Source organism: Oncorhynchus clarkii, chromosome 13 (assembly GCF_045791955.1).
Source record: "Oncorhynchus clarkii lewisi isolate Uvic-CL-2024 chromosome 13, UVic_Ocla_1.0, whole genome shotgun sequence".
NCBI classification, from domain to species: Eukaryota; Metazoa; Chordata; class Actinopteri; order Salmoniformes; family Salmonidae; genus Oncorhynchus; species Oncorhynchus clarkii.
The window spans coordinates 37,818,172-37,962,350 of NC_092159.1; the positions used below are offsets into that span (position 1 = coordinate 37,818,172).

The 144,179-nt window shown below is 44.3% G+C and overlaps 6 protein-coding genes and 1 non-coding gene across 10 annotated transcripts in view; 3 read left to right on the top strand and 4 right to left on the bottom strand.

Annotated features, from left to right (window-relative positions):
• Window positions 1-24,665, bottom strand: part of LOC139364637 (voltage-dependent L-type calcium channel subunit beta-1-like) — a 31,037-nt gene extending 6,372 nt beyond the window's left edge. Inside the window, exons 1-7 of the mRNA XM_071101552.1 lie at window positions 24,572-24,665; window positions 21,551-21,637; window positions 6,131-6,250; window positions 5,683-5,805; window positions 5,227-5,363; window positions 4,647-4,714; window positions 3,116-3,276 (exon numbers count right to left, since the gene is read on the bottom strand). Coding sequence (XP_070957653.1) covers window positions 3,116-3,276; window positions 4,647-4,714; window positions 5,227-5,363; window positions 5,683-5,805; window positions 6,131-6,250; window positions 21,551-21,637; window positions 24,572-24,661 — 786 coding nt within the window. The 5' untranslated portion in view covers window positions 24,662-24,665. The remainder of the gene's footprint in view (window positions 1-3,115; window positions 3,277-4,646; window positions 4,715-5,226; window positions 5,364-5,682; window positions 5,806-6,130; window positions 6,251-21,550; window positions 21,638-24,571) is intronic.
• Window positions 24,666-30,609: 5,944 nt separating this feature from the next.
• Window positions 30,610-30,689, top strand: LOC139365347 (small nucleolar RNA SNORD53/SNORD92). Its single transcript, XR_011626634.1, has one exon. It is a non-coding gene; the product is annotated as a small nucleolar RNA SNORD53/SNORD92 (small nucleolar RNA).
• A 66-nt stretch (window positions 30,690-30,755) lies between these two features.
• On the top strand, window positions 30,756-32,369 carry LOC139364638 (large ribosomal subunit protein eL19-like). Its single transcript, XM_071101553.1, has 5 exons — window positions 30,756-30,894; window positions 31,062-31,184; window positions 31,350-31,470; window positions 31,870-31,980; window positions 32,165-32,369. Exons 1-5 carry the CDS (start codon window positions 30,789-30,791, stop codon window positions 32,289-32,291), a joined length of 588 nt encoding a protein of 195 aa, XP_070957654.1. The 5' UTR covers window positions 30,756-30,788; the 3' UTR covers window positions 32,292-32,369.
• Window positions 32,370-69,291: 36,922 nt separating this feature from the next.
• Window positions 69,292-87,827, top strand: LOC139364640 (alpha-2,8-sialyltransferase 8E-like). Of its 4 annotated transcripts, XR_011626489.1 has the most exons (10): window positions 69,292-70,106; window positions 71,819-71,902; window positions 72,075-72,152; window positions 72,842-72,986; window positions 73,085-73,197; window positions 73,299-73,391; window positions 73,553-74,026; window positions 76,091-77,007; window positions 85,592-85,679; window positions 87,484-87,827. XR_011626489.1 is itself a non-coding variant. In XM_071101556.1 (8 exons), the coding sequence occupies exons 1-8, from the start codon at window positions 70,021-70,023 to the stop codon at window positions 76,347-76,349; spliced, it is 1,332 nt and encodes a 443-aa protein (XP_070957657.1). In that variant the 5' UTR covers window positions 69,292-70,020; the 3' UTR covers window positions 76,350-77,256. The 4 variants fall into 4 exon arrangements, 3 of the variants coding, with proteins under 3 accessions (XP_070957657.1, XP_070957659.1, XP_070957658.1); XM_071101556.1 differs by lacking the exons at window positions 85,592-85,679; window positions 87,484-87,827 and having other exon boundaries at window positions 76,091-77,256; XM_071101558.1 differs by lacking the exons at window positions 85,592-85,679; window positions 87,484-87,827 and having other exon boundaries at window positions 76,977-77,256.
• Window positions 87,828-90,413: 2,586 nt separating this feature from the next.
• LOC139364639 (gap junction gamma-1 protein-like) lies at window positions 90,414-93,000 on the bottom strand. Its single transcript, XM_071101554.1, has one exon. The coding sequence runs from the start codon at window positions 92,981-92,983 to the stop codon at window positions 91,532-91,534; it is 1,452 nt and encodes a 483-aa protein (XP_070957655.1). The 5' UTR covers window positions 92,984-93,000; the 3' UTR covers window positions 90,414-91,531.
• A 1,364-nt stretch (window positions 93,001-94,364) lies between these two features.
• Window positions 94,365-99,378, bottom strand: LOC139423552 (uncharacterized). Its single transcript, XM_071175146.1, has 2 exons — window positions 98,449-99,378; window positions 94,365-94,421 (listed from the first exon to the last, which is right to left on the bottom strand). Exons 1-2 carry the CDS (start codon window positions 99,376-99,378, stop codon window positions 94,365-94,367), a joined length of 987 nt encoding a protein of 328 aa, XP_071031247.1.
• Window positions 99,379-99,394: 16 nt separating this feature from the next.
• LOC139423553 (uncharacterized) lies at window positions 99,395-100,099 on the bottom strand. Its single transcript, XM_071175147.1, has one exon. The coding sequence runs from the start codon at window positions 100,097-100,099 to the stop codon at window positions 99,395-99,397; it is 705 nt and encodes a 234-aa protein (XP_071031248.1).
• Window positions 100,100-144,179: the final 44,080 nt, after the last annotated feature.

Below are 144,179 nucleotides of genomic sequence, written 5' to 3' on the forward strand. Positions count from 1 at the left end.
CGCGAACAGAGCTCACGCATACTCTGAGACGCACAATCTACAGCCACTTTGTACGCACACGTCCGGAGCTACACAATCTACTGCCACAGAAACACACACACACACACATAAATCAACATTATGTCAACACCAATTCTTCCTCTCTCTGTACAGTAGACTACAGTCAGAATGATATGTAATGCATTTCAGCATTTCAGACAGAGGCCATTTATTATCTTGGAGAGGGTAAAAGACTAAGCCCAACATTTTTCACAGAAAGCACTCATTTTCCATTTCTCAGTCTGCTCTCCCAGTCATAGCAAATTAAATAAACCATAATCAAATTGGATCAGAATGAGCTACGGAGAGTGGTAAAGGGCCATTATTTATATATATATAGAACAAATCTCAGGAGCTTTCGTGCAGCCAAAGGCTCATGTGACTGCAGTTCCAGTCGAAGATAACACTCTCTCTCCTACTCTCTCGTAGTATGTATCTGTGTGTGGTGGACCCCTCTTGCTTTATAGAAAGAAGCCAGATAGACACTGAGCCAAATGGGTTTTTAGGCCCAGAGAAAAATGGACAACAAGCACACACACTAAACCTACAAAAAGATACCCCTCATTTTGAACCAACATACAGAGAACGTATTTCAGACACTTACTCAAACACTCAAATCACATTGAAAATGGAAACATACACAGACGACACGCACTCTTACGCAAAACACCCACACCCAGTCAATCAATATTCCGACAAGTACAACAAATGCATACATTAACATTCCATCAATATGAATCATGAGAAGCATCTGGCCAACAACGCATCTATAAGCATCTGTTCTGTTATAGTAAGCGCCCCGTTTTGGAGTGACAGGTGAGGGGAGAACACTAAGTAAACCACTCCCATGGTCTATCCACTAACAGATAGGCAGGCATTAGGAGAATACAGATGAAGGATCTTCATTTGACCTGTATTGTCACGGCAAAATAATCCCAAAGCAACAGGTTTTGAACGTTTAGTCCATAGTGTTGGTTGATCCGTGGTAAGGCCATTAACTGGCCAAAAGTAGTGCACGTGAAAAGTGCAATACTGTTAATATAACGGTGTGTTCGTGTGGGTTTTCAGTAAATGTATGTAAATCACGAAGCCCATTTGCATTTCCTGCAGGACAATTCTCAGCAACAAAAAGTGATCGCATTAAGATCCTACACCCGTAGGGTGCTAGCGTGTATTCGGTGTCCGCTCTCTGTATTTCCAGCACGCCTTCTCCTCTGTATTCCATGCAGCACTTTTAGTGCACTGAGAGCAGTAGCATTGAGGCTTGAAGAGCTCTCCTCCACTAAGGTACGTTACGTTACATAAAGCCACACCTCCACGACCAGGCAGTGGACTCAGTTCACCCCATTACAAATTCACTACATCTAAAAATACACTTAAGAACTTTTCCAAATGGTGCTCCTCACTAGAGGTGCAGTGCTGGGGGAAGTGTACTGCATATCGCCATTCATCTCTCTCTTTCTGACATGAACTTTCACGTAATCTATAGAGAGTGTTTTTGCTATTGGAGGACAAAGCGTGCCTCTGCCTCCACAGTCTCCTGTATCTACGGGATCAAAGCTGTGTTGACAGCTCTGAGATAGCGAGGGATAGCGAGGCGGGCTTATGACAGGCTGTCAGGCTGTCAGTCAAAGCAGCCGTCCAGAATGGGCATGAAAACACATCAGGGAGCATTAACGTTCACCAGAAGTGTGAGTGACAGGGGGCCGTGACACGCCTGCTCCTGCTTACTGGCAGCCCGTGTTTACCCAATCAGCTCTGACTGCATACTGGCAGCCCGTGTTTACCCAATCAGCTCTGACTGCATGCTGACAGCCCGTGTTTACCCATTCAGCTCTGACTGCTTACTGGCAGCCCGTGTTAACCCAATCAGCTCTGACTGCATACTGACAGCCCGTGTTTACCCAATCAGCTCTGACTGCATACTGACAGCCCATGTTTACCCAATCAGCTCTGACTGCATACTGGCAGCCCGTGTTTACCCAATCAGTTCTGACTGCATACTGACAGCCCGTGTTTACCCAATCAGCTCTGACTGCATACTGGCAGCCCGTGTTTACCCAATCAGTTCTGACTGCATACTGACAGCCCGTGTTTACCCAATCAGTTCTGAAGACAGAGACAAATGGAAGCCCTGCTTGCATTTGGGGGTGGAACTAACATTTCCCTTCCTACAATTCCTCCCTATAATTTCTAATGTTCAATAATTGATTAATTGATCATTTTGGAACACAATATCCATGGGGACAACTGCAACACGGAAATCTTCTTCTTGGGGCATAAGTGAAAACCTTGACAAAAATGAGGAAACGTTCAAATCCAGTCACCTCCCACTCTCTCTAGCATACGCTGACATGAGAGCAGACTGAGGAACATGGAGAGACAACAGAGAGGAAGAGGAGGAGGAGGACGAGGCAGAACAGAAGGTAAAGGTCAATTAAAGGTCAGCACCGACTCACCGACTTCTGTTTCTGTTTAGCCGGACCACCTACAGTACCATTCCGCACACAACCCCCACGAGAAGACAGAGCAAAAGGGACAAAAAAACGAAACAAAAAGCACAAAAGACAGAGGACGTGTTGTTATTGACAGGTGACGGTTAGTTAGGAATTGGGAGTGGAGCTGTTCAATAGGACAGCGGAGACCACACCCACTGTAGTCTGATCGATAATGACATTTATTGTTTTGGGTCGCACCTTCGGCGAATATTCATACATCGCTTTTGCATCGGCGAATGTATGAACATGTTCAGGTTCGTCTTTAGCTCAACCCCTCCCCCAGTTGATCAGCGCAGAAACGCACAGGCAAAACAGAACTCAACGTTACCGTGGTGACCAGAGACTGAGGGGCCAATCGGGATTAGGGAGTCAGACAGGCGCTGGCTAGCGGCGGGAACGGTGGGTCAGTTTAGTGCAGTATGTCGGAGACGGTAAGGGGAAGAGGGGCTAGTGAGGACAGACAGAGGTTATTAAAGCCTAGGACTGGGCCATAGCTTCGTGCAGAAGGGGGGGGTTTGGTTGAAGGGAGGTGGGGAGGGGAAGCAGCCGTGGTGCCTGGGTCCCCTGGAGGGCTTTACCTTCTTAAAGAAGGGCAGGCGGTGGATTTGGCCCTGGGGGGAGGTAACGCTGCCTGCGCTGCCCTTGGGGGAGCGAGGGTCACCCTGGGGCTCAGGGGGCTCCTCGGCATCCAGGTCCAGGGGGTCAAGGTCAAAAGCCATCGTGGACATGTCCACATGAGCTGAGGGGTGGGGCGGGGTAGAGAGAGAGAGAGAGAGAGAGAGAGAGAGAGAGAGAATATCGAGCAATAGTGAAAAGAGGAAGAAAAAGTAGAGATGTATACAGAGAAATGAGGAAAGAGGAAAAAAAGGGAGGACAAGAAAGGCAATCAAAAGCAGAGAGAAGGCCAGACACAGATCTGAGATCGAGAAATGGGAGAAATGACAGAGTTCTGAACCAGAAATAACAGTGCTGAAATAAAAGTCAATAGGTGACTAAGTAAAGAATAAATGCTTTTGGTCACGACGAAGTCAGTGCATGAGCAGGTCAGAAAAACAGTGATCGCAAACAGAACAGTGAGTAAGAGAGAGATGCGGAGAGAAAGGAGGTGGAAGAGCGAGCTATTCACTGCTGAAGAAGAAGGTGGCGGAGACGAGAAAAAGAGAGAGAGAGCAGAGAGAGAAGAGAAGAAGAGGTGCTAGGAGGTGGAGGCAGAAAAGGGGGTGTAGCTGCCCTGAGGAGGGTTTGCTGGGTGCTGGGACTGGTTAAGGTGGTGAGGGCTCTGTGTTTTGGATGTGGGTAGGGGTGTTTTAAGCTGGCACAGCCAGGCAGGAAGAGGGGTTTGGTATATCAGTTCAGGTATAACAAATAGGCTTGATAAAGAGAACCATAACTGTCGTGTATTAACGTAACACATCCATCAACGGAGAAACAACGTGTCTGATCTTGTCCGCCTGTCTTCAATTCAATTATTCAATTCAATGAATTCACTCCCAGTCGGCTCTTATCTAATAAAAACATGTATATATTTCTGTCAATCTTTCCTTCGGTCTCTATGCCAGTCTATTTATTTCCCTTAGTGAACCGTACTGTCTATCCAGCAGCGTGACTGAACTGAACTATCCCGTTGCTGCCCGGTGCCAACACTTTAAGGTATGGGCTGCGGCTCAAATTGGGCATCAAAGGGCATTACCTTTGACCAGGGCCCATAAGGCTTTGGTCAAAACTAGCACACTATGCAGGGAATAAGGTGCCATTTGGGACACGGGCCTGGTCTGGCCAAGCGTAGTGATCAGATTTGACGAGAGGAGCGCTTATATCCTCAGCTGTGTTTCAGGCTGGTCCTGTTAGCCATGCTAATGACAAATCTGCTATAGGACCCCTCTCTTTCTCTCCGTCTGACTCTCACTCCAGCAGCAGCAGCAGCACACCCACCCAGACGCTCCCCTCTACACTGCAGATATCTCATTCGTCATGGATCACTAACTATCCAACTCAAATCTGCACGGAATATTAGCGACAGGCCGCGGCAGAGGGCTATATTTATAGCTATCGTGTGTGTCTCTTCTAGTCAGCCGAGCTGTGAAGATGACCCCCTACCCCTGACCTTACCTGTGCCAGGAGGGGTGGGCCTGCGTGTTCCCGTGGCAACGTCCAGGCTGGAGCTGCCACCAGATTTGCTGTAAGAGGGAGGAGGAGAGAACAATGAGTGGATGGTTACTGGTAGGTGAAAATTGAAGTGGATTGGAAAGAAAATGTCATTGAAAATAAATGGAACTTTTCCCATTTTTAATTGTGAAGTAGTGACTGTTGTGAAGTGGTGATTGGGTGATCATTGTACTGTATTATGTTGCATGCATTGTGGAAGCTAATTGGATATGAGGGTTGGCTCAATTCAAATTGAAGGCAGTCAATTTAGAAAGTAAACAAACATTCCAATTCAAGGGCATTTATTTTCAATGACTTCTCAATAAACTGAAAATTAGACGCTACTTATTTCAAAAGTTTAAAAAAATTATAATAATTCAATTCAAATGCCTATCTGAATTAACTGCCTTCAATTCGAATTGAGCCCAACCCTGTTGGATAACAGCTCTGACATGACGGTAGCTGACAGTTAACTGATCTACGTTGCTGTAAAGTGACTGGGTGATGGGTGCCAGAGGACGTGGGTGTGGGCAGCAGCCAGTACCTGGAGCTGAGGCGGTTCTGTCTCATCTTCTGCTCCTGCAGTAGCCTGGTGTTCTCCAGTTTGACTGGGCTGGGGATGAACCCCACCTCACAGCCCTCCTTCACCAGACGCCCAATCCACCAGTCATTATTGTACTTCTGCACAGTGCACACGGACAGACAGACAGACAGACACGTAAATGCTACCCAATAATACACACACCAGTCTTCTCCTCCCTCGCTCACAGAGCCCCTGCTGTGTGTTGCCAAGGCAACCGCCGCCGCCATCGTAGCTTGCTTATCGACACATCAATCAGATATAAATATAGAACCGGATGTTTATATTATAACAAAATGCCACTTCACCATATCCCCACTGTCTTCGTAAAGCTCCAGGGGACGGGGACTAAATCATCTTCAGAAATGATCTAACAATAAGAAATAAGAAGGCCCAGTGTTGTTTACGCAGCTCCGGTACCTCCTTGATGTGTAGGAAGTCTTTGGCTTCAAAGGAGATGGCCATGCCCTGCACTGGGACGTCGTCGTTGGGCCCAGAATTGTAGCCCACATTCGTCCGCACAGCAAAGGCCACTGGTTTGGTCTGGAGGGGTTGAAGCAAGAAAGAGAAAGCCGAAACAAAGAATGAGAACGGAGGATAAGAATGATGAATGACATGAGGGCGATAGAGCGGACAAGTCTATAATGTCACAAAGACTGTTATTGAATGCTAATTGACTAGAAAGACATTCTATAATATGTGTTAACCGTGTGCCTAAAACATCGAGGGGACACTGTTAGCGAGATTAGTCAGGTGTATAGTTAGGGTCAGGGCGAATGGTTAAAGACCGTGCTGTTCTGTATGGCTGTATGGGGTACTGTATAACAGAAGGACAGGGCCACAGGGAAGGGCCATGGTGACCTCTGACCTTAGCTTTCTCGAGGGTGGCCAAGGCCTGTAGGTCTGCCTCTTTTCTCAGTGCCTCTGGGTCCTCCTCCAGGGACACATCTGAGTCCGACGGCCGGCTGGTGTAGGAGTCGGCAGAGCCCTGCAACACACACACACACACACACACACACACACACACACACACACACACACACACACACACACAGGGACAGAGTAAGGAAGTGAGAGTGAGTGAGTGTGTGTGTGTTTATGTGTGGGAGAGAGAAAGAAAGAGGGCAGAGAGAGAGGAGGTATAGAGAGAAGGAAAGAAGGAGAATGTGGGAGATGGTGGCATGGTCATTTTTTCTAGCGTGTTGTATGTTTGTTCAAGCAGGGGTGTGTGTGTGTGTGTGTGTACACAAGCGTATTCTATGGCATGACCACACGTCCTTGAATAAAAAACCCTGTGCCTGTAAAGGCAATAAAGACAGCAATAGTACTACTGGAACCACACACACACACACACACACACACACACACACACACACACACACACCTCCCCATAACAACACCAACGACAGACAGGGGGGAGAGAAATTAGTGGAATGTAGAGGTGTGTGTGGAATAACACAATCAAGGCCTTGTGCCCAACGTGATAATCTGGGATCTCTCTCCCTCTCTGCTTTATGTCTCCTTCACTCTGTGCCTCTCAGTCTCTTCTCTCAATATATTATTTTCCACTGCCTGTCTTTTCACATCTCCTTATGCGTTGCTCCATCTCTGTTTACACCATAATATGTACTGTAGTGTGTTCTGTCCATCTCTGTTTAGACCATAGTATGTACTGTAGTGTGTTCTATACTACTGACTGGTGCCTACCTCATTCTGAATGGCTCGAGGGCAAATATCTCAATCACCTATAATTGTCATCAGGTCCACCTCTCTGTGGTATTTCTTTTGTTTCACCCTTTATTTATAACTTGGAGCCACAAAGGGAACCTGCCTGCCTGGCTGCCTGACTGGCTGCCTGCACTCAAGCCTACTCCTCAAATACACACACATTACAGTCTGGCACAGAACACTTGGCTGGTGTAATATGGGTGTGAAGTGGATGCATCAAAACACATATGCAAACCTGAATCACATCTGATCAGGCGCTTTGATGTGTTTAACACCCAGTGCCAACAGATTCACTGAGTGTGGGCGTGTCAGAGAGAGAGGGGGAGATAGAGAGAGAGATAGAAAAGAGAGATAAAACGGCCTAAGGCCCGGATTTAATATTAGCACTGATATATCACTCATGAAGTGGCTATGGTTTTGTCCACTTCCACCACCAGTGATCAATGGTAACCTGAGCCTCTCCGGCTGACCCTAATCCACCCATCCACACAATAAAAACCCTGGCCTGGCCTCCTCTCCTGGGGGGCTCTGCTCAGAGCGGAGCGTTCCCTGCCTGGCATACTGTACACCACAGCCCAGCACTGGTAGTACAGCCTGGCTCACTTGTAAAGTGTTTGAGTGTTCTCTTTATGTAACTATCCCACTTGTTCGGTTTTTCCAGGTGTCAGACTCTCTCTCGCTTGCTTGCCGCATACACCCGTGGGAGGTGCAGACAAGAATGTGGACAGCTGAATGTGCGAGGCAGAATGAGTGAGTCATTAGGTGTGGGGTTTTAAAATAGAGGTGAGAATGTGGTGAGAATTGACATCCACCATATGTAATGACTTGAAATAATTCCCCGGTGAGAAAATGGGGAGTTCAAACACGTAGGTATTTGGTAATTAGCACATAAGTATGTTCTTAAGCAAAAGTGCTTTTAAAAAAAATGGTGCGATCTCAAAATCAGAAAACTTCCCGACTCCCTATCGGTCTCTCGGTCTCTGCCTGTTATAACAGCAACTGCAGGTACTGTTGCTACGTGTAGAGCCGTGTGAAAGAGAAGAAGAAATGAAAAGAAGGGTTGAGTCCCAGAATGCCCCAGAAGGTAGCACGGGTCAGGGGTCGGAGGTGAAGGTTCAGCGGCTTCAGCCCCCATCTCTACTCCAGAGCAAATAGAGACCAGACCGGACTTGAAGGACTAAATATACACAAGGGCAACCTGTCACAGACAGACATAAATACTGTATGTGAGTGAGAGCTAGGCACTTTGATATTTATTGTGCCACTTTATATGGTTTGAATTAATAACAAACAGAAAGTTGATACTTGTGCAGCCACCTTTCCCATCAAAATCAATCGGTGGCTTAGCAATGCCACGCCCGGTAACAAAGGCAACAGGTAGCCACTTCCAGGGGAGCCACCCCTGACCATCCCTACTTCCTGTTTCATTAACACAACACACCCACCCTTGTCCGGCTCCCCGACACAGACAGACATGCAGTGTTTAATCATGATGATAATAGCCGTTGCCACTTACCGGCTCTGAGTCATCCTCTAACCCATACAGGTGCATCCCAACATGGAGAGCTGATTATTACAGAAAGGTTAATTAAGATAGATGGGAAACCAAGAGGACTGTGTCTGTCTAAGAGAGAGAATAAAGAGGAGAGAATAGCTTACTGCCTCCTCAGAATAACTCTCACAGAACAGCAACTCCCTGACTGCTGCAACAGGTCCGTGATGCAGTGAAGCGAGAGGGAGCAAGAGGGATGTGTGTGTGTGTGTGTGTGTGTGTCTGTGTGTGTCTGTGTGTGTGTGTCTGTGTGTGTCTGTGTCTGTATGTGTGTGTGTGTGTGTGTGTGTGTGTGTGTGTGTGCGCGCGCGGAGTGCGTGTGTTTACAGTATGTGTGACTCACACACTCAACCTGGTCACACCACATGACAAACCCGCAGAAAAGAAAAAAGACAAAGACGGGAGTGAAATCCATGGAGAGAAAAAGAGAGGGAGACACAATTAGGGACTTAATCAATCCTTTACTAAACAAATACAGTCTGGTGGGGAGGGGAGTGTGAGGCAGGAACCAGGGTGATGTACCGATCAACAGACAGTAGGGATGCCTCTAATTACTCTTACCCTCCCCCTTATTCTTTCTCTCCTACAGCCCTCTCTCTCCTAAGCCTCTCTTTTCCTCTCTCTCTCCCATCGCCTCTCTACATACTCCTTTAATGCATACTGTCCTTCCCTCTCTTCCACTCCCTCCCTATGTCAATGGATTCTGTCACTCATTTAGTTGTTTGCTTCACTTCACAGCTCCTGTTCAAAATAGCTAAAGACCACCTGATCCCATAGCTGCTCTCCCATTGGCCAGGCCAGAGATCCCAGTAGTGTCATAGTAACCAGCCCAGCTGCTTAGTTCAGAAAGAGAGAGAGAGAGAGAGAGAGAGAGAGAGAGAGAGAGAGAGAGAGAGAGAGAGAGAGAGAGAGAGAGAGAGAGAGAGAGAGAGAGAGAGAGAGAGAGAGAGAGAGAGAGAGAGAGAGAGAGAGAGAGAGAGAGAGAGATAAACATGGTGAGGATGAGAGACACCATCAGAATAGCACCGCTCACTTTAGAAGTGGTGAAGGCAGGAGAAATGGCTAGATTAACATGCTCTCAGAAACATACTCAACAGGTGACTAATGGCTACAGCTGAGCTTATTTTATAAACATCCTGCTTCAAGGCTTTGCCTGGAGAGCTGGGCTTATAGACAGACAGTTGAAGTCAGAAGTTTACATTCACTTTGGCAAAATACATTTAAACTCAGTTTTTCACAATTTCTGAAATTTAATCCTAGCAAAAATTCCCTGTCTTAGGTCAGTTAGGATCACCACTTTATTTGAAGAAAGTGAAATGTCAGAATAATAGTAGAGATAATGATTTATTTCAGCTTTTATTTCTTTCATCACATTCCCATTGGGTCAGAAGACCCATTTGCGACCAAGCTTTAACTTCCTGACTGATGTCTTGAGATGTTGCTTCAATATATCCACATCATTTTCTGTCCTCGTGATGCCATTTATATTGTGAAGTGCACCAGTACCTCCTACAGCAACATAATGCTGCCACCCCCGTGCTTCATGTTTCATCAGACCAGAGGACATTTCTCCAAAAAGTATGATCTTTGTCACCATGTGCAGTTGCAAACCGTAGTCTGACTTTTTATGGTGGTTTTGGAGCAGTGGCTTCTTCCTCGCTGAGCGGCCTTTCAGGTTATGTCGATATAGGACTCGTTTTACTGTGGATATAGATACTTTTGTACCTGTTTCCTCCAGCATTTTCACAAGGACCTCTGCTGTTGTTCTGGGATTGATTTGCACTTTTCGCACCAAAGTACGTTCATCTCTAGGAGACAGAACACATCTCCTTCCTGAGCAGTATGACGGCTGTGTGGTCCCATGGTGTTTATACTTGCGTACTATTGTTTATACAGATGAACGTGGTACCTTCAGGCATTTGGAAATTGCTCCCAAGGATGAACCAGACTTGTGGAGGTCTACAAAAAAAAATGTAAGATCTTGGTTGATTTCTTTTGATTTTCCCATGATGTCAAGCAAAGAGGCACTGAGTTTTAAGGTAGGCCTTGAAATACATCCACAGGTACACCTCCAATTGACTCAAATTATGTAAATTAGCCGCAAAAGCTTCTCAAGCCATGGCATAATTTTCTGGAATTTTCCAAGCTGTTTAAAGGCCCAGTCAACTTAGTGTATGTAAACTTCTGACCCACTGGAATTGTGATACAGTGAATTATAAGTGAAATAATCTTTCTGTAAACAATTGTTGGAAAAATTACTTGTGTCATGCACGAAGTAGATGTCCTAACCGACTTGCCAAAAGTATAGTTTGTTATCAAGACATTTGTGGAGTGGTTGAAAAACGAGTTTTAATGACTCCAACCGAACTTCAAAGCTGAGACATGCCAGGTTTCACAAACCAGATTTCCTTGGCAAATATTCCCCTATATCTCTCCTTATCCATGAAAAACATTTTACAGTAATAAATGCTTTCAGTTGAACCCCAGTAAGGTTACTCTACCCCAAAATCCAAAAGGTGCAGCAAATACATAAATTGATCAGATAACAATGGAACAACGATAAATAATCAAGTTGCACTGCTGTCAGGTTGGAATTATGTAACTGTAAGTCCTCTGGAGTTTGGTCCAGTAGAGTTAGTAGGCAGAGCTCGTAGGTAGAGTAAGTAGGTAGAGTAAGTAGGTAGAGTTAGTAGGTAGAGTTAGTAGGCAGAGCTCGTAGGCAGAGTTAGTAGGCAGAGCTAGTAGGCAGAGTTAGTAGACAGAGCTAGTAGACAGAGTTAGTAGGCAGAGCTCGTAGGTAGAGTAAGTAGGCAGAGCTCGTAGGTAGAGTAAGTAGGTAGAGTTAGTAGGCAGAGCTCGTAGGTAGATTTAGTAGGCAGAGCTCGTAGGTAGAGTTAGTGAGCAGAGCTAGTAGGCAGAGCTCGTAGGTAGAGTTAGTAGGCAGAGTTAGTAGGCAGAGCTAGTAGGCAGAGCTAGTAGGCAGAGTTAGTAGACAGAGCTAGTAGACAGAGTTAGTAGGCAGAGTTAGTAGGCAGAGTTAGTAGGCAGAGCTAGTAGGCAGAGCTAGTAGGCAGAGCTAGTAGGCAGAGTTAGTAGGTAGAGTTAGTAGACAGAGTTAGTAGGCAGAGCTAGTAGGCAGAGTTAGTAGACAGAGCTAGTAGACAGAGTTAGTAGGCAGAGATAGTAGGCAGAGCTAGTAGGTAGAGCTAGTAGGCAGAGATAGTAAGCAGAGTTAGTAGGTAGAGTTAGTAGACAGAGCTAGTAAGCAGAGCTAGTAGGTATAGTTAGTGTGCAGAGTTAGTGTGCAGAGTTAGTGTGCAGAGTTAGTAGGCAGAGCTAGTAGGCAGAGCTAGTAGGCAGAGCTAGTCGGCAGAGCTAGTCGGCAGAGCTAGTAGACAGAGCTAGTAGGCAGAGCTAGTAGGCAGAGTTAGTAGGCAGAGTTAGTAGGCAGAGTTAGTAGGCAGAGTTAGTAGGCAGAGCTAGTAGGCAGAGCTAGTAGGCAGAGCTAGTCGGCAGAGTTAGTAGGCAGAGCTAGTAGGCAGAGCTAGTAGGCAGAGCTAGTAGGCAGAGTTAGTAGGCAGAGTTAGTGGGCAGAGTTAGTAGGCAGAGCTAGTAGGCAGAGTTAGTAGGCAGAGCTAATAGGCAGAGCTAGTGGGCAGAGCTAGTGGGCAGAGCTAATAGGCAAAGCTAGTGGGCAGAGCTAGTGGACAGAGCTAGTGGGCAGAGCTAATAGGCAAAGCTAGTAGGCAGAGCTAGTGGGCAGAGCTTGGCAGAGCTAGTAGGCAGGGCTGGGCAGAGTTATTCGGCAGGGCTTGGCAGAGCTGGGCAGAATTAGTAGGCAGAGCTAGTAGGCAGAGCTAGTGGGCAGAGTTGGTAGGCAGAGCTGGGCAGAGCTAGTAGACAGAGCTAGTAGGCAGAGTTATTAGACAGAGCTAGTAGGCAGAGCTGGGCAGAGTTAGTAGGCAGGGCTGGGCAGAGTTAGTAGGCAGGGCTGAGCAGAGCTGAGCAGAGCTGGGAAGAGTTAGTAGGCAGGGCTGGGCAGAGCTAGTAGGCAGGGCTGGGCAGAGCTAGTAGGCAGGGCTGGGCAGAGCTAGTAGGCAGGGCTGGGCAGAGCTAGTAGGCAGGGCTGGGCAGAGCTAGTAGGCAGGGCTACTCAGCTGACACCACTGAGACATGGAGGTATGAGAGGTGAGAGGCTGTAATTTTCACCAAGCAGCCCTGCCTTTCTTCTCCTGCTCTCTTCCATCTGCAAAGTGGCTTCCTTCCACTGGGGTGAATTCACACCTGCTTAGCTCTGATATCGAACAAATTGGGGGAGAGAAGGGGGGGGGGGGGGGGGGGGGAGAGAGAGAACGAGAGTGAGGAAAGGGAGAGAGAGAGAAAGAGGGAGAAGAAAAAGGAAAGAGTGGGAGTGTGAAAGACAAGAGCGTTGAATAATGAGGGGAGAAAAGCGTTGCCTTGAGGGGATAAATTATGTTAATGATGTTGCCTCTTCTGATGAAATGAAGGCCTAACCGGAGGAGGGAGAATGGTACAATACTGTTATGGAGATGTGTACATTGCGTCTACAGGCTACAGCTTAAGTTACAGATGCATGATATTTGCACGTCTGTAACTTTCTCACTCCTAATTATTTACAATGAATTCCGGATTCTCCGTAATCAAGGTAGCATCCACATTAATGTAGAAGATTTTCGAAACATATTCTATACTTATTTACAATAAAAGTGACAATACTTAATTTACCATTCGTTTCTATCGGGCACAAAGTAATCTGAAACACAACCAAAACAATCAGGAAACGCATCTAACAAATTTGTAGAGTCACAAGCTTGATGTAATCATTTCATGCTAGGAACATGGGACCAAATACTTCAACTTGACTACTTTAATAGACATGAATTCATTTGTTCCAATACTTTTGGTCCCCTGAAACGCGGGGACTGTGTACAAAAAGTGCTGTAATATCTCAACGGTTCACCCGACGATATTGATGAAAATACAAGTCAAATTAAAGCTGACAGTCAGCACTTTAACCTCATTGTATCATATCAAATCCCAAGTGCTGGAGTACAGAGACAAAACAACTGTCCCAATACTTTCGGAGCTCACTGTATCCTGTACGGGTGGATGAACAGTATAAGCATCTATCTAGTGTCCTCCTTTGTGACTGTCGGAGGAAGTATAACACGTGCTGTGAAGTCATATGCCTTTTGCCTTGATGATGGTATTAAGATCTACGGATAAAAACAGACTAAGATTCAAAGTCAGAAGGCGGTGTGTGTGGGACAGAGTGAAATAAGATCGAAAAGATAGCAAGAAAAGATACAGAAGGGAAATACAATAAGGGACCAAACCACTGATTGATTATGACATTCTAATCCTGACAAGATCACACTCTCTCGTTACTCCCCTAGGCTGTATTTCTGCCTATCTCCTCCTTCCCTCCTTCTCTACTCCCTCCTGCCCTCCCTCCTGCCCTCTGTGTGATCGGAGCAAACAGTCTGCCCAGCTGTAATCTCAGTCAGAGACAGGGCAAACACACTCAGACAGCAGAGAGGGCGACGGACAGAATCCATGATCATGCCCAGGCTCAATCCCTATTCTACAGGGCTTTCACGTCCCACAACTGCAGCACTGGCATAAACAGTAGTCAGCGGTGAAACTGGAGACCAACAAGCAACACTCTTCCAGAGGATTAAAAAGCAACAGGTATTGAGAAGCAGGGAGGTTTGAAGCTAACAGTGGACTAAAGAGAGGAGCGTTAGACATGTCTCGCGGTGGCCAGTGGCGCGTCCCAATGTCTAAACGGCCATGTGCCTTGGCACACGATGTGTGCCCGTTGGCATGACAACGGGCCGGACGACGGACATCCGTGTCTTCGTGGCCTGCTATCTAAAAAAAAAAGGCCCTGCAGTGCTGAGAGACAACAACAGAAAACGTGAGTCATGTACAGTCCTCACCGGAAATACACAGAGGTGTGATTCAGCTCAAAGTGGGCACTAATTAAGTAATATCAACAATAAGTTTTGAAAACGGACAAGCTAATGGCAGATAGACTTGCCTTGTACAACTAATTATACCGTTGAGACACAGCATTTAAAAAGGTACTTTGAAACCAAAACAACAACTAAAACAATGACAATACGCATAGGAAGTGTAACATTAAAAAAGCACTAAAACGTCAGAAAATATCCTCCTAGACGTCCACCTATCAAGAAATCAGCTACATAAATATAGCACTCTGTCTGAAATTTGTGGAGGTCAAAAACCATTACATTCACGTGTTAGGAAACACTGACGTTACGGACTATGTGATCGGCATCTCTGGGGATCCAGGCTGAGACCAGCCTGGATCCCCAGAGATGCCGATCACATGTTTCACAATAGAGGGGGCCTCATAAAATGGCTGTAGGGGCTAGGGTCTGGGACAGTGAGGCTGGCGGGTCCCTCAGCAGGCAGGCAGTCTACCAGGGGGACTGGAAGTCTAATTAAAAACCCAGCTCCTTTCCTGCAGCTGTGGCCCAGCCCAAAATGGAATCACACAACGCAGGCGAAAGAAGAGGATCAAAGAGAGCGAGAATGAGAGAGAATAAGAGACACCAGGAAATGGCGCATCCAAAACTTTTTTTTAAGTTAATGTGTCCTGTCCACCAACCTAAATTTCAATCCTCTCTGACACACTCGCCCACATAGTCTCACAGACACACTCCAACACACACACACTCCTACAGTACGACAAGGCGCCCTTTCCGGACCGGGTGCCAAAACAGACTCACCAAAAATGTAAAGCGTTTAGTTAGATCTGTCTTACCATGCCGGGCCTGCGATACCTGTCAGTCTGCTCCATACCGCGTTCGCCACGTTCGCCACACCACGGCAAACCAGAGGGGCAAAGCCACAGTCCACACCAACGACCAGCAGTGTGTGTGTGTGTGTGTGCGTGTGTGTGCGAGAGAGAGAGAGAGAGACCGTGCCGGCAAGTGTGTAAGTCCAAATGTTTGTGTGTGTGTGTCTCTGAAAGAGAGAGAGCCAGAGAGAGAGTACTGTATGTGTGAAAATAGGAGAGTGCGCTCCTAACCCTCCTAACACACACCCCCACCTCCAAGAACCTGAACCTTGTGTATGAGAAAGGGAGAGGGGAGTGAGAGAGCTGGGACTGGTGGGTGGGGGGTGGGGGTCAGGTTGCAGGACTTGTGCTACATTTGCAAACTTGGGGAATTATATTTAGCCCTGGCAGGACAGAAACAGGACCGTGAACGCAACGCAACGAGCCCCAGAAGGAGGCTTGGTATGCAGCCGTCAGTCATTCAATGCCCCCACTGACGTGGGAGAGAGGCTGGGGCAGGGGGAAAAAAACACACACAAAAAACGTTCCTCTATCCTGCTCTCTGTCTCTCTCTATACCCGGAACGGGGACATCAAACAAGGGGATGATATGGGGTCAGAGGGGAGGAAGTGAGCAGACGGGGCGGGCGTGAGGAGGGAGGGGTGAACAGTGTATCTACGGCAGCACACTTGGAACCAGTCAGCACCCAGGAGGTGAGTGTCCCTTAAAGACAAGGGAAATAAAACGGACACTTTTCAAGGCCACACAGGCTTGTTCTAAAAATCTCTTTGATTAAGTTCAGGCAACAGTTGGCATTCCTGTTCCAGCATCACAAACTGGATACAATACCGACTAGCTTTCTGTTCTAAAGTGTTGCACTTCAATGGACTATTCCAGCTTCTACTATCATGAACATGTCCCTTCTTCTTCAGATCATACTTCCTTATGTGATGATCATACTTCCTTATGTGATGATCACACCTCCTTATGTGATGATCACACCTCCTTATGTAGTGATCATACTTCCTTATGTGATGATCACACCTCCTTATGTGATGATCATACTTCCTTATGTGATGATCACACCTCCTTATGTGATGATCATACTTCCTTATGTGATGATCATACTTCCTTATGTGATGATCACACTTCCTTATGCCATGATCACACTTCCTTATGTCATGATCATACTTCCTTATGTGATGATCATACTTCCTTATGTAATGATCATACTTCCTTATGTAGTGATCAAACTTCCTTATGTGATGATCATACTTCCTTATGTAATGATCATACTTCTTCATCAATCCGAAAGCAGATACTTAGATCAATTCAAGTAGTCAGCAAATAAGTTTTAAAGCCAGCGTTCAAATGGCTCCAGCCTGCTAAACTAAGGGCCCGATTCAATCATATCTGCTTTAGTTGACATCCACATAGCTGATATTTTTACATGTCGGAGGTGGGGGTGTGTTAGAGCTGTCCAACCCACAAATGGCTCCTCGCATTATACTGTACCTAAAGCAGACATTGCCATTGGCTGCACGGAGTCGCAATAAGAGAAATCCCATGCAGACTGTTTACAAGTCCGAACACTGGAATGTGCGATGTAATCTACTCAAATATGTCATCCAAATCTCCAAACTTTCTTTTGTTTTATAGCACTATTAAATGCTTCAGGGCTCACTTCTTTAGCATTTTGGCATGTTTTTCTAGATTTAGAACAGAAAATAACGTTTATAAAAAAAAACATTATCCCTTAGGTCCATCACAGAAAATACTTTAATTGATTTAAGCATATGATGCAGAACAGTGATTACTTTTTTTTCAGAATCTTAAGGGGTTAGCCATCTGTGACATAGTTGACAAGTTGACTCAAGACAGACATTTTTTTCCAGAATCTTAAGGGGTTAGCCATCTGTGACATAGTTGACAAGTTGACTCAAGACAGACATTTTTTTCCAGAATCTTAAGGGGTTAGCCATCTGTGACATAGTTGACAAGTTGACTCAAGACAGACATATTTTTCCAGAATCTTAAGGGGTTAGCCATCTGTGACATAGTTGACAAGTTGACTCAAGACAGACATTTTTTCCAGAATCTTAAGGGGTTAGCCATCTGTGACATAGTTGACAAGTTGACTCAAGACAGACATTTTTTTCCAGAATCTTAAGGGGTTAGCCATCTGTGACATAGTTGACAAGTTGACTCAAGACAGACATATTTTTCCAGAATCTTAAGGGGTTAGCCATCTGTGACATAGTTGACAAGTTGACTCAAGACAGACATTAAGGGGTTAGCCATAGTTGACAAGTTGACTCAAGACAGACATTAAGGGGTTAGCCATCTGACATAGTTGACAAGTTGACTCAAGACAGACATTTTTTTCCAGAATCTTAAGGGGTTAGCCATCTGTGACATAGTTGACAAGTTGACTCAAGACAGACATATTTTTTCAGAATCTTAAGGGGTTAGCCATCTGTGACATAGTTGACAAGTTGACTCAAGACAGACATTTTTGCCTCTAAAAAGAAAAGTTCAATACAAACATCTGTGAAATGATTCACTTCAAAATCGCCAATAAAAAAAACAACAACCATTCTATCAGATCTTTCAGCAATCTGACGGAGTTGACGTTAGACAAACATCTGACGGAGTTGATATTTTACGGAGTTGACCAAAATTGCATTTTTCTTCTTCGTTCAAGTGGTATACACAGTAGCAATTCGTTTTCTTTTTCCTCAGTTGCTTTATGACTCTAAAAGCTAATTAAATGTAACATATTTGAACCAAAATTCATATTCCGTTTTAATCTATAAGGATGATGGAGTTGACCGTTTATGGTTGTGACCACGGTGATTGTTTAAATCTATCAAAAGTAGAGACCATGCATTGCACTATATATGTAATGAGGACATGAAAAAGTGGTCCTTATGGTATAGCTGATGCTGCTCATTCTTGATTCATTTAGGATTTTAAACAAATCTAACGCTGTTGACCAAATCTCTTTTTGGAATCACAGTTTAGTCACAAGACATTATTTTTCAATTAATATCCATTATTGCCATTTGTATTTTATTTTTTAAACACTTTTTTGGAGAGTTTGAAATTGGGATCCTTTGCATTTCCAGGCATGGAGCCGACATGGAAATGAATATTATTGAAGGTAGTTTGAAAACTCTAAATATATGTACATTTTAAGCTCAAATAACGCAACAAAATAATTGTTTTAAACTATCACGTTTCCCTGCCGGACAAGGATAGTCCCAACTTTCAAGAATCCCTGAGCAAATTTCCTACTATTCTACACATTTTGCCATAAGACTGAGATAAAGTGTTTTATTTCTCAAGTGAATTTCCTGTAATAACAACAACAAAAAATCGTGTTCATGTCTGTTTTTTTTTAAGGGGGTGGGCTGTATGCTACATCAGTGTACATCAGCTATGTGGGTGTTTTGCTATTGCTGGTTAACACTTGATCTGATTGAATCTAGGTCTAAGCTAGGAGAGCATTGGGTTGAAGGCGGGGTGGAGGGGAGGGGAGGGGAACGCACAGCTCTGGTGTCTCTCTATTCCACCAGCAGAGGGCAACCTCTGACACTGTGACAGGTGCCTCGCCATGGCGGACCGCAAGGAGTGGTTGACTGACTGGTGATGAACAGGCAGCCAGCCAGGCCACAGCATGGGGAGCAGATTGCCAGAGACAGGCAACCAGGCAGCCAGGCAGGCTAGTATTCTCAGAGCCACTCCCAAGTGTCAGCCACTCAGACTACTGTTTGGTTCCCTCTCCTCAAAGAGAAGCAGCCGACTGCCAGGCTGCACTGACAGAAGGACTGATGACATTTTCTCTTCCAATGGAAAGGGAACATACACCCGAGCAGGATTTCTCTCCCACACAGCTGAGGAAAATCAACAAGGGTGAAAAACAATGAGGAATAATGACTAACTGCCACTCAGATGGAGGAAACTGTAACTATCGGTTTATCAAATTCTCCTCACTCAAATGAGAAGAGGTGATTTCAGGGTGTATTATTAAAGATTGGCTTCATCCTGTGAACATTGCGGTCGCAGAATTTCATTTATTTGTCCTGAGCTTGGAGCAGCCTTCTTTTACGTAACACAAACCCCTCTGTTGTGAAACAGCCAATTGACCTGACCCTGGTGCCGTCAAAAATAATATTCTGTGATTCATCGTGACCTAATAGCGTTGGACTGACACAGTAGCTCTAAATGGAATGGCAAAAGAAGGAAACTGAACCCCTGCGAATGAGCCCCCAGGGATGCCAGAGTGATTATGGTCCTTCACTGACTGTGTTGTGTAGGGGGTTAGCTCATCTCATGTCTCTATGGTAGTACAGCTGGAGGCCATTGCCAGACAGTCCACTGTATTGATCACAAAAACCCATCTGAATGTGTGTGTGTGTGTGTGCGTGTGCGTGTGCGTGTGTGTGTGTGTGTGTGTGTGTGTGTGTGTGTGTGTGTGTGGTGTGAGAGGTGTGTGGAGAGTGTGTGTGTGTGTGTGTGGGAGAAGAGAAATAGATGGATAGAGAGAGAGAGAGAGAGAGAGAGAGAGAGAGAGAGAGAGAGAGAGATGTAGAATTGAATCCTCAAATCATCTTCAGCCAGCCCAGACATTGTACCTGCGATGAACAATTCCAAAGAGGCAAGGAGGGGACAGGAGGTGCATATATTCATCTTGTGTCTTTCACATCCATATTGCCTCTTCTTTCCCAGGTTACAATCACAGCTAGTAATAGTGCTCATTACTACATGCCTGCCACTCCCTGTGTATCTAAAGTACTCTATTATTGTGTACACACACACACTAATCCATCTAACCATCCTCTCCTTCCTCTCCATCCCACTGCGCCTGCACACAGAGGGGAGATTCAGTGTGCCGGTTGCTATGGAAACCAGGCAGTGTACGAGCTCCACCGCTGGCTGATTGTGTGACAGTGTGCGTGAGACTAAAGCTTAGAAAGAGGGGGGAAACATAGCTAGCTGCATTCATAGACGTAACATAGCCTGCCGATATAGTAAATTATGACATCTAAATGCAGCATTTACCGCAAATTCAGGATGTATACAGGTTGGTATCCATTTGGGAAACACCCACTTTAACGGCCCCTCCTACCGTGCATTTCCGGCTCAGAGCAGACTTACAGAGAGTTAATGAGGAGATGTGCCAGTGAGTAGGGGAGGGAGGGGGAGGGGTGCCACCGAGGATGAAGTTAGCTAACCTTTAGAATCCACAGGAGGGCTACACTCCCTGTGTTCACTGCCAAGAGAGGGGAGTTTTTTTTTGGTTTTTAGAGTGACACCCATAGCGAGCAGGTTAATGTCATCAGACAGGGGCGAAACGTTTCCGGGTCAACTGAGAGAGGTCGAGGAGGAAAAGGGGACGCATGGTGGCATGACACAGGGCCCCTTTAATAAAATGTCATGTCTGCATGATGAGCTGTGATGGAGGTGACACACGTGTGTCACCTTAAACCCCTTCCCCTCTCTCCAGACCCCCGGAAAGGAAGTGCCTCTGTGTGGTACGTTGTGTTCATTTCCTCCATGGGAAAGCTGGAGAATAGCAGGCTTCCATGGGCTCACCCTGACAGTGTTGATCAATGTACCACGGGGAACCGGGAAGGGCGTGCTGGGGAGGGTCTGAGCCCGACATGATGACCCGGAACCAGGACATGACAATCAGGATTGTGGAGTCCCTACGATACACTCTCTCACCCTCTGTCTTGTTCTTATCCAAGCTGCATAGGTCTGACCAGTCTATTGTTGATTCAGAGTGAAAAACGTTGAGTCCTGGGTAGGTGAGGGCATCCACTGGGAGGACTGCAGAGGCATCAATTGTGATCATGGGAGCAACACAATAGAGATAGGTCAAGGGGGGAAAAAATAAACAAGACAGCTATTGCACAGAGAAGGAAAGGAAAGGGGGAGGAGTAAGAGAATAGCAACGTGTAATGTAAGTACAACTGCAGAGGGCTTTGACGGGCCGCGTGCGAGTGGCCATGCAAACGCGTTTGGGTTAATTACATGAGAAGGCGCTAACAGTGCTGCCGCATAGCGGGCTATTCTCACCTATGAATCTCTTCAACTTATCACTTATCACTTCAGGCTGTACAATACAAGGTACAGTACAGGCACAGAATAAGGCAAAAAAAAAGGGGTCTTACCTGCCGGACAAAGCTGTTGGAGGTGGTGTCAGAGGAGGTGCTTCCATCGGAGCGCTTGAAGCGGCTCTTCCGCTTGGAATACTTTCCCTAGAAGGAAGGAAGATGAGGAGACAAGAAACCAAGTATAGACATTAGGGCAAGCTTCGCAAAGCAAGTCTTAATAAAACAAAGTACACTTGAACAGAAGTTATGTTCACAAAACATATTTTCTGTTGAGAGAACATTACGAAGCCGCCCAGCGTTGTTCTCGCGGTAAATTCATCTCAAGACCACAAAATTAAATTGTTTATGATACTGGGACTCCGTGATCAGGAGAGCTTCAGGGACATAGAAGACGATGACCAGAACAGATGGAGCGCTGCCAGAGATGGGAGTTAAGAGGAGACAATGTGTCCTGATCCTCTCCCAGCACCAGTGTACTCCACCCTCTTAGCTCGGCTTCATGTTCAACCTCCGTTACTTGTCATTATTCATGTAGGTTGGGACCCTGTAATGTGATTGGCTGATCCCTGGAAAATTGCCTATCCGGCTTGGGCAGGGCCCTCCATTGCATTAGAGCCCACCCTGGTCACGTCACCATGGATACGCAGTGCCGGCTAATTGCATTTGTTGGCAATCAGGAAGACTGGTGGGCTCTTGTGTGTACAGATGTGTGTGTACAGATGCCTGAGCGGAGGCCACAAGAATAGTAAACAGGAACATACAATACACACACACACACACACATACTGTATGGTTGAATATGTGCAGGGTTCAAAAGTAGACACCCACATGGGGCATATTCCTGCATTCAAAAACATCATCAACCTCTCAGAGCCATGTTCTCGTTCATGTACAAAATCATGCTCACATTGAGCACAAACTGTACAGTTTGTCGCCACACACCTGCTCCCAGCAACCCAAGCCAACCACCTCCACCTTCACCCACACACTCACACGCAGGCAAGCATGCATACACGCACGGCGCCCACAGCTATGACCAACTTTAACAGACACCCACTTTACTAGAGTTCTAATCAGAATACTCCTCAGTGTGAGCTACGGACCAGCTGTTAGAGAGTTCGAGTCAAGCTCTAGGTCCGGTCCAGCTGTCGTCCAGCTCCCCCTCTCATCATCACTGATCCGGGGCACCGTAGTCCCCAGAGGTATGGCTCTGCCTGTGCTTTAAACAACCTTTGGGGAGAGTCTGGCTACAGTAAAGGCCAGGGAAATGCCATACCGGGAAAGTAGGGAGGGGAGGTTTCCTGTTGGTAAACAACCTTCAGGGCTAAGTGACTAATTAGAGGGGGGTGTGACGCGAGCGCTGCTCTGTTAGACAGGAACTGTAAACTGGGGAGGGATGGGAGGACAAGCCTGTGGTGTGTCGCCGTCGTCCAGCTTTAACAGAGCACAGTTGAATATTCTCCAGGCAATCGTACAGCAACAGCCGGTGCAGCACGCAGAAGAACAAACCCAATCTATAATCTGAGTTATCGTAGCCAGGATTGATTTGGATCAGTTCAGGATTCTCCGGCGCCTGCTCATATATTTCCATCTCTGTTTGGGTCGGTTGTTGCCATTCAGTGTTGTTGGGGGGGGGGGGGCCTTTCCTCCAGGTTGTTACAAATGGCACCATTTTCTCTATAAAGTGCACTGCTTTTGATCAGGACCCACAGAGCTTTAGTCAACATAGGTACACTATGTAGGGAATACGGCGCCATTTGGGACGCATCCTCTAAGCGCGGTCCCCCGGTCGTCACTCCACCGCCGAGTTATAAATATGCCGGCGTAACCCGCCCGCAGGTATGTGTGAACTTTATATCTAATTGATCCGAGTGCCACGCACAAACCCTTCCCCGCCACAGGACACAAGGAGGGGGGGGGTCCATCTGTCTCTCAGCACAGCGCCAACACGCAAGGGATAGAAATCTGACAGCTAAAAGAAACAGTCAGAGAGAGTGATGGAGAGATAGGAAGAATGATGGGGAAGGGAGAGAGAGATGGAGAGAGAAAGAGTGGGAGAGTGAGGCGTGCAGGAAGCACACTTGGCATGGCGTGAGGTGTTTGGGTTGTAATACAGCCTGTGTTGTTTTTCTGTGTTGTTTTTCTGTGACGTCCTGGTTTTCGTGGAGAGACAATGATGGAGCTTAGCGTGGGCGGGTTTGTTCTGGTCATTCTCCTATTTACTTCTCTTCACTCAATTGTACGTCCAATCGTGCCCATGTAACCAGTGATATCATATACTGTAACTTCCTGGGTGCCATTTACAGCTTCAGAAAAAGTTACATTCTGAACATTTAGAGTTCTAAAAGAACAACAGCCAATATGCTGTTTTTTTGGAGGGCAGAATAGGCGTGGCTATAAGGGAGGGCATTTTAACACATGATATGATACTTATGTGTGATCTTATTCCATTAAATGTGTCTGCCAAGGGGAGTATGCCATTCATCCCCTATCATTTCAGAAAGAAAGAGCTTTGTGGAATGATTGCATTTTATTTAGTACACAATGAAAGCGAATCATCAAATGGTCAAACCAAAAATTGTCATGTCATACAACACATAAATTGTAATTAAAAAAAATATATGAAAAAAAATGTCATAGCCAATCATTCCTGTGGTTTTATTTGGAAGTGAAACAGCAGCAGCTGGTAACGAGAAACAGAAGAAGGAAATCCATCCAAAGGGACACACAGCAGCCACAGTTAATTACCATATTAGTGGCCCTCTGTGACCAAACCAATGCTTTTACTATAATAGATGAAGAATACATGCATTACTTGGTTATTACCCTGGTTATTAGGCCAGTTCACATAACGTTTTTTTTTTGCTCTGGGAATTATAGTCTACTCCACGAAATCTTATCCGCAGCTGGTTTAAAATCGTTCACCTGCTTTCCTGCTTGTATCGTTCCTGCTATGACAAGTGAAACTGTGGACTGTCAAAATGTCTAAACAAAAGCTTCAGCAACAGGCGGACTGGCTCATCAAATCCTACGATGAGATTTCACGGGTAGAATTAAGTTGTAGCCTATACTGCTTACCTGTGTGTGAGGATGTTGATCAAACATGTCCATTTGGATCTCCTGGGTTGAGGTCGAAGGCGTCCTGGACATACTACCTTTCTGTACCATTGATTTACTTTTTCAATTCTATTTTCTAATTCATATATTTATGATGATATCGCTATAGTCATTGTCAACGAAGAGAATTTACTTGCCGTTGTTTCCCAGTAGGGTGCTTCCCAAGTGTAGTACAAAAGCAAGAGCTGCGTCGTCTACAGCCGCCGAGCTCACCACCCTCCGTTTATTCGCGCAGACAATTCGGACAGTGCGCTGCACTCGAGATTCCAGATGCGAACGGAAGAGGCCCACGCCCCATTGACCAGGCCCCACCCTCATCACTGATCAATCAATGAGAGACCATCACGGAAGGGATGTCTTGTGGTTGGGTAATGGGTAAGGTAATTGGGCTAGGTTGCAACCTGATCTAAACACAGATGATATCCACATTTTTAGATGCTCGCCTCTTTCCATGTGTCGCTGTAGGCACTTGTTGGCAAGTGGTACATCAACGAAATTGTATCTGTCTCATCGCTCATTTCATCTCCATACAGAGAAACATGAAAAGCATCAATATAGTCCTGATGATGATAATTATACTGTACATTTATTTCAATGGTATACAGATAAGGTAACATTGCATTCAAATCATGAGACATTAGAATCAATAGTAGATTCCATTTAAGTTTCCCCATATGTTCCCTTTCAGCACGTTAGTCTCCTGAGCACTACATTGTTATAATGGTCATAAATACAGTACCAGTCAAAAGTTTGGACACACCTACTCATTCCAGGGTTTTTCTTTATTTGTACTATTTTCTACATTGTAGAATAATAGTGACGACATCAAAACTATGAAATAACACACATGGAATCATGTAGTAACCAAAAAAGTGTTAAATAAATAAATAAATATATTTTATATTTTATATTCTTCAAAGTTTCCACCCTTTGCCTTGATGACAGCTTTGCACACTCTTGGCTTTCTCTCTACCAGCTTCACCTGGAATGCTTTTCCAATAGTCTTGAAGGTACTGTGGTACTGTATTTATCAACTTCACTTCAGTATATATTACATTTTTACAAATACATTTTCCCATTAATACATCTTTAAAAGCTTAATGAAAATGTCCCTTTTTTAAATAAAAAATAGTAGTAGCAAGGACGAATATAAAAATAAAATAGAGAGGGGGAAATCCTGTCTGAATAAGTAGTCTTCTTCAATATGTCCTCATTGGGGGAGCTTCATGAATCTAAAACACACACAGGTGTGTATTGACTGTAGATTGGTTTTCGTCCCCTTCTTCTGTCCAGTGTAAAGTATTTATGTGAGGTCCTCATGCAAGGAATGTCCCTTTATCAGTGCAGTTCTGTGGTGTGTGTGTCCTGAGTGGCAGTGTGTACATGTAGGTTATGTGCTTTTATAAACTGGATGGTTCGAGCCTTGAATGCTGATTGGCTGAAAGCCGTGGTATATGAGACCATGTAGCACGGGAATGACAAAACATTTATTTGTACTGTTCTAATTACGTTTGTAACCAGTTTATAATAACAATAAGGCACCTCGGGGGTTCGTGGTATATGGCCAATATACCACGGCTATGGGGTGTACCGAGGTACTCCACGTTGCATTGTGTGTAAGAACAGTCCTTAACCAGATGACACTGCAGGTGTTAAAGTCATACAGTTATTTTGTGGTCAAGCAAATTACTCCAGTAACCCATTTGGCATGCCTTCTCATCAAGAAGAGAGATGTCAGTTGCATTCTATGCTGTTGGGTAGCCTGAATGGCTTGGAAGGCATTTATGTTTAGGGCCCTAAAAATGGTCAAAGACTCCAGCCACCCTAGTCATAGACTGTTCTCTCTGCTACCGCACGGCAAGCAGTACCAGAGCGCAAAGTCTAGGTCCAAGAGGCTTCTAAACAGCTTCTACCCCCCCCCCCCCCCCCCCCCCCCCTGAGTTCCCAGTTGTTTTGAAATCACCATAAATCCAGAGAATGCCAGACTTTGATGACTAAATTTGTCCATAGAGGACCGCCGCGCCACCTTCCTGTTCAAGTGAGCACAGCACAACAAGGTGAGTCCAAAAATGTCTTGTATGCTGCTGCATAAATGACGTAATATGGCAGGGAGATATGTGTACTGTAGCTAAGAAAGTAATACTAAGTGTATGTTGTGTAGTAAGATGTTAGTAACCATGTGCCTCACCCTATTCATTTGGTCTATTTACCCCTCTTACTTTCACCTGGTTAGCAGATGTTAATGCGAGTGTAGCGAAATGCTTGAAATGCAGTAATATCTAACAAGTAATCAATTCCACAACAACTACCTTATACACACAAATGTGTAACAATGTAAGAAATAATACATTGTTTCCTAAGTACTCGAAGCGAGGCGACCATCTCTGTCAGCGCCGTCAGCAGGTCTGGTGTTGTGTTTTGTAGTGGCTTTGCTGGTATGCATCCACTTTAAAAAAAAAGGTTTTTGCCCCATCAAGATTTACATGCTAAAATTGTCACTGCATGTGACAAATAAAATTCGATTTGATTTAATGAATTAAGAATTGTTATTGAAATATTTTCTGTAGCTGGTATATTGCCTGTTATTGGTGATCGATATCCCCATCTAGTGGTCTCTTTAGCTCCATACTCTATTCAAATCCTGTGTTGTTTATTCAGAGGAAATGTTCACATGGTATACGTAAAAGCAATAATTGATGATATTTCTCAGTCCGCATTTGTACATTTTGTATATAATCTAGATCATGCATTCTGTTGTACCAGGTACTGATTTATTGATTTTCTGATTTACTGCCTTGCTTGATCATATGCAATTGTCCTTGAAATAGAAGCCAGGTGTGCGTGCTGCTGATGATTTACACTGAGGATGGCCTGTGTTTTGTTTTCACATTCCATTCTTGATTTTTGTTGGGCACCGTGATGTTCTAATAAAAATCTTTATTTTGCATTCAAGCCTCAATTTTGGATGTATTACTTTTCTCGACAGTGTGCGGGTCTACACCTCTTTCAGTTCAGAGATTGCTACATTACGGAGAAATAATTTATGGGTGCTCCCTCTTAGGCCTCACTCCCCCCTATCTGAGATATCTACTGCAGCCCTCATCCTCCACATAAAACACCCGTTCTGCCAGTCACATTCTGTTAAAGGTCACCCAAAGCACACACATCCCTGGGTCGCTCCTCTTTTCAGTTCGCTGCAGCTAGCGACTGGAACGAGCTGCAACAAACACTCAAACTGGACAGTTTTATCTCAATCTCTTCATTCAAAGACTCAATAATGGACACTCTTACTGACAGTTGTGGCTGCTTTGCGTGATGTATTGTTGTCTCTACCTTCTTGTCCTTTGTGCTGTTTTCTGTGCCCAATAATGTTTGTACTATGTTTTGTGCTGCTACCATGCTGTGTTATGTGTTTCTGGCTTGCTATGTTGTCTTAGGTCTCTCTTTATTTTTTATTATTTTTTATTTCACCTTTATTTAACCAGGTAGGTTAGTTGAGAACAAGTTCTCATTTGCAACTGCGACCTGGCCAAGATAAAGCATAGCAATTCGACACATACAACAACACAGAGTTACAAAACATAGTCAATAATACAGTAGAAAAAAGAAAACAAAAAGTCTATATACAGTGAGTGCAAATTAGGTAAGATAAGGGAGTTAAGGCAATAAATAGGCCATGGTGGCGACGTAATTCCAACATAGCAATTAAACACTGGAATGGTAGATGTGCAGAAGATGAATGTGCAAGTAGAGATACTGGGGTGCAAAGGAGCGAGATAAATAAATAAATACAGTATGGGGATGAGGTAGATAGATGGGCTGTTTACATATGGGCTATGTACAGGTGCAGTGATCTGTGAGCTGCTCTGAGAGCTGGTGCTTAAAGCTAGTGAGGGAGATATGAGTCTCCAGCTTCAGTGATTTTTGCAGTTCATTCCAGTCATTGGCAGCAGAGAACTGGAAGGAAAGGCGACCAAAGTAGGAATTGGCTTTGGGGGTGACCAGTGAGATACACCTGCTGGAGCTCGTGCTACGAGTGGGTGCTGCTATGGTGACCAGTGAGCTGAGATAAGGCGGGGCTTTACCTAGCAGAGACTTGTCGCCAAACCCTCTGGCTACAGGTTATCTACGAGTATGAAGCGAGATCCAACCAACGAGAGAGTACAGGCCACAGTGGTGGGTAGTGTATGGGGCTTTGGTGACAAAACGGATGGCACTGTGATAGACTGCATCCAATTTGTTGAGTAGAGTGTTGGAGATTTTATAGATGACATCGCCGAAGTCGAGGATTTATGTAGTGTTGTCTCTCTTGGCGTGACGTGTGTTTTGTTGGCCTTCATTGTAAATATACATTTGTTCTTAACTAACTTGCCTAGTTAGTTAAATAGAGGAAATCACACAATGCATGCATGTCACACAAACTTGGCTTCAACTTTAGGGTCTCCTTCAAAGTTGTGGAAAAAGTACTCCATTGTCATACTTGTGTAAAAGTAAAGATACCTTAATAGAAAATGACTCAAGTAAAAGTCAGCTAGTAAAATACTACTTGAGTAAAAGTCTAAAAGTATCTTGTTTAAATGTACAGTGATGGGACAATTACTCAATTGCCATACTTTAGTAAAAGTACATGCTAAACATCAGATCTTTTCACATATCTTTTTCAGAGGTGATCTGATCGGTTAAAAGACCAAAAATATTGTAATTAAACAGGCAGGGAGCAGGTCTCGAACCCTCGACCTTCGAGCCCGAGGTCCGGTGCACTATCGACTGTACCGTAAAAGCATGCTCGTGCAGAAGTCGATTTTCCGCTATTATAAACCTTGGGTCCTTACAATAAAATTATTGGGCTACTTGTCTAAACTTTCCGTCTGTCAGTGTCAGTCAGCTGTCTTTGGCTTCAACATTGCTCTCTTGTGGTGGAGTAGTAAGTTGCATTTTGTATGATTTCCCCCACAATGCCGTGCGAAATCGCTCCCCACCTTTGGAATATACTATTATTCCCAGATAAGGGGAGAACATACTTTCTATACACTTTATCTTATGATTTCAGACAATATCGCTCTCTCTAACTTGTTACTTTTTTTTACACCAATTAGTATTTTAATATGAACTCTTCACATGAAAAAATATGATTTGTATTTCGTTTATTTCACAAAATAACTGGTGTATATCTAATTTTGGATTCTCCTGTAGTTTTAATGGTAGTGCCCTGTCCGTCTCGCAACCCTTCCTTTTTCTATCGCAATAGCAGCCATGAGGTAAGCATACATACTTTGTGCGAGTCTAAATTCTCATATATTAAATAAAATACGAACGTATTGCCCATTAAACGTTTCCTACGTTTCCCCTAAAGTTTACGCGACACTACCGTTCAAGTCCTTTGACATATTTTATTTTGAAAAAACGACATTTCATGTGTAAATGTGCCGCACGATGTACCAAGCCAGGGATGCCATGTTGTCAACCAATAATTCTGAGGCGAGAAATTCAGGCCTAACGTTAAACAAATGCGAGTTAAACCTCTGTAACATAGCTGAATAGATTATGATCGTTTAAAAAAAAAATCGGATTCCCTTATTGTTAGTATCAACGATATCTATGTTCCATATCTGAAAGTTGCCATTAGTAGCGTAGCTAGCAAACGTTAGCATGTCTATCAAATTTGGTGTACCACATTTTGTTAGTATTGGCCATCTATAGTAGTAATGTTAGCTACCTACACCTACCTGGACACTGGTCTCGCGATTTTGACTAATATTCCCCGTTTATATTAGCAAACGGGTTACTTGTGTCTTGTAAAATTAATTGTCAAACATGTCACTTTCTAAGAACAGAAACATAGTGGATGATATTTAGCTACACGACTAGTTAGATAACGTTACTATCCTAACGTCGAGTAACGTTAGCCCAGTTGCAACCAATGTAACGTTAATCATCAGCATCGAACTAACTTAGCAATAATAGTTAACAATCAACCCGGAGTTCTATTGGATAAATGGTTAATATGATGATTCTGAGAATGGTTTCGCAAACGATGCTGAACTGTGTGATGTCACGTTTCTCTTGGCTATCTGATTAACCCATGGTCACACTACACACATTTAAGTTATATTGTTGGCAACATACAGTTATGCGTTGAAGTGTAATGCGTTATTAAACTCTTCATCTCTAACCCAGCATGCTCAGGCTTCAAAAGAGGCTTGCCTCCAGCGTCCTGCGCTGTGGCAAGAAGAAGGTATGGCTGGACCCCAACGAGACCAATGAGATTGCTAACGCCAACTCCCGTAAGGATTCAGCCAATCTGTTTTTTTACCACGTTATTTTGGTATTGTGTGATGTAGGTAATGTAGCCTGTACATAATCTACACAGTAGGTGACTGATTATTGATTTGTAGCTGTAAATTCATCTGCCTTCTCTAACCAATATTTTCTGTCCCCCCTCCCCTCTCAGGCCAGCAGATCCGTAAACTGGTAAAGGATGGTCTTATCATCCGCAAGCCTGTCACGGTGCACTCTCGCGCCCGCTGCCGCAAGAACACGCTGGCACGTCGCAAGGGAAGGCACACAGGAATTGGTGAGTGAATGCTGTCCTACGTCTCATAACTATATCGACTAGTGATGGCGAAAGCCAATCAGGTAGTCATTTTATTTACATGACTGTTTTGTACTAAAAACAGGATACTGAATTTTGGGGTATAGTATTAATATCTCAGGCCTAACACCCTGCCCACCCTTCCAGGTAAGAGAAAGGGTACAGCCAATGCCCGTATGCCAGAGAAGCTGTCCTGGATGCGTCGCATGAGAATCCTGCGTCGTCTTCTCCGTCGCTACAGGGAATCCCATAAGATTGACAGGCACATGTAAGTTCTCCACATCCACCCTCGAGTATAAAGATTCACAAGGCAACTCCTATTGGGTCCATTTCAAGGATGTCTGTTACACATTGATTATATTGAACTAACTAACGACTAGCCTAGGCTAAACTAGCTAGTTATAATGGCTAATAAACAACCCAGGGTTATTTTGGTAAAAAAAAATGATTCCCTGAGAATGGTTTCGCAAACTTTGCTGAAATTTGTGATGTCATGTTTCTCTTGGCTATCTGATTAACCCCCGTTCAAATTCCTATTTGATTTAGGAAGGAAATTCAAATGTAGTTCATGGGTTGCTAAATTCTTCATTTTGTATTCATTGAATTGTTTAAAGCATGTACTGTAGATTGATTTGCTATTCTTGTTTTGCCCCTTTCCTTCCCGCAGGTACCACAGCCTCTACCTTAAGGTGAAGGGTAACGTGTTCAAGAACAAGCGTATCCTCATGGAGCACATCCACAAGCTGAAGGCAGACAAGGCCCGCAAGAAGCTTCTGTGGTACGTGTAAAACCAAAACTACAACTCCCATCTGCCTTAGACTTTTCTATGCCGCAATGTTTTGTAGAGTGGAGAAGGAACTGAGCTGATGAGCACTTAAAAGCAGATATTTATATGGGAATGTTTATAGCTGGTAAGATGTACATTTGGGTTCAGCATTATTTGACCACTTTTCTCTCTGCAGTGACCAGGCTGAGGCCCGTCGTTCCAAGACAAAGGAGGCCCGTAAGCGCAGAGAGGAGCGCCTGGCAGCAAAGAAAGAGGAGATCATCAAGACCCTGTCAAAGGAGGAGGAGACCACCAAGAAGTAAACAGCTTCTTGTCCCTGGCATGCACCTGCTGTACCTCACTCTGTCGAGTGCTGACAATAAAGTGTATGAAAGACACAACCCCGTCTCCTGAGTCCACTCTTACTCGATCACACCTGTAGTGTACACTAACTGACATGGTTTCATGGGTTTAACTGCCCACACAATTGATAAGTGGCATTGGGTTACTTCTATTTACAAGGATACACTATGACTTTGTGTGATTGATCTTACTGTATTTTTCCTCAGTCCAGGTGTTTTCAAAAAGCTTGTAGGAAATTGACAGAACAAAGCCATTCGATGCAAAGTATTGTGCCCTTTTTTTTTTTACCTTACATTTGCCACATGATGAGCTAAGAATCTTATTTTATTGATAAGTGTAACTTTTGAAACTACATTGTTGGGCAATGAAGACATTTTGTAAAGTTGTCAGATGTCAAGGTGTTTGAGAATGTGATTAGGGTTGATGGTTTGGATACGTGGGCTATTGCCATCTAGTGGTTGTATGTGATACCTTATTGTTCTGTGACTGTTTCCCAACCCTTTTTTCAGCTGTACATCAGCTGACTTCCAAACCATTAGTGAAATTGTTTATTTGATTAAATTATCAAACATTTGCAAGTACAAAATGAAAAGCTTTACAATTTGTGCACTTTAAATCCTTTTAGTGGATTAAGTGTGCTAATTCTGGAGGCAGTAAGCCATCATTACAAGGTACAAATTTGTTCCTTGGCTGTCATTGAAAATAAGAATTTGTTCTTAACTGACTTGCCTAGTTAAATAAAGGTAAAATAAATAAATTACATCAGCCCTGGTATGCCTACCTGTTGGACAAAATGGCTCCTGTAGAATCATTGCTATGCTCTGGCAAATCTGCTGATCATTTTAATTGTTTATTTAACCAGGTAGGTTAGTTGAGAACAATTTCTCATTTGCAACTGCGACCTGGCCAAGATAAAGCGTAGCAATTCGACACACAACAACACTGAGTTACACATGGAATAAACAAAACATACAGTCAATAATACAGTAGAACAAAATAAAATAAAAAGTCTATATACAGTGAGTGCAAATGAGGTAACTTAAGGAAATAAATAGGCCATGGTGGCGAAGTAATTACAATATAGCAATTACACTGGAATGGTAGATCGGCAGAAGATGAATGTGCAGGTAGAGATACTGGGGTACAAAGGAGTAAAATAAATATCAGTATGGGGATGAGGTAGGTAGATAGATGGGCTGTTCACAGATGGGCTATGTACAGGTGCAGTGATCTGTAAGCTGCTCTGACAGCTGGTGCTTAAAGCTAGTGAGGGAGATGTGAGTCTCCAGCTTCAGAGATTTTTGCAATTTGTTCCAGTCATGGGCAGCAGAGAACTGGAAGGAAAGGCGACCAAAGGAGGAATTGGCTTTGGGGGTGTGGTCACTGTGGCACCCACAGCACTGATTAGCATAATATGATTATCAGTCGGGCAACTTTTCTATGCAATTTGAGAATGGTGCCCATAACATTTTTATTTAAGGGAAGGGACAAAGGCAGTGGATCGTGGAGGCAATATTCAAATGGCCATTTTCATTTTGGATGAAAATCCAAATGGGCCAGATACCTTTTATGCTGGAGTCCTTTTCCCTCGTGCTTTATTTTGAATTGATTTACTTAAGTGCTTTAATATTGTGTGTTGGATTTTGGTTTACTTATGTGACTGGTTTTGAATTGGTTAACCCCTTTTCAACGTTTGTTTCGTGTGAATGAGTGTTAGTGACCTGAGCCGCACCCCGGTAAACCCTCTACAGGATCATTATGGTCTTTCTCTTGCATTTCAAAGATGAAGGAACAAAAAAACGTGAGTATCTTTTACCAGATCTAATGTGTTATATTCTACATTAATTTCAAACTTCAAAGTGTTTCTTTCAAATGGTATCAACAATATGCACACTGTGTTTTAGGTCCTGAGCTACAGGCAGTTAGATTTGGTTATGTCATTTTAGGCGAAAAAAAATGAATGAGGTGCCACTGCGCAAAGGCAGCTGTAAAAATTCAGTTCAGTGTTATGACTAGTTGCCGAAGTTTTAACGAACATGAAAGAGGTTTTGTAGCGTGAAATCCTGTGGAGGTGGTTGGGCAACACTGGGCTGTGACTGGCGCAGAGATGGCTGGAAACGTAGGGGGGTTAGAGGTTGAGGATGACGAGATAGAGTATAGTGGTGGAGTCGTGAGAGTAAAGGTTAAGAAGAGGACGCCTGAGGAGCCGTTGCAGTTCTCGTCGGGGAGAGTAGTGATGAGGGATGTTCGGTTCGCAGTGTTGTACTGAGATAAGTGGAGTTCATGGTGTTGGTGAAATGTAAGGACTAGGATGGGGTCACATCGGTGAGTCCGATCACGATGATTAGGGATTTGGAGAGAAAAGTCGGAGAGGTTGAGCCTGCTAAAGTTCTTTGTGATGGAAGTTTGGTGGTTGGTCGTATCAATTACTAAACAGTATGAGAAGGAGCTCAAACTCAAGCAGGTATGTAAACGTGTGGTTTATAGTGGCATAACGGTTTTAAATATCCCCCCTGCCAGAATTACCCCCCCCCTGCCAGAATGACCCCCCCCCCCCCCCTTTTACGTGAACACGCACACACTCAATTCTTCATTGCTGCGACTTGCTTGCTAGTTGAGATTTATGCTCTTCACTCCGTTGTCAGTTTAGCCTACATTTCACACCGAGGTAAAGACCGTTTCAAGTTCGATATTCGACGGATATTCGCACTTTCAAACCACTTGAGCCACAGACTCCAAATAAGTGTCATGATGTTGGAAAAATTGCGCACAACATTGCACAGGTCTTATTTTCACGATTTAGACATGCATTTGCTTTCCAAAGATAATAAACGTGGAAATGTGAGCAGCGTTTTGTATTCCTAGTTGAATTAGTTAGGGAGCGTGAACAAAGTACAAACTGTTTTTACATTCAAATTTCAGTAGCTCCTTGGTCATGTGACCTGGTGACTTCAAAAAAGGTTCAGAATGTCCACTGACTACTCTTCTATATTGCACACCCTTTAGTTTGTCAATTTTCATCTCACAAGATTTTACATGAATTTTTCCAAATGTAAAGTTTCAATAGCTCCTTGGTCATGTGACCTGGTGACTTCAAAAAAGGTTCAGAATGTCCACGCAGTGAGCCTACACATTGCACACCCTTAGCTTGTCCATTTTCAACTCACATGGTTTTACATTAATTTTTCAAAATGTAGCCTAGTAGTTAGTGTTGGACTAGTCACTGGAAGGTTGCAAGTTCAAACCCCCGAGCTGACCAGGTACAAATTTGTTCAGGGACAGAACGACACTGTCCCTAGGCCGTCATTGAAAATAAGAATTTGTTCTTAACTGACTTGCCTAGTTAAATAAAGGCAAAATAAAAATGTGACCTAGTGACTTCAAACAAGGTTCATTATGTCCACTGACTACCCTTCTATATTGCACACCCTTTAGTTTGTCCATTTTCATCTCATACTATTGGACTTAAATCTGTAAGCTTTGCAGGCCTTCATTTTACATGGGTGTTTAAAAAAAAAAACTTCCATCCTCGCAATAACTATCTTTCACATGGACACTGAAAAGATCCGCAAATGGCTGTATGTGGAATGGATTAAGGACAGGAGAGGTGTTCGAACAGACGTGCTTAAAGGAAGGCACACAGGTGGGCCTCATGAAAAACAATGTATCATATGCTCTTTTTAATTACAGTAATAGGCAGTGATTTGTCAGTCACAGTGACTTGTCAGTCACGTTTGACAATGTGAAAGAATACCTTTCATAGCATCACTTTCATATACTGTACATTAAGACAAATCCTTCTACATTGAGTTTTAGAACGAAGTTTGCATGATATTTGAGTGCATTCACAACAAGCCACCTGCAGACAACTTACAAAATGCAATATTGCATTTGAGGATTCGTTTTTCTGATGAAAATAGTTATTTGATGCATGGCCTACTATTTCTAACTGGGAAAATAAATTCCTACGTCTTTTGTGAGTAAAATCCTTTTCCCGATATTGATTTAGATACATTTTTGTGAAGAGGTATGAGGGTTGTGATATGGGTCATTTAATAGTAAAATCATTTAAGGCATCAATACGTTTCTATATTGCTTCCCCAGCATGAACCATCAGGCCAAGTGTTTTTGGTTGACCCTGCTGGACACAAAGAGAAGGAGGAATCGGAACACACTGCATTCAAATTCAGGTCTTAGTTATTCCATTGTACTGGATCTAATACATATTAGCATTTTACATACATTCATAAGTGTAATACTTTTTTATGACATACTGTGAAAAACTCTCTTGGCTGCTGGTTCTGTCCCTTTCAGACATGTGCAGAGCAGACTTGAACCACAGGGGTTCTCTGTAAAGAGAGAGGAACCCAAAGGCACAAACACACCCCTTGACTTTCAATTGGCACTGTTGACCTGTATGTATTCTCTCCTGATTGGCTCTGTGGTGCACAGTCTGGCAGTCTGACTAAAGTGCCAGAGGTATGAGGAGAGACATCCTCCTTTCTATTTATGGGAACAAATATTTCCTAACACTTTGGATCCTATTTTTGGACAGTTAGAAGACACAATGCATTAATGCAACAACAAAAAAGTATTACTAATTACTGTACATGAGTAACCTCAACCTTGTGGATCTGTGGGTGTTTGGGCCAATAAAGTGCCAACTCAATTCTACCACTGACTAGTCTCTCATGCCCCTATGGATGGGGACACAGGGCAATAGTTTTTAATCTAAACCAGCCTTTTTTACTGGAGTACACTAACCCCTAATTGGGGCTCTTTTCTTGACATAGTAGCAGTTTACCAGATAAGTCAATTGTATTTTACCACTCATATCCATTCTGGATTCTGAGTGGTAAAATCATAGCTGAAAAATCAGCCCCCAGCTGCCCCCTGGACGCCATATGTGAATTAATTGCCCCCCATTTATCTTCAGAGTTTTAATGTTAGGTGACCTTAACCTAAACTGGGACATGCTTAACACCTCGGCCGTCCTACAATCTAAGATGGACGCTCTCAATCTCACCCAAATTATCATGGAACCTACCAGGTACAACCCCAAATCCGTAAACTCGGGCATCCTCATAGATATCATCCTGACCAACCTGTCCTCTAAATACACCTCTGCTGTCTTCAACCAGGATCTCAGCGATCACTGCCTCATTGCCTGTGTCAGTAATGGGTCCGCGGTCAAACGACCACCCTTCATCACCGTCAAACACTCCCTAAAACACTTCAGCGAGCAGGCCTTTCTAATCGACCCGGCCCAGGTATCCTGGAAAGATATTGACCTCATTCCATCAGTAGAGGATGCCTGGTTATTCTTGAAAAGTGCTTTCCTCACCATCTTACATAAGCATGCCTCATTCAAAAACTGTAATACCAGGAACAGATATAGCTAAGGCTAGATTTTTCAAACAGAAATTTACATCCTGTAGCACAAACTCCAAAAAGTTCTGGTACAATGTAAAGTCCATGGAGAATAAGAGCATTTTTCTAAGGCTGGGCTTGGTTTTTACCTGGCTACCCCTACCCCGGTCAACAGTTCTGCACCCCCCACAGCAACTTGCCCAAACCTCTCACCTTTCTCCTTCACCCAAATCCAGATAGCTGATGTTCTGAAAGAGCTGCAAAATCTGGACCCCTACAAATCAGCTGGGCTAGACAATCTGGACCCTCTCTAAAATTATCCACCGCAATTGTTGCAACCCCTATTACTAGCCTGTTCAACCTCTCTTTTGTATCGTCTGAGATCCCCAAAGATTGGAAAGCTGCCGCGGTCATCCCCCACTTCAAAGGGGGAGACACTCTAGACCAAAACTTTTACAGACCTATAGCTATCCTACCCTGCCTTTTTAAGGTCTTCGAAAGCCAAGTTAACAAACCGATCACCGACCATTTCGAATCCCACCGTACCTTCTCCGCTATGCAATCTGGTTTCCAAGCTGCTCATGCGTGTACCTCAGCCACGCTCAAGGTCTTAAACGATATCATAATCGCCATCGACAAAAGTCAATACTGTGCAGTCGTATCCATCGACCTGGCCAAGGCTTTCGACTCGGTCAATCACAGCATTCTTATCGGCAGACTGAACAGCCTTCGTTTCTCAAATGACTGTCTTGCCTGGTTCACCAACTACTTCTCAGATGGAGTTCAGTGTGTCAAATGGAAGGGCCTGTTGTCCGGACCTCTGCAAGTCTCTATGGGGATGCCACAGTGTTCAATTCTCGGGCCGACTCTCCTCTCTGTATACATAAATGATGTAGCTCTTGCGGCTGGTGATTCTCTGATCCACCTCTACGCCAACGACACCATTCTGTATACTTCTGGCCCTTTGGACACTGTGTTAACTAACCTCCAAACGAGCTTCAATGCCATACAACTCTCCTTCCGTGGCCTCCAACTGCTCTTAAATGCAAGTAAAACAACTAAATGCATGCTCTTCAACCGATCGCTGCTCGCATCTGCCCACCCGCCTAGCATCACTACTCTGGACGGTTCTGACTTAGAATATGTGGACAACTACAAATACCTAGGTGTCTGATTAGACTGTAAACTCTCCTTCCAGACTCATATTAAGCATCTCCAATCCAAAATGAAATCTAGAATCGGATTCCTATTTCGCAACAAAGCATCCTTCACTCATGCTGCCAATCATACCCTTGTAAAACTGACAATCCTTGACTTTGCCGATTTAATTTACAAAATAGCCTCCAACACTCTACTCAGCAAATTGGATGCAGTCTATCACAATGCCATCCGTTTTGTCAACAAAGCCCCATATACTACCCACCACTGCGACCTGTATGCTCTCGTTGGCTGGCCCTCACTTCATATTCGTCGCCAAACCCACTGGCTCCAGGTCATCAAAAAGTTATTGCTAGGTAAAGCCCCGCCTTATCTCAACTCACTGGTCACCATAGCAGCACCCACCCGTAGCACGTGCTCCAGCAGGTATATATTTCACTGGTCGCCCCCAAAGTCAATTCCTCCTTTTATTGCCTTTCCTACCAGTTCTCTGCTGCCAATGACAGGAACAAATTGCAAAAATCACTGAAGCTGGAGACTCATGTCTCCCTCACTATCTTTAAGCATCAGCTGTCAAAGCAGCTTACAGATCATTGCATCTGTACGTAGCCCATCTGTAAATAGCACATCCAACTACCTCACCCCCATATTGTTGTTTATTTTATTTATATATATATATATATATTTTTTTGCCCCTTTGCACCACATTATCTCTACTTGCACATTCATCTTCTGCACATCTCACTCCAGTGTTTATAATATTTAATGTTTATAATGTATATAATATAAGAAGACAAGCCTCCATTCTGTCCTCCCCTCTCTGGGGCCCAAGTGACTAAGCCCACATACGCATACTTATGAAAATTGATAAAACATCTTATTTATCAATGTTACCTAACTAATTCTGATTCTGCTACAACATTGGGAACGTCTTTTGTCTGTCCTACATGGAGTGTTGGTACATGGAATATTCCTCAACTGCATATATCATAAATTGCTATTGCCAATAGAAATATTATGTTCAACAACTGACATTTTCAGATATTATTTTGACAAACACACTTTGGTGCTTACAATTCATTCTCTATTGTCATAGATTTGCTGGGCACTGTCAACTGTGATCTTTGTGATATGACTTTCTTTAAGCACATACTGATGAAACTGTCACTTAATATTTTTTTCTTGAAGTCTACAAATGCTTTACAGTCGTGGCCAAAAGTTTTGAGAATGACACAAATATTAGTTTCCACAAAGTTTGCTGCTTCAGTGTCTTTAGATATTTTTGTCAGATGTTACTATGGAATACTGGTTTATAATTACAAGCATTTCATAAGTGTCAAAGGCTTTTCATTGACAATTACATGAAGTTGATGCAAAGAGTCAATATTTGCAGTGTTGACCCTTCTTTTTCAAGACCTCTGCAATCCGCCCTGGCATGCTGTCAATTAACTTCTGGGCCACATCCTGACTGATGGCAGCCCATTCTTGCATAATCAATGCTTGGAGTTTGTCAGAATTTGTGGGGTTTTGTTTGTCAACCAGCCTCTTGAGGATTAACAACAAATTCTCAATGGGATTAAGGTCTGGGGGGTTTCCTGGCCATGGACCCAAAATATCAATGTTTTGTTCCCCGAGGACACTTAGTTATCACTTTTGCCTTATGACAAGGTGCTCCGTCATGCTGGAAAAGGCATTGTTCGTCACCAAACTGTTCCTGGATGGTTGGGAGAAGTTTCTCTCTGAGGATGTGTTGGTACCATTCTTTATTCATGGCTGTGTTCTTAGGCAAAATTGTGAGTGAGCCCACTCCCTTGGCTGAGAAGCAACCCCACACATGAATGGTCTCAGGATGCTTTACTGTTGGCATGACGCAGGACTGATGACCCAAACAATCGGAAAGGGGATTCATCAGAGAAAAGGACAGTACCCCGGTCCTCAACAGTTCAATCCCTGTACCTTTTGCAGAATATCAGTCTGTCCCTGATGTTCTTCCTGGAGAGAAGTGGCTTCTTTGCTGCCCTTAACACCAGGCCATCCTCCAAAAGTCTTTGCCTCACTGTGCGTGCAGATGCACTCACACCTGCCTGCTGCCATTCCTGAGCAAGCTCTGTACTGGTGGTGCCCCGATCCCGCAGCTGAATCAACTTTAGGAGATGGTCCTCGCGCTTGCTGGACTTTCTTGGACGCCCTGAAGCCTTCTTCACAACAATTGAACTGCTCTCCTTGAAGTTCTTGATGATCCAATAAATGGTTGATTTAGATGCAGTGGAAATGTGTTTTTGGGATTCAGTATATTTGCATGGCAAAGAGGGATTTTTTTCATCTGATCACTCTTCATAACATTCTGGAGTATATGCAAATTGCCATCATACAAACTGAGGCTTCAGACTTTGAAAATTAATATTTGTGTCATTCTCAACTTTTGGCCACGACTGTTCATTTATTCACCCTGTGATAGGGTTGGATCCTATATTCTACTTTTATTGTCCTGTAAATGGTTCAGTGCCTATGCTTTAGGCTGTGTGTAGAATGGGGCATAAAGGAAATTACCTCTACTAATAAATGGATACTAGATTATAGTGATAAGGAAAACCGCAAACAATTTGGCTTGTGTATTCATTTGCCTATAACTAATCATAATTCCATTATTTTTACATAAAAAAGAGAATACTTCAAAATGAGAAGATCCTGCCATGGAAAACGACTGGGCGGACATAAAGTGTAAAGGAGGGGAAATAACTCCCACCATGCAGCAGGACACCTTCAGCTGTGGGGTCTTTGTAATGCAGGTTTGATAGTTATATTCTCAATAATGAATGCTTAGCTGTTATGTGACAATTAGGTAAAAAAATATATTTTATTTTTTTGGTATAGATGGCCAAGGAAGTTGCACCGAAACTGATATGGAACCTTCAAAAACACATGGAGCAACAGCGACAAGAAATGGCTGAGGATATACTAAACATGTCTGGTATGTAATTACATTTAATTCAAAGTAAATGTAAATTCTTTATTTTTATGTAGTTGTGTGGGTCAGCCATATGTTCAGTTCATGCCTATGATTTCAGAGTTCAACAAAGCCAACAACCGCTTCATGTGTGCCACTGATAAAGAACCTGGATGTGGCCCAAAGACTGACTGGGTTAGTAACTTTATTTAACATGTTTATAATCCTTTGACAACAGGGACGGCATGTAAGACAATTTATGATATAACACAATGGATGGCTAATTCGTCATACTGCATTGATATTTGATATTATTCAAAACGGGTTACGCTTAGTTTTGTTTTTATTGAATGTTTTGCATGCCTACTGAGGTTCCATGTGCTGTGCCTAGGAATGAAGACAAGAGTTCAACAGAGTAATGAACAAAAACTGGAAGTGCAGTCTTTGTTGTTGAAAATGTATGCTATACCCCATCCACACTGAAGAGGCTCTGAAATGTACATGAACCAGGGATAAAGAGGAAGTTAACACGGTGAAATGTTTCATACTTAATTGAAGTTAAGTGTCTGTTGACATGTTGGAAAAGATTAAAGGTCTACAATTTGTTTAATTTGTCAATTTTATATTTTTATTCATTGATTTACTGGCCACCATTACACTGAACATGTAACCACAGTATGTATTGACCAGCAAACCCACTTCAGCCTACCTCACCAGCTCACTCTCCATCCCCGCGTTGGACAATTAATAGCATGACTCTCGTACTTTGCCCTTTTCCTTTATGGTTGATATTAACGACGAAAGGAGATATTTCTGTCTCTCCTATTGTTAAATACACTGTTAAATACTGTGGAAAAATAAGTACTTAGAGCTACCAATTATTGTAGATAAATATTAAAGAAAAGGGTAAACACTGGACTGAACCCCCTAATTGTCAAACTAATAATAATGTACAACAGCATAGAAGATACATGACTAGAGGTTATGCAATTTGTGTGTATATCCACTGCACGCGTCTTAGGTGTGTAATTGACATGACCAAGGAGCTATTGCAAATTTGAAACGATGAAAAATGTACATTGCACTGTGATTTTACACTACACAAACAAGAATGTGCAATATAGAAGGGTTGTCAGGGGACATTAGGTCACATGACCAAGGAGCTATCGAAATTCTACATTTTGAAAAATTCATGTAAGACCATGTGAGATGATAATGGACAAACTAAAGGGTGTGCAATGTGTGTCTATGCCATCGGGTTAGCTACAACCAGTTTTGAAAGTGTTAGGAGTAATGGTTAAAGACCTATTGACATTTGAAAAATGTGATTTGTCCCTAACTGCTGTTGGTGGACGTAAGGAAAACTACAGGCAAATATCTGTCGAATATCTAACCTGAAACTGTCTTTACCTCTGTACATTTCACTGATTTTAGTAGCTGAAAGCATTTTATATTTGTGTCCTTCAAGGCAGCTTTCTATGATCACGTTAGGCTGTGTTTCATACGTTTTTTTTATGGCGGTTTGATCAAGGGGGAGATGCTAGTAATGTCTGCAGTTTTCGGCTTGGCTATTTGTTTCATATGTATTAGTCTATAAATGCATCTCTTTGCCAAAATTCTTCGTCTCTCCCATGTCTTATTTGACTAGTAGTTGTTCTGAAATGTTTATTGCTTGCCTACATTTCACTCCCTCTGTTTAATATAACATACATACATAAATTAATAATTTTGGTTGCCTATCCTGATGTGAAGTTTGTTCTATAGAAAGTATTTGACTCTGTGTGCCACAAAGTATTTGACTCTAAAATCAGTAGGTCATGGATTGAGGAGATGGGTGAACAGAAGCTGTCTCAGGTTGATCTCAATTCAGATATAGAAACAGTGAATGATGGAGGAATAGAAGGGGCTGCAAGGCTGGTGATTCCTATGAGTACGGGGAAGATAGGGTAATGCAGTTCCCTGGTGGAAAGTGTACAGAAGCTGTGAAGAGTAGGAACAGGGCTTTCAGAATGTTGACAAGGTCCCATAACTACCAGCATCTGATTCAGTATCAACACGCACAAGCAGTAGTAAGGAGGATCATTGGGACAGCTAAGAGGGAGTGTTGGCGCCGGTTCTGTGGAAACATAGGCAGAACCACTCCTGTGGGAGAGGTATGGTGGATAATTAAGAGGATGAGTGGGGTCAGACGAGATTGGGATCTCCCTGTGCTGAAAAGTGGGGAGATCGTTGCAGTGAGACATGGAGAAGGCAGAGATGTTAGCCCAGGCATTCTTGAAGGTGCACAGCTCAAATAATTGGACAGAAGAGGGCCAGCGTGGAAGAGAGAGGGTCAGAGGAGAACATCTGGGCTTCCTGGATCAGAGAGAGGTGGTGGGGGATGCATTGAATCCACCTTTTACATTGGCTGAGATTAAGAGAGCATTAGCTAAAGCTGGGGTAGAAACTCCTGGGAAGGATGAAATGTTACATGATGACTTGTCTCAGCGACTGCAATGAGGAAAGTATCGGGCCTTTACAATAAGGTGTGGCAGGAAGAGAAACTGCCTGGAAGTGGAAAGCAGTGGTGCTGATACGGAATCCAGGGAAAGACCCTACTAAGTCCTTCAAGCTATAGGCCGATAGCGTTGACATCATACGTATGTAAACTTCTGGAAAGGATGATAACAGAAAGGCTCACTTACTTTCTGGAGAGTGGAGGACTAATGTCACCAGATTAAAATGGGTTCAGAAAAGGCAGGGGAACAATGGATCCTGTACTGTGCCTTGAGTCAATCATATGGAAGGCACAGGCCAATGATAAGGAGGTGGTGGTAGCCATTTTCTTCGATGTAGAGAAGGCCTATGATATGATGTGAAAGGAAGGGCTACTTATCAAGCTGGATATCATGGGGGTTGGAGGAAGGCTTTTTAACTGGATGAAGGATTTTCTTTTTGGGCGATCAATAGAAGTTATGGTAGGGATATCTGTGTCAGAAAGCTATTAGGGAAGTGAATTTAGTCCTTTGTTGTTCTCCATTATGATTGATGATATATTCTCCCAGGTGAGGTCATTGTTTGTAGATGCCGGGGAACTGTGGAAGAGAGTGAGAAATATTACCCATACAGCCAGGAGAGTTCAAGAAGCAATCAGTTAAGTTTAGCAGTGGTCCCTCAGGTAGGGCTTCACGTTTTCAGTTGAGAAAACATACTTTTTTTCTAGAAGGAAGGTTGGGGAGGAAATATGCTTGAAGTTGCATGGAAGGAATCAGGAGAGGGTGGTAGTGTTATTGTTTAGGTTCCTGGGGGTCTCGTTTGGCACTCGAATGACATAGGTAGTGCATATTAACAGAGTCGTTGTCAAAGGAAAGAAAATATTGAACGTCAGGAATGGAGTGGGGGGCAGATAGAATAGCTTTGAAAATGCTATATATGGTGCTGTTAAGTTCATCAATGGAAGTGTAGCATATCGATCAGCAGTTCAGACATCTTTAAAAAAGCTTGGGCCTCCCGAGTGGTGCAAATCAAATCTATTTATACAGCCCTTCGTACATCAGCTGATATCTCAAAGTGCTGTATAGAAACCCAGCCTAAAACCCCAAACAGCAAGCAATGCAGGTGTTGAAGCACGTTGGCTAGGAAAAGCTCACTAGAAAGGCCAAAACCTAGGAAGAAACCTAGAGAGGAACCAGGCTATGTGGGGTGGCCAGTCCTCTTCTGGCTGTGCCGGGTGGGGATTATAACAGAACATGGCCAAGATGTTCAAATGTTCATAAATGACCAGCATGGTCAAATAATAGGTCTGGGACAGGTAGCACGTCCGGTGAACAGGTCAGGATTCCATAGCCGCAGGGAGAACAGTTGAAACTGGAGCAGCAGCACGACCAGGTGGACTGGGGACAGCAAGGAGTCATCATGCCAGGTAGTCCTGAGGCATGGTCCTAGGGCTCAGGTCCTCCGAGAGAGACTACCTGACATGATGACTTCTTGCTGTCCCCAGTCCACCTGGTCGTGCTGCTGCTCCAGTTTCAACTGTTCTGCCTTATTATTATTGGACCATGCTGGTCATTTATGAACACTTGAACATCTTGGCCATGTTCTGTTATAATCTCCACCCGGCACAGCCAGAAGAGGACTGGCCACCCCACATAGCCTGGTTCCTCTCTAGGTTTCTTCCTAGGTTTGGGCCTTTCTAGGGAGTTTTTCCTAGCCACCGTGCTTCTACACCTGCATTGCTTGCTGTTTGGGGTTTTAGGCTGGGTTTCTATACAGCACTTTGAGATATCAGCTGATGTACGAAGGGCTATATAAATACATTTGATTTTGATTTGATTTGACCTTCAGCTGGGGTACTTTCCCTGCCCTGACTGTACACCTTCCTTTCGGAGTGAGAATAGACAGATTCACGGTGGGGTAATAGTGGGTGTCTCCATGGATACAGGACACGGCTACTTTGTCTGGTAGCAGTGTTGCGGAGGTCACCATCCGCTCCTCTACTAACGTAACCATACTTCCCAAGTCGAGAATGGCTACCACATCTTGTCCTTCTACTCGAACCGGAATCTCTGGGGCTGAGGCTATTTTTGCTAACCAACAGTGTTGATCCTGCCCTCTCGAACCGGGATGTGTGGGGATGGGCAGCGATGACTCCGTGACCATGGACTCGTCCTTGCTAGGACATTGTGGGGCATAATGGTCTGGAGACGGACATTTATAACAGACCCTTCTGTGTGGGGGATGACTTCTCCCACCTCCGGAGGGGGTTTGGACGTTTCGGTGGCGGATGCGCCGGGGTGAGTTGTGGTACAGGATTTGCAGAATCCTTCCGTTCCTCCTTGTCACTTTTTAACAACTCTCCTGTAGATCGGTATGTTTGCACCGCCTGGGCTATGTCGTCGGCTGACAACTGGTTGGCTTTCCCCACAACCATTTTTAAGTCACTGGGTAATTCCCTCAATATCTTGTCCACTATGAGGATCTCTATTACATGTCCTACTCCCTTTCCGGGTTCCAGCCACTGTTTCGTCAGTCGTATTACTGCGAAGATCTGGGCACGGACGGGTTGGTCAGCCACATAGGTCCATTGATGGAACTTTACAGGCTCTATCTCTGGCAGTCAGCTGCTACCGGGACAGGATCTTGGTTTTTAGTTGCCCATAGTCTGCAGCTTCGTGGGAATCTAGGTCAAAATAGGCTTCCAGGCCCATCCCGGTCAAAAAAGGGGCTAATGCGCTCACCCATTCTGTGGGCGGCCACTATTCCAAGGTGGCAGTCCTTTCGAAGGTCATGAGGAAGGCCTCTATCATTCTCCTTGGAGAGACAAGGTAAGATGGCGTGAGCAGCCGCTCTTGGCTTAACTCTAGGTTATTCTCGCCAACTCAGCTGTTGTTGCAGGAGTTCTATGGTTGTCTGCTGTGCTGTGATCAACTGTTGTAGTAGGGCGTTGTCCATCGTTCTTGAATGGTTCCTCTGTGTCTACTGGAAGAATTTTGATTTACTCACTTATCCTAGTGTCACTCGTCCACCTAATGCCCACATTCTCCAATTTGGTGTCACTCTAAAGCGGAAAGGTGGAATAGACTAGTCAGGAGTAGGTTTTCTTGATTGAACACAGTTCTCTATTAAGAGATTTCTGACAATACAAACACTCCAACACAATCAATGAGAATCTCCCAAGGAACAACATATGATGATGATTAAGATGATTAACTTTAAACTATAATAATAATCACCGATTTGTCACCGTCTTAATGGATCTTCTTCGAGAGCTCCCCTCTCTTGGTAGCCATTCTACAGAGATAGTTTGTCTTCCCTTTCCCTGCTGGTTCCATCCTCTCTCTTATAGGAGAAAGAGAATATGTCATTAGTACCGTCAGCTGTGCTTAATTGCCTCTGCTTACCTTGTCTCACATGCCTTGTTGGGCTACTATCCGTGAGCCCAGCCTGCCCTCTGGTGGTCCAATTCATAGGTGAATTGAAATGGGAAAAATAACTTATTTTGAAAAATTCTAAAAAATAATGTATTCACCCCCTTTGCTATGATGCCCCTAAATAAAATCTGGTCCTTACCTTCAGAAGTCACATAATTAGTTAAATCAAGTCCACCTATGTGCAATCTAAGTGTCACATGATCTGTCATATGATCTCAGTATGTATACACCTGTTCTGAAAGGCCCCAGAGTCTGCAACACCACTGAGCAAGGGGCACCACCAAGCAAGCAGCACCACGAGACCAAGGAGCTCTCCAAACATGTCAAGGACAAAGTTGTGGAGAAGTACAGATCAGGGTTGGGTTATAAAAAAAAATCTGAAACTTTGAGCATCCCACAGAGCACCATTGAATCCATTATTTAAAAAATGGAAGGAATGTGGCACCACACCAAACCTGCCAAGAGAGGGCCGCCCACCAAAACTTGGGGACAGTTATGCACGCTCAAGTTTTCAGTTTCTTTGTCTTATTTCTTGGTTGTTTCACAATAAAAAATAATTTTCATCTGCGAAGTGGTAGCCATGTTGTATAAATAAAATGATACAAACCCCCCCCCAAAAAATCCATTTTAATCCCAGGTTGTAAGGCAACAAAATAGGAAAAATGCCAAGAGGGGTGAATACTTTCGCAAGCCACTGTAGTTCAGTTGGCAGGGCTGGTCGAAGTGAGACAAAAGCAAGTGCAATACTATATTTTCCAGAACCATTCCATGTGCGTTGACCAAACAGTCAATGAGATCATGCAGTCAGGCACCAAGTCATGCTTAGAAAAACAATCTATGGCCACTTTGAATATCATCCCACTAATGTAGAGCCAGGGCATTTGTGCTGCACATACTGTCATTCAACATGTTTGTGGGAAGCCAATTCCTAACCATGAAGCATTAAAGGATGTGGTTTCCACTTGTACATTTTGATTAGACATTTTAAGTTACTATTGCGCCCCATTGGTTAAGGACACACCACATCTATTTACTGACGTGGATGTGTGTACTGGATTTACCACCAAACCTCTAGATGCAGTGGTATAACAGAGTGAATATACATTTGATCTTGTTTATATTCAACTACAACACGCAAAAGAGATATTAAACATCATAGTGAGGTGTTTGAGGATATTGAAAGAGTTGAGACTAGCTTCCAGGGGAAAATCTTCTCAGAGCCAGGTTCTTTATTACAAGGGCTATTTTGACGAAAACCGATGGCCTTGATATGGTCACCAACTACTCCAGCTGAGTAAAATGTGAACCAGTACGGAAACAGCGAATTGAAAGATGAACCTGTGACTCTGATCTTGCAAGCACTGCAAAGATTGTAGATTGCTGTCTTCATTTCCCTGCCACACATTTGACACATTAGATCGTATTCATGCTCGACCTTATGTAACGCTAAACAAAGCAATTCTCATAAAGGATGTACTCCGTGTTGCCCTTTCACCCAGCAGTATTCATTTCTCAGAACTCCACCAGTGTTCTGTGAGGAGTTCATAGCTTTAAGGACGTTCACATGGTTTTTGTTGTATTTGAAGAGCATGACAAGAGCTGTACTAACTATGCCTTCTTATAGCATAAGCTGGTACAATCCTTATTTAAATGTGGATATTTTTTGTTATGATTACTGTGGATACATGAACATTTAATACATATTTCATAATGTAATCAAATAAGTGTTTATTCATTCAATATTTTATTATTGAAAAGGTATTTGATGAGCAATGTATTACAGTACACGCAAGTGTGTTTTGAACAGAACAATTGTTTGGACCAGCCTGCACATTGTCACGCTCGCTATCCTCAAACTCCCTGTCATAAATCGACCAAGGCGCAGCGTGCATGTAGTTCCACATCTTTTAATGAAAGTGGAACAAACAGGTAAACAGCAGAGACCGTGACGAAACCGAGGTGCGCACAAACACACACAGAAATATAATTACCCACAACACACAGGTGGGAAAAGGCTACCTAAGTATGGTTCTTAATCAGAGACAACGATTGACAGCTGCCTCTGATTGGGAACCATACCAGGCCACACACATAGAAGAACAAAACCTAGAACAAGACATGCAAAACGTAGAATGCCCACCCCAACTCACGCCCTGACCAAACCAAAATAGAGACATAAAAAAGGAACTAAGGTCAAGATGTGACACAAATTGTAGTTTACACATGGAATATATTTTTCCTTTCGAAACATTGTTAATAACATAGTGCTGATTATTAACAGAAAATAGTGCTGATTATTACAGTGATACACACATTTTACCCATGCTCCCCTGCTTTATGGAGTAAGGTATAACGTATGTAACCTCAAATACTTAGGACACTGCAACCCGGCCTTGAGATTTTCCATAAGCCACCCATTTTTTAATATTTTTTATTGTCACGTAAATACGTTTTCGACTTCTGTCCAAGTCTAAAAGTTAAGTGCTCTGTTGGGGTGCAACAAGAACATTTTTTGAGAGCAAATACCAACACTCACAGAGAGAGGATGTGACCCTATAGTCTGGGCTATATGGTCATTCCAAAAATAATATTCCGAGGAGGGTGCTCAACCGACAGCCAACTCCTCTAACAAATCACAAGTTGGTTTAGGCTGGGCTCAAAATAGAAGCGGCAGTGAGGGAGGAGTGCCCTTCTCAAATAGTACAGTAATCTGCGTTGCCAGGTCATATTGTCAACAAGGCAGCATGGTGCATCGTTCAGAAATACACGCCCTTTCCATTTACAATGGAATATATATATATATATTTCATTTTTCCTCTCAACCAGCCTCACATCTCATTGTGTCACTCCTGCCCTCCAACCCTTCCACTGATTGAAAACTTAAGTGCTAAGTGTTTAATAGTTTTAGCAGTTAGAAAAGTGAGGTCAACAGATGAGGAAAGTGACATTCAGTAAACACAATAGTGTGGAGTCAGTTGTTGCTTTTAGGATTACTGGATAATCAATACAGCAGAACCCATTTAAGACTTTTAGGATTACTGGATAATCAATACAGCAGAACCCATTTAAGACTTTTAGGATTACTGGATAATCAATACAGCAGAACCCATTTAAGACTTTTAGGATTACTGGATAATCAATACAGCAGAACCCATTTAAGACTTTTAGGATTACTGGATAATCAATATAGCAGAACCCATTTAAGACTTTTAGGATTACTGGATAATCAATACAGCAGAACCCATTTAAGACTTTTAGGATTACTGGATAATCAATACAGCAGAACCCATTTAAGTTCCCCCATGGTTTTAACTTAGCATTTGAACTTGTACTTGTCTTGGATATGTTTGATCTCAACACTGTTTACCTCACTTTTCTAACTACTAAAACTATTGAACACTCAGCACTTATCCTCACTTTCTACCACTCACTTCTGATTGAATGCCAGTGCTCAAACTTGAGGACAAGGCCCTCCGGTCTACCCTCCTTTGTCTCTCCTTCAGCAAAGGTCCACTGGATATTGCAACTGTTCCGTTCTGTCAGTCGGTCGCCTCCAACTAACCTGCTTGTCACTCCATCAGGCCCTCTCACAACATACAGTACCTGCGCCAAGATAAATGTTAACTACTGTAACCCTACACTCAACATTTACAACAAAGTACAGTATTACAGTATTAGTACAGTATTCTAAACTCACTCGCTCTGTATGCGCTGTAGAACGTCCACCAAGTCTCCAGGTTTAGTATTGTCTTTGAGTAAAGTCCAAGGGGATACTATGGAGAGAGTGAGAGAGAGTGAGAGAGAGAGATAATGTATGCAGCGGAATTACATTCAATATGAGTCGTCAGGCAACAAATACATCCGGAGGGGAGTGTAATCTCTAATTTCTACCTGTGTTAATCGGTGTGTGTTTTTCTCACTACTGTGTCCAACCCCTGTACTCACGAGGACAGACATGGCATTCAGACTGCTACAGTAAGTCTGCTCCCAACCCAGAAAGGCATGTCTCAGCCATTTCTCAGTTACAGAGTGACAATTATGAGCTGGCGCACACCCCCAAAAAGTTAGCAGTGGTGCTGACTAACGGCGAGTAAATTGTAGCCTATAAAAATAAACCAACCGAGTTTTGCCATGAACCTGGAGAAGGCACGTTGATGTCGAAACGTTGGTGGTTTACCCCAATAAATTACCGGGAGCAAAACATTAGAACGTCTTCCTAATATTGAGTTGCACCCCCCCCCCCTTTTGCCCTCAGAACAGCCTCAATTCTTGGGGAATGGAGTTTAGTTTAAAGCGTTCCAAAGGAATGCTGGCCCATGTCGGCTACAATGTTTCCCACAGTTGTGACAAATTGGCTGGATGTCTTTTGGGTGGTGGGCAATTCTTGATACACACAGGAAACTGAAAAACCCAGCAGTGTTGCAGTTCTTGACACAAACCGGTGCGCCTGGCACCTACTACCATACCCCTTTCAAAGGCACGTAAATGTTTTGTCTTGCCCATTCACTCTCTGAATAGCACATACACAATCAATGTCTCAATTGAAATAAGGAAATGAAAAACCCCATTGGAAAGAAACTGCTGCCAAAAAGGCAATCTGCTAGATTATTTTGGACTGAAGGAAGGCTGTAGAAATATTGCTGTTTGAGGCAGGGAAACACCTATTGCCATATGAGAGGAGAGGAGCTGCTCTGCTTAGTTATTCCTCCTCTTTAACAGTCTCCTGCTATTCAATGTGTGACTCATTACTGATAGTGCCTATTTAGATTAGTGTGATGGGGACTGTGAATTCTTTCTTAGTGTGTGCAGTGTGTTTGGGGAAATTGAGTTGTGTATCAAATCAAATTTTATTGGTCACATACATATGGTTAGCAGGTATTATTGCGAGTGTAGCGAAATGCTTGTGCTTCTAGTTCCAACAGTGCAGCAATATCTAAAATGTAATCTAACAATTCCACAATGACCGAGCGGCATTGACAAGATGCAATACCTGGTATAAAAAACAGTACATACATGTGAGATGAGTAATACAAAATATGTACACATTATTAAAGTGGCGTTATTGAAGTGACTAGTGATCTATTTATTAAAGTGGCCAATGATTTCAAGTCTGTATGTAGGCAGCAGCCTCTCTGTGTTAGTGATGGCTGTTTAACAGTCTGATGGCCTTGAGATAGAAGCTGTTTTTCAGTCTCTCGTTCCCAGCTTTAATGCACCTGTACTGACCTCACCTTCTGGATGGTAGCGGGGGGTGAAAAGGCAGTGGCTCGGGTGGTTGTTGTCCTTGATGATCTTTTTGGCCTTCCTGTGACATCGGGTGCTGTAGGTGTCCTGGAGGGCAGGTAGTTTGCAGGTAGTTTGCCCCCCCCCCCCCCCCCCCCGGTGATACGCTGTGCAGACCGCACCACCCTCTGGAGAGCTCTGCGGTTGTGGTGTGTGCATGCGTGCGTTAGACTATAGAATGTGGTAAACAATCACAGAAGGATAGGAGGTCCCATGTTTGCACAAAGATGCGTTTCCTCTTTCAGGTTGGGAGAGAGAGAGAGAGAGAGAGAGAAAGAGAGAGAGAGAGAGAAAGAGAGAGAGAGAGATTGCTCATGGGTGTCACACAAAATAACAAACTTTCAACAACATCATGTGAGAGACATTGTGGTCATAGTAGAGTGCATCAATTACGCTTGTGACAAAGTGAAGTGCACCTGTGTCTCATGGACCTTACAGTCAGTCTGTGTACTTGTGTGCCTGTGTGTGAGTAGTATATTTATTATCTGATTGTGTGAGTTGCTGTGTAACACAGAGAGCAGTAATATCTCAGACAGGCACCAGGGCGCCAGGCCCCACAATAACCACCCATGGAATGCATCGGGGTCAGCTGTTGCTGTTCCACATGACCCCAGTGCTGTCCCCCTTGGTCACTGTGGTCCACTGCACCTCACTGGGAGCTTACCCACACGCCACACTCAATGACCTGCACTCCAGGGTGAAGTTTCCCGTAGGTACAGATCTACGATCAGCTCCCCCCCCCCCCCCAAAAACTCTAACCTTAACTATTATTTGGGGAAATACAAAGCTGACCCTAGATCAGCGTGTAGGGGCAACTTCATTCGACTCCATGAGGCACAGGATGAATCTACTATCTGAGAGCCAAGGCTTCACTTCATCAAGGGGCAGGTGGGAACTGCAAAGCAGAAATATCCTCGACTGAACACATCATTAGTGAAATGCTCCGTACATGATTAGTCATTAACTTCATTATGCCCTCTGTTAATAGCTGCTGTTCAATGAACTCTCGGGTTCGACATCTCTGACGACTCTGCATTCATAAATCATATTAATGATCTTTAGTTCCGCCAGTCAAAGACATATGATGTGTTTTTCCTTTATCCCGCCTGGTTTTGCTATTCACATTTTCCAAATGTATTATGGGCGCCACTGATTAACACAGCACACTGATCTTCATCCGGTGTTCTGCGTACAGCTTCTGGCCTTTCAACGTGGTCTCAGATCAACTCATGTTATTCTGTACGTAAATCTGTGACACTCCATTTAGTATGATATGTTACATTATGTTAGGTTATATTATGAATTGAATAGCGGTTATACAGAATTAGTTGACGTATAGTGTCATACGTCTTATTCGGTCATACAATAGCATAGGAATTGGAACACAAAACTTATCATACATCTTGGACGATGTATAGTATTGCATGTCTTCAACCGAGAACAGATTTCTTGACCCACCGTAGGGGAACTATCAAAAAAGGTTAGGTGAATTTATGTAGCAAGATAGGTGAATTGGGTTAAGTTTAGAGTTAGAGGAAGGGCTAGCTAAAATGCTACCGTTGTCCTTTAGATTGCTGGACTGAAAGGACCAACCGCCCTACTTTCATTTCTGTCTCAAGTAACTAAACCTTTAGTAGGTATCATACATCTTGGAGGTGCGCAGAAATATGTAAAGTATGTTTCGTATGGCTTTGAGGCCAGGCTGGTTCTCTGGCAGTGACCTTGCCATCCAGGCCAGTCTCATAAAGCAGACACAGGCAGGGAGAAAGATAAGATGGAGCAGCTCTGGTCTAGTTTGCGTCACTCCAGGCTACTCTACTAGGGCCAGTTCAGATCAGTTCAGCTCAGACCAGGGTGTAATTTGAAAGGTGTACTCTCTGCCAGCTTTCACAGCACACCCACTTACACTTATCCGGTGCTATGGGGAGAAGGTGGGTGGCACTGCCTGTGTGCGTTCGTGCGTGCAGGTCTGTGTGTGTTTGTGAATGCATCGGAGGAGGCATATAGGATTATCAGCATTGTGTATGGATGTTAATGAGTATGGATTGCATGGTTATGAGTGTGATTGACAGGTGGTTGTATTGTATTATTTCTTACATTGTTAGCCCAGAAAATCTTAAGTGTTTTTACATACATCCGGGAAGAACTATTGCATATAAGAGCAATATCAACTTTCCAACATTACGACCAGGAATACGACTTTCCAACAGCGGATCCTTTGTTCGGACCACCACCCAGGACATTGGATCTAATCCCAGAGGCTGACCCAAAACAACGTCGCCACAGAAGAGGTAGACGGAGCGGCCTCCTGGTCAGACTTTGAAGGAGTGCACACCACCCACCGCTGCCGAGTATATTACTCGCCAATGTCCAGTCTCTAGACAACAAGGTAGATGAAATTAGGGCAAGGCGTGCCTTCCAGTGAGACATCAGAGATTGTAACATTCTCTGTTTCACGGAAACATTACTCTCTCGGGATATATTGTCGTAGTCGGTACAGCAATGCTCCGACAGAAATAAACATCTCTCTGGGAAGGAGAAGGGCGGGGGTGTATGTTTCATGATGAACAACTCATGGTGTTATCATAACAACATACAGGAACTCAAGTCCTTTTGTTCACCTGACCTAGAATTCCTCCTTACAATCAAATGCCGACCATACTGTCTCCGAAAATAATTATTGTCTGTTATTGTCACAGCCGTGTTTATCCCCCTCAACCAGATAACACGACGGCCCTCAAGAAACTTCACTGGACTGTATGTAAACAGGAAACCATATATCCCGAGGCTGCCTTTATTGTAGCTGGGGATTTTAACAAATTACATTTGAGAATAAGGCTTCCTACATTTTATCAGCACCTTGATTGTAACACTCGCGCGGGCAATACACTGGATCACTGCTACTCTAACTTCCGAGATGCATACAAGGCCCTCCCCTGCCCTCCTTTCGGCAAATCCGACCACGTCTCCATTTTGCTCCTACCGTCCTATAGGCAGAAACACAAACAGGATGTACCTGTGACAAGAACCGGAATCCGGAATCCATACTTCAAGATTGTTTTGATCAAGCGGACTGGGAAATGTTCCGGCTAGCCTCAGAGAATAACACAGATTTATACGCTGATTTGGTTAGTGAGTCTCTTAAGGAAGTGCATTGGAGATGTTGTACCCACAGTGAGTATTAAAATCTACCCTATCCAGAAACAGTGTATAGATGCCGGCATTCGCGCCAAACACTGCATTTAACCATGAAAAGATGACTGGGAATATGGCTGAATATAAACAGTGTAGTTATTCCCTCCGCAAGGCAATCAAACAAGTTAAATGTTGGTATAAGGACAAAGTGGAGTCACAATTTAACAGCGCAGACACGAGATGTACACTGTCGTTCAAAAGTTTGGGGTCACTTAGAAATGTCCTTGTTTTTGAAAGAAAAACACATTTTTTGTTCATTAAAATAACATCAAATTGATCAGAAATACAGTGTAGACATTGTTGTAAATGACTATTGTAGCTGGAAATGGCAGATTTTTTTAATGGAATATCTACATAGGTGTACAGCGGCCCATTATCAGCAACCATCACTGGCGTGTTCCAATGGCAAGTGGTGTTAGCTAATCCAAGTTTATCATTTTAAAAGGCTAATTGATCATTAGAAAATCTTTTTGCAATGATGTTAGCACAGCTGAAAACTGTTGTTCTGATTTAAGAAGCAATAAAACTGTCCTTCTTTAGACTAGTTGAGTATCTGGAGCATCAGCATTTGTGGGTTCGATTACAGGCTCAAAATGCCCAGAAACAAAGACTTTCTTCTGAAACTCGTCAGTCTATTCTTGTTCTGAGAAATGAAGGCAATTCCATGCGAGAAATTGCTAAGAAACTGAAGATCTGGTACAACGCTGTGTACTACTCCCTTCACAGAACAGCGCAAACGGGCTCTAACCAGAGTATTAAGAGGAGTGGGAGGCCCCGGTGCACAACTGAGCAAGAGGACAAGTACATTAGAGTGTTTAGTTTGAGAAACAGACGCCTCATAAGTTCTCAACTGGCAGCTTCATTAAATAGTACCCACAAAAGACCAGTCTCAACGTCAACAGTGAACAGCACCGCCTCTGAATGAGTATTTTCTTGTTTGCTTTATGACTTTATACAGCTCGCTGAGTGCGGTCTTAGTGCCATCATCGGTTTGTGGTGGTAAATAGACAGCTATGAAAAATATAGATGAAACATCGCTTGAGAAATAGTGTGGTCTACAGCTTATCATAAGATACTCTTCCTCAGGGGAGCAAAACCTTGAGAATTCCTTAATATTATATTTTGTGCACCAGCTGTTATTAACAAATAGACACAGACCCGCCACCCCTAAGATATTACAGTTTTTAATGTCCAGTTGGTAGGTTACTCTTGATCGAACCTCATTCATTTTATTATCCAATGATTGCACATTGGTTAATAGAACTGATGGTAGAGGTGGATTACTCACTCGCCATCAGATACTTAAAAGGATCCCTGACCTACGTCCCCGATATCTCTATCTCATGCGAATGATGGGGATTGGACCTTGGACCTTTGTCCAGTACGAGGTGAGTATTCGCTGTCCTCATATCCAGAAGCTCTTTTCGGTCATAAGAGATTGTGGCAGAAACATTATGTACAAAATAAGGCGAAAAACACACACAACAGCACAACTGGTTAGGAGCCCATAAAACAGCAGCCATCTCCTCCGGCGCCATCACCAGCATTTCGACCAGAAATACGACTTTCCTGAATTGGATCCTTTGTTGAACCTCCCAAGGCGATCCACTTATTCCAGAGGCTTCTCCAAGATGCCACCGGCAGAGAAGAGGCATTCAGAGGGGACTTTTAGTCCGACGCAGGAGGCGATGCCTACCATCCACTGTTTCCGAGTATATTACTCACAAACCTGGAAAAGGAAGTAGGTGAGCTCAGGGTGTGGATCTCCTTCCAGAGAAACATCAGGGACTGCAACATGATATGTTTCACAGAATCAGGGCTCTCTCCGTATACACTATCCCAGTCCATACAGCCAGCTGGGTTCTCGTACATTGCGCAGACAGGAATTCTTCCTCTCTGGGAAAAATAAAGGCGGAGGTGTGTTTCATGATTAACTACAAATGGTCTGATTGTGGTAACGTAAAGGAATTCAAGTCCTGTTCACCCCGACAAAGAATTTCTCACAATCAAATGCTGAAAGCATTACATGCCGAGATCATTAACTTTGGTCATCGTCACAGCCGTGTATGTTTCCCCTCAGGCCAGTACCACAATGGCTCTCAAGAAACTACACTGGACTTTGTACAAACTGAACACCGCATATCCTGAGGCTGAATTTATTGTAGCTGGGGACTTTAATGAGGCAAAACTGAGGGAAACGCTACCAAAGTTTTATCAACACATTGCCTGCGCTACTCGCACATGGAAAACTCTCAACCATTGCTACTCTCCTTTCTGGGATGGCTACAAGGCCCCCGCCCTCCCTTCGGCAAATCAGATCACGCCTCCCTTCTGCTCCTCCCTTCATATAGACAGAAACTCTAGTACCCATGGTAAGGACTGTCCAACGTTGTTCTGACCAATCGGAGTCTATGCTTCAAGATTGTATGGATCACGTGGACTTATTTTCCACCATAATTTGCAAATACATTTTTAAAAATTCATAAAAAATCCTACAATGTGATTTTCTGGATTTTTTTTCTTCTCATTTAGTCTGTCATAGTTGAAGTGTACCTATGATGAAAATTACAGGCCTCTCTCATCTTTTTAAGTGGGAGAACTTGCACAATTGGTGGCTGACTAAATACTTTTTTGCCCCACTGTATGTAAGAATGCTTTTTTATTGACTACAGCTCAGCCTTCAATACCATAGAACCCGCCAAGCCCTGGGTCTGAACCCCGCCCTGTGCAAATGGGTCCTGGACTTCCTGACGGGCCCTCGCCCCAGGTGGTGAAGGTAGGCAGCAACACCTCTGCTACGCTTATCCTTAACACAGGGGCCCCACAAGGGTGCATGTTCAGCCCCCTCCTGTACTCCCTGTACTGAACCCTGCACCTTAGAGGCTGCTGCCCTATGTTTATTGTCATGGAACACTGGTCACTTTAATAATGTTTCATACTGTTTTACCCACTTAATACGTACAGTGCATATTCAGATCCCTTGAATTTCTCCACATTTTGTAACATTACAGTGTTATTCTAAAATTGATCAAATATTTTTTTCTCATCAATTTACACCAAATACCCTATAATGACAAGCAAAAACAGGTTTTTAGCCATTTTTGTAAATGTATAAACAAAAAATATATGGAAATATCACATTTACATAAGTATTCAGAACCTTTATTCAGTACTTTGTTGAAGCACCTTTTGCAGCAATTACAGCTCCGAGTCTTCTTGGGTACGACGCTACAAGCTTGGCACACCTGTATTTGGGGAGTTTCTCCCATTCTTCTCTGCGGATCCTCTCAAGCTCCGTCAGTTTGGATGGGCAGCGTGGCTGACAGCTATTTTCAGTTATCTCGAGAGATGTTCTATCGGGTTCAAGTCCGGGCTCTGGCTGGGCCACTCAAGGACATTCAGAGACTTGTCCTGAAGCCACTCCTGTGTTGTCTTGGCTGTGTGCTTAGGGTCATTGTCCTGTTGGAAGGTGAACCTTCGCCCCAGTCTGAGGCTCTGAGCACTCTGGAGCAGGTTTTCATCAAGGATCTCTTTGTACTTTGCTCCATTCATCTTTCTCTCGACCCTGACTAGTCTCCCAGTCCCTGCCACTGAAAACCATCCCCACAGCATGATGCTGCCAACACCATGCTTCACCGTAGGGATTGGGCCAGGTTTCCTCCAGACGTGATGCTTGGCATTCAAGCCAAAGAGTTCAATCTTTGTTTCATCAGATCAGAGAATCTTGTTTCTCATGATCTGAGACTTTAGATGCCTTTTGGCAAACTCCAAGCAGGCTGTCTTGTGCCTTTTACTGAGGAGTGGCTTCCGTCTGGCCAGTCTACAATAAACCATCGGGTTCTTGGTCACATCCCTGACCAAGGCCCTTCTCCCCTGATTGCTCAGTTTGGCTGGGCGGCCAGCTCTACGAAGAGTCTTGGTGGTTCCAAACCTCTTCCATGTAAGAATGGGGGAGGTCACTGTGTTCTCGGGGACCTTAAAATGCTGCAGGCATTTTTTGGTACCCTTCCCCAGATCTGTGCCCTGACACAATCCTGTCTCGGACCTCTACAGACAATTCCTTCGACCTCATGGCTTGGTTTTTGCTCTCACATGCACCGTCAACTGTGGGACCTTACGTAGACAGGTGTGTGCCTTTCCAAATCATGTCCAATCAATTTAATTCCCACATGTGGACTCCAATCAAGTTGTAGAAACATTTCAAGGATGATCAATGGAAACAGGATGCACCTGAGCTCAATTTCGAGTCTCATAGCAAAGGGTCTGAATACTTCCCTAAATAATGTATGTATGATGCATTTCTGTTTCTAAAACCTTTTTTCACTTTGTCATTATGGGGTATTGTGTGTAGATTGATGAGGAGAACAATTTATTTAATCAATTTTAGAGTAAGGCTGTAACGTAACAAAATGTGGAAAAAGTCAAGGGGTCTAAACACGTTCCGATTGCACTGTATATACTGTATTCTAATCAAGGCCTATCCTATTGAACTATTGCTGTACATATACTTTTCTATCCTACGTGTTCTACAGATATACTACATGTTCTATCCATATACTGTCCATAACGTCTATACATCCCATCAAATGCATATATATTTATACTCTGGACTCTGACATTGCTCATCCTAATATTTCTTAATTACATTATTTAACTTTTTAGATTTGTGTGTATTGTTAGACATTACAGCGCTGTTGGAGCTCGGAACATAAAAGCATTTCGTTGTACCTACAATAACATCTGCTAATATGTGTATGCTGACAATAAAATTTGATTTAATTTGATTTGCCGGGGGACAATTGGTCCTTTTGTTGGCGTCTGTCTGTCCTGTATCCGGAAGCTGCCCAGCCATGCCGTGTGATGGGAAAGGCAGGAAGTAACTGGGAAAGGCAGGAAGTATGGGAAAGGCAGGAAGTAACTGCCCCTCCCCTCCATCCCTCCATCCCACCGCCACAGGCTAAGCTCCTTTTCAGGCTCCCTGTGTGGAACAGCTGGGCTATGTCAGCCTGGAAACATACACTGCAACACTTAACCAACACCTAGACAAACAAGACCAGCAGCACTTATGTACGCCTACACAAATACACAGGCACAAAACACACTCACTTAAATACACAGAAAACCATTCATGATGAACTTAGAACTCTCAAACAGACCTTTATCCATACACAAATCTACTGTAGTAGGTCAACAGTAAACACACACACACACACACACACACACACACACACACACACACACATCTTGATCATTTATCAAGAGTGTTCTGGACTGATTCCTCCTCTGTTGAAAAATAGATCCATCACGTTAAAGTATACTCTATTTAATTCGATTGATAATTTATTTATTGTTCAGTCAGGCGGGGGAGGCGGGGAAGACGGGGGAGGCGGGGGAGAGGAGAGCAGGTTGTTGCCAGAGAGAGAGACTTTAATACAGTTTTTAACCATCACTTTGGCACTAATTTCAGAACCTTGTGGTCATTTTTCAAAACTCTAGACACAAAACTCAAAACGGTCATCACTTGAAACACAGGCTGTCCAATGTTCAAAACATTGCATTGTGCATTCATATCTTTAAAGAAACCTTGCACTTGCAGAATCATTGGTTCAAATAACTTATTTATTATGAAATACCATAGGAACATTCATTTAGATCACCCACACACAAGATACCGATAGTTTCACTGTGTCGTTGTTCGTTCAATCATTAAATAATGTAGTACAAAATATGTGATAGATGTTTCATTATGGTACTACACGTAAATACATCACTGTAAAAGTAGAGACTAGTAGAGAGAATACTACAGACACAGTGGAATCATTGAACAAAATATGACATTTATTGATGAAATACAATAAAATCACAAGATAGGTTTCTTTGAATCAAAGCAAAAATAATTTGCTACAAAAAAATAAAAAACTGTTAAAGATCAACTGTAGTGTTCCTCACCTGGCTTACTGTAAAACATCACTGCAGTGTTCCTCACCTGGCTTACTGTAAAACATCACTGCAGTGTTCCTCACCTGGCTTACTGTAAAACATCACTGCAGTGTTCCTCACCTGGCTTACTGTAAAACATCACTGCAGTGTTCCTCACCTGGCTTACTGTAAAACATCACTGCAGTGTTCCTCACCTGGCTTACTGTAAAACATCACTGCAGTGTTCCTCACCTGGCTTACTGTAAAACATCACTGCAGTGTTCCTCACCTGGCTTATTGTAAAACATCACTGCAGTGTTCCTCACCTGGCTTACTGTAAAACATCACTGCAGTGTTCCTCACCTGGCTTACTGTAAAACATCACTGCAGTGTTTCTCATCTGGCTTACTGTAAAACATCACTGCAGTGTTCCTCACCTGGCTTACTGTAAAACATCACTGCAGTGTTCCTCATCTGGCTTACTGTAAAACATCACTGCAGTGTTCCTCACCTGGCTTACTGTAAAACATCACTGCAGTGTTCCTCACCTGGCTTACTGTAAAACATCACTGCAGTGTTCCTCACCTGGCTTACTGTAAAACATCACTGCAGTGTTCCTCACCTGGCTTACTGTAAAACATCACTGCAGTGTTCCTCACCTGGCTTACTGTAAAACATCACTGCAGTGTTCCTCATCTGGCTTACTGTAAAACATCACTGCAGTGTTCCTCACCTGGCTTACTGTAAAACATCACTGCAGTGTTCCTCATCTGGCTTACTGTAAAAAGCAAAACAAAAGATTGATTACTGTACTTCTAGACTTCCATCAACCCTGTCTTGTGGATTTAGCCACAGGTTCTCATCCACATCACAAGGAATGTTTTCATTAACCAAACATCTTGGGAAGAATCTTCGGGCGAATCCAGGCCTGACACTGGTCTGCCGTGATGTCATTGCACACGTCATCCATGGCCTGGAGAAAGAAGGGTGGCTTGTTCGTGAGGGCGCCTATCATATACCTTAAACCTCCATGTGGAGAAAAATGACTCAATTGGGTTAAGGAAAGGAGAGTATGGGGGTAAGCACAGGGTGGTAAATTGTGGATGGGCCTGAAACCATGCTTGCACCATTTGAGCATGGTGGAACCTGACATTATCCCACATAATGACATAGGTCAGCTCTACAGACCTGAATTAGCTCATCAAGGACGATTACATTTGAACAGCGAATCATGTTGCTGCCTGCAACTCAATATATAGAGTATATAGAGTAGAGAGCTTTAGATGTTGTTTGACCAAACATTAGAACAGGCAAGATGAGTAATCTGAACAACTTTGACCGTGGAGTGATTGTTGATGCCACACATGGTGATTCCAGCATCTCAGAAACAGCTGCCTTCCTGGGATTTTTACGCACTACAGCCTCTAGAGTTTACAGAGAATGGTGCGATAAACAAAACACATTCAGTGAGAGACATTTCTGTGGGAAAAACCACCTTGCGAGAGGTCAGAAGAGAATGTCCAGACTCATTCAAGCTAGCAGAAAGGCCTCAAACGCTCAAATAACAGCTGTTTTAAACAGTGGTGTGCAGAAGGACATCTCTTAACGTACAACACCGTGAATAATTCAGGCTGTTGTGGAGGCAAAAGGGGGTCCTACCCAGTACTAGATAGGTGTACCTAATAAAGTAGCCAGCTGGTGAGTGTACAGTAATATCAAATCTGAAAACATGGTCTGGAAAAGTAGTACATGGGACCATAGAAAAAGAATGATGGTGAAATATTACATCCAAAGATAATGTAGTCCCAATGGGTTCATGTTCCACGGTAATTGGTGTCAATGGATCTCGTGATCCTGAAACTTTCATGATTGAAACATGGAATATTGTTCGTCAGTTTCCGTAAAACTATGCATTAAGAGTAACGCAACAGTTACTTATCATTTTGAGCAGTTGTATCAGTTGACAGTTAGATCATTGTAATGAAATGAATAGACAGTCATGGTAATACTTTGATGTTAAGTTGTGTCATTTTGAACAGGTGATTTTAGTTCAATGAACAAATGATCTTAGCTTTATGTGTATCGTATCCAAGCAATTGGAAAAAGTGTTAAGATTTTTTTTAAATTTTGCATTTTGATCATTGGTTGTGAGTTTTGTTTCTAGAGTTTTGAAAAATGACATCAAGGTTCCAAAATTAGTGCCAAAGTGATTGTAAAAAACTGTAAGGTTGGAAATGTGCTCTTAGAAAAAAAGGCATATTTGCTTGTAACAAGAAGGAATTCATGTTTGGAGTGCTGTGTGTGGGACAGCATGTAACGGGGAGAATGAGATGAGACTTAGATACTTTGATCGACAGAGAGAGCGACAGAGAGAGAGCACTGCCTCCCTCTACTATCAAGCATATTACAGTGCCTTGCGAAAGTATTCGGCCCCCTTGAACTTTGCAACCTTTTGCCACATTTCAGGCTTCAAACTTAAAGATATAATTATTCGCCTACCTTCTCATGCCTTTTGCACACAATGTATATATAGACTCCCCTTTTTTCTACTGTGTTATTGACTTGTTAATTGTTTACTCCATGTGTAACTCTGTGTTGTCTGTTCACACTGCTATGCTTTATCTTGGCCAGGTCGCAGTTGCAAATGAGAACTTGTTCTCAACTAGCCTACCTGGTTAAATAAAGGTGAAATAAAAAATTAAAATAAATAAAAAACTGTATTTTTTTGTGAAGAATCAACAACAAGTGGGACACAATCATGAAGTGGAACGACATTTATTGGATATTTCAAACTTTTTTAACAAATCAAAAACTGAAAAATTGGGCGTGCAAAATTATTCAGCCCCCTTAAGTTAATACTTTGTAGCGCCACCTTTTGCTGCGATTACAGCTGTAAGTCGCTTGGGGTATGTCTCTATCAGTTTTGCACATCGAGAGACTGACATTTTTTCCCATTCCTCCTTGCAAAACAGCTCGAGCTCAGTGAGGTTGGATGGAGAGCATTTGTAAACAGCAGTTTTCAGTTCTTTCCACAGATTCTCGATTGGATTCAGGTCTGGACTTTGACTTGGCCATTCTAACACCTGGATATGTTTATTTTTGAACCATTCCATTGTAGATTTTGCTTTATGTTTTGGATCATTGTCTTGTTGGAAGACAAATCTCCGTCCCAGTCTCAGGTCTTTTGCAGACTCCATCAGGTTTTCTTCCAGAATGGTCCTGTATTTGGCTCCATCCATCTTCCCATCAATTTTAACCATCTTCCCTGTCCCTGCTGAAGAAAAGCAGGCCCAAACCATGATGCTGCCACCACCATGTTTGACAGTGGGGATGGTGTGTTCAGCTGTGTTGCTTTTACGCCAAACATAACGTTTTGCATTGTTGCCAAAAAGTTCAATTTTGGTTTCATCTGACCAGAGCACCTTCTTCCACATGTTTGGTGTGTCTCCCAGGTGGCTTGTGGCAAACTTTAAACTACACTTTTTATGGATATCTTTAAGAAATGGCTTTCTTCTTGCCACTTCCATAAAGGCCAGATTTGTGCAATATACGACTGATTGTTGTCCAATTGACAGAGTCTCCCACCTCAGCTGTAGATCTCTGCAGTTCATCCAGAGTGATCATGGGCCTCTTGGCTGCATCTCTGATCAGTCTTCTCCTTGTATGAGCTGAAAGTTTAGAGGGACGGCCAGGTCTTGGTAGATTTGCAGTGGTCTGAAACTCCTTCCATTTCAATATTATCGCTTGCACAGTGCTCCTTGGGATGTTTAAAGCTTGGGAAATCTTTTTGTATCCAAATCCAGCTTTAAACTTCTTCACAACAGTATCTCGGACCTGCCTGGTGTGTTCCTTGTTCTTCATGATGCTCTCTGCGCTTTTAACGGACCTCTGAGACTATCACAGTGCAGGTGCATTTATACGGACGGAGACTTGATTACACACAGGTGGATTGTATTTATCATCATTAGTCATTTAGGTCAACATTGGATCATTCAGAGATCCTCACTGAACTTCTGGAGAGAGTTTGCTGCACTGAAAGTAAAGGGGCTGAATAATTTTGCACGCCCAATATTTCAGTTTTTGATTTGTTAAAAAAGTTTGAAATATCCAATAAATGTCGTTCCACTTCATGATTGTGTCCCACTTGTTGTTGATTCTTCACAAAAAAATACAGTTTTATATCTTTATGTTTGAAGCCTGAAATGTGGCAAAAGGTTGCAAAGTTCAAGGGGGCCGAATACTTTCGCAAGGCACTGTATATACTCAGTGTTGCTGCCTGCTGCTATTGGTGTTTTTAGGGTTCCAAGCTGGCGCTGTCGTCACAGTCCTCCTCCTATCTCATAATTTTTGTAGGCATGCATGCTGCCGTGTACTTCTCCCCATGATCTAGGACTGAGTCACTTATCTGGAGTATATACAAGGTTCATAGTTCATACAGTCTGAAGAAGACAGAGCTTTCCCAGAACTCCCTCTTCTATCATGAAAGGATACATATAATTATCTGAGAGGAAATACTGTTATCTGTGTATAGGAGATAGAAGAGTCGGTGTGTGTCCGTGTATGTCCGTCTGTCCTTCTGTCTGCAAGTAGGAAATGACACAACGGAGCCAGAAGGACATAACATCCACCCTTCCTGCTGACCACAGGCAGTTGCCTATAGGTGTCACTTGTAGGGGGTATGTAAAGCCCAGATGGTACAGCAGGCTTAGGCCAATGGAACACACAGCACACACAAGGCACACATTCCCCATGGGAGGCCCAGCTGCTTACATAAATCACTGACTCCATGAGCCTAGCCTAGTATAGAGACACCAGTCATCGCTCACAAAACCATTAGACAACTCACCCATTCACCTTCCTCCCTGCCTGCACAGAAATAGCTAATAACACTGTCAGACTGTTTGTATGCTCCCTCATTGCCTCAATGAGCTCCAACATTAGCTATACTATTAGTCCTAGTGTGTGTGTTATTAACAGGCCGATCATCGTTATCTTTCATTAGCCTTACTGCACATAAACACAATGTAGCACATTTAGTACTGAACAGGATCTTTACATGGGCAGGGGGCATACAGGGGCATACTGTGAGATGTGCCAGGAGAACCTCTCTTAGAGCTCTATTGTTTTGGGAGGCTTAAGACTGCACAGTCCAGCCTACTGGGCAGCTTCCCAGATTAATGGCAGTTTATAAGACACAGAGCCCTACTCATAATCAATGAGGCTTTCCCCGAGAAGTTAAAGACAGAACATATCTCTTGTTGATAAAATCTCATCGCATACACTACATGACCAAAAGTATGTGGACACATCTTACTCCAGAATCATGGGCATTAGTATGGAGTTAGTCCCCTCTTTGCTGCCATAACAGCCTTCACTCTTATGGGAAGGCTTTCCACTAGATGTTGGAACATTGCTGCTGGGACATGCTTCCATTCAGCCACAAGAGCATTAGTGCTCTCGGGCACTGATGTTGGGCGATTAGGCCTGGCTTGCAGTCGGCATTCCAATTCATCCCAAAGGTGTTCGATGGGGTTGAGGCCAGGGGTCTGTGCAGGACAGTCAAGTTCTTCCACTCCAATCTCGACAAACATTTTATGTATGGACCTCGCTTTGTGCATGGGGGCATTGTCATGCTAAAACAGGAAAGGGCCTTCCCCAAACTGTTACCACAAAGTTGGAAGCACAGAATTGTCTAGAATGTCATTGTATGCAGTAGCATTAAAATTGTGCATAGTGATCTTAGGCTTGTGTGCGGCTGCTCGGCCATGGAAACCCATTTTAGATGTGTTTAGATTTTATACACCTGTCAGCAACGAGTGTGGCTAAGATAGCAAAATCCACTAATTTGAAGGGGTGTCCACATACCTTTGTATATATGTTGTATAATACAAATGATTTAGGTGTGGCCTCAATAAGCTCGCTGTTCATTGTTCATACGGTTTTCCGAAAGCCAAACCCTGAACATTTTTCTCCACCCCTTTCCTCAAAAAGGTTTCAAAAAGATAAAGGCATTTCAAGTGTTACATCATCAGTGTTTTAGCAGTGTGCAAATAGTTGTAATACGAATAGTGGGGGAAGATAAATTAACAGATACATTTTGGTGGTATTTACAATGTGCCCCTCTGGTTGCCCTTTCCTCATGGCATCGAGCCACACATCTTGTGGTATTTCACCTAACAGATATGGGAGTTGATCAATGTTTGATTTATTTTCTAATTCTTTGTGGGGCTGTGTGATCTATTTGAAATATGTGTCTCTAATGTGGTCATACATTTGGCAGGTTAGGAAGTGCAGCTCAGTTTCCACTTCATTTTGTGGGCAGTGTACACATATCCTGTCTTCTCTTGGGAGCCAGGTCTACCTATGGAGACCTCTCTCAATAGCAAGGCTATGCTTACTAAGTCAAGGATTTTCTTAATTTTGGGTCAGTCACAGTAGTCAGTTATTCCGCCACTGTGAACTCTCTGTTTAGGAAAAGATAGCATTCTAGTTTGCTCAGTTTTTTGGTTGATGCTTTCCAGTGTGTCAAATAGTTATCTTTTTGCTTTCACATAATTTGGTTGGGTCTTATTGTGTTGCTGGCCTGGGGCTCTGTAGGGTCTGTTTGTGTTTGAGAACAGAACCCCAGAACCAGCTGGCTGAGGGGACGCTTCTCTAGGTTCATCTCTCTGTAGGTGAGGTCTTTGTGGTTGAATGTGTGGGCATGGCCTCATTTGAAGTGGTTGTAGAATTACATTTTGATAACTAACAGGTATAGTCCCAATTCTGCTCTGCATGCATTGTTTGGAGTTTTGCGTTGTACACAAAGTATGTATTTCTCTCTCTCTCTTTCTCATCGTCTGACAGGGTGAGAAAAGTTGTATTCATTAATAGCTTCTTAGAACCCATGCCTGATGCTGTAAACAAAGTTGAGCTTGAGCCTGCAAACGTCCCGGAAAGTAAACTTGTAGAGCCAGCCAGATAGGGAACGGGACAGTCAAAGAAGGGCACGAGATAGAGAACAGGGAAACTGTAAATCTGATTGGCCGATAGCCCTTTCCCCTAGCCTACTCTGACCATCATTGGCTAATGGAAAAATAAATCCCTGCCACACAGACGCTCACACACACACATACATACACTACACACACTCATAAGCACTCACACACATAAGTCAAGAGGCAGACCCTGGGCTAATTCAGTACCAGGGAATTGTATTACTGGCTGCTCTCCATGTAGAGGAGGGGAGAGAAGAGGGGAGAGGTGGTTCGGGGGGTGTATTACAGGAAGGGAGGGAGGGGGAAAGCGTAGAGAAGGCTAGGACTCAGGGGTGGGGTTGGAGAATGCAGACAGAGCAACAGCTTGAGCTCTGGGACTACAGTGAACTGAAAGTAAGAGCGTGGTGTGCTCTCAACGAAGGAGTGAGAAAGAGAAAGCCAGAAAAGGAGATGAAAGGAAACAAGACACATCAATCTACGTAAAGGAGGGCGTGTGGACAAAAGACTGACATCTATAGCGGAGGGGGAGAAAAGAGGGGGGAAAGGAGAGAGGAGATTTTTATAGGGTACAGACAGAGATATGATAGTCTGCTTATAGAAGAGATGTGCCTGGAAACGCTCTGAGAAAGAGACAGAGGGGGAGAGACAGAGAGAGAGGGAAGGAGAGAGAGAGAGAAAGAGAGGGCGGAAAATGAGGGGGGAGTGAGTGAGACAGAAAGATTAACCACAGTCAGAAAGAGTGAGCAGTGAAGGACAATCTGGGGCAAATAGCAAGGGAGGGAGGGGGAGGTAAAAATAAGAAAAGGAAAGAAGGGAAAGGTCTGAAACAAACTAATGTGTAAGTGCTGAGTGAAGGACAATAGGAGAGAGGGAGAGAGAGAGAAAAGAAGAGGAGGGGGCCAGCCAGAGGAAGTAGCAGGGCGAGAGAGGCATGAGGGGACTGTTCTCCTTTATGCTCACCCTGTCCATCCTGGGGACTGTCCTGACTGCACTCGTCTGGTACTTCTTCAGCAAACAGTGAGTCCCAATCTTTTCACACCCCTTCTCCCAAACTTCCTCCATCTTGACTGGGCAGGTGTTGGAGCCTTTAGCCCCGGGCTAGGGTGGGGGATTAGGTCTGGCTGGTGGTAGCTAGCTGCATATCCTCCAGACAGATTCCGAGAGGAAAGGAGGAAGGGAGTGAGTCTCCACACTTCTGATTTTAAGAGTGTGACTGTTTCACATCGGTTGGTGTGAGTAGCTGCTGTAGTGGAACAAGGTAAGAGTTGTATATTATATGTTTGGTATTGGTGGTTATGCCTGTTCACTGCCTGTTCACTGGTTCCCTCTCCACCTTCTCTCTCGCTCTCTCTCTCTCTCTCTCTCTCTCTCTCTCTCTCTCTCTCTCTCTCTCTCTCTCTCTCTCTCTCTCTCTCTCTCCTCAAAGCAGTGGTTGGCTTTCTCAATGCTTGTTACTGTGGGCATCTTAACTAAACCGCCGAAACCTCATGATTATGTGGTGGAAAAGAGAGGGAGAGAGAGGTAACGTCTGTTTGTGCCTCAGCAGAGTTGATGGATTTCATACCAGCCCACTATTAATGAACTCTGAACAACCTGTACCAATTTTACATCTTGTGTTGAAGCGAACTCAACTGTTAATTTTACAATGTAGGTAGAATAAGTTGAAGGTGTTACGTTGGTGAATTTTGAAATCTCATACTCAAACAAAAACATTATAGCAGATCTTTTCTCCCCTTGACCAGATGTTTCTAAAAAAAAAAAAAATACAAACCTGGCGTGTGCTTGTAGGTGTGCTCTGCTAGATATTGATTTTAAATAGTGATCTATTTTCAGTGGGAAATTAATAAGTTGCCTGTAGGCAGAGGAAGATAAGTGAGTGAAAGGGGAACAGAACATTTGTACAAGAGATCGAGATCGAAAAGTCACTGCAAAGTGCCTTCTCATGCTGTTACCGAAACACGCCTGATGAACACACTGTTTTCGCTTAGCGTCGGCCCTTCTGTGACAGTGAAACTTGAGAGCCATTTTCTTTCCCCTCCCCAGTCATGTCTCGATGAAACTAACTGTCTAAATGGTCTCTGTCTGAATGTGACTCGAGACTCTCAGATTAATCTTAGAACTAAAGTGTTGTTTGACATTCACCATCTGCAGGATATGACAATTATCCCACCATAAATAACTGTCCACAAGAGTGTCTCATTCTGGAGTGGGGAAACTCATGCACCCTCTGTAGTGTGTTCTTAAAACTTAAAATCAGGCTTGATCTTGCCCTTGGATTACTTATCAGATCTAAATATGAACAGTCCCCTGTCTTTCCGATCATTTGCGGTTGGCACTTACGTGTGTAATGCTGCTGTGAAACCCCTTCAGGAATTCAGGGTTTCCTGTTAGATAATCAGTAAAACACACTAGACTCAGAGGGATAAGGTAAAATGGCTGCCCAGTGTGTTCTGTTTTGCCTTCGATAACCCTTTAGCTCACCAGGTTATTGTTACAGTGCGCACAACATTCAGCTATTGATTTAATGTAAACCCACTGTAAAATGATCACATCAACACAATTCATTCAGCGAAGTTAACATGGTAAACTCAAACAATACACTGCAAATACAACAGCAAACATTGCAGCTATACAAGTGTTGACAAGATAAGTGGTGTACTGGGTTCAAACAGAGGTCAACTCATCCTTCTATTCTCTCTGTCTTCCTCTGTCTCTGTTGGTGTACATAGCAATGTTCAACCTGGCAGACCCCCCCACAAAAGTCCTATTATGAACTCTGGGCCAGTCCCCTCCAGAACATGCAAGGGCTGCAGGTGAGACTAGACACACGCCCTGGCAACCCACAATCCTCTCTGCTCAACAACCACCTCATCTGTCTCTCTTCCTGTTATTAACTTCATTATATGGTTCATAACTGCATGTTCTATGTTTTGTGTGTGTGTGTGTGTGTGTGTGTGTGTGTGTGTCTGTGTGTGTGTGTCAAAGGGATACAGTCACTGACAAAGTGTTGGAGCTCTACTCTCACAGCTGGAGGAAGCAGGAGGACAAGTTCAGAAATTTCAGGTGAAATATCAACGCACAATAAACCCAGACTCTGAGCCCCACTAAAAGCCAGCCACGATGAGCCTAAGACCACTTTGTGAGGGTCACAAACTTAAACAAAAGGGATGTTTCCTTTCTACCTTAGAAGAATGAGAAACAAAAGCACGTGGAAGTGTGCTTAAAAGCAGGGGAAGTGACCTGTGAAATGTTAGCGTTGACTTCTTCATGCTGCTAGTAGCAGCAGCAGCAGAGGTCAGAGTCGTGTGATTGTTGCATCAGTCAGTGGGTATTTCCCTTCTCAGCTGTCCTGTCTCCGCAGGCTAACACTGGCTTAGTAAAGCTCCCTCTGAGTATACAGAGACTTCAACAACACCAAACAACACAAAAGAGAACTGCAAGGAGCTTTGTAAATGAATAAACACTTGAAAGGAAGGACACTCGAGAGCAGAAATTCTAAAAGACTATATTTTTCAATAAACATCCCTTTCCAATTTTTATATTTATATCAAGACAAGACGATGAAGCCTTGTTTATGTATCCCTGTATCTGATATTTTCTTAAATTTATCACCAGTAGCTTTTTATACCTAACTTATTAACCAGACTGTATCAAAATAAGAGAAACGTGTGTATGAAGTACGATTCATTTACAGTACGCTTTTAATACTGTGTCTTTATCTTATAATCAAAAGGTTATTGTTGTGTTCTCAGGTCTCTTCTGAGTAACAGATGTCATGGACTCACCAAGGCTATGGTAACACAGGCTAACACTCCTCTGGGGTCAAAGGTTGTTTACGATGGAGAGAAGAGGAAGCCTCTTCAGGTGACCCCTGAACTGTTCAGCACCTTTGCTAAGGTTTGTTGCTCTGGTCCAGAGCGTCACCTCAATGAATAGTGTGTGTGAGTGTGTGTTTAAGAAAGAGAGTGACATGACACATGTTGTGTTGCCTACAGGAGAATCCTTTTGTGAATACGACATGGGATACGTGTTCTGTGGTTGGGAATGGGGGAATCCTAGCTAATAGCAGCTGTGGAGAGAAAATCGACTCCGCCCAGTTTGTTATCAGGTGTGAGACAGAAAACTTACTCCACAATAATTACCTTTCCCTCTCAAACATTGTTAGACACAAATTCACTGACTACTTCCCTCTATGTCTCCCTCTCTCAGGTGTAACCTCCCTCCTCTGGAGAATGGCTATGAGCGAGACGTGGGCAACAAGACAGACTTGGTGACAGCTAATCCCAGCATCCTCATGGAGAAGTGAGTTTGGGGGTACATTGGGCTTCTCATACTGCTTATCATCTGGTGTTTTATGGTGGATTGAGAAATTATCTGATCATATATTCTAGTGCTGGTCAAATTTATCTCCTCCAGCTGTTCTTCACCTCTCTCTTTTTTCTCTTCATACCATCCTCTCTCAGATATGGGGGCCTGCAGGAGCGTCGTCGGCCCTTCGTGGAGAGCCTGCGTAGCTATGGCGACTCCCTGATGCTCCTGCCAGCCTTCTCGTACGGCCACAACACGCCCGTGTCTCTGCGGGCCCTCTACACCATCCAGGACTTTGACAGCCCCTCGCGGCCCGTCTTCCTCAACCCAGAGTACCTACAGAGTCTGGCGCGCTTCTGGCAGGGCCAGGGCCTGCGAACGGTACGCCTCAGCACAGGACTCATCGTGGCTAGCCTGGCGTTGGAGCTGTGTGCCAACGTGCATCTCTACGGGTTCTGGCCCTTTAATGAACACCCCCACCGACACCAGCCCCTCACCAACCACTACTACGACAACAGGCAGAGTAAGAAGACGGTGCACGCCATGCCCGCTGAGTTTGACCACCTGCTAAGACTCCACACCCAGGGCGTGCTCAGGATACACCTGGGAGAGTGTGCACCCACCGCCAGGTAGGCCCCACCCCTTTACCGGAAATGTACCTACAGCTAGGACATACACAACAGGGACATAGGGCTCTCCTGTAGACTCTCTCAGGAGTCTTACCCAGTCGTTGCTACCTGCCAGATCGGATGGCCCTGACTGGCCCTGAACACTCTGGTATTCAGCACAGGGGCATGTTTTATGTGTCAGCTGTCTGGTCACAGTGGAGGAGCAAGGTGGAGGCTGGGAGGTTTAGTCTCCCCAGCAGCCGTTTGTCGATTCTCATTGTTGAGAGCCTGCAGAACAGGTTGATCCGTAATCAAATGATTTGTACTGGACCCAAAATGGGTATAAATACATGAAATATGCATATCATATACTGTATAGATTTACAATTATGTTTTTACCGTCACAAGTGTTCCAGCTAGAACATAAAGAATGTTTTTTGTTTTGTTGGACATTAACTGAGAAGCCATTTTGGTGGTTAAATACAAAGTATTTTGGAGCATGTATGATTTAGATGAGGCCTTCCCAACTACAGTGGAGGGCCTAATATGACTACGCTTTCCGACTGTAGCCAAAATGATCACATTTTTAAGAGTTAACTGAATGTATGGTCATGTCAATCTAACACCTCCTGGATCGGACAATCTTCAGCTGGACCGTTACAGTCATATACATATTTAATATCAATGATGATTAAATGTGTTATATCTCATTGTGACATCGTGTATAATACATTCAATGTGGTACAGGGTCGTTCCATGAAATGAGTCCCTTTTTTGTCTCTTTTGATGTTTGAAGTAGAAATTGTGCACCAATATTGCATTTTAAAAGAGTGTTATGTTAAATGAAGGGCCCATTAATATAGACCACATGGGGAATTCAATAAATCCGATTTTTAATATGAATAAAGACTGGCTAAAGTACCAGAATTCAGAATTTCTATATCTCCCTCTGTGACGTCAAGAAAGATTCTAACGCACTTAAACCCAACGTATTTTTTTACCGTCATTGTACAGCTCAAGTTATTTTGTTGCTTTGACCAAGTTATTTCTGAAGATTATTATTTATTTCATATGATAAAAAATGCCTGTCTGTCATTTTAAGGTCAACCCTGTGAACTGAACTCTCGTTTTATTATGGTGAAACTATTCCTTTTAAAAATGTTTTTTTGAAACGAAACATTGAATATCTAATAGTCAAATCATAGTGTAAAAGCAGAGCTGCTTCTCATCTTTTTTTTTTGGCAATTTTCTGTTTTTTTGTGGTGGAAAACTGAGTGGGTCGAGCATGACACGTCAACCCTGTTACCCCATATAGGATCAGGCTAGAATTTATTTTACAATTAAAAATAAAATACACATTTGTGACTCTTGCGTTCAAGTGCCATTCTCTGTTTCACCCAACAAGCTTCCATTGCTTCTGTCACAAGGAGGAATGGCTGATTTAAGATGAAATGGTATACCCTGTTGCAGTCAACCTTGATACTTTATTTGGCACTTAATAGACACCGACTAGTAATTTTTTATTCAAACTCTTAAAATGAGAAAACACATTTTTTTATTAAGTTGAACATGTGCTCTTCATGACAGAATGTTAAAATTAGGTGAAATAAAACACTTTTTTTCTTCACCAAGTTAGACTAGCCAAAACCCAGCTAACAACAAACGCTCCCACAACTTCAGAGAACGTTTCCTTCAGAGTCTCATTAGGCCACCAGAAGGGACTCGTTTCCTGGAATGACCCTACTACTACATCAACACTTTTTGTTTCATAATATCAAAACACATTTTGGGAAAGAAAAAACAGTGTTTCGATGATCCTGTAAACATAAAATAACAATAAAGGGTTCTTACACAGCAAGGACTGTACTAGATACCTCACCCAGGTCCAACAAACTCAGAGTAATGATGCAATTGTCTTTAAAACAAATGTGGAAATGATCTAGTGAGTGTCATTAGTCCAATGTTAGTCCAGTGCTTGAAAGTAACCTGGCACAGTGTGTTTTATTAATAACACAAACACACTGATGTTACATAACCCTTCAAAGAGAGATCTTTTCCAATCTGGTTCTTTGTACCATTTGACAGTCCTGGATGTAGCTCAAAGATGACCTGGACCCCAGCCTCAGTCTCAGGCCTCAGTCTCCCGGTTGGCTCTCTGGGTAGTGCCATGCCCACACTGGTACAACGCAACACAACCTCCCAGAGCCAGAAGCCTTGGGCTGGGCCCGACACCAACGTCTCTGGACCATCAGGACTGGGGCAGGGTGCTTCTGAAGACCCCACACAGGGTTCAGAGCAAAGGACAAAACACAGGACGGGGAACAGAAGGAGACCAGGGAAGTGATGACACCCATAAACATTTCTGGGGGTCCCCTTTCATAAAGAGTTTCCATGGTTACCAGCTCACACAGGCCAAAGCATTATAACAACAAATACTCTCCCCCCTGTGACCATGGTGGCAGTAAATAATCTGTGCTGTGACTAAGTAACAACAGTAGCAAGGGAGTGAGGGAGTGGTGGGGGGATGCAGGATTGACAGTTCACTTATTAGCACTGTAGCTGCTGTAAGTAATAGGTTAAAACCAGATGCATGGGTAAGAAGGGCATTCTAGATCTTGTATTATTTCCCTATAATGCAAGATATATTTGGAAGGTAGAATTCATTAGCTATTCATTCTTACATGTTCTATGTTTGGACTGCTTTTGAAAGCAAAAGTCCAATTGAAAACATTATTGTCATTTTTTTTACTCGATTTTCATAATGGTAAGCTCGGACTAATGGTTTTATTAGCTAAACTAGCAAGTCTGTTTGTTTGGTTACCACGGCAAACTGTAGCTATCTAGTAAACGTGCTAGCTACTTTAATGGATGTTGAACACATTTCTAGCGTCAAATGTCTTAAATTATAGCCATGGTTGTCACGCCCTGATCTGTTTCACCTGTCCTTGTGCTTGTCTCCACCTCCCTCCAGGTGTCGCCCATCTTCCCCACTTATCCCCTGGGTATTTATACCTGTGTTTTCTGTCTGTCTGTGCCAGTTCGTCCTGTTTGTTCAAGTCAACCAGCGTTTTGTCTCAGTGCCTGCTTTTTCCCTAGTCTCTCTTCTTCTCGTCCTCTTGGTTTTGACCCTTGCCTGACCTGACCCTGGGCCTGCCTGTACCTTGGCCCCACTACTCTGGATTATAGACCCCTGCCTGCCTTGACCTGTCGTTTGCCTGCCCCTGTTGTTGCAATAAACATTGTTACTTCAACACAGTCTGCACTTGGGTCTTACCTGAAACTTGATAATGGTATAAAGGAGATGATCAACTCGGGGCTCTATGAGTTCTCTGGAAAATAATGCAACTCGGTGGAAGGTCAGTTCCACTCACCTAGCGCGTCGTGGAACACACCTTCCACCTTACTATTGTGTACCTTAGTAGCACTTCCCTTCCTCCTCTTTCTACACCTTCCACCTCGTTCATTATTTTCCATAGAAAGCATAGCCCCGAGTTGATTATCCCCTACCGACATTTCTTCGACCTCACTCCAATATGCTTTCCACACCATTTCAATGTATTTTGCTAGACCTCAAAGATCGACATTAACGGACTCTTATGCCACTACCAATAGCATTAACTATGTATGGAATGCTGTGTGAAAATGTCTTAGCACTGAGGCTGGTTTTTGCAAGTATTCAGACTGTTTGCTATGAGACTCGAAATTGAGCTCAGGTGCATCCTGTTCCCATTGATCATCCTTGAGATGTTTATACAACTTGATTGGTGTCCACCTGCAGTAAATTCAATTGATTGGATATGATTTGGAAAGGCACACACCTGTCTATATGACGTCCCACAGTTGACAGTGCATGTCAGAGCAAAAACCAAGCCATGAGGTCGAAGGAACTGTGTCTAGGCACAGATCTGGGGAAGGGTACCAAAAAAGGTCTGATTGAACCAAGGTTGAACTCCCCAAGAACACAGTGGCCTCCATTATTCTTAAATGGAAGAAGTTTGGAACCACCAAGACTCTTCCTAGAGTTGGAACTGAGCAATCAGGGGAGAAGGGCCTTGGTCAGGGAGGTGACCAAGAACCCAATGGTCACTCTAACCGAGTTCCAGAGTTCCTCTATGGAGATGGGAGAACCATCCAGAAGGATAACAATCTCTGCAGCACTCTATCAATCAGACCTTTATTGTAGTGTGGCCAATCGGAAGCCACTCCTGTAAAAGGCACATGACAGCCTGCTTGGAGTTTACCAAAAGGCACCCAAAGGACTCTGACCATGAGAAACAAGATTCACTGGTCTGATGAAACCAAGATTGAACTCTTTGGCCTGAATGCCAAGTGTCACGTCTGTAGGAAACCTGGCACCATCCCTACGGTAAAGCATGGTGGTGGCAGCATCATGCTGTGTGGATGTTTTTCAGCAGTAAGACTGGGAGACTAATCTGGAGAGACCTGAAAATAGCTGTGCAGCGACGCTCCCCAGAGAAGAATGGGAGAAACTCCACAAATACAGGTGTGCCAAGCTTGTAGTGTGAGTAAAGGGTCTGAATAAATGTGATATTTCAGTTTTTAATTAAAAAAAACTTGTTTCTGCTTTGTCATTATGGGGTATTGTGTGTAGATTGATGAATTGAATCCATTTTAGAATAAGGCTGTAATGTAACAAAATGTGGAAAAAGTCAAGGGGTCTGAACACAATAATGCGCCACCAGTAACCTTTAGCACTTATTATTACTCCTGCATTCTACTATCATTACACTACCTTACCAGTCCAGAGCAGATATTTTCACTGTGTCTCCAGCCACTGGGGATACCTAAATTACCGGCTGGGTACTCTTGTTTTTTTTTTTATCGTCCTCCAGAGAACCAACCGGAATAACCCCCTGGAAAGCACTGGTGTTACTCCTTTCCTCTTCCCTTGCTTTCCCCAAATACATCATGTTAACATCAAATCAAATCAAATCAAATCTATTTATATAGCCCTTCGTACATCAGCTGATATCTCAAAGTGCTGTACAGAAACCCAGCCTAAAACCCCAAACAGCAAGCAATGCAGGTGTAGAAGCACGGTGGCTAGGAAAAACTCCCTAGAAAGGCCAAAACCTAGGAAGAAACTTAGAGAGGAACCAGGCTATGTGGGGTGGCCAGTCCTCTTCTGGCTGTGCCGGGTGGAGATTATAACAGAACATGGTCAAGATGTTCAAATGTTCATAAATGACCAGCATGGTCGAATAATAATAAGGCAGAACAGTTGAAACTGGAGCAGCAGCACAGTCAGGTGGACTGGGGACAGCAAGGAGTCATCATGTCAGGTATTCCTGGGGCATGGTCCTAGGGCTCAGGTCCTCCGAGAGAAAGAAAGAGAGAATTAGAGAGAGCATATGTGGGATGGCCAGTCCTCTTCTGGCTGTGCCGGGTGGAGATTATAACAGAACATGGCCAAGATGTTCAAATGTTCATAAATGACCAGCATGGTCGAATAATAATAAGGCAGAACAGTTGAAAGAAACTGGAGCAGCAGCACGGCCAGGTGGACTGGTGACAGCAAGGAGTCATCATGTCAGGTAGTCCTGGGGCATGGTCCTAGGGCTCAGGTCCTCCGAGAGAGAGAAAGAGAGAATTAGAGAACGCACACTTAAATTCACACAGGACACCGAAATAGGACAGGAGAAGTACTCCAGATATAACAAACTGACCCTAGCCCCCCGACACATAAACTACTGCAGCATAAATACTGGAGGCTGAGACAGGAGGGGTCAGGAGACACTGTGGCCCCATCCGAGGACACCCCCGGACAGGGCCAAACAGGAAGGATATAACCCCACCCACTTTGCCAAAGCACAGCCCCCACACCACTAGAGGGATATCTTCAACCACCAACTTACCATCCTGAGACAAGGCTGAGTATAGCCCACAAAGACATAGCTTCTTTAATGCCAATTCAGTCAGCTAGGACACATAATAGGGAAAATACTTTTGTTATTGTTTGAAAGCAGCGGTCCCCACATGTTGCTGTTCAAGAGCATAGGTTCATGAGATTCCATTCATGTGGACTGTGACCTCAGTGTAGAGCCAGCTGCTGCTCTCAGCTCCACTCTGCTCTGTGTCCCACTGGCCCTTATCTCTGGGGAGCACTTATTTCGGGCAATCTAACAAACAAGTACACTAACTAAATCGTTCCATTTTTTTACACTGTAATATTCCCCCGTCACCTCAGCTGTTTACTCACTAATGAACTGACTGACAAATGGAAAGGTCGGAGAGAGTTTGTTTCAGTTTCTTAGAGTTTAAGTTCTTAGAATTGTGGTGAAATTAGGAGTTTTCTGAGATTCTACTTATATTAGATCATAGATTGAATCAAACGTGCATTTCTGTATGATTGCAAATAGGAAATCCCCTCTATTGGCTTTATACCAGTGGGGCCTCTCTTGACAGTCAATCAAGGCTTCCCTGAAGGATCGAAATGTTCTCATACCAACCTGAAACTCAACCGTCACCAAATGAACAACTTCCAAACAAATATGACACAGCTGACATGAGAAGAAGTGACATATCTGACCCGTCTGCTGCATGGGTCCCTGGAATAGTGACACAGCATCAGCCTGTATGACTGTAATCCTTCTGATCGGCCCGTACAGCCCCCTGCTCTCCACCAATCAAAATCAAACGGGAACCCGACTGTGAGAGTAAGAGGACAATACAACAACATCCCAAGAGTCCATGTCAGTCTTTTCTTGTTCTGGTGATATGGTGCTTCTATACTGAAGTGACAGGCATCAGGGAGACAGGAAGCATTGATGGGGATACCAGACTGGAACTCTCAGAAACATCCTTCACAAAAGGCTAGAAAACAGTGCTTTTCTACTGTTGGTTTATGATGAAATCCCCAAAAGGTGACTTTGACAAGGATAGAGGACCTCTAACAGACTAACCATCATCAGACAAATAGATCCCTGCATGTACATAAAGTGCTTCACCACATTGATATCAACAGACACATGCTTAAGGAAGAGAATGTGGCCTCCTGAAGAGGAGACACAGTTGACAAAATTTAATTTTGATTCAGTTTAACTGGATACCTTTTTTCCCCATTTATATTCCGGGCCTGACATCAACATAATGTGACGTCTGAGAAAAGTATCTGTCTAATGTAGAACCGTCAGCTCCCACACAGTGAGACAAACAGCCTACAAGGCCAATCACAAGCCATTATGTCTCCTGCTGGAATGAAAAGTGCTGGGAAAGCGATGTGTCACATCTGCACTTCTGCTGAACACCGTCGCCTCCTAGTTCCAACCCCACTCACCAAGCACCATGGGACCATGTTGGGACAATGTTGACACAGAGTCTGGAAGAGTGCCCAAATCCACTTGCACACGCACACACACACACACACACACACAGAGAGACACACAAGCACGCAGGGGCGGACTAGGACCAGAAATCGGCCCTGGCATTTACAGTGCATTCAGAAAGTATTCACACCCCTTGATTTTTTACAAATGTTATTCTGTTACAGCCTGAATTTAAAATGGATTACATTTTGTGTCACTGGCCTACACACAATACCCTATAATGTCAAAGTGCAATTATATTTTTAGACATTGTTACAAATTTAATACAAATGAAAAGCTGAAATCTCTTGAGTGAATAAGTATGCAACCCATTTGTTATGAAAAGACAAAGTAAATTCAGAAGTAAAAATGTGCATAACAAGTCACATAATATGTTGCATGAACTCACTCTGTGTGCAATAATAGTGTTTAACAGGATTTTTGAGTGACTACCACATCTCTGTACCTCACACATACATTATCTGAATTTCAAAGACAGATTCAACCACAAAGACCAGGGAGGTTTTCCAATGCACCGCAAATGGGTAGATAAAAAAATCAGACATTGAATATCCTTTTGAGGATGATGATAATTAATAATTACACTTTGGATGGTGTATCAATACACCCTGTCACCACAAAGATACAGGCGTCCTTCCTAACTCAGTTGCCAGAGAGGAAGGAAACCGCTCAGGGATTTCAACATGAGGCCAATGGTGACTTTTAAAACAGTTACAGAGTTTAATGGCTGTGATAGGAGAAAACCAAGGATAGATCAACAACCTTGTAGTTACTCCACAATACTAACCTAAATGACAGAGCTTGTACAGAATAAAAACATTCCCAAATATGCATCCTGTTTGCAATAAGGCATTAAAGTAAAACTGCAAAAAATGTGGCAAAGAAATTAACTTTATGTCCTGAATGCAAAATGTTATGTTTGGGGCAAATCCAACACAACGCATCACTGAGTACCACTCTTCATATTTTCAAGTATGGTGGTGGCTGCATCATGTTCTGGTATGCTTGACATCAGCAAGGACTGGGGAGTTTTTTTAGGATAAAAATAAACGGAATATAGCTAAGCACAGGCAAAATCCTAGAGGAAAACCTTGTTCAGTCTGCTTTCCAACAGACACTGGGAGAAAATTCACCTTTCAGCAGGACAATAACCTAAGAGTTGCTTACCAAGACAATATTGAATGTTCCTGGGTGGCCTAGTTACAGTTTTGACTTAAATCGGCTTGAAAATGTATAACAAGACTTGAAAATGGGTGTCTAGCAATGATCAACAACCAACTTGACATAGCTGAAATAAATTTTTACGGAATAATGTGCAAATATTGCACAATCCAGGTGTGCAAAGCTCTTAGAGACTAACCCAGAAAGACTCACAGCTGTAATCGCTGCCAAAGGTGATTCTAACATGTATTCACTCAGGGGTGTGAATACTTTCTAAAAACAAATAAATATTTAACCCACTTTGAATTCAGGTTGTAACAAAACAAAACGTGTAATAAGCCAAGGGGTATGAATACTTTCCGAAAGCACTGTGTAACACACCGGACAGTTTTTCTTCCTTTAGGACCCCTCACTGGCACATTTTCTGCCTCAAGGCCCCCACATCGGCCCATTTTTTTCCTTGAAGCCCCCAATATTAGCTAGATAATGATCATTTTGCACAAAAGTTAGATGGGCTGGTCCATTTTTAGCCCAGTGGGCCTGTCTGGCATTTGCCTGAAATGCTAGATGGCCAGTCCGCCCCTGCCTGAACGTACCACAGCCATAAGGCACCCCAGACCGTACTGACTGATGCTCAGATGTGGAACAGATGGGGGCCTCAGCCTTCCTTCTCTCTGAGATGGCCCCCCTCAAGGACCTTGACCATTCTCTCCATTGGCAAACTGTTATCGGGGAGGGGTCAATATATTAGCTAATCACACCCTTTTAAGATATCATACATTTGAGGATTCCATTGATAATTTGGTGTGTCTAAATCCAAAGTGTCACTTGGTGTTATGCTGCATTCACGTGCTAGTCGGAGGTCGGAAACTCTGACATTTCCGACTTGTTAACTGGTTGAACACGGCACATGTATAACTACAACCAGTTAGCAAGTCAGACATGTCAGAGTTTCCTTGTTTCCGACTAGCACGTGAACGCGGCATAAGTCAATTTAAATGAAGGGAAATAACATTGTGAGTAAAATGATTATTCATATCAATTTAGTAAATCGTTTTTAAATGATTGATTACCTTAGATTTGAGCACTTGTGGCCTCCATTTCAGAAAATCCTAATTTACCCAAAATTTCTCATTGGTGTCACCATCATTGGTTACTACTCCTACTGGTGTCACAATGTTATCATAATGTTAAAAATTATTTAAAGTTATTAAGACACCATAGTAGTTGATTCAGAATGGGAAAATGTACATGAATTTTTAAAAAATATTTAGAAAAATCCCGTTTGTTATTTTTTAAATGCCACCGTAATTGAAGAATGACCCTTAAAGTAACTGAAACTAAATGGATAAAAATTGAACAATTTTTTTTTCCCTACTGTACTGAATTTAATGTGGGCTGATTGCCTTGAACAAAAAAAAGGAAGTGAGAGATTGAGAATGAAGAGCATCAAAGACCTCAGCCAACTGAGCCATGGCCTGTTCACCCCGCTACCATCTACGAAGGCGGAGACAGTACAGTTGTGTCAAAGCTGGGACAGAGAGACTGAAAAACAGCTTCTATCTCCAGGCCATTAGACTGTTACTAGCCGGCTAACACTCAGTACTCTATCCTACACCTTAGATGCTGCTGCCCTATGTACAGTGCATTCTGAAAATATTCAAACCCCTTGACTTTTTCCACATTTTGTTACGCTACATACAGCCTTATTCATCAATCTAAACACAATACCCCACAATGACAAAGCAAAAACAGGTAAGATTTTTTTTTGAAAATGTATAAAAAATAAAAAACTTAAATATTGCATTTACATAAGTATTCAGACCCTTTACTCAGTACTTTCTTGAAGCACCTTTGGCAGCGATTGCAGCCTTGAGTGTTCTTGGGTATGACGCTACAAGCACCTGTATTTGGGGAGATTCTCCCATTCTTCTCTGCAGATTCTCTCAAGCTCTGTCAGGTTGGGTGGGGAGTGTTGCTGCATTGCTATTTTCAGGTCTCTCCAGAGATGTTAGATCAGGTTCAAGTCCGGGTTCTGGCTGGGCCACTCAAGGACAATCAGAGACTTGTCCCGAATCCACTCCTGCTTTGTCTTGGCTGTGCGCTTAGGGTTGTTGTCCTGTTGGAACCTTCGCCTCAGTCTGAGGTTCTGAGCGCTCTGGAGCAGGATTTCATCAATAATCTCTCTGTACTTTGCTCCGTTCATCTTTCCCTCGATCCTGACTAGTCTCCCAGTCCCTGCCACTGAAAAACATCCCCACAGCATGATGCTGCCACCACCATGCTTCACCTTAGGGATGGTGCCAGTTTTCCTCCATTTGTGACACTTGGCATTCAGGCCAAAGACTTCAATCTTGGTTTCATCAGACCAGAGAATCTTGTTTCTTGTTGTGCCTTTTACTGAGGAGTGGCTTCCGTCTGGCCAGTCCACCATAAAGGCCTGATTGGTGGAGTGCTGCAGATCTGGTTGTCCTTCTGGAAGGTTCTCCCATCACCACAGAGAAATTCTGGAGCTCTGTCCGAGTGATCATTGGGTTCTTGGTCACCTCCCAGACCAAGGCCCTGCTCCCCCGATTGCTCAGTTTGGCCAGTCGGCCAGCTCTAGGAAGAGTCTTGGTGGTTCCAAACTTCTTCCATTTAGGAATGATGGAGGCCGCTGTGTTCTTGGGGACCATTTTTTGTACCCTTCTCCAGATCTGTGCCTCGACACAATCCTGTCTCGGCGCTCTACGGACAATTCCTTTGACCTCATGGCTTGGCTTTGGCTCTGACATGCACTGTCAACTGTGTACCTTTCCGAGTCTCATAGCAAAGGGTCTGAATACCTATGTAAATAAGGTATTCATGTTTTTTACACTTAATAAATTTGTAAAAAAAATGAAAAAACGTTCACTTTGTCATTATGGGGTATTGTGTGTAGATGAATGAGGATTGTTATTTATTTAATCCATTTTAGAATAAGGCTGTAATGTAACGAAATGAGGAAAAAGTAAAGGGGTCTAGATAATTAACAAATGCACTGTATATAGACAGGTATGTGCTTTTACAAATCATGTCCAATCCATTGAATTTACCACAGGTGGACTTCAATCATGTTGTAGAAACATCTCAAGGACGATCAATGGGAACAGGATGCGCCTGAGCTCAATTTCAAGTCTCATAAGGCTGTAAGGAAACATAATGGGGAGAAAGGATAGGGATCTGAAAACTTTCCAAATGCACTGTAGATAGTCATGGAACGCTGGTCACTTGAAATCATGTTTACATACTGTTTTTCCCACTTCATATGTACAGTTGAAGTCGGAAGTTTACATAGGTTGGAGTCATTGAAACTCGTTTTTCAACCACTCCACAAATTTCTTGTTAACAAACTATAGTTTTGGCAAGTCGGTTAGGACATCTACTTTGTGCATGACACAAGTCATTTTTCCAACAATTATTTACAGACAGATTTTTTCACTTATCACTGTATCACTCTATCACAAATTCCAGAAAATGATGTCATGGCTTGAGAAGCTTCTGATAAGCTAATTGACATAATTTGAGTCAATTGGAGGTGTACCTGTGGATTCACTTCAAGGCCTACCTTCAAACTCAGTGCCTCTTTGCTTGACATCATGGGAAAATCAAAAGAAATCAGCCAAGACCTCAGAAAAAAATTGTAGACCTCCACAAGTCTAGTTCATCCTTGGGAGCAATTTCCAAACGCCTGAAGGTACCACATTCATCTGTACAAACAATAGTATGCAAGTATAAACACCATGGGACCACGCAGCTGTCCTACCGCTCAGGAAGGAGACGCGTTCTGTCTCCTAGAGATGAACGTACTTTGGTGCGAAAAGTACAAATCGATCCCAGAACAACAGCAAAGGACCTTGTGAAGATGCTGGAGGAAACAGGTACAAATGTATCTATATCCACAGGTAAATGAGTCCTATATCGACATAACCTGAAAGTCCTCTCAGCAAGGAAGAAGCCACTGCTTCAAAACCGCCATAAAAAAGCTCATACTTTTTGGAAAAATGTCCTCTGGTCTGATGAAACAAAAATAGAACTGTTTGGCCATAATGACCATCATGATGTTTGGAGGAAAAAGGGAGAGGCTTGCAAGCCGAAGAACACCATCCCTACTGTGAAGCACGGGGGTGGCAACATCATGTTGTGGGGGTGCTTTGCTGCAGGAAGGACTGGTGCACTTCGCAAAATAGATGGCATCATGAGGCAGGGGAAATTATGTGGTTATATTGAAGCAACATCTCAAGACATCAGACAGGAAGTTAAAGCTTGGTTCCAAATTGGTCTTCCAAATGGACAATGACACCAAGCATACTTCCAATGTTGTGGCAAAATGGCTTAAGGACAACAAAGTCAAGGTATTAGAGTGGCCATCACAAAGCCCTAACCTCAATCCTATAGAAAATTTGTGGGAAGAACTGAAAAAACGTGTGCAAGCAAAGAGGCCTACAAACCTGACTCAGTTACACCAGCTCTGTCAGGAGGAATGGGCCGAAATTCACCCAACCTATTGTGAGAAGCTTGTGGAAGGCTACCCGAAACGTTTGGCCCAAGTTAAAGAATTTAAAGGCAATGCTACCAAATACTAATTGAGTGTATGTAAACTTCTGATCCACAGGGAATGTGATGAAAGAAATATAAGCTGAAATAAATAATTCTCTCTACTATTATTCTGACATTTCACATTCTTAAAATAAAGTGGTGATCCTAACTGACCTAAGACGGGGAATTTTTTACTAGGATTAAATGTCAGGAATTGTGAAAAACTGAGTTTAAATGTATTTGGCTAAGCTGTATGTGAACTTCCGACTTCAACTGTAACTACTGCTGTGCACACCGATTCTATTCATATACTGTCCATAATGTCTATACACATATACAGTATATTGATAGTCTGACATTGATCGTTGTGATATTTCTTAATTTGATTTTTGTGTATTTTTTTTGTATTGTCAGGTATTACTACACTGTTGGAGCTAGAAACATAAGCATTTTGCTGCAACTGCGTCAACATCGGCAAAATATGTGTATGCGACCAATAAAATGTGATTTGATTTCATTGGGCGGTTGATATAACTCACCTGCGGATTGCTGGGATCAGAGCAGAGTGAGTAGTTGCCTGGCATCCATGCCAATCAGCCAATCACTGCCAGAGGAGAAGCGGACTGGACGGAGTACATCCTGTAATTTGTGCCTGCCTTATCACCATGGACACTGAACATGTGCAATAGAATATAGGATTATTACTTACAGGGAGTGCATTTATTTCCCATTTGAATTGGTTACTATAGGTTATGAAGTACTGTTAGTTTACATAGGCTAGTGAGATTTAAGAGAGGCCTATCAGGAGAAAGGTCTACCCATAATAAACCAACACTACAACTAGGACAGAAAGAGCAGGATTATTAGTCCTAAAATTGGGAAAAAAATTGTCAGTTTCTCCCCCATTCCAAAAACCCGTCATGCTCGTATACACACAGTTGGTCAGCACAACTCACTACTCAGAGCTTTTTTAGTAAGACACAGGCCAGGGCCGGTATTTACAAAGCGTCTCAGAGTAGTAATGCTGGTCTTCAGTGTACAAAACATGAAGAATACCTTCCTAATATCTCAGTGTACACAACATGAAGAATACCTTCACCCCCCCCCCCCCCCCCCATTTTTCCCTCATAACAGCCACAATTCATCAGGGCGTGGACTCTTCAAGGTGTTGAAAGCGTTCCACAGGGATGCTGACTCCAATGCTTCCCACAGTTCTGTCAAGTTGACCGTATGTGCTTTGGATGGTGGACCATTCTTGATACACGCGGGAAACTTTTGAGCATGAAAATCCCCAAATTCGCTGCTGTTCTCGACACAAACCGGTGTGCCTGGCACCTACTACCATAACCTGTTCAAAGGCACTCAAATATTTGATCTTGCCCATTCACTCTCTGAATGGCACACATACACAATCCATGTCTCAATTGTCTCAAGGCTTGAAACTCCTTCTTGACCCAGTCTCATCCCCTTTCATCGACACTGATTCAAGTGGGATTAATAACGGATCGTAACTTTCACCTGGATTCAGCTGGTCAGTCTATGTCATGGAAAGAGCAGGTGTTCATAATGTGTTGTACACGGAGTGTAATTACAATCTAAAAGGCCAAACTGATCTTAGATCAGCACTCACTACCCTGAGATGATTTCTGAATATGGGCCCAGAAGTTTTCTACATGGCAAATACGAGTCTATTTCCATACAAGGATACATTTGGCAATTCCATTTTTTATTTTACACATCAACGACATGATACACAACTACTGTACCTATAAAAATATATTATCTTTATAATTTGAAGGCAATAAAATAACCAATTCTAGAAGATATCTGTAAATACAATCTTTTGTTAATTTTAGAAATCTTTATTGACGAAAAAAAAGTTTGAAAAACACGACTGGTCAAAAAAACAATTTCACCTCTGCTACATTAGACCTCCCAAAACACACCAAAACACACTTAGACATAATTTTAAAAAAATAGAGACTTTTACAAAAAAATACAAAGGATTGGTCATACACATGTTCTTCTCCTCTGTGATTCAGGTAGCATGGCCACAGTATTCCTTGGCAAAGCTACATGACAACCTGGCTGCATAGTAGCCCAACGTTGTCTTGGCAATGGCGGTGACGCTGCCTTCATCACACGAACAGTGTTTGGTCTCTAAAGCTTCATCCCAAATGGCACCCTATTCCCTATATATTGCAGTACTTTTGCCCGGGGTCCATAGGGAATAGGGTGCAATTTAGGACACACAGCCTATATGGCAGTTCAGAGAAATACTTGGACAGAGGAGAACAGAGAGGAAGATCATCAACACTACCTAGCTTAGAGAGCTGTTTTTATTGCAGCCTTGTTGGTCTCAGATAGAACATTTGTACGGAAGACTCTTGTAGGAAGAGGTTGAAAAAGAAACTGTGGCCTACTGTGTAACTGGAGAGACTAACTTCAGGTGTTTGGAATGCTGGGTGATCATTGGTAACTCGAAATTAGTAAGTACTAGTAAGATACCGAATTAAAGTAAGCAATATCGTACTTAGGGGAGGATAAATCCTTAGTTTAAAAGCTGTACCACCAGGGGGCACTCATTAACCAGACAGATAAAATGCCAACCCAGTACTGAGAGACCTTACACAGGTCCAAACTGGAGAGAACTAGAGATGGAGAAACACAGAGAAAATAAAGTGAAAAGATTGCAGGTTTACAAAGGGAGTTGTCAATAAATGGTATAAATTCATTGTGAAGGAGGGGGAACTCCAGTGGGCGCAAGAGTAGCCCTCTTCACCAGACTCCGTCTACATCAACCATATCGCTGACCACTTTCATCTGATCAAGCCATGAACTGTCCCTCCACCTGGAAGATGCATGCACTCAAAGACTTGGCCTGGGTCAAATATCAAGTCCCACACACTAAACATCAGTGACCTTGGAGACAAAAATAGATACACAATAGCCTTCAGGGAAGGTGAACATACACATTATGATTGACCTTTTCATTATTAACCCTGCATTATGAAGTCATTGCATTATGAAGTCATTGCATTATGAAGTCATTGCATTATGAAGTCATTGCATTATGATGCCATTGCATTATGAAGTCATTGCATTATGAAGTCATTGCATTATGAAGTCATTGCATTATGATGCCATTGCATTATGATGTCATTGCATTATGAAGTCATTGCATTATGATGCCATTGCATTATGATGTCATTGCATTATGAAGTCATTGCATTATGATGCCATTGCATTATGATTATGAAGTCATTGTTATGATGCCATTGCATTATGATGTCATTGCATTATAAAGTCATTGCATTATGATGCCATTGCATTATGATGTCATTGCATTATGAAGTCATTGCATTATGATGCCATTGCATTATGATGTCATTGCATTATAAAGTAATTGTTTTCAACTGTCTTTGTATTACGATGTCGTTCATTGCATTATGATGTCCATTCATTCTGATGCCAATGTATTACGAAGCCTGTGACTTTGCAGAAATTCAGCCCGACAGATTAGCTTGATCGAAATCTGGAATGGAAATCAGGATCACCAAGAGAATGGAAGGGATATAAATAAATGGATCAGAAAAGAAAAAAAAAAGATGATAATGATAGAGTCATTTTCTCAGCCCAATATCCTCTGGAAGACTTGCCTGGCTGCCCAGAATCCTTGATCCGGTCAAACGCTACGCCACGCCCACGGATGTTAGTTCCTTCGCCTCAATGAGTCTGGATTGGAGTACCCTTCACCGAATGCAAACACATTCGAGGCCATCTGATTGGTCCAGAAACCGTTGGGTTGGGCCAGAGCCAGAACACAAGTGGGTAAAGCGGCGCCCATGGACTCCGATTGGTTAGAAACGATCCAATCGCTGGTGACTTGGTTTTGTACAATGCCCCATGTGCCTTTCGTCACCACAAACGACTTCAATGATGACAGGCTCAGACTAAAGTATGCACCAAACTACAGAATCATTTAGTGTGAGTCGTCAGGCTACTGGAAGACAGGGACAGTAGGAAGACAACAGAGAACAAGTGTCTGCCTCAGAATTGGAAGAGTTCAGAAACACTAGAGACTGTTTCAGAGAGTTGTGTCGGGGTGTTTTAGGTTAGACAGCGACAGCCCAGACAAACAACTGCCTGCTGCAAAATCACTAATGCTCCTGACACACCTGTCCACACTGACATACTACTACTGTAGGCTAGTCTCCTCTAGCTTGTGGGATTTTTTAAAGGCACAACATGGTGTTGAAATATCCACAGAAAGACAACATGACATCCCACTACCTCAGCCCTCCGTTCAGGGCCGGTCCTGGAGTTTTCGGGGCCACCCTTTCCCTCACTGACACATACTCTACAGGGATATGGGGCTCTGTCAGTGCTGGAGTGTGTATGTGTGTGTGTGTGTGTGTGTGTGTGTGTGTGTGTGTGTGTGTGTGTGTGTGTGTGTACATGGTCAAATCCACACAGAAGGCTTGCCCACCCCTGACTTGCCACTACTGCTGTTGCTGCTGCTCCCAGTCCCTTCTCCACTGCTGCCCCCCTTGCCGTGTTTGAAGCGGTGCTTGCGCTCCTTGTGAGGCTGTGGCTGTGGCTGGGCCTGGGTGATGTTGCTTTGGGGCTTGTCATCATGGTTGTCCCCCAGGTGTTCCTCTGCCCTGTGCTGCTGGCTGTAGGCCTGGATGGCTGCCTCTAGCTGGTCATGGGCATGCAGGATCATGTCCTTGTTGAGGGCCACGCGGGCCTCCCCTCCCGTGGGGAAATTGTCCTCGTTGCTCCCAAACTGCTGCTGCTCCTCCTGGGCAATGTTGGCCCGGTTCTGTTTGCACGCCATCTTGGCGTTGCTCAAGTCCGTGTAGGGGATCTGCTCCGGCTTCACCACGATGTTGTAGCCCGGTGGAGCCGACGGGGCGTTCCACGAGAACGGGTACCCCACGTAGTCAGCACCCCCGTCCCCCACCACCCCTCCCCCCGTGCCCGGCTCCGGGACTGGCACCCCCACGGAGACCCCCACGCTGGGTCCCAGCAGCCCCAGCTGGTACTCGTCCTCCTGGGGCGGGCAGCGGCGACGGCGGAGGATGTCACAGATGGTCCCGATGCCCAGGTGCAGCATCTCCCACACGTTGAGGGTGAGGCAGAGCACCGTGACGCCGTACATGATGCGCAGGAAGATGGTCTTCTCCGTGGGCCGCGACACGAAGCAGTCCACGCTGTGGGGGCAGGGCTTGAAGGAGCACACGAACACGGGAATGACACGGAATCCGTACAGCAGGTATTGGCCCGCCAGGAAGCTCGCCTCCAGCGCCGTGCGAGTCACCAGCTGCAGCACGTAGATACGCATCAGCCCGTCTCCCTGGATACGCCGCCGCCCGTCATGGCGTACCTTGGGCTTGGGCCGTGGGGCCAGCGGGTCGACCCGGCGAGGGGGCTCGGGCTCGGGCACCTCGTAGATCATAGGGTCATCCTCTTGGTCCTGGTCCTGGTCCTCCTCTATACCCCGGTGCTGCCGCGCCCCGAAGCAGATCTTCCTGGGCCTCCGGTGGGTGTATCCCCCTCCACCCCCTCCCCCTGTCTCAGTGGCCACCCCTCCCCCGCCCTTGTCCAGCTGGGCGATCTTGTTGACGGCGTAGCCCATGTACATGAGAGATGGCATGGCCACCAGGATGATCTGGAAGACCCAGAAGCGGACGTGCGATAGCGGCGCGAAGGCGTCGTAGCAGACGTTCTCGCAGCCCGGCTGGCCCGAGTTGCAGACGAACTTGCTCTGCTCGTCGTAGTAGATGGACTCTCCCCCGACGGCGGTGAGGACGATGCGGAAGACAACAAGCACGGTGAGCCACAGCTTCCCCACGAAGGTGGAGTGGTTGTGGATCTCCTCCAGCAGCCGCGTGAGGAAGCTCCAGCTCATTATGTCACTGGACAGTGGGGCAGACAGGGTCCCGCACTCACCTGCTCACAGACTCTACACACACACAGAGAAAGAGAGAAAGAGAGAACGAGTGTGAGTGAGAGTGTGAGAGAGAGAGATGAAGACAGAGGGAGAGAGAGAGGAGAGAGAAGAATAGGGAGTGATGAAGACAGGGGGATGAGAGAGGGAGAGGGAGAGAGAGAAAGAGAAAATTAGTCAATTATGAAAGGAGATTATACATAACATACTGTCTACCAACATGTCTCAAAAATGTTGAAGGAAGCAAAGAAATATGAGCGTGCAATTTCTTATCATGAAAGCGGATGAGAGAGGATTTTGACAGGGAATGTAGAGATAGTACAGTTAGAAGCTTTGCTTCTTCAAATTCAACAGAAGGAGTCACAGATCAATCATGGAGAGGAGAGGAGAGGAGACAGACAGAAAAGCCTAAATCCAAACAAGTGTTCTCTCTGAAATTGAGACAGACTGCAATCTCCACATGCATTAGATCCATTCTACTCTCTGGTATACCCCAAATGAATACACGTTCCAACCCAACAACACAGTTTCAGCACAGTGAAATAAATGGGGGTATTTTGAGGGGCTGTACTGTACAACAATAGGATATCAAACCAAAGAAAAAGATGCTCAAATGTAGCAGAGAGGAGAGACAAAATAATCCCAATAGGAATTGAGCAGAACACATTTTACACACACACACACTCGCTCTCTCTTTTGGGGAATAAATCCTCTTGCTCCTGTCTGTGAGGTGCAGATTGTGTTGACTTAACGGTGTTGTTCTGGTGTGTAAATGGCATTGTGTAGTGTAGTGTGGTGTGGTGTTGTGTGTAGTGCTATATTAAAATGGATGTGTGTGTGGGAGAGATGACTCCTGTCTATGTCAGTTAGCCGTGGGCTCCAGGCAGCCAGTCCAACTGCACCAGTTAAACCAGCAGGCGGCCTGGCCAAAACAAGTGGAGCATGGAGTCACACCGTAGACCCACATTAGCCAAGGCACTGGAGCAGAACCCTAACTGTCCTGCCTGCCTCCAGGGGAGTGTGAGGGGGGGTGAGGGAACAGGTGTCCAGAGCCAGGTTGCCTTCTGCACAGAGTGACACCTTCCTGCTAAGTAGCTCCAATGGGGCATGGCTCATTGTGAGTCGAACTGAAAGGTAAACCCAACCATGAAATAAGAGCTTGGGCTGAGGTTTAAAAGGAGCTCCACAGCGCCTTCCTTCCCCCTCACAGGAAGGTTGGGAGCCCAGATAGAGGGAGGCCAAGAATGGTCTGCTGAACGCTGGAGGGAGTGGAAGCTTGGCTGTTGGCTGTTAGTAGACATACTGTAGGATTTGTCACAAATGGTCTCCTATTCCCTACATACTACTTTTCACTCGGGCCCATAGGCACACAACCCTTGTGCTGGAGCTCCTCGGACCCCTGGAGAGGGGAGGAGAGGAAGGGAGTGAGTGAGTGAGTGAGTGAGTGAGTGAGTGAGTGAGTAGAGATGGGAATGTTTGAAGCTGCCTGCCTGGACTCACTATAAAACATGTGCAGTATTGATCACTGTGACCATAAAAGGTCTGCCTGGGATAGAGGAGGTACTGTACATGTCAGGAATGCTGTGCATACTGCTGTTTTAGAGTGTTTTTGTTAGTGTGTGTGTGTGTGTGTGTGTGTGTGTGTGTGCTTACGTTCCCACAAAGTGCGTTTACTAGGATTGCTGCACATAAATGCTGATGCTCCAGATACTCAAATAGTCTAAAGAAGGACAGTTTTATTGCTTCTTTAATCAGAACAATAGTTTTCAGCTGTGCTAACATAATTGCAAAATGTTTTTCTAATAATCAATTAGTCTTTTAAAATGATAAACTTGGATTAGCGAAGACAACGTGCCATTGGAACACAGGAGTGATGGTTGCTGATAATGGGCCGCTGTACACCTACAGTGCCTTGCGAAAGTATTCGGCCCCCTTGAACTTTGCGACCTTTTGCCACATTTCAGGCTTCAAACATAAAGATATAAAACTGTATTTTTTTGTGAAGAATCAACAACAAGTGGGACACAATCATGAAGTGGAACGACATTTATTGGATATTTCAAACTTTTTTAACAAATCAAAAACTGAAAAATTGGGTGTGCAAAATTATTCAGCCCCCTTAAGTTAATACTTTGTAGCGCCACCTTTTGCTGCGATTACAGCTGTAAGTCGCTTGGGGTATGTCTATCAGTTTTGCACATCGAGAGACTGACATTTTTTCCCATTCCTCCTTGCAAAACAGCTCGAGCTCAGTGAGGTTGGATGGAGAGCATTTGTGAACAGCAGTTTTCAGTTCTTTCCACAGATTCTCGATTGGATTCAGGTCTGGACTTTGACTTGGCCATTCTAACACCTGGATATGTTTATTTTTGAACCATTCCATTGTAGATTTTGCTTTATGTTTTGGATCATTGTCTTGTTGGAAGACAAATCTCCGTCCCAGTCTCAGGTCTTTTGCAGACTCCATCAGGTTTTCTTCCAGAATGGTCCTGTATTTGGCTCCATCCATCTTCCCATCAATTTTAACCATCTTCCCTGTCCCTGCTGAAGAAAAGCAGGCCCAAACCATGATGCTGCCACCACCATGTTTGACAGTGGGGATGGTGTGTTCAGGGTGATGAGCTGTGATGCTTTTACGCCAAACATAACGTTTTGCATTGTTGCCAAAAAGTTCAATTTTGGTTTCATCTGACCAGAGCACCTTCTTCCACATGTTTGGTGTGTCTCCCAGGTGGCTTGTGGCAAACTTTAAACAACACTTTTTATGGATATCTTTAAGAAATGTCTTTCTTCTTGCCACTCTTCCATAAAGGCCAGATTTGTGCAATATACGACTGATTGTTGTCCTATGGACAGAGTCTCCCACCTCAGCTGTAGATCTCTGCAGTTCATCCAGAGTGATCATGGGCCTCTTGGCTGCATCTCTGATCAGTCTTCTCCTTGTATGAGCTGAAAGTTTAGAGGGACGGCCAGGTCTTGGTAGATTTGCAGTGGTCTGATACTCCTTCCATTTCAATATTATCGCTTGCACAGTGCTCCTTGGGATGTTTAAAGCTTGGGAAATCTTTTTGTATCCAAATCCGGCTTTAAACTTCTTCAAAACAGTATCTCGGACCTGCCTGGTGTGTTCCTTGTTCTTCATGATGCTCTCTGCGCTTTTAACGGACCTCTGAGACTATCACAGTGCAGGTGCATTTATACGGAGACTTGATTACACACAGGTGGATTGTATTTATCATCATTAGTCATTTAGGTCAACATTGGATCAGAGATCCTCACTGAACTTCTGGAGAGAGTTTGCTGCACTGAAAGTAAAGGGGCTGAATAATTTTGCACGGCCAATTTTTCAGTTTTTGATTTGTTAAAAAAGTTTGAAATATCCAATAAATGTCGTTCCACTTCATGATTGTGTCCCACTTGTTGTTGATTCTTCACAAAAAAATACAGTTTTATTGCTTTATGTTTGAAGCCTGAAATGTGGCAAAAGGGCGCAAAGTTCAAGGGGGCCGAATACTTTCGCAAGGCACTGCATGTAGATATTCCATAAGAAATCAGCAGTTTCCAGCTACAATAGTCATTTACAACATTAACAATGTCTACACTCTATTTCTGAACAATTTGATGTTATTTTTAAAATTGACAAAATAAATGTTGGTTTTCTTTCAAAAACAAGGACATTTCTAAGTGACCCCAAACTTTTGAACGGTAGTGTATATATATATAATTTCTAAAACAGAAAAGTGAGTACTGCACCAGTGCTAACACTTCATACCTGACATGTATGAATACGTATCATGAGGACATATTGAGAGTGAGGAGAGGAGCTGAGCTGACATTAACACAGAGCCATTAGGCAGTTTGTCCTTCAAACCGTCTGGACTCTTGACTGGCTCTGGCCTTTCCTCTCCTGCATGACATCATTATACACACCGTCTTTATAGAACCCTCACTGTCATCCCTCTGCTATCTGTTATCCCTCTGCTATCGGTTATCCCTCTGCTATCTGTTATCCCTCTGCTATCTGTTATCCCTCTGCTATCTGTCATCCCTCTGCTATCTGTCATCCCTCTGCTATCTGTTATCCCTCTGCTATCTGTCATCCCTCTCCTATCTGTCATCCCTCTGCTATCTGTTATCCCTCTGCTATCTGTTATCCCTAGACACACTTAGACACATACCACACAATCACCCGGTCCAAGGCTAATAAACGGCACTAAGTGACTTGTAACTGACAGTAAGTACAGTGTGACACAGACGGGGATCTTTTCATCTGAGGAAGACGACACTGAGGATCGGTCAGATGTCAGTATATGTGTTTGAATAAAGCCTGAGCGTTAGAAGATAAATATGTCTGTTTTTCTGAGTGCTCCAACACCTGTTAGCCATATACGAGTTCTTTTTTTGGAAGTTTCTGCTGTGTAAACCCAATCCAGTTGTCTGTTTCTTGAATGTGCATTGTGTTTCTCTTATCTGTCAGCGCTAGCCGTGACAGAGGGGCATCTCGAGTGACACCTGTCATTGAGTCATCACCGTGTGAAAGGAAGATCTGGGTAACAGACCCCTGGATGTTAACATGCTCTCTCTCTGGAATGGGAAGGTGTGAGTGTGTGTGTGTTATATCTGTGTGCCATGTGTGTGTACAGTAGGTGTGTGTGTGTGCATGTGGAGGAGGAAAGTGAAAGCGAGCAAAGTGTGTGTGTGTGTGTGTGTGTGTGTGTGTGTGTGTGTGTGTGTGTGTGTGTGTATGTGTGTGTGTGCGTTCACACGTGTGCAACTATGTGTGAGCTAGAGGTGGAATACGTTTATGTGTGACAGTGAAAAAGTAACAGAAAGTGATTGTGAACAGAGAGAAGGCACCATGTTAGATGGCCAGAGTGTCCTCTGCCTTGCAGTCAGGATTAGCCTCTTTCTGCACTCAAAGGCCTGGAGCTCCATGGAAAGAACTAGCAGCCTGGGGCCGTCATACCACCACATGCCCATGCGAGAGCCTCCAACATGGGCATATGGCTCCAGCTGCCTCCCCCCTACCATCCTACCAACCCCCCCACATCATGGCCTTCCCTTTCTCAATCATTCTATGTCTATGACTTTCTGTGTTACTAGAATGAGCCAGCCTGCCAACCTCAACACTAACACATGCTTGTACTCACAGCAACCTGGAGTAGTCCTTGCTTACATTTACAGTTGTGATGTTTACAGGTGAGCCTGAGAGAAATTGCAAGGCAGAAATTCCACTCTGTTAAATACTTGCATTCTGACCAAAGAGCTTGGAGTGCATATCCTAATTCAGAGATATAATAGAATGTCCATCCTCTTACCCAGCAGATTCTGGACCATCTGTGTATGTAGTCTCCCAACAGACAGAACAGAGCAGTGGAGTGTGTGTCCTGGTGAGGACTGAGGGGCCAGCTGTGACTCAATGTAACCTCAGCAGCCAGAGAAACACTGGTCCTCCTGGGGAGCATGGGGCTGGATGTAGAGGCAGGGCAGGGGAGCATGGGGCTGGAGTAAGGGTCAGGACAGGGAAGCATGGGGCTGGATGTAGAGGCAGGGCAGGGGAGCATGGGGCTGGAGGTAGGGTCAGGACAGGGAAGCATGGGGCTGGAGGTAGGGTCAGGACAGGGAAGCATGGGGCTGGATGTAGAGGCAGGGCAGGGGAGCTTGGGGCTGGAGGTAGGGTCAGGACAGGGAAGCATGGGGCTGGATGTAGAGGCAGGGCAGGGGAGCTTGGGGCTGGAGGTAGGGTCAGGACAGGGAAGCATGGGGCTGGATGTAGAGGCAGGGCAGGGGAGCATGGGGCTGGAGGTAGGGTCAGGACAGGGAAGCATGGGGCTGGATGTAGAGGCAGGGCAGGGGAGCTTGGGGCTGGAGGTAGGGTCAGGACAGGGAAGCATGGGGCTGGATGTAGAGGCAGGGCAGGGGAGCATGGGGCTGGAGGTAGGGTCAGGACAGGGAAGCATGGGGCTGGATGTAGAGGCAGGGCAGGGGAGCTTGGGGCTGGAGGTAGGGTCAGGACAGGGAAGCATGGGGCTGGAGGTAGGGTCAGGACAGGGGAGCATGGGGCTGGAGGTAGGGTCAGGACAGGGAAGCATGGGGCTGGAGGTAGGGTCAGGACAGGGAAGCATGGGGCTGGAGGTCGGGTCAGGACAGGGAAGCATGGGGCTGGAGGTAGGGTCAAGACAGGGAAGCATGGGGCTGGAGGTAGGGTCAGGACAGGGAAGCATGGGGCTGGAGGTAGGGTCAGGACAGGGAAGCATGGGGCTGGAGGTAGGGTCAGGACAGGGGAGCATGGGGCTGGAGGTAGGGTCAGGACAGGGGAGCATGGGGCTGGAGGTAGGGTCAGGACAGGGGAGCATGGGGCTGGAGGTAGGGTCAGGACAGGGAAGCATGGGGCTGGAGGTCAGGACAGGGAAGCATGGGGCTGGAGGTAGGGTCAAGACAGGGAAGCATGGGGCTGGAGGTAGGGTCAGGACAGGGAAGCATGGGGCTGGAGGTCGGGTCAGGACAGGGAAGCATGGGGCTGGAGGTAGGGTCAGGACAGGGAAGCATGGGGCTGGAGGTCGGGTCAGGACAGGGAAGCATGGGGCTGGAGGTAGGGTCAGGACAGGGGAGCATGGGGCTGGAGGTTGGGTCAGGACAGGGAAGCATGGGGCTGGAGGTAGGGTCAGGACAGGGAAGCATGGGGCTGGATGTAGAGGCAGGGCAGGGGAGCATGGGGCTGGAGGTAGGGTCAGGACAGGGAAGCATGGGGCTGGAGGTCGGGTCAGGACAGGGAAGCATGGGGCTGGAGGTAGGGTCAAGACAGGGAAGCATGGGGCTGGAGGTAGGGTCAGGACAGGGAAGCATGGGGCTGGAGGTCGGGTCAGGACAGGGAAGCATGGGGCTGGAGGTAGGGTCAGGACAGGGGAGCATGGGGCTGGAGGTAGGGTCAGGACAGGGGAGCATGGGGCTGGAGGTAGGGTCAGGACAGGGGAGCATGGGGCTGGAGGTAGGGTCAGGACAGGGAAGCATGGGGCAGGAGGTAGGGTCAGGACAGGGAAGCATGGGGCTGGAGGTCGGGTCAGGACAGGGAAGCATGGGGCTGGAGGTAGGGTCAAGGTCGGGTCAGGACAGGGAAGCATGGGGCTGGAGGTAGGGTCAGGACAGGGGAGCATGGGGCTGGAGGTCGGGTCAGGACAGGGAAGCATGGGGCTGGAGGTAGGGTCAGGACAGGGGAGCATGGGGCTGGAGGTCGGGTCAGGACAGGGGAGCTTGGGGCTGGGGGTAGGGCCAGGACAGGGAAGCATGGGGCTGGAGGTCGGGTCAGGACAGGGGAGCATGGGGCTGGAGGTAGGGTCAGGACAGGGGAGCATGGGGCTGGAGGTAGGGTCAGGACAGGGGAGCTTGGGGCTGGGGGTAGGACCAGGACAGGGAAGCATGGGGCTGGAGGTCGGGTCAGGACAGGGAAGCATGGGGCTGGAGAAGGAGCAGGACAGAGGACCCAGCCTGCCCAGTGGATCTGGGCCGATTCCAGCTACGCGTCAGAGGACTCAGTAGCCTAGTGGCTAGAGCATTGGACTAGCAACCAAAAGGTTGCAAGATCAAATCCCCCAGCTGACAAGGTAAAAATCTGTCATTCTGCCCCTGAACAATACAGTAAACCCACTGTTCCTTGGCCATCATTGAATATAATAATTTGTTCTTAACTGACTTGCCTAGTTAAATAAAGGTAAAATAAAAAAACAAGCCCAAACGTATGACTTGGGGCTCGGGCCGATTGAGGTTACTCTCTGGCAGATGATTACACGGGCTGCTTTATATAATGAACATTTCCTTATTTATTTTCCTAATTTTTTCTGTGATCAAAAAATACAATGAACATTTCAATGAAATTCTTTAAGTGTCCTGCGTAGTATTGTAGTATGTTGATACGTTGTGCAAGGCAACTGATAAGAATGAAAAACGTAGCGTTTGGAACTTCTCGAGTGGTGCAGCGGTCTAAGGCAGTGCACACTGCATTTCTACAGTTGCTGGTTCAAGACCCATGCCAGCCGTGACCGGGAAACCCATGAGGCGACGCAGAATTGCCCCAGCGCCGTCTGAGTTATGGGAGGGTTTGGCCGGCCGGGATGTCCTAGTCCCATCGCGCTGTAGTGACTCATGTGGCGGGCTAGGCGCATGCACGGTCACCAGGTGTATGGTGTTTCCTCAGAGACATATTTATTTTGTGTGGACGGGTATAATTTGTGTGTACAGTGCCTTGCGAAAGTATTCGGCCCTCTTGAACTTTGCGACCTTTTGCCACATTTCAGGCTTCAAACATAAAGATATAAAACTGTATTTTTTTGTGAAGAATCAACAACAAGTGGGACACAATCATGAAGTGGAACGCCATTTATTGGATATTTCAAACTTTTTTAGCAAATCAAAAACTGAAAAATTGGACGTGCAAAATTATTCAGCCCCCTTAAGTTAATACTTTGTAGCGCAACCTTTTGCTGCGATTACAGCTGTAAGTCGCTTGGGGTATGTCTCTATCAGTTTTGCACATCGAGAGACTGACATTTTTTCCCATTCCTCCAAAACAGCTCGAGCTCAGTGAGGTTGGATGGAGAGCATTTGTGAACAGCAGTTTTCAGTTCTTTCCACAGATTCTCGATTGGATTCAGGTCTGGACTTTGACTTGGCCATTCTAACACCTAAATATGTTTATTTTTGAACCATTCCATTGTAGATTTTGCTTTATGTTTTGGATCATTGTCTTGTTGGAAGACAAATCTCCGTCCCAGTCTCAGGTCTTTTGCAGACTCCATCAGGTTTTCTTCCAGAATGGTCCTGTATTTGGCTCCATCCATCTTCCCATCAATTTTAACCATCTTCCCTGTCACTGCTAAAGAAAAGCAGGCCCGAACCATGATGCTGCCACCACCATGTTTGACAGTGGGGATGGTGTGTTCAGGGTGATGAGCTGTGATGCTTTTACGCCAAACATAACGTTTTGCATTGTTGCCAAAAAGTTCAATTTTGGTTTCATCTGACCAGAGCACCTTCTTCCACATGTTTGGTGTGTCTCCCAGGTGGCTTGTGGCAAACTTTAAACGACACTTTTTATGGATATCTTTAAGAAATGGCTTTCTTCTTGCCACTCTTCCATAAAGGCCAGATTTGTGCAATTTACGACTGATTGTTGTCCTATCCGCTGTAGATCTCTGCAGTTCATCCAGAGTGATCATGGGCCTCTTGGCTGCATCTCTGATCAGTCTTCTCCTTGTATGAGCTGAAAGTTTAGAGGGACGGCCAGGTCTTGGTAGATTTGCAGTGGTCTGATACTCCTTCCATTTCAATATTATCGCTTGCACAGTGCTCCTTGGGATGTTTAAAGCTTGGGAAATCTTTTTGGGCTTTAAACTTCTTCACAACAGTGTGCCTGGTGTGTTCCTTGTTCTTCATGATGCTCTCTGCGCTTTTGACGGACTTCTGAGACTATCACAGTGCAGGTGCATTAATACGGAGACTTGATTACACACAGGTGGATTGTATTTATCATCATTAGTCATTTAGGTCAACATTGGATCATTCAGATTTCCTCACTGAACTTCTGGAGAGAGTTTGCTGCACTGAAAGTAAAGGGGCTGAATAATTTTGCACACCCAATTTTTCAGTTTTTGATTTGTTAAAAAAGTTTGAAATATCCAATAAATGTCGTTCCACTTCATGATTGTGTCCCACTTGTTGTTGATTCTTCACAAAAAATACAGTTTTATATCTTTATGTTTGAAGCCTGAAATGTGGCAAAAGTTCGCAAAGTTCAAGGGGGCCGAATACTTTCGCAAGGCACTGTATATATAATAGTAATATTGAATCGGGCTGCTTCTGGGTGGGTCCTGGCAAGATGCCGGCAAAGTCGGCTGAATTCCGGTAGACGGAAACAGGCCGATTCTGGGCAGTCATTCATTTTGATTCCGGGCCGAGTCCCGAAACCCGAAGTCCGGGCCGATTCAATCAGTTCCAGGCCCTGGGGACCAGGGTTGGGGTCAATTAAATATTAATTCCAGTCAATTCAGAAAGTAAACCAAGGGCTAGATTCAGTCTGTAGTGCGGAAGATCTGTGTTGTAGCGTAGTTGAAATTGAAAGGTAATTTCCGATTGAGCCAACATATGCAGCAATTCACCGTGAACGCAGTATCCACGTACGCAGGAAAACATTGCCTTTAACGCTGATCTTCTGCGATACGGATTGAATCGAGCCCTGAAAAGCATAGAAGAGGATTGGAATAAGAATGTCAGCGCACTTCCTGGATTGAATGAGATTGAAATGGATTTGACCCCCAACCCTGTCCTAAAGCAGGCCAGCTGAGCACGGAGGGTCGTGTCTCCATGTGCGGATGGGATGGAAGGAGAGCCCAGTGAGAGGGAATGTGTTTGTGTCACTGGGTATACGGTATCCAGATATATCCTACATGGGTGTTGTTGAGCAGAGGACAGGCTGCATTAGACAAATAACTACATGGAGTCTCCATAAACTGTCAACTAGCATGATGAGCAGCCATTTATCTTATGCATGTTTACTCTCTTCCCCCTCCCCCTCGCTCCCTGAGGCAGTGTATTGTGTCTCTCTCACTCTCGTGTTATTTCTCTCTCAAGGTTGAATTGACACTCACCCCAAAAAGGGAACGAGAGACTTTACATTTGCTTGTCTACATTAACTGCCGCTGGGGGTTTGCATATTCACACATCAATACACACACGCACACGCACACGCACTGCTACTGTGTGCGTTAGAAGGAAAATGTGGGCGGGCAGTTGGATAATGAACATAAATTGTATGAAAATACTCCACAGTGAGTTGTGAGGGGGAAATAGTGATTGTCTCTCCAGTTGGGGAGGGAATACTTCACAGAAGTGCTGGAGCATGAAGCCTATGTACACAAAACAGACAAACACACCTAAAAAACACAAAGAAAAACATTCAATGACAATAGAGATCCCTCCTGCAGTGCACAAATGTCGATACACGCTCGGGGTCACAAGTTCCCTCAACTTCCCTCTCTCTCTCTCCCGGCACCACGGTCCCAGCCTGGTGAACACCTCCATTCCTCCTTCCTTACACTCCTTCCTCCTTCCTTACAGCTGGACAATTCGATGAAACATGGTGAAGCCCCAAAATTGCCCTCCCTGGAAGCCTGTGTTTCCGACATAAGGAAGTGGATGGAGGCAAATGTTCTACTTTTAAACAAAACAGAGATGCTTGTTCTACATCCCAAGAAAAAAAGAGATCTTCTGTTGAATCTGACAGTTCATCTTGATGGTTGTACAGTCGTCTCAGATACAACTGTGAAGGACCTCGGTGTTACTCTGGACCCTGATCTCTCTTTTGACGAACCTACCAAGACTGTTTCAAGGACAGCTTTTATCCATCGAAGTAGCATTGCAAAAATCAGAAACTTTCTGTCCAAAAATGATGCAGAAAAATGTATCCATGCTTTGTCACTTCTAGGTTAGACTACTGCAATGCTCTACTTTCCGGCTACCCGGATAAAGCACTAAATAAACTTCAGTTAGTGCTAAACACGGCTGGTAGAATCTTGACTAGAACCAGAAAATGTGATCATATTACTCCAGTTCTAGCCTCTCTACACTGGCTTCCTGTTAAGGCAATGGCTGATTTCAAGGTTTTACTGCTAACCTACAAAGCATTACATGGGCTTGCTCCTACCTAATCTTTCCAATTTGGTCCTGCCGTACATACCTACACGTGCGCTACGGTCACAAGACGCAGGCCTCCTAATTCTCCCTAGAATTTCTAAGCAAACAGCTGGAGGCAGGTCTTTCTCCTATAGAGCTCAATTTTTATGGAATGGTCTCCAACGTTAAGTCTTTATTGAGGACTCATCTCTTCAGTAGGCCCTATGATTGAGTGTAGTCTGGCCCAAGAGTGTGAAGGTGGACAGAAAGGCACCGGAGCAAAGAACCGCCCTTGCTGTCTCTGCCTGGCCGGTTCCCCTCTCTCCACTGGGATTCTCTGCCTCTAACCCTATTACAGGGGCTGAGTCACTGGCTTACTGGTGCTCTTCCATGCCGTCCCTAGGAGGGGTGCGTCACTTGAGTGGGTTGAGTCACTGACGTGATCTTCCTGTCCGGGTTGGCGCCCCCCCCTTGGGTTGTGCCGTGGGGGAGATCTTTGTGGGCTATAATCTGCCTTGTCTCAGGATAGTAGGTTGGTGGTTGAAGATATCCCTCTAGGGGTGTGGGGGCTGTGCTTTGGCAAAGTGGGTGGGGTTATATCCTTCCTGTTTGGCCCTGTCCGGGGGTATCATAGGACGGGGCCACAGTGTCTCCCGACCCCTCCTGTCTCAACCTCCAGTATTTATGCTGCAGTAGTTTATGTGCCGGGGGGCTAGGGTCAGTCTGTTATATCTGGAGTATTTCTCCTGCCTTATCCAGTGTCCTGTGTGAATTTAAGTATGCTCTCTCTAATTCTCTTTTTTTCTCTCTCTCTGAGGACCACGCCTCAGGACTACCTGGCCTGATGACTCCTTGCTGTCCCCAGTCCACCTGGAAGTGCTGCTGCTCCAGTTTCAACTGTTCTGCCTGCTGTTATGGAACCCTGACCTGTTCACCGGACGTGCTACCTGTCCCAGACCTGCTGTTTTCAACTCTCTACAGACAGCAGGAGCGGTAGAGATACTCTGAATGATCGGCTATGAAAAGCCAACTGACATTTACTCCTCAGGTGCTGACCTGTTGCACCCTCGACAACCACTGTGATTATTATTATTTGACCCTGCTGGTCATCTATGAACATTTTAACATCTTAGCCATGTTCTGTTATAATCTCCACCCGGCACAGCCAGAAGAGGACTGGCCACCCCTCATAGCCTGCTTCCTCTCTAGGTTTCTTCCTAGGTTCTGGCCTTTCTAGGGAGTTTTTCCTAGCCCTCGTGCTTCTCCACCTGCATTGCTTGCTGTTTGGGGTTTTAGGCTGGGTTTCTGTACAGCACTTTGTGACATCAGCTGATGTAGGAAGGGATACATTTGATTTGATCCCTCATTCTCTTGCCCCTCCTCCTAATTAAAATCACACTGTTGGAGCTCGCCATGGAAGAGCCAGCCTCTCTTTTAGGCAAAATATGACAATAACAGGAAATCAAAGGGAACATCCTTTGTCTTTGCCTTTCCTTCTCCTCTCCCTTCCCTTCTCCCACTCGTCACATCTCATTCTTCTACTCTCCCTTCATTCTTCTTCTCTCCCTTCCGTCACAACATCTCATTATTTTCTCTCCCTTCCCTTCTCCCACAACATCTCATTCCTAAACCCACGCCAAATCTCCCTCAGGTTCATTCCTGTATCCACTCCAAACTTCCATGTCCTAATTGGCACTACCATATGGGGAGATGGCGGTCGACTCCATGTCTGATTCTACGCCCCAAATCAGAAACATGCTTCGACACATGTAAAACACATACATTCCACACACACGCGCGCACATGCACTATCGCAGACACGTACACAGAGCCGGGCGGCCCTATACGCTCACTACGCATGTTGCGTAGGACCCTGCAAATTACGCAAGGCTCCCCGCCCCCCCATCTCTTGGTCTGTCTGTCTGTGTCTTGCGTGCTTGCTTTCCAGCCACTTCCAGGGCTGTGTTCTGTGACTTTGTGCCTGACAAAAGAGAGAGTGAAATAGAACTATTTATTAAGTTTGATAAAACGCCAACGGGCAACGGTGTTTATAAACTGCAGTTCGGAAAAGATAACTGCGTGGCGCCTGAACATGCGTTCATATGTGCGTGCACGAAATGAAACTCGCGCTTTCCAACAGCAACCTCTGTGGACACCAGTCCAGACCATATACGGGCGCGATGGCACTCCTCATAGGCGCACATTATTTTCAAACAAGACAATGATTATCTTGTCTCTCGGTCAAGGTTTAGTTACAACTCGGGACGAATAAAAGATGGAAAGCAATGGATTGACATTGACTATTGATTTATATATTGAATTTAAAATGTTGATTAGCTGGGCGTACTGGGCAATATGGATGCACATAACCATCAAGTCTTCAGCCAAGCCATAGTAAATATAGTATTTTATATTTGAAAATGTTTAAAAGGAAATCTGGGGGAGACAGTTTGAATGGGCCTGATGCATCTGATAAAATTAATAATAGTATTGTTATCTATAATTTACAGGTGCTATGCTTAAGTTTGTCAGTAGAGGAGATGCTGGATCATCAGCCAGTACAAGCACAGAATCAGTTGATCCACATCCAGCTTCAGCAAGTACTAACACAGACCCAGTACTGGCAGCTTCAGCAAGTACTAACACAGACCCAGTACTGGCAGCTTCAGCAAGTACTAGCACAGACCCAGTACTGGCTGCTTCAGCAAGTACTAACACAGACCCAGTACTGGCAGCTTCAGCAAGTACTAACACAGACCCAGTACTGCTGGCTTCAGCAAATACTAACACAGACCCAGTACTGGCAGCTTCAGCAAGTACTAACACAGACCCAGTACAGCTGGCTTCAGCAAGTACTAACACAGACCCAGTACTGGCAGCTTCAGCAAGTACTAACACAGACCCAGTACTGGGAGCTTCAGCAAGTACTAACACAGACCCAGGTGAAGTACAGGCAGCCTCAGCCAGTACTAGCTCAACCAGAGGTGTACAGCCAGAATCAGATACAAGCAGCTCAGACCCTAATAGAACAGTTGCTGCTCCACCAAATGACCCAGATTGGCCCAGAGTCTTAACAGACTTTATGACGACTGAGTTAGTGCACAGAGGTCCTTTCAAAACCAGGACTGGATGTTTCTTACCCTAAAGACAATTCTAGAAGAGGTTTCCATTCAGGCTTATTACAGAGACAGCTGTCAAATGAGGAAAAGACTACTTGACTTTCATACTCAATCAAAAACAACACAGTGTATTGCTTTAGCTGTAAGCTCTTTTCAACAGAAGACTACAAAATAATAAAGGAAGGTGTGAATGACTGGTCAAATATCAACGCCATTCTAAAACCCCATGACGGTAGTCCTGAACACACAGATAATATGATTAAGTGAAGAGAACTTGATCTGCGCCTAAGTCGGGGACTCAGAGGCTGAAAGAAAGAGATGGCGGGATGTCCTTACACGTTTAATAAGTATCCCTCAGTCTCTGGCTGAAAGAAACCTAGCATTCAGGGGTTCATCAGACAAACTCTTCCAACCAGATAATGGAAACTTTCTAAAAGAGGTTGAATTACTGGCAAAATTTGACCCCGTTATGGAAAATCATCTCAGCAAAATTAAAGATGGAGACACATGCTCATTACCTTGGGAAGCGCACACAGAATGAGCTGATACAGATTGTGAGTGACAAGATTCTGGAAGCAATAGTGACTCAAGTAAGAGACTCAAAGTACTTTTCCATGTATCTTGGACTGTACACCTGACATTAGTCACCAGGAGCAAATGTCCATTATTCTGAGAAGTGTGGCTTTAAACGGAAAGCCAGAGATTAAGGGGCACTTCCTCGGCGTTGTGAATGTTGAGGTTACAACAGGCTTGAATCTGTCTACTTTCATCTTAGATAAGCTGAATGATCTGAAGATTCCATTTGAAGATTTCAGAGGGAAAGCTTACTGTATGATAATGGGGCCAACATGAAGGGCAAGCACCAAGGTGTACAAGCCAGACTACTGAAACAATCCCAGAGACGTGTTCGTCTCATGTGGAGCACATACTCTAAACCTTGTCATTGTAGATGCTGCCAAATCTTCAAAAGATGCAGTTGGGTTTTTTGGGCATATGCAAAAGTTCTTCACCTTCTTTCCAGCGGGCACACAAAGATGGAGTGTTTTGAAGAAACACGTGAACAAAACCGTGATGTCATGGAGTGACACAAGATGGGAGAGCAGGCTCCAAAGTGTTCATGCAATCAGGTACCAGGCTTCTGAGGTTCGGGAGGCGTTACTGGAAGCCAGACAGACGATCAACGATCCTGTTGCCAAAGTGGAGGCACAAGTGTTTGCAGAGGAAGTTGGGTCCTACCGCTTCTTGATTTGCAGTGTCGTATGGTGTGAGATACTGACAATGACAAACAAGGTGAACAAGCTCCTCCAATCCGCCTCCATGCAGTTGGATATCGCAGTGAATTTATTCTCAAATGCAAAGTCCTCCCTCACTACATACCGGGAAACGGGATACTCTGAGGCCCAGACAACAGCCAAAAAGCATCTGTGAAGAAATTAATGGGAAGGCTGTTCTGAAAGAGAAGAGTCTGAGAAACAGCAAGAGGCATTTCAGCTATGAGGCTCGTGATGAACCAGTGACTGAGGCACCTTGAAGTCAACTACTTCAACATTGTGGTCGACTCTGCTGAGACATCCATGGATGAGAGATTTGAAACACTCAACCGGGTGAAAACCAAATATGGAGTGCTGCTGATCTTCAGCACTGCCTCTCAGATGTCCAGGGAATCTTTAAAGGCTCACTGTATGGAAGTTGAAAACACTCTAACCTTCAGAGATGACTGTGACGTCAGTGTGTGTGTGATCTGGTACACGAGATTCAGAATTGACCTGATCTGCCTTCAGATAAGATGACTGCCTTTGACCTGCTTCCTTTCTCTGTGAGAACAACCTGGAGGAACTCTTTCCTAACCTTTATAAAGGTTAGCCCTAAGAATTACAGTCACCCTACCAGTAACAGTAGCATCGGCAGAGAGGAGATTTTCAAAATGAAAACTCATCAAAAGCTACCTGAGGTCTTCCATGTCACAGGAAGGTTTGAGTGGTCTGGCCATCATGAGCATAGATCATGAGCGTTTGAGTGGTCTGGCCATCATGAACATAAATCATGACGTGGGGAAACACATGTCCTATGATGACGTCATTGATAATTTTGACTCAAGAAAGTGCAGAAGAGGAATATTTAGATGGTAAGATTTTAATTCAAACATTCACACACTTAGTGACATTTACGATTGTATGGCAGAAGTGCATTTGTGTAAATGACTGCTTAACTATGTGACATAGTTTCTCCATTTCTTCCACACAGTCCAGATAGACTTGTGCCCATGCTGATGCTGAAAATGCCCAGGCTGTAGAGGGAACCAAAGTTAATTACACAGGTGTATAGGTTTTATTTTACTAGTTTGAGACATACTAACTGCAAGCATTGCCTATAGGCTTATGTTTACATTGTATAGACAAAGCTAATTGTATAATATTGTGAGGACTGGACTAATTACCTGGCAGCAGAGCCAAAGCTCAGTGTTATATTTTATTATTTTCCAAATTTTATATTTCTACAATTTCTTATTTATGTTAATGTTAATATTTACTTGCAAGCTGAAGAACACCATCCCAACCGTGAAGCATGGGGATGGCAGCATCATGTTGTGGGGGTGCTTTGCTGCAGGAGGGACTGGTGCACTTCACAAAATAGATGGCATCATGAGGTTGGAAAATTATGTGGATATATTGAAGCAACATCAAGACATCAGTCAGGAAGTTAAAGCTTGGTCGCAAATGGGTCTTCCAAATGGACAATGACCCCAAGCATACTTCCAAAGTTGTGGCAAAATGGCTGAAGGATAACAAAGACAAGGTATTGGAGTGGCCATCACAAAGCCCTGACCTCAATCCCATAGAAAATTTGTGGGCAGAACTGAAAAAGCGTGTGCGAGCAAGGAGGCCTACAAACCTGACTCAGTTACACCAGCTCTGTCAGGAGGAATGGGAGGAAAAAAATCACCCAACTTATTGTAGGAAGCTTGTGGAAGGCTACCCCAAACGTTTGACCCAAGTTAAACAATTTAAGAGCAATGCTACCAAATACGAATTGAGAGTATGTAAACTTCTGACCCACTGGGAATGTGATGAAAGAAATAAAAGCTGAAATAAATCAGTCTCTCTACTATTATTCTGACATTTCATATTCCTAAAATAAAGTGGTGATCCTAACTGAGCTAAGACAGGGAATTTTTACTAGGATTAAATGTCAGGTATTGTGAAAAACTGAGTTTAAATGTATTTGGCTAAAGTGTTTGTAAACTTCCAACTTCAACTGTACCTAATTTTGTTCTGTACAGGTCTACTTATTCTTAGACCGACAGATGGAGAAAACTGTTTTAAAGGAGGGAGGATTGTAGTGGGAGCACTGGGGTGTCAGGTGTGACTGTGTGGCAATGGCAAATGGTTTACATGTCTCACGGGTCAGGTAGGAGGGCCCCTTAGCAGAATTTTGCTTAGGGCCCCAGGGAGGTCAGGACCGGCTCTGCACACACACCATAGTAATCTGCTAAACTGACAGCCGGGATGGCATCTGTAAGAGATAACCCCTTTAAATTGGTATATTTAGGTTAATGTGAGGGAGCCATCTTCTAATACAGAGTCATAACACACAACACTATGCACAGTAGAATGTCCAGTATGGTGTAACAACAATGAACACTAGAGTAACGTCTTATGAGGACAGACAGAGAGAAATGAGACAGACAGAGAAATGAGAGAGAGCGAGAGACACAGACAGACAGACAGACAGACAGACAGACAGACAGACAGACAGACAGAGAAATGAGAGAGAGAGACAACAATGAGAGAGACAGAAATAAGACAGACAGACAGAGACAGACAGACAGACATACCGAGAGAGAGCGGGAGAGGGGGGGAGAAAGGGAGAGAAAAGGAGAGAGCTATTCACATCTGTGATTTAATGTTAGTGAGCACATACCCAACCAGGACTGTTGGAGACAGCTGGCTGGGTGAGGAAGCTGTTTTCTTCCAGCCAGCAGGGGATGCAATGGTAAACCCTTAAGGCAATACACACAGGATTTCTCTCCTGCTTGGTGACCCTATCATATCTGAGCTAGGGGGTTTGGCTTAGCCCCTTTGTTAAATGTTCAGGAATATTCAAATGATTAAAATCCCTGCATAGTTAATAAAGGAATTTGTATGTCTCCTTGCCTGTTATTTTGTCTAAGCACCAACCAATAACCCTGGGAGTGGATAAGACAGATATGTTAGAATGTCTGCCAAAAATGACGGTACACAGCTGGGTTTAAACTGAGCCGGTTATCAGTGTTTATGATCACACATTACAAAGAGCTGACTTCATGTTCTCAGACATTCCTTAACTCCACATCTAATGCAAACGTGCTGCTAGAGGCCTATATACTTCAGTTACACATTGATATACGGGTGAACTGACAAAATAAAGGGAACCCCAACATAACGTGTCTGAATCAGGTGAGTTGGGCCGCCACGAACCAGAACGGGTTCAATGCACCTTGGCGTATATTCTACAAGGTTCTGGAACGCTATTGGAGGGATGCGACATAAGAAAGGATCAGGCACTTGTACAGACACACACAAATCAAAACCAAACACAAGGGCCCCAAACACAACAGTTCATTCCACAGTGGAGAGAAGATGGATGGGGAGACCCTCATTTGGACCTCAACTGTTCTATAAAAAGACCAAGGAGGAAGAAAAATAATGTTTTTACTATGAGACATCAAGAATAACACAGATCTTTCTCCTTAGAGGGTAAACATGGATACAGTGTTGGACAACCTCTGACCTTTTCTAAGAAAAGCACAGTCTCCCATCCGGTCAGATATATTGGACCGTTGTCCAAGTGAGGAATCAGGACGGAGAATGCGGATGTCTTTGGAGAGATGGCTTGAGACATTAGGGGGAGGAGGAAGGAGGGAGAAGTGTCAGCTTCTCTGTGTTCGTGGGAAAGTAGGCTTACAGACTGTGAGGAATTCTGTCTTTTACAGCATCCTAAAGGGAGTGAACGCAACCACGAAGCTGTTCCATATGTTTGCTAGTTGAACAATCTCTCAGGCTCTCCTTCTCCTCTCTTGGGGCCGAGTGGCACTGTACTGTAGGCATCTGGGATTTCTCCTCAACTTGAGAAAAAAAAACACTACACACACGTAAACAAGCTGTCCGACTGCATCTTCCCAAGAGCTCCAGTACTAAATGAATAAGTCAACAAACAAAAAGGTCTCACACACACACACACAGTCTGTTTCTTTCTTTCACAACAAACGCGCGCACACGCGTACACAAACAAAAAGTGCAACACTGAGAAATAGGGAGGCGACATACCCTCGCTCCTAGCACAGACGCGTCAGCCTCTCCTTTCTCTGTGAGACGGTTTCTGTGTTTCCTCTGCATCTCTTCATCTCCTGAATGTTATTATTCCAGTCTCCTTTAGCAACTTCTTACATGAACCTGAGCTGGCGTCCCAGTGCCCTGGCCTAATCCCAAGCGCACTAAACAACACAAAACACGGATGACAAGGAAGCAGTGTGTATGTCTAACCAAGTGTGAGGCACTGATGAAAGAGAGGAGCATCCCCGTCCCTCTGAGGCAAACACAATGTTTCCCACTTACCGTTCATCTCCTCAGACATGGGTTGTGGATTTTTTATTTCACCTCTATTTAACTAGGCAAGTCAGATACGAACAAATTCTTATTTTCAATGACGGCCTAGGAACAGTGGGCAGAACGACTGGGATTTGATCTTGCAACCTTTCGGTTACTAGTCCAACGCTCTAACCACCACCTGCCACTCCGGAGGAAGAAGAAGAGGGGGGGGGGGGGGGGGGGGGGGGGGGGGGTAGATAGTGATATGAGAGGGGGAAGAGGTGGTAAGAGAGGGGGGTATTGGAAGAAGGTAATATAAGCGGTATAATTGCTGACCGTCCACGGCAGAAGGAGTGACCTTGTAGAATCTATTAGAATAGACAGTATGGGGAAGAAAAGCTTCATGATTGGAATGGTAGGGTACAATAAGAGCATTAAGACAGCAGTGAATACAGAGGAGCAAAATTAGCACTTTCATCCTTCCAATTTATTTTTTGACCTTCATCTCTCCATCCCTTACTTCCCCTCCCTTACTTCCCCTCTTCAAACCTTCATAGAGTTATAATCATTCCCTGCTGAGAATAATAGGAAGTATTTTGTTGGTATTGCAGGAATCCACTCACCGGTGGTTCCGGTGTAGCGTAAATGAGAGTTAAGGGCTAACTCAGCTCTGTTCTCTATTGAGAGTGGACAGATTCCACATCACCACATTCCCACGGAAAAGAAAAACCTGGGTATTAAAATTCAAATCACATCTCACAAATCCACAGCCTGTTTAAAAAGTGTAGTAACTGTCACGTTCTGACCTTTATTTCCTTTGTTTTGTCATTATTTAGTATGGTCAGGGCGTGAGTTGGGGTGGGCAGTCTATGTTTGTTTTTCTATGATTTGGGTATTTCTATGTTTCAGCCTAGTATGGTTCTCAATCAGAGGCAGGTGTCATTAGTTGTCTCTGATTGAGAATCATACTTAGGTAGCCTGGGTTTCACTGTGTGTTTGTGGGTGATTGTTCCTGTCTTTGTGGCACCAGATAGGACTGTTTCGGTTTTTTCACATTTCTTGTTTTGTAGATTGTTGTATTTTCATCTTTATTAAAGATGTACAAAACTAACCACGCTGCATTTTGGTCCGCCTCTCTTTCACCAGAAGAAAACTGTTACAGTAACCTTGTTTTCTACGTGGTGATCTGTCACTTGTGACTGGCCTTGGTTAGTTTGCCAGGTTTGTTAATAAATTATTATAATTTATAAATGTATTATCTATTAAATAAAGGCACACCAGTATAATGGTACAGAAAACCATTACCTTTAAATAACTATACTCAAGTATGCAGTTATGAGTTGATATCTTATGAATGTAATTACTTTATTAAATGCAGACTTTAACCATACCATAAAACTGTAATTTCATGGAAGCCTTTAAACACCAAAAGCTTTCCTGAGATTCTTGTCTGTAATTAGTGTGAAGGAAATGAGTCGACCTGGGGGTGAAGTGAGGCTAGGAGCACGATCAGCCTGCACTGTAAGCACACCACACACACACACACACACACACACACACACACACACACACACACACACACACACACACACACACACACACACACACACACACACACAGGGAAGTGCACACGCAAACACCTCCGCAACCGAGCTCCGACTCACTTGCGAGCTCCTAGAAAGACATCTCATTAGCAGGCAGGACAGGAGGAGGAGAGGGAGAGATGAAGGAAGGAGGAGTGGAGGGAGGGGATATTAGTGTTCATGTGAGTGTATAAGAGAATGCACATGTGCTTACGTACACTTTAGAGGGTTATTGTATACGTATGTCTGTCCCCTGTCGGATATCCTATTAATATGGTCTGTGACAGACAGGATCGTAAAGGCAAGGGTTTCATGGACGTTCCATTGGAAGTGTGTAAAAGAGTGCTTGTGTGTGGTGTGTCTGTATGTAAGTGTGTGTGTGTGTGTGTCTGTGTGGGGGTGGGATCATGAACGGTATAATGGAAAGCCAGGTACTGTAGTGTATGCTTAGTATTTGTGAGTTGGCTATGTACAGTATGTATGGGTTATAATACAGAGATAAAGGTCATCCCAGTTGTAACTAACCACAGGGAAAATGCTGTGGATAGAGGGAGTCCACTTCAGGCTGGAAAATACTTTACTGTGTTTGTGAGCCAGGATGGGAGTGAGTGTTTCTTGTTGTGTCATGAGGCATGAATAGTTAGTGTGTGTGTGTGTGTGTGTGTGTGTGTGTGTGTGTGTGTGTGTGTGTGTGTGTGTGTGTGTGTGTGTGTGTGTGTGTGTGTGTGTGTGTGTGTGTGTACACACATAGTGCTTTGCCTAAAGTGACAGGTATGGGAGTAGAAGGGATGAGTGTTTGTATGTGCTGCGCAGTGGAGGCTGCTCAGATGAGGAATGGGAGGACAATCCTACTCAGTGAAAAAATATATATATAATTTTAAACATTACAAAAGTTATCATTTTTAGATAAAACTATACACTAACTATATCCACAAGTCACCAAATACCGGATTAAAACACATTGTTTTGCAATGTGCCAGGTCACAGTTGTAAATGAGAACGTGTTCTCAACTAGCCTACCTGGTTAAATAAAAGGTGAAGAAAAGGTCTACAGTAGTCTCAACAGCACTCTGTAGGGGAGCACCATGGTGTGGCTGGAGAACAACTAGTTTCTGTCCTTCTCTGGGTACATTGACTTCAATGCAAAACCTAGGAGGCTCGTGCTGCTCACCCCCTTCCATAGACATACATGGTAAGTATGACGACTTCCGGAGGATATCCTACAACCAATCAAAGCTTTTGCAGTATGAACTGACATGTTGTCCATCCAATCAAAGGATCAGATAATTAATAGAACTGGGCATGTAGAAGCTTTGTGTGTTGGTGACATTGTTGGATAGAATGAGATAGTGAAGTGACAGTTTAGCTTATTTTTTCTTTTCTACATTATTCAATTCAAATTTGTTTCTTCGAACTACAGAAGACGGAGGGGGTCAGAATGGCTAGCTAACGCTAACGTTGTAGTGGAACAACATAGTAGAATTTTTGTTGAAGAACCCCCTTTCATTGCCCACATCAGATTCAAGCTTCTCAGAAAAAGACGCATTGATCACGTAATGGACGACAGTCTGCGTATTCAAACTGCGCAACACAACAAGAAGGTAGGAAGAAAAAGGGACACTGCATTTTTGGGCTTTTAATTAAGGGACAAGTTGTGAAGCAAAAGAGCATGATGAGAAGGAAAGTTCTGCTAACGAGGGCAACTAGTACAAGGAACTTGAAGAGGTAATTGCACGTTACGACGCTTTACTTGCTGACGATCTCTGGGAATGTAGAAATCAATTCAGAATGGTATCTTCCATCGCATCATCCATTAAAAAATGAGATTAAAAGAGAGGTAGACGCATGGCAAATGGACGAAACCACAGACATCAGGTGACGCGGGCAGTTGTTAGTTATCACCAGGTATGTGGATGATCGGGGCTTTATTCAGGAACGTTTCTTGGGCTACTTGGATGTGTCAAGTGGGCGAGATGTGCAGTCTGTGTTTGAATAGCAATTCTGAGTCCAACTCCATGGACAAACTTGTTGCCCAAACCCAGGATGGCCCGGCTGTAATGGAATGGATCTTCTATTTGTATTTACAGCCAAGTCCCCTCCTTGTTCCCTGATTAAGAGGGGATGACCCCTCCACTACCAGTGTCAACTCTCTCCTGATATGAACTGAAACAATGTCTCATCTGGCACATTGTGTGTTTCCTCTCAATTTTCTCTCACTTCTGTGTGTAGAGTCCATCACCAAATCCCATTATTTCACATCAATGTGGTTTTAATCCGTGCTTGGACTAACTCCTTCTTAACTATTTTGTCTAATTGTGTAGTGTAATGTCTTCCCAGTCAAATCTTGTCCTGCCCTCGGTGGAAGAGTTGAGCTCTTCTCCAACACCATCCATCCATGATGAGCCTGTCCTGCACTGAAGCCTCTGAACACCTCAACCCCTGCACTGCACCGAAGCCTCTGAACACCTCAACTAATTTAATCACTGCTGTGGTCCCTTCCCAACAGTGTGTAAGTAGCCCTCTCATTCCCATTCCCCATAATATTTTACTAGAAATGTCTTTATTGAAATGTTTAAGTTTAAAATAATTTCTTTGCCGATTTTTGAAACCCGATTTGTCGTGTGTGCAGTCCACACTTATACCGTGGGTCTCAAGTCACCAGCTACCACTGTTGTAGTGGTTATTCTCTAGGGTAGAGAGGTAGGAGACAGTGTGCACCACACACACACACGCACAGGTCCAAACCTCCATTGCTATTCAAATAAGATTTAATACATCACTCAGCAGTTTCCTGGTTTTGTTTAGTCTAAATTGATATATACTTGGTATAGTATTTGTGGTGATTTGGTAGAGAAAACATAGATGTAGGAGGAGAGGCTGTTTTTATTAAATAACATCCTGTAGACTCATTAACGTAAAATCTGTTTCCTAAATGAGGATGTGTTTTAGTTATAGAAATGGACTACCATCTGGCTGTGTTGGGATTGAAATACAAAAAAATAAAGTGCAAAAATCTATTAATCAAAAACAACACTTTGTTTAAGGAGAAGTAACATGCAGTGAAAACAAATATTAAATTTTAACTTTTAAATTTGAACTGAGTAAAAACTCTAAATATGTGATTGCACAGTAATGTTCACTTGTTTGAGGTTGAGGGTGATACTGGTGTCCCATGAGGGTGATACTGGTGTCCCATCTTTTCCACAAGTTCATCAATGTTCGGGGTAAGGCTCTGAGCTGAAGAAATCCTCAGAATTGAGTGGAGGTGTTCACAGTAAGTCGACTTCTGTGTGATGTTTTGTTCAGGTTCATCAAAGAAAACAGTTGTTCACACAGGTATGTGCTGCCAAACATAGACAACGTTTGAGCAGCCTGGATGCGCAGCTGGGGCATTGTGCCGGGGAGGAAACGGGCGAACTGCAGCACCCACTGCCGCATATTTTGCCCTCAGTGCATCATTGCATTGGAGGTCAATCAACTCCATTTGGAGGTTTGGTGGTGAGCTTTCCACGTCAACAGCAAATGGGTTACCGAGCAGTTCCAACCTGCTTTTTTGTGCTTCAAAGTCAGCAAATCGGCGTCGAAAGTCAGCGGCAAGCATACCTATTTTATCAGCCAACTGTGTGCTCGGGAACGCACTGGTAGAGAGCTTCTCTTTCATGGTCTGGCAGCTGGGAAAGTGGCTCAAATTTTCTTTCCGCATCTGCGTCTCCCACAGAGTCAGTTTGGTTTTAAATGCCTTCACTGTACTGTACATATCAGAGATGACACGATCCCGACCCTGCAGCTGCAAGTTTATTGCATTCAGATGACTCGTAATGTCACACAGAAAAGCCATTTCACACAGAAACATTTCGTCTCGGAGTTGTGTTGTGTCTTTCCCTTTGCTGTCCAAGAACAGACAAATCTCCTCACGAAGCTCGAAACATCTTTGAAGCACCTTTCCCTGGCTTAGCCATCGCACCTCTGTGTGATAAGGCAAATCACCATGCTCCGTTTCTAACTCCGTCAGAAATGCCTTGAACTGGCGGTCAAACCTTTGGCTCTGATAAAGTTAACTGTGCGCGTGATGATGCTCATTACATGCTCCATTTTCAAGGCTTTACCGCACAACGCTTCCTGGTGTATGATACAATGATAAGCTGTCAGCTCACCTGTCGCGTTTTCCTCTTGCATCTTTTCCCGTATCTTCGTCCGCTCCTGTGTCCACACATCGCAGGTGCTCCGTCGGTTGTCAAACCCACGAGTTTTTCCCAAGGCAGCGACACCTCTTCATACAAATCATGCCCCGTAGTTGTGCCATGCATAGGACGTAAAGCCAAAAACTCCTCTGTCACGCTTAGGTTGGAGTCACTCCGCGGATGAAAATTGACAACTGGGCAATGTCAGAAATGTCGGTGCTCTCATCCACAGCCAAGGAATATGGCTGCTCTTTTAGATTGATGGACAACTGGTCTACTCTCTCGGCAATGGTGTTTCTGCTCAGACTGAGTTGCCTTTTTTCTGGGCAAACTTCGTCACAAACTTTAATCATGCAGTTTTTGATGAAATCCCCCTCCGTAAATGGCCGGGCTGATTTAGCGATCTCTTCTGCCAAAATACAACTGGCCTTGACAGTTGCGTCCGCGTGTGTGTCCGCGTGTTTCGTTTCATAATGTCGTCTCAGATTATACTCTTTCAGTACCGCCACACTTTCTCCACACAGAAGACACACAGGTTTTCCAGCTACCTTCGTGAACATATACTCCGACTCCCACCTTGTTTGAAACCCCCGGTTCTCACCACCTTCCGTTTTGCCATTTTTGATGGGTATCTGAAAGTAAATTTTACTGTGATGCTGACGACTGCTGTGCCAATAAATATTGAAATGAAGCAGCCTACTGCTCGGTGCGTCACCTTTGCATTGTGGGAAATGTAGTATTGGTGCGTGTACTGCGGGCTGCCGGCTTGCTGCGGGCCGGTTCTAATAATAAATCAAGCATCCCAGGGGCCGTAAAAAACCTTCTTGCGGGCCGGATGTGGCTTGACTCTGACATATGTGCTGTAGACTCATTAACGTAAAATCTGTTTCCTAAATGAGGATGTGTTTTAGTTATAGAAATGGACTACCATCTGGCTGTGTTGGGATGCATAATGTCCAGGGAGTTGGCGGCACAGCCTGGGCGCTGGGTAGGGGGTTGTTTGAAGTGCACAGCCTGGGCGCTGGGTAGGGGGTTGTTTGAAGTGCACAGCCTGGCTGCTGGTTAGGGAGGGGGAATTGGGGGCACAGCCTGGGTGCTGGGTACTGTGGCTGGCACCCCCTGGGAGGAAGGCAGGGGGGAGAGGGGGCCGTGGGGGTGGCAGGGTTTCCTTCAAACCAAGTCAGGACACAGCTCATAAAATATATCCTAAATGTAAGAGTTTCGCCCCATATGTCTATTGCAATTGACGTTACTCAGCGCTCATATTATGATCATGTAATGCATTGCAAAATTAAATGGTTTGAATCAATGAATACTTTCAGTCTATTTTTCTTCTCAATCAAATGTGAATATTTTCAAAATGGTGTAGCTCCTGTACCATTAGATGATTATACTTTTGACATGAATGTGTTGCATTGAAATTATTATTGCTACAGTAGTATAGTAGTGGTATCATTATTACTAGCAGTTGTGTTATTAGCATTAATAATAATATTTTTTTTGATTTACAACTTCTCATAGCTGCGCTCACACGGTGACTTGAATTCCGTACCTTATCATATTTTGGTGAAAAAAGGAGCACACGGTAACCCAGGTATGCAGCTGCATTTCCACTGAGTTAAGTGAAGCGAGAGATTTAAATGGCATCAGTCCTGTTATTAAAGCAAAGCATCAGACGGAATGGGGAGGGGCAGCGAGTGCAGCGGTGTTGTGTGTGTGCATGGTTTGGGGGGGTTGTAGCAGCTGCAGCAGCTTTCACCCTGGGTCTCTAGTGCTGTGAGGGACATTCTGTCATCTGAAAGAAACACTGACAGATTTAAAAAGCAGAAATAGGATGGCGTCTCTGAGGACACCATTGAACTGTACTGGGCGTTGCATTTGACTCACACAGCAGTATGTGAATGGGAATGTACTCTATGTATACACTGTGATGGGGGGGGGGATGTGGCGCTTTTGTAAAATAAGGGTCACACTACGAGAGTCACTGCATCGTTTTGGGACGAGGCACTGCGAGCTTAACGCACTCGTCAATGCGTGCAGAAATCTCCACAAGGGCCTGAGGGGTGAAAGACAGAGTCTTAATGATAGGGTTTGGAGAGAGAGAGAAAAAGATAGAGAGAAGCATCCAACCCCTCTCTCCTTCCTCCTCAGTGGTCTTATCTTACCCCCCCCCCCCCCCCATCCCTCCAGCCCTCGTTCTCCATGCCGACTATCTTTTAAACAAAACCATACTAACCACAGATAGTGAAATGATGCCGTACACATACATACATTTGCAAAGAAAAACCTGCAAGCTGAGCAGATTCTCACACATGGCAACACTAAACACACACACGCACACAGCGCCGACAATCTTACGCCAGTAGAGTGTGTATGAATGGGGCGTTGTGTCTGTCTCTGAGCTCATGGCACCATAGGCCCAGTAGACACAATGCTGCCCTCACCAACTCATTCACAGCCTGGCATCCAGGGCACAAAATGGAGCTGTCTGTGTGTGGACTCAGAGAGGTGAAATCATCAGCTCTCTAACAACGTTCTTCCCCTCCCCCAACTCCCCTCGCCACCCAGCCCCCATCCATCACGCCATGTCTGTGGTGTGGCTGTAGCCCCCCCTTCCTAATCCCCCGCTACAGAGGCCTCCTCTCTTCTCCTCTCCCATCCCCCTCTCTCCTCACCAGAACTCCTCATCATCCACCAAAGACCCTGAGGATATAGACTCCCTCCTTCCACATCTAACACGCAGCATCAGTGTGTGGGTGTATGTCTATTCCTCTTTGTAGCATGTGCAGTATGTCATTCAACTCTTACCCTCGGTGTTCAGTAATTAGGTGAATCAAATGTTTCCGAATACAGACCAACACATATTCATTATAGCTGACTCCTGAATTCAGGGGGGGGGGGTTTATTTTTTAGGCAGACATGCCTCTGATGTGAGCTGTGCTGCTAACAATCTGTGGAGGAAAGGCCCCTGGAGATTAAACAGGGCGGGAATCAGAGACTCTGAACCAGGGTCGATACACACACAGTGGGGAGATTCCCTTATTGAGGAGATTGATTTCCAGTGCTGTGGAGGAGTCCATTACAGCGGAGTGTTGGGTATACACTAAAGAATTAGAATGGTGATTTATGACTGGACAAAGCGCTTGCTGTCAGAGCAGAGCAAACCCAGATTAACCTGAGAGACAATTGGATGGGAAGGAAGAGAATAGGAGAAATTGTCCATGAGAGTCGGGAGAGAGGCCATAAAGAGCATTAGGATGTGATTTCAGGCTCCCAGAAGCCCGGTTCTATTGTGTTAGAAGTTGGTACATCGCCTGAGGCCAAAGCAGACCCGAGACCTGCCAAATGTGCTCACCCCCTGCTGCTCTGTCACAGAGCTGAACGCTCCCAACTGACCTAGGATCTGAACATATTCACCATCTCTGTACCAGATACCAGCAGGCGGGCTGAGGCTAATCTGTATGGGCTGTTTCATGTCCTTTGAAATGAAAGCCAAATGACTGAATGAGAAATTAATACCAAACGGTGTTGCCCATTGCCATGATTGATGATATCGGCATGGAAAAAACGTAACAACACAAATGAGAAATTGATTAGTGAGTGAAATGAGTGTAATATTATTAACAATAGGATGGAGCAGCACCTGACATTTCACCTTATAACAAGTCATTAGATGAACTTGTCTTTTCACTAGTGCTAAATTGGCAGTTAAGCTATTGTCATGAGCTGTGAACATTTCATTTGGGGTGTGAAAATGACTCAATCCTTTCAAAAACACACGAGTTATTACAGAATTGAACAAGAATTGAATAATGAATGAATCAATGTTGGCTACCCCCTCTGGCAGAGTCAAACCAGACATCTTACATACAAGAGGCTTGAGTTGACTTTAAGATCCAGGGGTCTGTACCTCTATGGACTTCACCGACTACAGCTCAGCCTTCAACACCATAGTGCCCTCCAAGCCCATCACTAAGCTCAGGGCCCTGGGTCTGAACCCTGCCCTGTCTAACTGGGTCCTGGACTTCCTGACAGGCTGACCCCAGGTGGTGAAGGTAGGCAACAACACCTCAATCACGCTGATCCTCAACACGGGGGCCCCACAGGGGTGCGTACTCAGGCCCCTTCCGGTACTCCTTGTTCACCCATGACTGTGTGGCCACGCATGTCTCCGACTCAATCATCAAGTTTGCTGATGAAACAACAGTGGTAGGCCTGATTACCAACAACGACGAAACAGCCTACAGGGAGGAGGTACTTAGTCAAATGGAAAATACCCTCTCCCTCAATCGTGTACTACAGGAGCAGAGAGAGAGCATTGCTTGTGTACTGATCGTGTACTACAGGAGCAGAGAGAGCATTGCCCCCTCCACAGGGTCAAAAGGGTCAAAAGCTTGAACTTCCATGGCGTGCACATCACTGAGTACCTGAAATGGTCCCTTCACACTGACAGTGTGGTGAAGAAGCCGCAACAGCGCCTCTTCAACCTTAGGAGGCTGAAGAATTTCAGTTTGACCCCTAAGACCCTCAATAACTTTTACAGATGCACCATTGAGAGCATCCTGTTGGGCTGTATCACCACCTGGTACGGCAGTTGCACCATGAAAGGTCTGTTTTGTCTGTATGCTGTTCACTGAAAGATTTGCAGTATGTTCCCGACCATAGCTATGCCTTGTTATTGGCTACACATTTTTTTTTAAAGAAGCTATTGATCCTCTGTGGCTAAGTTATAGGCCTACTCAGGTGTAGTAGGCTGTTCTGAATTATTGAATTTATTTCTGAATAGACAGCATTAATTCTAGAACTTCTACAAATGTATTTAAAATGATTGTGGGTGCTGTAGCACCAGCACCGTTGATATTTCAACTAGGTAGATAGCGACACACTTGACCAGTGACCGCATTTCCACCCGTGCATGTTTGGATACTGGGTGCACGCAATCTCTGTACAGGGCAGACTGGGGAAAAGGCACAACTGGGTGCACGTGAGCGCCGTACAGGGCAGGCCAACGGACGGGGTAAGGGTGGTGTGGTGAACTTGACGACATCACGACGACTTGGGGGCCGTGGGTTCAGAACAACGACAAAAACTGTATACAAAAACAATTATATCTCCACCACCCAAAAGGGCACTTGGCCATTGCTAAGGCAAAGGAGCAGTTACTAGGGCACAGGAAGACCCTTATCTGTGCACATGTGTCGTGGAAATTTCCTGTATTACCAAATGATGAGAGAGCAAATCACACACCAGTCAGAGTTATGCTTAATCTTCACCTTTAATAATAATTCAGATTTTGCAATAGCATTTTGACTTTCAACATTTCAGTATCTCTAATGAAAAGTTGAGAGTGGTCAACATAATGGCAACTGAGATCTTTTATAGCAAAGATCCACCCCCTAGATGACATGACAAACCACAGATAATAGGAACTTCACAAAGAAAGATTTTTACTTGAGAGAGGAGTATCCCATAGCCAGACAGCATTAGCTATAAATTATCGTTCAGTTTGGTCTCCTAAACGAAGTTCTTATCTCGTTCTTGGTACAACATAGTACCAAAACATTACCTCATCCAATGGCATATATCAATTGTTAATTCTAGATACTCCCATCTCAAATACACGCAAACCTGGACAAACTCACTGAAGACAGTGAGCCTCTTAGGTCATATACTAGGTCAAGATCAGGGCAACCTCAGAGGGGACATTCAATGGTTCCAGACACTGCCATCCTCCTCCCCCCAATGAGAAAAGTAGGGAGTGACTAGCACACAGACATAGTGGAGCCAAGAGATAATTGGTTCCCCCTCAATCATCCCTTCACATGGTATAAAAGATACGTTCACATATGAAGATCTCCCCTCTCTGGGGCCCAAGTAACTGAGCCCTAGCAGAGAAAGGATAACTGCAAACTGCCAACACGATAGTCCAAAAAGATACATTCTAAATGACAAGTATCGCACATGCATATTATGAAAATAAAACATCTTATCTATGTTACCCAACTAATTCTGATTCATCCCCCACACATGCCTGCCAGTGAGTCAAAATCATCATGTGTAGAGCATCCATCATGCACTTCGACACACAGAGCAGAGCAGTCACCCACTATACAGGGGGGAGGGGATCTTTACCAAAGACATATACACCTATAAACCCGCAAGGCTGTGGGCTCACCTGACCTCCCATTCCTCTCCCTGTCCTTGTCCTCTCTCTCTTCCCCGACATGCTGCCGCTCTCACTCCATTCAGTCCACTGATCTCTCTCTGCTTCACCGCTCTCCAAGTGCTAGACCTACTCTCAGTCTGGCCGGTAAAATCTTCAGCTTCTACAGGGCTCCTGAGTGGCGCAGTGGTCTAAGGCACTGCATCTCAGTGCTAGGGGTGTCACTACAGGTTCGGTTCCAGGCTGCATCACAACCGACTGGGATTGGGAGTCCCATAGGGCGATGCACAATTAGCCCAGTGTCGTTTGGCAGGGGTAGGCCGTCACTGTAATGAAGAATTTGTTCTTAACTGACTTGCCTAGTTAAAAAATAAATTATAATAAATAAAAAGTGATGCCTTGTCTCCTCTCTGGGACTGTGAGCTATGTGTTCCTGGTGTTTTGACGGGCCCGCCGGAGGCTCTGACCCTGAGCAGACGGCCGTATCGATAAATCCAGGAGTCATCAGCCCTGTGACTGTCTGGCCATGACTGGGCCAGTGGTACTGGGACAAGGATCTCCCTGGCCGTTACACTCTAACCCCCCGGCAGTAGTTCTTCTCAAAGGACACCATTCATTACCCCGTAATACCATGGGCCAATATGATGACCCACTTTAAGTAGCTAGGAATTTTGATCAAGAGCCCAGATCTCTTTAAGAGAGAAATGATCAACATGGTCAAGGTTTATCAAACAACATCATTGCATTTGAGAGACATTCAGTAGAGCTGCCCTATAAGCTATAGTGTATCTGTTTCTGATGTGAAAGGGTTCCCTGTTTCAGCAAAGACGAAAACACAACTGATAGTGACAAACAAAGTAAACATCCCATAGCTAAGTAATGGATAAAAAAAAGTTGGAAAAGTGTAGGACTTTCCCCTGGAAAAATAGTTTCCCATGGATTTATTTCAGTGAGACCCCTAAGGCCCCAGAGCAAGATTCCAACACCAATTTATTCAATTGAAACTAATTGAAGCCAAATTCAACAGATGGAGAGCATTATGTTGAACTATGCAATCACATTACCTTCCACAAAAGACTGTGTGCACCAGGGAGGAGAGAGGAATGGAGTACAGAGAGTGGAAGAGTAAGGGAGGAGGAGTAGATTCACTCCCAAAAACGGTAACAAAGTGAATTCACAAAAAAAATAATCCCTTGTTGACCTAAAAACAGTGTAGGCTAGAGCATAAGAGTATAACATGACTACACCATTGTAGGCGACTGTTGTACATTGTGCTGCCTCACATCCAAGACCACACACACTGATGCTTATTGTTCAGGCAAGCAGACAGATAAAGTAATGTCTCTGGGTTTGTTCATTGGCCATGAAGGTCTTAGTTTTCATGTAATCTCGTTGTTGTCGTTCTCCACAGAAACCAATGTTTGAAGGAGAAGCGTGCTCCTTTACAATAATGATAAGAGGCACGCTGAAGGATTACGGACTTGGACTGAAGAAGCACAGTCCTGGCTCACTGTGTGTCTCTCTGACTTCAGCTACTATTCATGTGTGTAGCCTAAGTCTTGCCAGGGCTGCCAGTGACTCCACACATATAACCTGACCAGTTTTCCAGCATTGGTCCCCACTGGCTCAATAACTGGATGGCTTGGGGTGGAGAGTGTAGGGGAGAGGACCGGCTGCTCCAGGAGTCCTCTGCTGCCAAGTTCAGTAGACGAGATGAGATCCAGACAACTCCACTGCCCCAGCCAAGGACCCCTACTCAGTCTCTCCCCCATGCCCCACACCATAACATACACTAAGTCATTATCACCTTCAGATAGAACACATTCCCCATCAGCCCTTCCTTTGTCGTACTGTAAACACTCTTGAGTTAAGGCTGTTAATGTGAGAGCCCCCCCCCCCCTCCCTCCTTCCCCAAATCCATGCCCTTCCCATGCGACAGTGGAAACCAAGGTGAGGGGCCTACAACAAAACCAAAACAATTACAAAACATTTCAGAAACCCAGACCCATGTAAAGTTAGCCCTTGAGCTCTTCTGTTAAGCTCATCTTTTTAACAACAAAAAAAGGGTATCATCTCAGTTTACTTTGAAGCTATCGCCCATTATTGGCTAGCATCTGCACAGCCCTTTGGGCCCTTTTCCTATCTAGCACACCACCGGATAATCGCCAGACCCTGTGGCCATGGAAACCCACTCATATTACTGTTTAAACATGACTCTGGGAAAAGAGGGAAAGAGACTGGGGCAGGGGAAGAGACTGTGGGGGTGGGGGGGAGAGGATAAGATAGGATAGGACCATCCTGAGAAAGCTAGCTCATGGTGGTCATGTAACAAGGCTGTTGAAAAATTATTGCCCAATCTTTCAAGCAGAAATTTGCTTCCTGCAACACAAACTCAAAAAGTTCTGGGACACTGTAAAGCCCATGGAGAAAAAGAACACCTCCTCCCAGAAGCCACTGCACTGAGGATAGGAAACACTGTCACCACCGATAAATCCACTATAATTGAGAATTTCAACAAGCATTTTTCTACGGTTGGCCATGCTTTCCACCTGGCTACCCCTACCCAGGTCAACAGCACTGTACCGCCACAGCAACTCGCCCAAGCCTTCCCCATTTCTCCTTCTCCCAAATCCAGTCAGCTGATGTTCTGAAAGACCCCTACAAATCAGCCGGGCTAGACGATCTGGACCCTTTCTTTCAAAAATGATCTGCCGAAATTGTTGCATCCCCCGACCCCCTCTAGCCTGTTCAACCTCTCTTTCGTGTCGTCTGAGATTCCCAAAGATTGGAAAGCAGCTGCGGTCATCCCCCTCTTCAAAGGGGGAGACACTCTTGACCCAAACTGCTACAGACCTATATCTATCCTACCCTGCCTTTCTAAGGTGACCTTTTAATGGCATCAGACCGAGGCTCTGCATCTGTCCTCGTGCTCCTAGACCTTAGTGCTGCTTTTGATACCATCGATCACCACATTCTTTTGGAGAGATTGGAAACCCAAATTGGTCTACACAGACAAGTTCTGGCCTGGTTTAGATCTTATCTATCGGAAAGATATCAGTTTGTCTCTGTGAATGGTTTGTCCTCTGACAAATCAACTGTAAATTTTGGTGTTCCTCAAGGTTCCGTTTTAGGACCACTATTGTTTTCACTATATATTTTACCTCTTGGGGATGTCATTCGAAAACATAATGCTAACTTTCACTGCTATGCGGATGACACACAGCTGTATATTTCAATGAAACATGGTGAAGCCGCAAAATTGCCCTCGCTAGAAGCATGTGTTTCAGACATAAGGATTTGGATGGCTGCAAACTTTCTACTTTTAAACTCGGACAAAACAGAGATGCTTGTTCTAGGTCCCAAGAAACAAAGAGATCTTCTGTTGAATCTGACAATTAATCTTAATGGTTGTACAGTCGTCTCAAATAAAACTGTGAAGGACCTCTGTGAAGGACCCTGATCTCTACTGTGTCCTTGACTGAGCTCATTCTAATATTTCCACTACTGTACATTGCATTTTAGTTACACTGCTTATTGTATAAATGATTGGAGAGAGGCGCAGGAATACGCAATAGGGTTTTTTAATACTCCACCCAAAAATACAACATACCATGAAAAAGCACGGGGACGAAGCCCAAAACAGACACGTATACAAAAGCACAGGGATGTAACCCCAAACAAAAGAGTGAGGTTAAACTTTAATAGATACACGGGACGATACCCGTAATAACAATGTACGGGACGAGACCCGTAATAACAATTGCACAATACTACATGGGAAGAGACCCGTAATAGCGAGTACACAATACACGGGGCACAAAAGCCGAAACAACAAAGCACAGGTACTCACAAGATCATCGGACATGGGAACATTAACCGACCACACAATGGTAAACAGAGGGCACATTTGCAATTACTAATCGGGGGGAAATAGGAACCAGGTGTGCGTAATTAGACAAGACAGTCCGGGGTTGGTGGTAATGAACCAGTTCAATGACACCTAGAAGCCGGTGACGTCGAACTCCGGAGCACGGAATGAGCATAGCTACCGGAGCAATCCGTGACACTTATACACACCGCACATACTGGATTCTAACATATATACTAATGTATTGTACATATCATTCTTAGACTATCTTGTGAACATTAATCTGGTGTAGATACATTCAGATTCCATTTGGATTACTGTTACAGTGCTATTTGTGTTGTTAATTGTATTCATTCTGACATGTCTTAATTTCTTTCTTTTCTCCCGGGTGGCGCAGTGGTTAAGGGCGCTGTACTGCAGCGCCAGCTGTGCCAACAGAGACTCTGGGTTCGCGCCCAGGCTGTCGCAACCGGCCGCGACCGGGAGGTCCGTGGGGCGACGCACAATTGGCCCAGCGTCGTCCGGGTTAGGGAGGGCTTGGCCTGTAGGGATATCCTTGACTCATCGCGCACCAGCGACTCCTGTGGCGGGCCGGGTGCAGTGCACGCTAACCAAGGTTGCCAGGTGCACGGTGTTTCCTCCGACACATTGGTGCGGCTGGCTTCCGGGTTGGATGCGCGCTGTATTAAGAAGCGGTGCGGCTTGGTTGGGTTGTGTATCGGAGGACGCATGACTTTCAACCTTGGTCTCTCCCGAAGCCCGTACGGGAGTTGTAGCGATGAGACAAAATAGTAGCTACTAAAACAATTGGATACCACGAAATTGTGGAGAAAAAGGGGTAAAAATACAAATATTTAGTTTTACTTTTGGATTATGTGTGGATTGTTTTGTATTGCTCAGTATTGCTGCGCTGCTGTTGCTAGAAACACAAGCATTTCGCTGCACCTGCGATAACATCTGCAAGTCTGTGTACGCGACCAATAATCTTTGATTTGATTTGTTCCATGATCTGTTATTGAAGGTTATTATCTTGGAGGGGCCTGACAACTGATTGACAGCTTGAAGAGAATAGGTCAACGAGTGATAAAGAGAGGCCTAGATTAGGGCAATGTTAAACTATTGTTTCTACCGGGATAGCTATGGGTTGCGTTCAAGGCTAAGACTGACCTCCCTTTCTCTCTCTCTCTGCCTCAACTCAGATCATGGAGACAGCGTCAATCGGGAAGGGCTTTCAGAGTAGCCTTCCCTAAGTAGTTGGTGCTGACTCCCTAGAGTTTGAAGAGGAGAGAAAGGGATTAATTCAGAAGAGTGACTAAACCCCAAAAGTGAAGTGAGAGGACAGAAGAGGAGAACAGAAAAGACGGTCTTCGAGTCATTTCCCGACTGACCCACCCCACCACAGCAAGTCAGACCAGTGAAATATGCATGCTTACAAAGCTAATGGCATAACAGCATATAGATGTAGCCTATTTCAGGGAGAAGAGTTGTGGAGAACGTCCGTTTGGTGATTTGATCACAGTATAAACAGATCAATCCCTCGTCTCATCGATCGGACTCCAGGTTAGCTGACTCCAGACTCCAATTGGCTTTTGGAGAAGTCATTAGCCTAGGGGGTTAACATCATTTTTCCAACCTACACTGTGAATGTTTAAATGATGTATTCAATGTAGACAAGAAAAATACAATCATTTGTGTGTTACTAGCTTAAGCACACTGTGTTTGTCTATTTTTGTGACTTAGATGAAGATCAGATCAAATGTTATGACCAATTTATGCAGAAATCCAGGTAATTCCAAAGGGTTCACATCCTTTTTTTTTAGAAATAACCCAGTGCCAGCTTGTCTCTCTATCTCTGCCATTTTGGTCGTGTGTACTGCAGACCCTTAAAGATACTCAATTGACCGAAAGGATTCTCTTGGACAGCTCAGAGTTGCAAGACCCTTGGTTCCAGACTAGACATTTACAGTGTATGTTTTCCGCTGCTCATTCACATCTATTCATGGTAAGATCATTACGTCAGATTTGACATAGACATGACACAAATTAATACTGTGAATAAGCAAAACAATTTGGCCTTGAGTGCATCTGTCAAGCCCATAATTTCTCTCTCTTTTGTTGTTGAAATCTCCAAGCGTTAGCTCTGAAGCTATTCCCCGAGTAGCATGTAGCATCTGTGCAGCCCTTTGGGCCTTTTCCTGTCTATCACACCACCAGATAATCGCCAGACCCCGTGGCCATGGAAACCCATTCATGTAGGAATGTTACTTTGTTGAAAAATGACTTGGGGAAAGAGGGAAAGAGATTGGGGGAGGAGAAGAGACTGCGGGCCGGAGGGGGGAAGAGGACAGGATCGTCCTGAGAGAGCTAGCTCATGGTGGGGATGTAACAAGGCTGTTGGAAAACAACGAGCGTGCCATTACTTTGTTCTGGTTGTTTTCAATTATTGCCCAATCGTTTCATGTTGTTGTCAACCTGCCTCTGTGCGTAGCTGGCGGCTGTGTCTGTTTGTTTTTTCCATAATCTGTTTAGATGAAAGGTCATTATCTGACAGGGGCCTGACAACTGACTGACAGCTGATTTGAAGAGAATAGGTCAATGAGTGATAAAGAGATGCCTAGATTAGGGCAATGTTACTGTGGCAGCCTTAAACGTAACCCATAGCTAAGGCCCTTCAAATTGACCTCCCCTTCTCTCTCTGCCTCAACTCAGATCATGAGTAGTTGGTGCCGACTCCTTAGAGTTTGACGAGGAGAGAAAGGGATTTATGCAGAAGAGTGACTAAACCAGACAAGTTGAGCGAAAAGACAGAAGTGGACAGAAGAGTAGAGTCAAAACAGCCAGCTTCAGTCAGCTGTTCTAGCACACTCTACTGGTGTTTTTCAGTCATTCAGAAAGTCCTAAACTTATTTGAGTTCTTATTGGTCAAGGTCACGCTACTCGTCCTCCTGCATGAGGTCACATACCTTTGCAGTTTGGATGTTTTATTGTGAGTGCAGCTTAACGTTAGTGCCAAGAGATCTTCATGTCTTGTAGGTTTGGAGCCAAGTAGCGTCTGTTGTAAATAATTGTATTGTGTTGAGCTTGTTAGTTAGCTCACGCTCCCATTAGCGTTAGTGCTAGCATTAGCATTTGTATTCAGAATGCATTAGGATTTAGCATGCTTATTAGCCGTTTGTTAGCAGTTCTCAAGCATGGTAACAGGCTATATTATTAGTGTATATTGCTCATGCTATAATTCAGCAATAAGGCCAGAGGGGGTGTGGTATATGGCCAATATACCATGGTCAATGGCTGTTCTTATGCACGACGCAATGCAGAGTTCCTGGATACAGCCCTTAGCCGTGGTATATTGGCCATATACCACAACCCCCCGAGGTGCCTTATTGCTATTATAAACGAGTTACCAACATAATTAGGCCAGTAAATAGTACATTTGTGTAATACCTGTGGTATATGGTCTGATATACCACAGATTTCAGCCAATCAGAATTCAGGGCTTGAACCACCCGGTTAATAATCTGGGTTATATTCTGATTATATTCTGTAGACATTTCTACATTGCTGTATTTGCTATATATTGGTTTATGTATAGGACCTCTAGTTTATGGGGCCTGTTTACTGTTTACTACTAGCTTGTACTTTCATGTCATGCATATTATATCAGTGTTACAGCCTAAATGTATTTATCCTTTCTTTTCAGAACCACAATCCTTTTCAGACACAATTCATGTCTGTTCTCACTGGATGAGAACCAAGGGTGGTCAGATGTGTGTGTGAATGTGGACATCTCCTTCCATTAAACTCCCCTTAACCTGGACATCCGCCTCGTCCTTGTTCTTAAGGCCGGTGGCGGTTGCTTCCGGCCTTAAACCAGCACCTAAGGTTTCTTTTTACATTCATGGTCCTTCGATTCTCTACAACCCTACCCATATCTTTCAAGTATAACAGAGTCATTTCCTAACTGACCCACCACACCACAGCGAGTCGGGCCAGTAAAATATGCATACTTACAAAGCTTGGCATTTCAGCATATAGATGTAGCCGATTTCAGGGAGAAGAGTTGTGGAGAACGTCAGTTTGGTGATTTGTCTGTGATCTGATCACAGACAAATATTTCAGCCCATTTTATAGACAATTTACCCTTTCTGATCAGATCTTGCAAGTGAAGGACTACTGTAATGCTTGACTGGGCATGATTGTTCAACCATTTAACATAAATGACCATCTCTGATGTCATCTTGCAAATCTATCCACCTGTTTGCCTCTCCACCATATGGAGTTGGGATGGACAGCTACATGACCAAAGGCAGTGGGATGTCTCAGAAAATTAACCCTTTCTGCACATGTAGCAGTGGCTAAAAATAACCCTGCGCCATATTGTCTCTCTACCTCTTCCATTTTGGTCGTGTGTACTGCAGACCCTTAGAGATGCTCAATTGACCGAAAGGATTCTCTTGGACAACTCAGAGTTGCAAGACCCTTGGTTCCAGACTAGACATATACAGTGTGTTTCCCGCTACTCATTCACATCTATTTGTTGTAAGATCATTACGTCAGATTCGACATAATTGAATACTGTGAATTAGCAACAACAACAAAAATGTCTCCCTTTTCCCTCTCCGTGCCTTTCCTCCACTCTCTGTATAGCTGTGTCTGGCTGCCAAGGAGTAACAGGTTGTCTCTGCTGCGGTGGCCCCTGAGCTTGGCTGTTGTGTTCAGCTCTTCTCTCCTGGTGATGAGGACACAGAGAGACGGAGCCCATGCAGCCACGTCTGGCCCAGCTAAACCAATGGGGCATGAGCAGTGAGCGCTGCTGGACAAATCTGCACAGCACTGTGACACAGATCCCCGACTGGATTCTTATAGACGACCACATCAGTCTCTGTGCCCTGCAGATGACCCTTGCATGTGTGCTGATATTGTGTGTGTGTGTTTGTGTGAAAAAGGGCTTTCTCTGTGTGTTCCACCACAGCAGAGACAACCTGCTGATAATTTGTCACAGTGTTTCACAGTGTGTTTCACCTTAGTATCACACTGTGTGTGTGTGTGTGTGTGTGTGTGTGTGCGCGCGCGCGCTAGTCTAGAGCTCCTTATTAGCCACAGAGCTTAGAACTCAGGCAGGCGAAGAAAGGCTTTGGTTGAAGAAGCCAAGATACAGTATCTCAATATAACACGATTCAAGCGACACTGAGTATGCTTGAACAGTGTAACTGTGCATCCTCCGCCCTGGTTATATTTCACCCTAACAGCTGCACCTCACACGCAAACGTCCACGTACAAACACCCACAACACACAACGATCTCAGTTTCATTGAGTGAATGACCAGCGTCTCTGTGTTTAAAGTACATTCCTTCCAACTGTGTGTAGTGCAGACAGCCTTTAGCTTTGCGGCTCCACCCCTTTAGTGACTTGCGGGCAGTAGGCGTGAGACCTGTCGCCACGCGTTACGGCCCGCGCCGTCTCCTCCACGCTTATATGCAAATGCATCATGGCGTCCTGACTCATGAGACTGAGAAATCCGTGTGAATATGTATGTCCCACGATGAGCGGCGCGGCGCGTAAACGTCTCTGTGACGATGAGCCGGGTGTGAATCTGTGTGTGTTTGAGGTGTGGTGCGTGTGTGAATCTGTGTGTGTTTGAGGTGTGGTGCGTGTGTGAATCTGTGAGATTGTGTGAGAGACGCTGTGTGTGTGTGTGTGAGAGAGAGAGAGCCGCTGTGTGTGTGTTACACGAGGCACATGTGTCTGAGCGGATCCCCGTGCTCAGCAGTGACATTCCCAGTAGGAAGGAGTCTCCTGGCTGTACGCATTTTGCTGTGCTGCTCACCTCCCCTCAGGAGCACACACACTGAGGTAAACCAGACATCACGGTCTGTACACACACACACACAAACACACACACACACGCACAGATGCACACAGACATTTTCCTTTGCATTACAGACCTTTATAACACTGATATAACTTTTCTGACGTCTGGTCTGACGAACATCCATGTCTCTATATAAGCCCGTCTACAAGTCTTCAATATCTGAGGGGTGCAAGTAAATTAACAAATGACACAGTTGACTTTCCCCGCCCCCCCCCCCCAAAAAAAAAATTACCCCGATAAATATGGTGTATGAATCATGACGATACGGATTCTCTTAGTTAGTAAAGTGAGCCATTTCTGTTGCTTAACAAAATGAGACTCGTCGTTACAAGTGGAATGCAAACTACGGACATTTGTGTTTTCAAAGGGGGGCATGGGTGACTGCAGGGGACATTCTCCTCAGACTGACGTCAAGTCATCATGAGTCATGAGGACAAGAACACGATCCCTCCCCATTGCTCACTGTGTAGTTTTGTTGGAATGTTCGGAAGGGTTGGGATGAGGCAGAAGTCACATTTCAGTTGGCCCTTTTTGTGTACGATTGCCAACTAAAGTGAGGCTAATCTTGTGTTTTGGATTATAGCCGCCCCACCACGTTTCTGTGTCAGTGTTAAGAACAAGCAAGAACAAAGAAAGTGTGTAGTTGAAGTGCACACTCCGTGATCTTACACATTAATTGGAAGGGAAAAAAATGCATTTTTAATTTTAAAAAACAGCAAGGTCAAATAGTTTCTCAAGAAAAGGCACTTTCCTTTAACAGCCCCCACACACATTTCAAAATCCTCTACTTCCTTAACACACACACACAGTATGACCTTCCGTCCGTGGATAGAGGAATGCTTTGTGTCACAAAATGGTGGTCAAGTGTTCAATGAATCGCAACAATATCTAACTGAAATTGAAACAGTTCTAAGAGACTAGCAACATTCATCATCCAGAGAAAAACAGTTTCACAAGACCAGCTCAATCCATAGCCAAGATGTTCATATCATAACTGTTCCACAAGATAAACCGCATTAAAACCCAGAGACAATTCCTTACCTTTACTTAACTAGGCAAGTCAGTTACACAGCCCCCCCCCACCAAAAAAAGAACATATGTTATTCAATTTTTTGCCAAAACTGCATACCAGACCAAGACTGTTAGTTCCACACAACAAACCCAATTTACAACAACCATTTACAGTATTTGATGAAACAGGCCCCTTTATTCTACTTCAAGATTATTCTCCGTTTTTGGTTTTTGACAAGTCTAAAAGCACCTGCCAAGAGGAAAATGGAGGGAATCTAAAGCATTTGTATTTCCAGACACAGAGCCTCAGTCTTCTCTGTCTGTGTGCTGTGTGACCAGGGTTAAATCTGAGGTGTGTTTACATCAGCTCAACTGGATATGCACATAATGCCTAGGCCTTTCAGCTCTTGTGCCATGCAGCTAGAACATTGGACTGAGAGTGAGGAACCCTCTGCAATGACATTCACGATTTAAAGAAGGTGGATTTCAAATCCTTTTCTGAAAGAGCACACGACATTTCCAGGACATACAGTATTTTGCAAGATGCAGTCCATCGGCGTACGCCATCATTCATCCGTCGGCGTACGCCATCGTTCATCCGTCGGCGTACGCCATCGTTCATCCGTCGGAGTACGCCATCGTTCATCCGTCGGCGTACGCCATCGTTCATCCGTCGGCGTACGCCATCGTTCATCCGTCGGCGTACGCCATCGTTCATCCGTCGGCGTACGCCATCGTTCATCCGTCGGCGTACGCCATCGTTCATCCGTCGGCGTACGCCATCGTTCATCCGTCGGCGTACGCCATCGTTCATCCGTCGGAGTACGCCATCGTTCATCCGTCGGCGTACGCCATCGTTCATCCGTCGGCGTACGCCATCGTTCATCCGTCGGCGTACACCATCATTCATCCGTCGGCGTACACCATCATTCATCCGTCGGAGTACACCATCATTCATCCGTCGGAGTACACCATCATTCATCCGTCGGAGTACACCATCATTCATCCGTCGGCGTACACCATCATTCATCCATCGGAGTACACCATCATTCATCCATCGGAGTACAACATCATTCATCCGTCGGCGTACACCATCATTCATCCGTCGGAGTACACCATCATTCATCCATCGGCGTACACCATCATTCATCCGTCGGAGTACACCATCATTCATCCGTCGGCGTACACCATCATCTATCCGTCGGAGTACACCATCATTCATCCATCGGAGTACACCATCATTCATCCGTCGGCGTACACCATCATTCATCCATCGGCGTACACCATCATTCATCCGTCGTGGACCATTTTTTAGGTCCATGATTAGCTTACTATTTTACAACAGCTAAGCTTTTTTTTTTTTACATTCTACGCTATTACTCAAGGGGAGATGAACCCCTCTCTTCTACCACCTAGCAGACTCTAATATCCATGATTTATTCCATCCGTTTATCCATTATTTTTATTCTCTACAGTAGAAGTCTGGCCCAGTGGTTTCCCCCAACAGATGATTCAACAGAGAGCAATTTGTGTGTTTTGAATGGAAATATTAGATGAGCACATCAGTCATGATGATAAAGAACTGATGTGGGAGATGGTGTTCTTTTTTCTGCTGCTCAGAATCTGCTACTCATCCCTCTCTCAGCACTGGGGCCAGAGAGGCTGGTCTCCCTGCTGACCCCCCCCCCCTCCTCTTCCCTACACTGGCCGGGTCTCCCACACACTCTTCAGGGACTAAAATGAGAGCTCAAGATTAAGGGGGCTGGTTGAGGGGGACAGAGATAGACTGCCTAAAAAAAATGTGTACCACAGTCCCATGGAAATGAAGAGAAAGGCCAAAACACACCACGTAAATCTAAAAGCAGAGAGGAGGACAGGAAGATATTGGGAAAACAGGGGGTGAATGAGGGGATGACTCAATGGTAATCTCACCAAAGAGGAGACGAAGAATAAATACACATCATCCATGTTTAATACCAACCAATACGTAGGATTCATAACTAGAGCTTTTTCTGTTGGTGCTGGGCTATGTACAATGTATCTGCATTTTGCAGACAGACATTGTATTGGGTTCCTGCAGCTTGGTGCAAAGTCATTGTAACACATTGAAGTCAATCGCAGTCTGCCAGTGTTAGATACTACACAGAAATACTGAACCAAAATATAAAACGCAACAAGTTACAGATCATATAAGGAAATCAGTCAATTTAAATAAATGAATTAGGCCCTAATCTATGGATTTCTCATGACTGGGAATACAGATATGAATCTGTTGGTCACAGATACAATACCTTTTAAAAAGTATGGGAGTGCATAAGAAAACCAGTCAGTATCAGGTGTGACTACCATTTGCCTCATGCGATACATCTCTTTCTCATAGAGTTGATGAGGCTGTTGATTGTGGTCGGTGGAATGTTGTCCCACTCCTCTTCAATGGCTGTGTGAAGTTGCTGGATACTGGCGGGAACTGGAAAGCTCTGTCGTACACGTCGATCCAGAGCACTCCAAACATGCTTAACGGGTGACATGTCTGGTGAGTATGCAATCCATGGAAGAACTGGGGCATTTTCAGCTTCCAGGTATTGTGTACAGATCCTTGCGACATAGGGCTGTGCATTATCATGCTGAAACATGAGGTGATGGCGGTGGATGAATGGCATGACCATGGGCCTCAGGATCTCGTATGTGCATTCAAATTACCATTGATAAAATGCAATCGTGTTTATTGTCTGTAGCTTGGGACACTCTGTTCAGAACGTTTTTGTCAACAAACCTCTCGCCCCCACACAACACCATGCACGTGGTCTGCGGTTGTGAGGCCGGTTGGAAAGTACTACCAAATTCTATAAAACAACATTGGAGGGGGCTTATGGTAGAGAAATTAACATTACATTATCTGGCAACAGCTTTGGTTGACATTCAGCATGCCAATTGCATGCTCCCTCAAAACGTGATACATCCGTGGCATTGTGTTGTGTGACAAAACTGCACATTTTAGAGTGGCCTTTTAATTGTTCCCAACACAAGGTGCACCTGTGTAATGATCATGCTGTTTGATCAGCTTCTTGGCAAAGGAGAAATGCTCATTAACAGTTGGACAACATTTGAGAGAAATAAGCTTTTTGTGCGTATGGAACATTTCTGGGATCTTTTATTTCAGCTCATGAAACATGGGACCAACACTTGACGTGTCGCGTTTATATTTTTGTTCAGTGTATATTTAAAGTGCACACAGGATAATGGAACAGGAACTAATTACAGTAACATAAGAATGAAATATCCAGGCTGTGTCTGGGTTTAACCATATTAAGTGATGGGAGTGCCTCGGACTGAACCAGTTACAGATACATTAAATACATTCAGGGAGAGGGAAGTTGGTCAAAATGAACACTTGCATGGATTAGAGAATCAGGTGGCTAATAAAGCAACACCCACAGAATTGGAGAGGAACAGAACAGCTGGCTATGGGGAGGAGGGCCATTTTCCCGAAACTCAGGGTATAGCTTTCTTCCACTGTCTACGACTCACTTTTGCTCCTTTAATAAAAACGTATAATAATTTAATTGTTATATAATACTAACGTCGTAACAAAGTAAAGGATAAATTCATGTTTAATATGACCATATTCGCACGAGACAAAAACACATAATTAAGATATTCTGAATAGCCCAACAACATTTCCAAACGAATAAAAAAGGGATATGCATATCTTAACTACATTTCCTTTGTGTAATTGTCTTATTGTGCAAAGGTACACAGTAGTAAATACTTAACACTATGAATAGTAGCTAACGCGCCAGAGCCTATTGTCCCCAACTCATCGACAGTGGCTAAGGAACGCTTGCTAATCCCATTCATTGAGCGCACTGCACATTATCGTTAATGAATCTATGGAGTTGCCAAGCACTAGTTCCTAAAGGATATATACATTTAAATTAATGCATACTAAAAAAGATCACCCAACATGACAACTGTCAATATTCTGTAACAAAGGATAGGCTAATGAAGCGCTTATTGCAAACATGTAAACCAATACACTTGTTTTAAATAAGCATATATACAATTAACCGGTGATAGACTATTCATTTGAAATGGGCAAATGCACACAATAGATTGACGTCGCGCAATCCGCCTCTCCAATCACATGTGCATGCCGGTCTGGTCGGCTGAGAGTTGCCCTCCTGGTGATATTAAGGTACAGTATGCCTGTAGGCAACATAACAGTGAAACAGGTAACGCAAAATGTAGATCACAAATTGTGAAAAAAAACAGACCATGCAAAAATGTGCGTTCGATTTGCCATTGTTGCAAAGGCGCATTAGTTACCCACGGCTAACCAACACGCAATACGGAACACAACCTCGTGCAGACAATGAATAGGCAAATAAAGTGCAGTATCATTATTGAATAGGGTAGAAATTCTTACCGCTATGCGAGTCTGTGAAGATGCTTTAATATATAGTAGATACGGTGTTCCCGTGAAATTAGTTGTCGGTTCTGGCTTTACACACAGTCCAAAATTGAATACGTCGGTGTTGATATTGTTGGCTTCCAATTCTCAAGAGAACTTGAAGAGTATGTCATCACATCAGGGAAAGCCTGTGCATTCTTTGTCCATGTTTCTAGGATAACTAGTATTATCTCGTGATACAAGTACGTCGATTAAAGCGAAGTTCTCTGCTGCGTAAAAAGCATGCCAAAATCCCAACGAGCGCATTCCAGAACAGTCTTGTCATTTTGGTAGCCTATTATTGTCGGGTCTAAGGGCTTCTTTGCATGTGGAACAGTAGCATCATCTTCCCAGACAAATTATTGAGAGCAATCGTTATTGTGTTCATGTCTGTCGCTGAATTGGCTTGCCGCAATTCTAAATTTCGAACAAAGCCATGAATCGCTCTACTTATTGTTCCTTCATGGCTCGGTTCATCGTCGGAAAACCAGAGTTGATGTTTTGTGCAAGTGATTTCAGCTGGTCTAATCCACCTCAATCCGACAGTGACTTCTCCTCACGTATTTATTATGGCAGGCGAGCGTTTGTTTACCATTTGGCACGGCATAGTCGCTGACTAGACTTCGAGGTGACACGTTTTGTTTGAAGATACGACGACACCGGAGAGTGACAGCTCGATTTTCTGTCAGAAGTGCAGTGATGTCGATATGATGCGAAAGAACGGTGGGATGTTGCGCATCTTTCACAGTGCGCGTGCCCGTCAGTTTACACATCTTGGATTTTACACATTTTGGAACTCATCATACACAACATCGCCGCACATTGCGGAGCCAATTCCTTCGCATTAACAGATAACTATTTAAACATATGAGCTATATCTGGGGGAGGGAACATTTCAATTGAACAAATTAAATTGTGTAAAACTTAGTTACCTTACCTTGAACTGTCTGCAGAATTAGAAGTGCAAAAAAACAAGGTGAACAATATTGGCATAACCTGTAGGCTATTTCTTCTCCAAATAAACTGTTCCCTATAAAATTCCCTATTAACTCATAAACCCATAGAATGTTAACATTGCCTCAATGGCCAATTAAAAATCGAATTGACTGTACTTACCCTAAAAATGCCTGATGTAAGATTTACGTTTCTTATGAAAGGAGCTGTTGCGCTGACACGTTTTCTACTTCCATCACTGAGAAGCGCGCGAAGAGACACGGAAAGTTCCAACAGTAGAACAATGCAGGTCCTTTTTGACATAACCTTGGGGCAATGAAACGGAGAGTGACAACGGAACCGGGTTCCCGCTGTGACCAGTGGCAGTCCCTCATCTTCTCTCCATAGTGATAGCGCCTGTCAAATCAGGACAGGCTTGACAGGATTGGTTGGGTCTGGGCTCTGCCTGTGAGGGCGCCCAGAGAAGAGGCTGATGCCAGGTTTACACTCGTTAGTTCTGTTCAGTTGCTCAACACCATGAGCCCGAGGAGAGAGGAAAGTTGGGATCCCAATACGACTTTGATGACTTCACTCTGTTGGATGACCCATAATGCAGTGTGTAATTGACAGTATCCACTGCCAGGCCCAAGACAACAGTGCACCATGGGGAAGATTAAGTTCCAAAGAGTCCCTTCCATATCATGATCCCATGGAGTCAAATCTTCCATTCTTGATTCACTGGAAAGAACCGTAACATTTTCACTCCTGCTCCATACTGGAAAGGAACAAAGCAACTCTATCCATCCATCCCATTCCCTAACTAACTGCTCAGTACTGAGAGAGGTGGGGTCTGGTGTTGACCTGCCTTTGTGTGAAGCCTCAAGCCAGTGAACACATGGCTAATTGAAATCAGGCTAGTTAAGTTTCAGGCCTAATTCTTCAATGTGGTTCCAATGTACTCCACCTCCTCTGTCTCGCTTTGTCAGGCAGGCATGTGTCTGTGCAGCCATGCCCAGCCCAACTCTCCCTGCCTAGCTGTCTGTGTTCTGCAGTCTGGCATGACCTCTACAGATCCTGTGATCTCTCATCATCGGAGGATGATGATTCAGTGTTTTGGGTCCTTCAGGTGCCCTAGGGGTGGGGGAGTCACACAGTCATGTGTTTTTTTCTTTCCCTTTGTTTGTACAGTATTCCGACCTTGCCGGACCGCCACTTGCCACGGACCGGCAGGCCAGACAGCAATGGCGCCCCCGTGTGTCTCTGGAACATGTGCGACTATTCAGGAAGGGAAGGATGGAGGGGAGGTCAGGGCAGCCACAAACCTTTCACCCCATTAAAGGATGAGGAAATAACCTCTATGTATACATACAGCTCTGCCATCAAGCCACCTACTGTCTACCACTCTCTAGTCATCTGCTGATAAAGAGAGAAATAGAATTAGCATTTAGCCACCAGTCACTGCTCAGTCTACGGGTACTGTGGTTGGTCGCACTAACAAACTAATGTAAACAATATATATTATTACATTTCTTACCACAGTAGACATATGTTTTCTACTGAGGGGCGGATGTGAGAGGAATGTATGTGACTGCTTGTGATGTAGAGGAGAGGGAGAGGTGAGACTGAAAGAGAGAGGCAGATGACAGAACCAGAGAAGACAGACCGAGGAGATGAAAGACGAGAGGAGAGGAAAAGCGGAGGGATCGAGCAGATGAAAAGGAGGATGAAAAGAGAGATGAGGGTGGATGAGAGGAGAGAGGGAAGGCCTTGCTGGGGAGGGTGCCCTCAGCCAGGCCGTAGCAGAGAGCGGTCTCTAGTGTCTCTCGTCTATACTTAGCAGAGTCCACAGATTGCAGCGAGCCCTCAGGGGACGTGCATTCAGACTGGCAGGAACCACTGCCATCCGTCCCGCTGCCCAGGGCCACGTACGATCACAACTCACGCCAGCATGGGTTCCTGCCATGGGGTAGGGAGAGAGATAGGACCACTGCAGAGGGTTAAAATACACATTCACACACTGCACAGTACATACCAGCAGTGTGGAAGAGGGATTTGATCATATACACTGTCACAACAGATGCCATCGAAGGAGGGGAGGGGACTTGGTTATATAGCAACAAACAGACTCTTGTAAATACCGTGTTTGACACTGACAACACTGATGACATTGGACGGTCTACATGTGCAAGATACAAAAAGTAAAGTCTTAAAACATTTCTAAACATTGCATTTAAAGGCCCAGTGCAGTCAAAAACCTGATTTCCCTGTGTTTTATATCTATTTCCACACGATGAGTTTGGAATAATACTGTGAAATTGTGAAAATTATGATAATGCCCTTTTAGTGCACAAAAGAACTGCTGAAATTTCAGCCTGTTTTGGTGGGATGGAAATCTGAACTGCCAGGTGACATTAGCAAATTAGTTAATAGGCCATTAGTAAGAGGGGTCAAAACCTCTCTGCCAATAACAGCTAGTTAAAAATGTTCCCCTCCAAGACAGTCCTAACAAAATTCTTGCTTGAGAAATTTCTGTTTGTTAAGAAGCTATTTGCTTATTTGTTTTTTACCATTTTAAATGTAACACCATCACTTAATCGTTACCCAGAAATGATTTGATATCTTAGATTTTAAAAAATGGCTGCATTGGCCTTTTAATAACCTGCTGGAACATTCAACCGTGTGTGGGACCGGGATACATTTAGTGTTTTACATGACTATACACACTGAAGAGATCTTAATATCCAT

Bases quoted from the DNA above. Each gene is read 5' to 3' on its own strand.
- LOC139423553 (XM_071175147.1), bottom strand. From the start codon at position 100,099: ATGCTTCCCTGTCCTGACCCGACCTCCAGCCCCATGCTTCCCTGTCCT.
- LOC139423552 (XM_071175146.1), bottom strand. From the start codon at position 99,378: ATGCTCCCCTGTCCTGACCCTACCTCCAGCCCCATGCTCCCCTGTCCT. The intron at 94,422-98,448 runs GTTACATTGAGT...TCCCCTCTCCAG, and splicing joins GTGTTTCTCTGGCTGCTGAG to GGGTCCGAGGAGCTCCAGCA.
- LOC139364640 (XM_071101556.1), top strand. From the start codon at position 70,021: ATGAGGGGACTGTTCTCCTTTATGCTCACCCTGTCCATCCTGGGGACT. The intron at 70,107-71,818 runs GTGAGTCCCAAT...TGGTGTACATAG, and splicing joins TGGTACTTCTTCAGCAAACA to CAATGTTCAACCTGGCAGAC. The intron at 72,153-72,841 runs GTGAAATATCAA...TTGTGTTCTCAG, and splicing joins GACAAGTTCAGAAATTTCAG to GTCTCTTCTGAGTAACAGAT.
- LOC139364639 (XM_071101554.1), bottom strand. From the start codon at position 92,983: ATGAGCTGGAGCTTCCTCACGCGGCTGCTGGAGGAGATCCACAACCAC.
- LOC139364638 (XM_071101553.1), top strand. From the start codon at position 30,789: ATGCTCAGGCTTCAAAAGAGGCTTGCCTCCAGCGTCCTGCGCTGTGGC. The intron at 31,185-31,349 runs GTGAGTGAATGC...CCACCCTTCCAG, and splicing joins GGGAAGGCACACAGGAATTG to GTAAGAGAAAGGGTACAGCC. The intron at 31,471-31,869 runs GTAAGTTCTCCA...TCCTTCCCGCAG, and splicing joins CATAAGATTGACAGGCACAT to GTACCACAGCCTCTACCTTA.